At 39.3% G+C, this 144,179-nt stretch overlaps 3 protein-coding genes and 2 non-coding genes across 24 annotated transcripts; 2 read left to right on the forward strand and 3 right to left on the reverse strand.

Moving 5' to 3' along the window:
* Positions 1 to 6,446: 6,446 nt before the first annotated feature.
* On the forward strand, positions 6,447 to 78,155 carry LOC148869248 (N-terminal acetyltransferase A complex auxiliary subunit NAA15-like). Of its 2 annotated transcripts, none has more exons than XM_088971018.1 (26): positions 6,447 to 6,673; positions 12,394 to 12,472; positions 22,643 to 22,725; positions 22,829 to 22,978; positions 27,708 to 27,823; positions 34,635 to 34,740; positions 35,745 to 35,816; positions 35,915 to 36,030; positions 47,207 to 47,339; positions 55,310 to 55,387; positions 55,545 to 55,598; positions 55,744 to 55,814; positions 70,350 to 70,404; positions 70,500 to 70,595; positions 71,101 to 71,229; positions 71,375 to 71,457; positions 73,164 to 73,394; positions 74,197 to 74,329; positions 74,406 to 74,516; positions 74,667 to 74,798; positions 75,934 to 75,990; positions 76,089 to 76,186; positions 76,276 to 76,334; positions 76,434 to 76,545; positions 76,672 to 76,772; positions 77,323 to 78,155. In XM_088971018.1, the coding sequence occupies exons 1-26, from the start codon at positions 6,623 to 6,625 to the stop codon at positions 77,526 to 77,528; spliced, it is 2,712 nt and encodes a 903-aa protein (XP_088827144.1). In that variant the 5' UTR covers positions 6,447 to 6,622; the 3' UTR covers positions 77,529 to 78,155. The 2 variants fall into 2 exon arrangements, with proteins under 2 accessions (XP_088827144.1, XP_088827145.1); XM_088971019.1 differs by having other exon boundaries at positions 6,448 to 6,673; positions 74,409 to 74,516.
* A 1,734-nt stretch (positions 78,156 to 79,889) lies between these two features.
* Positions 79,890 to 87,630, reverse strand: LOC148869249 (uncharacterized). The gene is made up of 5 exons (XM_088974118.1): positions 87,362 to 87,630; positions 83,969 to 85,969; positions 82,272 to 82,392; positions 81,267 to 81,326; positions 79,890 to 81,163 (listed from the first exon to the last, which is right to left on the reverse strand). The coding sequence occupies exons 2-5, from the start codon at positions 85,804 to 85,806 to the stop codon at positions 80,030 to 80,032; spliced, it is 3,153 nt and encodes a 1,050-aa protein (XP_088830244.1). The 5' UTR covers positions 85,807 to 85,969; positions 87,362 to 87,630; the 3' UTR covers positions 79,890 to 80,029.
* Positions 87,631 to 98,761: 11,131 nt separating this feature from the next.
* On the reverse strand, positions 98,762 to 108,996 carry LOC148869250 (E3 ubiquitin-protein ligase At1g63170-like). 19 transcript variants are annotated; one of them, XM_088973178.1, is made up of 10 exons: positions 108,781 to 108,909; positions 108,531 to 108,685; positions 108,172 to 108,448; positions 106,528 to 107,173; positions 104,936 to 105,061; positions 104,556 to 104,853; positions 103,342 to 103,619; positions 102,542 to 102,680; positions 99,722 to 99,830; positions 98,762 to 99,133 (listed from the first exon to the last, which is right to left on the reverse strand). In XM_088973178.1, exons 4-7 carry the CDS (start codon positions 107,145 to 107,147, stop codon positions 103,464 to 103,466), a joined length of 1,200 nt encoding a protein of 399 aa, XP_088829304.1. In that variant the 5' UTR covers positions 107,148 to 107,173; positions 108,172 to 108,448; positions 108,531 to 108,685; positions 108,781 to 108,909; the 3' UTR covers positions 98,762 to 99,133; positions 99,722 to 99,830; positions 102,542 to 102,680; positions 103,342 to 103,463. The 19 variants fall into 19 exon arrangements, with proteins under 19 accessions (XP_088829304.1, XP_088829289.1, XP_088829290.1 ...); XM_088973174.1 differs by adding an exon at positions 99,258 to 99,506 and having other exon boundaries at positions 98,824 to 99,133; positions 106,528 to 107,207; positions 108,531 to 108,830; XM_088973170.1 differs by adding an exon at positions 99,258 to 99,506 and having other exon boundaries at positions 98,824 to 99,133; positions 106,528 to 107,339; positions 108,531 to 108,830.
* On the reverse strand, positions 99,575 to 99,684 carry LOC148869251 (small nucleolar RNA snoR97). Its single transcript, XR_016108600.1, has one exon. It is a non-coding gene; the product is annotated as a small nucleolar RNA snoR97 (small nucleolar RNA).
* A 35,095-nt stretch (positions 108,997 to 144,091) lies between the features above and the next one.
* Positions 144,092 to 144,164, forward strand: TRNAK-CUU (transfer RNA lysine (anticodon CUU)). Its single transcript has one exon. It is a non-coding gene; the product is annotated as a tRNA-Lys (tRNA).
* The last annotated feature ends 15 nt before the right edge of the window (positions 144,165 to 144,179 follow it).

Genomic DNA, 144,179 nt, shown 5'->3' on the forward strand with positions numbered 1-144,179 from the left:
TAAGCTTTGTTCACATGAATTCCTTGGCCTTTCAGTAACTACAAAAAAGAGGTGCATCAAATGTTAAAATGTATAAAAGGCTTGGAATACCTACAATGGTAAAGAGGAGTCAAGGCACAAAGAAAACCCCCATCCATTTTGTCTCACATCCTCCAACTTGCTATTATCCGATTTACAGAAAACCAAAAAATACACTCCTTAATTCCTTGATATGAGGATTCTCATGAAAAAAAATTGGTATTTGTCAAGTTCATCATCTAACTAAAGATCCATAGATTATTGTGCCATTTAGCTTCTCAATAGCTACATTTGCATCATTAATAGTCTTAATTGTGCCAAATCTAAAGCAACAACTCCTTCATGAGTACTTGTCACACATCACATATGATGACATAAACAATACAGGGAATAAAACTTAATACAAAACCATAAAGATAAGACAGAACAACAAGGTCTTTTGCATAACTACTAGTCAGGTACATGGTAGTGATGAACAAGTCAAGCCTATGGTTAATCGATAAGATGGACCCTTACGCACTTAATGTTTGAAATTCAAAGCATTAAAAGCCAAAAACTCTACACTTGTAGGCATTAACTCATTTGCCTTCCCCACAAGGTACCACCAACTTCAGAAGCATTCAAAAGCCAAAAAAAATAGAATAGTAATAAGTGATATTGCAAGGAAGAAGAAGAAGAAGAAAGGAGCTTACCACCAGTTGATTCTTGTGGCTGGTTGATTCCATGTTGATAGACATCAGTTGCGCATGGAAATTACCAGTGGTCTGCTCACTAGCTAGGGCTAGGGCTTGGGCTTGGATGAGAGGTTTTTTTCAAAAAATGGGAGGGGAGATTGGATGAACTTCTAAATCATTTCTTGGATGAGAGGATTTTTTTCCAAAAAAATGGGAGGGGAGATCGAATGAACTTCTAAATCATTTAAAATGAGTTTTTTTTCATTTTTTGTCTTTTAGTGCCTGATTCAATTAGATGGATTGAAATTAACAGCAAATGCTCATTATTTTGAGGTTAGTTTAAAGGAGTCGGCATGCACATCTCCTATTGGAGGGTTCATGCTCCCCGCGAACCGACGAGTTCACTAGATTCGAGCTCATAAAGCCCAAAGTAAATGTGAGTCAAAATTTATTCTTCTAGCTATAATTCATGCATCTGTAATAGTGCAAATAAAACTACCTTGCAATGTGCAAACAAACTAACCCTAAGCATTGCAAGACTTGGTATAGATGAAAGTAGAAATACAAAAAAAAAAAAACTACAAATGAAACCCTAGTTATTGAACTTTCTAGATATATGGCCGTGTTTGGTTGCAATACAAATAAATTTGCACCGATGCAAAACTATGGTAGTGTAAATGATTTAAATGTAAATTCTGACCTATTTTTGTTTCAAATTTTAGATTATTTTTATTTGATTGTAGTGCAAATGAAGTAAATTAAGACATGAAGCAGAATAAAGTAAAACCCAAAACAAAATTAAACAAGAATATACTTTTTTTTCATTTACACTCCTATGCATTTGTGCTAGTACAAATAAAATTGCACTACAACCAAACACATCCTATTGTTCAACCTAAAAAGTTATTGAACTTTATGCAAATCTACAACAAATAATAGTTCAAAGTAAGGGATTCAATTGCACCTTGTTTGGTGGTTATAAACTTATCCAATCTCAGTCGTTTCGTAGAAACTCTAATAATCAATGGGCTTCCCATGTCAATCTTATCAAAATGAAGTGAGACAAAACTATTAAACTAACTTTCATAGTCTCATGTCTTGTACATACGTCAAAGTTTAGAGATTGAAAGGGAGGAGATCTGAGTGAAACGGATGAACCACTTGGGTAGTATCATCAATTTGAATCTTAGACTCATAAGCTATCCCCCTTTCAATGGCATACCATATTACCTTTTCCCAACTTCTTACCAATACCAAACCCGTCGTATCTACCGCTATAACACAACTCACTGTTGGTAGTGCCTGTAAAATGGTGCGCATAGGAAGTTCAAGAGGGAGAAAGTCTAATGATGATACATTACATACATACATACTACTTCATTCCCTCTCTCTCTCCCTATATGTGTGTGTGTGTGTGTGTGTTTCCACTCCCACCCTGCCTTGCCCCAAGCAGGCTTTTTCTTAATCTTAAACAGGGATGGAGTGAGCCCCAAATTAGGGATGGATAGAGATGGTGTTTGCATACAATTCCCCAAATATGATAACAAAATAGTAAAATACCCATAGGTTTAATATTAATTTATATTCATCAGTTTCCCTCGAATTCCCAAAATCCTAGGATTCCATAATTTCATTTCTAAAATACCCCCAATTTGTCAAAAATCCTTTCCCCAAACCTATACCGCCATCGGGGAAGAGGTAAGATGAGGTAGGGTATCTTGGCTATGGGATAAGGACAGAGAGGGGTGCCCTATCTCAAACCCGTGTTGACATTGTGTGTTTTGATGATAACAAATTCATCAAGAGTACTAATAGTTTAAAAAGTAAGTATGCAGCTACAAAGGACATCCTTAGTTGAGCTCGAAATTTTTTAAGAGACATTTTCTAATATGAGGTATAAAGGAGTAGTTAATCTAATTGATGGAATGGAAACTTTCTAGGAAAGAACAAAACTATCAAGAGTAGATGATAAAAAGAAGACATCAATCTCCAAAGCCTTTGATTTGTTTTTGCTTTTTTAGGATTATGTGTAATCAATTGCAAGATACACTATATAAGCTTTACTCAAGTCAACCTTGATTATACCAAACTTAGAGATCAATAGTTAAACTTATAAAGGGTTTTTATGCTCTTCACATGCTCAAAATTAGGCTTAAGTGTAAAAAATCCAAGTTTGAACTATTAGAAACCTTTCTTATAGGATTTATTTTTAAACATTTGAGCTATAACAACTCCTTTCTCTATGGTAAATATTTTAAACATCATAGAAATCATCTTAAAAACTTACCAATGGAGGATTAATCTATTTCCAATAGTTCAAAAATGATTATGTTTCTTTGTATATAAAAATTTGTGCGAAAGATAAATAAAGTGGGCAATAGATGTGAGATTCAAAGGGTTTTGCAAGAAAAACAATGTGAAAACATGAGTCATAAAAAAAGTAGATATATTGAATTCCTTATGAACTAAAAGAGTAAAAAACCTTGTTCTTAAAGAGTAATAGTAACATTTAATCCTAGGGTATTCATTGTGTTATCTTGCATATTAGGTCGCTTTGCTTGTAATTGTTCCATTAGCCTATTGAGAGGCAATCCATTAATGTTGTGTGTTTATATTGTCATATCTATTGTAAAAGGTTTGTATAAGATCTTTAAGACTATCAAATGGCATCAAGTCTTCAAGGTGTGAAGGTGAATGCATAGTATAAAGTTGGGATAGCACCTAAAACTATATCTAGGTATGATTGGTGCCTATAAAGTCCAACTAGTTGTAAGGGTTTTATTGGGCACTCGGGAAGACCAGGTGGTTAGTGAAAATTCTCAAGATGATGCATGAGGGGAAGATATATGCCGAGTTTGGTTGAGCCCATATAAAAATATTGCATCTATTGTACTTTTTTTTTTCTTATTCCTTTATTTCACCTCACACAAATCTTCTTTCAATCACAAGGGTCTTTGATTTTCTGTTATCCATAACATCAAATTTTGTTTCAAAACTTATAAAAAGAGATTATCTGGTTCAAAATAGAGTAGAACCCAATTCACTCCACCTTAAAGTTAGGTCACCTAGGCAATAACCCACCATATTGCCATTTCACAACTCAATTGCATAGTTTTCTCTCTTTGTATGACCCAAATTTTTCAAGTTAGGTTTGGTTAGGTTACCCTTTTTTTTTTTTTTTACTTCACCTTGTTAAAAAGGTTCCAATTAGCCTTAAGATTATGGGTTTTCATTGATTTTAGATATGGTTGGTTATATATGACACACCATGTAAATACGATATGGAGTTATTGTGTTTGGGTTTACATTAATCATATTTGTGTAAAAAATGTGCTAATCCATTTAATACAATTAATAAACATGTCAATTTTGGGTTAACCCACATAACTCAAAAATGACATGCTTATGACTCAAACTTAAGTCTTATATCATATATATATATTTGGATGAAATACTATTATGGTAGGTAAGTATGACATTGAGACATCATTCATTTACTTTTATCTTATGTGGGTGAATTGGATAATTGGGTAATTGACCAATTTCTCGACATTTGAGTGTTGGTATAATGGGTCCCACGGAAAGATTATTGTGTGGAGAGCATCAGGTACTTGGAGAATTGATGCCCTTTTGGGAGGTGGGTAAGTTGCTTAACCACTCGTCAAGAACATTAAAATCTCCCGGTAAAGTCTTTACCTTAATAAGCATCGGTGCAACTGAACATTGGCATCATAATTTGCCCATGTAAGCATATTACTTGGGTATCGAAAAATGAATGTGGCTTGAATGTTTTTTATGAATTTGTTAAGACCATGAAATATTAAATGTGCATTTTATTATTTAAATTTATCCATTATTTAATTTAAACATTTTTATTGTGTTTATTTGGTGTTAATTTAGGTTATATGTGTCATTAAGTAAATAATTAAATAGGTCGATCATATTAAGTTGGGCTATGTGGGTCATGTCGTGTTACACATGTAATAAACGTGTCATGTTCATGTTTGAGAACTAACACAATTAATTAATTGTTCATGTTCATGTCGATTTATATATCGGAATATTACTATCTCAACATGACATGAACCTAAAACAATAACATGAATTGCCACCCCTATTTTTTATATTATATGTAGAATGACAAAAATACGGTGTCCTAAAAATAACATTTTTAAGTATGTAGTACTATAACTTTTTTAGCCTTTAAATGTAAAATTATAGATACATACAAATAAATGTGTTGAATTGATGAATGCATGATTGCATGTATGCATACATATTTATAATAACACTAATCTATACTATTATAAAGTGGATACTTGCTTGGGCTCTATGCAAGTCATGAAAGTTAAATTTGACAATAGAATGTTAACTTACATTTTTATTCTTTACCCTTTACTTGCATATGTGCATAGCACTATGCCCTTACTCTTGTATATATAAAGCAGATACTAGATACTTGGTTTGGGTTCCATAAATCCAATATGAAGTAAAAAATTAGGTTCATATTTTTTCAACCCCAACCTAAGCTTCAACCTGACGTGTGTGTGTGGGTCTAAATATTGGCTAACCCAACACAAGTTGCACCCATACGTGCCTCTGAGGTATATTTGGGTCTTAATTAGATCAAAATGGGAAAAATCAACCCAAAGCCTATTATATTGGAAGGAACACAAAACAATGAAGGGTAAAAACCCTGTTAATTGAGTCAAATGAAGACATAAACCCTGTATAATATGGTTGTGGTTAGACTTGTTGGGTTGACATGGACATGGACTATTGGTTAGAACATTGTGGCATATCTCTTGTACTTTTATCACATAAAACAAATTTAATAAGAATAATTTTTATTAATGATTAATGTAAGAAAATGTATTTGTGCATGTGTAAATAAGTATTAACCATATATGTATGGCATTTGGATCTAAGTTTTATAACCTCCATGGAACTAAGGGAAAAAATAATAGATGGATACCTGCTTTAAATAACAAATGAAAAAGATCATTAATATTTGTCGTATAACCTAATATGAGGTTAAATATATTGGTGGTCAAGTTACTAAGGCGGAATTGGAACCAAAATGGTCTATTCCCCTCACCTATTTTGTTCAACTTGGAATGGGAATCAAAATCATAATTGGCTGGAATGGATTTTTGGAAGGGGAGGGGAGGGAATGTCCATTCATTCAAATGGGGGAATATCATTCCACCAGGAATGGAAATAGCTTCTGAATCTGTCAAACCAAATAGTTGGAACTGGAATGATCCGATTCCAAACCCCTATTCATACAAACCCAAACGGACCCTAAACACTTGATAAACACTTGACTGAGTCGCTTCTAAAAGGCAAGTGGTTCAAAGCAAACTCGGATTCAGTCCTCACACTGTTCTCATAGCCACTTCAAACCGTGTATTGGGAATATCTGAGAATATCTCCACTTTTATGGGAAGATATTCCCAATGAATGAAAATCAGCCCTCCACAAAATTGTCCCCCACCACGTCCCAAATCACATTCCTGCCTTGTATTGGGAATATCTCCCAATGATAATACCAGAAATGATAATGTCATGATCAGGAGATGTTCCCAATACATGACGGGGCTGTGCTGTGGGACGTTGTGGGGGACTGATTTGAACTCCGTTTTCGGAGGACCGAATCCCATGTCTTTTGAAGCAAATCCGGAATCATGGCCCGATGACAGATGGGCCGGTCCGACCGCGTGTTGAAAACACTGATCAAACTTGCTTTAGCCTAAAAACAAGTGATACGTATTGCACTCTCCTCTTCATCTGGTCTGCAGGCGACTGCTGCTTGCTCTTGGGGGTAGGGTTGCAGCATATAAAATACCACTCCATCTCTTCTTGCGCAGCCATAACCTGTGCACCCTTAACCTTATCCTGCGCACTTCTCATCCCTCTGCATCGAAGCAATGGGGTCTTCTCTTCCTCCCAAGGAGGCCAATCTCTTCAAGCTCATCGTCGTAAGTTCTTCCGCTCTTCATTCATTTTCTTAACTGGTTATCCACAGGCAACCCGTTAACGATTGTAGTTCTTTTTACGTTTGCTCATTTCTTTATTTTTTTCTTCATGTTACTGCAATCTGTTCCAGTGTCATTCCCATTGAAAAAACCCTAGCCTCTGCCATGTTCTTCAGCCATACATTATTCTCAAAACTCTGATTCAATTGTTTTTTTTTTTTTTCTTGTAGTGTCCAAATTGTTTGCTTTACGCCTTCTAAGTGCTAAAATAACTACAAAATGTGATCGATTCTCACCGAGTTTCACCTTTGCGCTACGGAGCTTATTGTTTTGGATTATTACACTGGGTTAATTTCCCTATAGAGGCTTATGCATACTCACTGGAATTGGTTCAAACATGTTAATCCGGTCATCCATTCGTTGGCTCTGACTGAAAAAGAATTTTAGAAATTAATCGTACTATATTCTGGCTCGATGAGTGTTTCGTCTCTTTCAAAAGTACAAAGTTCAAGAATAGGTTTGATCTTTGTTTTTCTGTTGTAAATTAACAATCTATCTTTGCCTGGGAAGATAATTTTGAACTGCAAATCATTCCGTTCAGCTGGGTCATCTGGGTTTTGAAATTATTGATTAATCACCTTGTCACTTCCTTATCCTTACACAATGGATATTTTTGGCCCAATTTATGTCTACTGGTCCGTGAAACTTTATTTTGTTACGTGCAATCATTTGTCACTCCTCTATCTCCACAATGTTGGAATTATCACTCTTATGTTTTTCTTTTTTTTCTTTTTTTTTATGGTAAAAACTCTGATGGTTGTTTGGTAGTTCAAGGTTAATCTGCTCAATCATTGCATCTCAGTGAGCACCCAAGCGTAAAAGAATTTTCTGTTTAAATGGTGCTTGCTCCAACCCTTTCTTGTTATCTAGACTTGATAACAATTAACAACCCAAAGAAATAAAGTTGCCTTTTACAGTGGCTGCGTTGCTCTTTTAGGATTGTTATAGTGTATATAGCTGTTTTAAAAAAGTTCAATATATTTCTTTTTGTACAGAAATGTATTCAAATTAATGTTATATAACATGCAACTGATCCACTTTTTAGTTGCTTCATTTAAAAATTATCTATCCTTACATTGCTTGTTTAGTTGAAAAATTTCTCAACACCTTTTATTGAACACAAGAAAGAGAAACATCTAATGCTGGAAAAATGAAATGCTTTTTTCTAGATTAATCAGTAATCACTTTTCAAAGCATTTCAGTACTCCTTTTTGATACACATTAGGTATGCGCATATTTTAATGTTTTTCAAAATATTAGTATGTTTTCTTTGTGGAGAAGGTATACAAATTGATCTAATAGTATTTGCAAATTGATCCGCTTTTAGTTTCTTGTTTAGTGGAACAACTTCTAAAGACCTTCATTGATCATGAGACACATTTGACACTGTATAAAAAGCTCATTGCATTCTTCTAGACTAATTACTTTTTGAATCTTTCAAAGCATTTCAAAGGTTAGGACTGTATCCAGTCTACCCCTCCTAAAATCCCAGATAGCTGGGACCAACATTGGGTAACAGCCTAAATGCTTTATAATCTCTACAGTTTTTTGTTTTACATTTAGCTAATATGTTATGAGTATGCTACATTTTCTACTCAAATGAAATGTGGATGTGTATGCTGTAATCCTCGAAAGGTTAGGGCAACATAGTAATTAGTAACATTGAGTGGATATAGTGAAGGGGAAATCTCTAAAATTACCCTCAAGTTTTAGGAAATGGACCAAAACTTCCCCTACCTTCGCAAAATCCCTTAAAGTACCCTTAAGTTTTCTAATAATTGACTAACTATACCTCTACCTTTAGTGTATCGTCACATCCTGTTCACATACAGTATATTACTGTCATAATGTTTTTAAAAACCCACATTTGCCCTCTGTTTCTTCTTCACCATCTCTGACCACTGAGAATGGAGATTTGAATGGGTTTAAGTATTTTACAGGGGAACACTGTGCAGTTCTGGGCTCCATTTTCTCGTAATTCAGAGGGACTTGTTTCCATTGTTACTATTATGAGAACCCCATCCGAGTATCTTGGTGTATAACAGAGACGTAGGAGCCAGTGCACCCTCTTCTGCTCTTTATCAGAGTGACCATTTGGTTTGATTGACAGTTGGTGGGATGGGATGGTACTGAATATTTTTATCAATAAAGCTTTCATGGGAGTTGATGGCCACTTAGGCCAATGCTAGTAAAACGACAATGTTGACAAGTATGTGTTTAATCCATTTTAGTGGATAAAAGCCTTGAATGAGCTCTGAAAACTTTTTCATAGTTCCCACATTAGAAATGAATGGAAGGGCCTTTGTTCTGATATTTTCTTCTGGGCTGTGCTTAGCATCATCATCCCAACACTTATCGTCTTGTATGCAGGCACAAAATCCAATTTGAACTCCAATGATCAAGTATGACAATAATAGATTTTTCATTTTGGTCATTCATCATGATTACAAAGAAGAAATTTTGGGAGCATCTTAAGGCTGATATCTTAAAAGTTCTCGAGGAGTTTCATAATTCTGCAGCCTTGGAAAGAAGCTTGTGTGCAACTTTCATTTCCTTGATTCCAAAGAAGAAAGGGGCTTCCGAGCTGAAGGACTTTAGACCAATAAGTCTGGTTGGGAGTATCTATAAAATCTTGGCCAAGATTTTAGCCACTCGGTTAAGGAAGGTGATAGATTCTTTGATATCAAAGTACCGAGGAGCTTTTGTTCATAACAAGCATATTCATGATGTGGCTCTCATAGCAAATGAGCTAGTTGATTCAAGAAAGAGAGTTGGGAGGAATGGTTTGGTCTGTAAAATAGATTTAGAAAAGGCATACGATCATGTTAATTGGTCTTTTCTGGATTATTTGATGGAAAGAACGCACTTCGGCTCAAAGTGGAGGAGCTGGATGAAATTTTGCATATCCACTCCAAGATTCTCTGTACTTGTTAATGGTGCAGCCAGAGGCAATTTCAGAAGTTCGAGAGGTTCGAGACGAGGGGATCCCTTATCTCCTCTCCTATTTATATTAGTAATGGAAGGACTCAGCAGAATGGTGGACAAGGCTGTGGAGTTGAACCTGTTGGAAGGTTTTGAAGTCAGCCCAAATGGTACTTCCGTTCCAATCTTGCAGAGTTGCAGTATGCTGGTGACACACTGCCTTTCTGCAAGGCCTTGGAGGATCAAGTTCTTAATTTAAAGCACCTCTTTTTTTTTGGTTTGAAATTGTTTCTGGGTTAAAGGTGAACTTAGCAAAAAGTGAAATGATAGCAGTGGGGAAGTGTCAAACATTCAGTATTTGGCTGAGCTATTGGGCTGCAAAGTAGGACTTCTACCCACAAGCTACTTGGGGCTGCCTCTGGGTGCCAAGTGTACATCAAAAACCATTTGGAACCCAATTTTGGAGAGGATGGATCAAAACCTGGCCACATGGAAGGCTATGTATCTTCCCAAAGGAGGGAAGGTAATTCTTATAAAGTGTCCTAGCCAGCCTGCCTACCTATTTTCTGTCTCTTTATCCAATCCCTTCGGAGGTGGTGAAGGAATTAGAAAAAAAGATGAGTGACTTTCTGTGGATGGGTTGGAAAGACTCAGATAAGTATCATCTAGTGAAGTGGGAGCAAATATGCAAACCCCACTCACAAGGGGGCTTGGGGATAAGAGATCTAAAATCCTTCAACTTAGCTTTATTAGGCAGCTGGCACTGGAGGTTTAAATGTTTAATGCAGAACTGGATAACCTTTGGAGGAAGGTAATAGCTGAGAAATTTGGGATGGACAGTAATGGTTTGTAGTGTGGTCCCCCTCCTTCAACTTATGGCTGCAGCCTTTGGAAAGGAATTTGTAGAGCTAACACCAAGTTCAGACAGGGTGTCGGGTTCAAAATAGGAGATGGAAGAAGGATCAGATTTTGGCTAGACCCTTGGACTGGGTAGAGGTCCCTTAAATAGTTGTTTCCTATTTTGTTCAACCTGGCAGCTGACAAAGAGGTGCTGGTAGCTGATTCTTTTGTTCAGAGGGGAGAAAACATTTGCTGGAACCCATCCTTCAGAATGGACTTTAATGATTGGGAGATTCAACAGATAGGGGATCTTCTAGCTTTGCTTCAAGATCAGACTCTGAACTTGCAAAGCCAGGATTTGAGAGTGTGGGTTGGGAGAAATCAGGAGTATTCTCAGTTAAATCCTTCTACAGATTTTTAGTAGGTGGAAATGGTACACGTTTTCCTAGCCGGGTCATTTGAGGGACAGTGGCATCCATGAAAGATAAATTTTATGCTTGGATGGCAGTTTTAGAGAAATGCCTAACAAAAGAAATGCTGTTGAAGAAAGGTTATCCCTGCAATGACTTGAACTGCAGCCTGTGCAGTGGCCAGTGGGGAGATGGAATCAGTTAATCATCTGTTTTGCATTGCAAGTTTGTAGGAGATATATGGAATTATTTTCAAAAGTGCTTAGAGGTCAGCTGGAGTATGCCTGCCTCAGTTAAAGAATGCTTGGAGGCTTGGCACATACCGGGATGACAAAGAAGGTGAAGTTGTGCTGGTCCTCTTTACCTCTGGCTATTTTGTGGGCAGTATGGACTGAAAGGAACAGTAGGACTTTTGATCACACAGCTTCTACTGTAGCTGAGGTCATAAACAAGACTGTTGAGCTGCTTAGGAGCTGGTTGTCTATACATACAGGTTTTAAAGAAGATACATCTGACTGTAATTTTTTGAAGGTGGCCTTATTTTGTGGTCCTTTTGCTTTTGTTTTGTACAGTTTCTCTTTGTACAAAAGACCATTGATTAATATAATTATACTTCACCTTTTCTCAAAAAAAAGCTCCATATTGCTTAGAAAAAGACTGGCATCCCTCACTCTTTGGCAGCAAAGCCTCTCAGCTGCACTGCCTCATTCTTCCTCCTCCACGCCTCCGCCTCTCCACTGTTTATGGGCTTTATGACTGCAATTTTTTGCTCTGCTAATATGTGTTAATGATATGAGCTTAAAAACATCCTGTGAGTGGGAATAAAAAGTTTCAAAATGTTGTTTATTCAAATATTACTATTTTGAAAATTTAAAGAAGAATGAAAGGTCAACTAGTCTTTTCCATCTTTCCTTAATGGTTAACGGCAATTGTCAATTGTCAGAAAACTTAGGGATACTTTAAGGGATTTTTAAACAGTAGGTAGGCACTTTCCTAAAACTTAGGGCAATGATAAAAAAAATCTTAAAACATAGGGGTAGTTTAAGAGATTTCCCCTATAATGAAACTTTGAATTATCCACAGCCACATCAGAGTTGTTCTTGGGCATCAATGTGCATCTCTGATTTTCTTTGTTTTTCATTAGTAGCATCAGGTGCTGTTTTTGTTGATACAGAAGTTCTGAAACTCTTTCTAACCCATTGCTAGGACATGAATACATCTAGAATGCTCTGAAACTCTTATCTCTTTCATTAAAAAAAGTTAGGTTTGGTTCTTTTGAAGAGAATAAATGTAAGCAATAGATGATTGTTTTTTTTTTTTTGATCAATAAATAATAGATGGTTGTTTATCTACTAAAATCCTTGTTTTTATCTTAATCTAAAAAGGGAAGATGTATTATGTCTGTTTGCTAAATCCGGATTTATTTTTTTTCATTTAGACAAGTATCAATATCTATTGGAACATCCTTCTTATATATTCTAATCATTGCAGAAATTATATGAAACTAAACAATACAAAAAGGGACTAAAAGCTGCAGATGCTATATTAAAAAAGTTTCCAGATCATGGAGGTACGTAGTCTTAGTAAGATTCTTGCATTCTATATGTCTTTATTATTTTTTTTTTGAGAAAAGGTAAAGTAATATTTATTAATCTAAAAAAACCTGTACAACAAGAGGCTGTATATAGGGTGCTTAACTGCTCCTGCAGTGCTAACTTAATAAACCATTATTGTTTACAAAAGATTTTCATATACAAAATATGTACCATGATTCCTGCCCTTGAATAGCTTATGACCGCATTTGGGGCAACTTCTCCTACGGGCTTTTTGTGCATTTTGCATTTAAGAAGCCAAAAGCCTGATTGAAACCGTTTGACATATATTTGGTCTGGCTTCTCCTTATGGATAATTTGATGCTACTTTTGTGGATAAGCACAAGCTGTTTTTTTATTGGCTTCTTGCTTCTGCCTTTTGCATTTAAAGTGGGGGCCACATTTTAAAACTTTAAGATTCCCTTTTAAATGCCATTAATGCCCTCAAACTTATGTTTTAAATGACTATTAACACCTTGAAAATTTTTAAATGTCTAAATTAACACCCCGACTATTTATTAGTACTTCAAAATGACTAACATGCCCCCAATACTTCCAAAACCCAGATTCATCCGCTTCTTCGACTTGTGCCTATCCATGTACAATAAAAATTATCCGGAAGCAGAAGCACTGCTTATGGATAATTTTTAACCTATTGGTTAAGCGCTCCCAAGCACAGGCTATGTGTGGCAGCCATGAATGCATTCTACCCACTATCAGCTGAAAGACAGTGTTCACTGAAGATTCCTTGACCTTGAATATCCTTTAATTTCTTTCCTGCTGCAGACGCCAAAAGGCAGCTGCTGGAATCAATCCCTTGGGGTAGAACTTCCCTATAAAAGAGATTTGGAGCGAGCCCTTCCTACTTAAAGTTCAAGCTCTATGTTGGGAAGTATTCCTTGGAAGGATAAAATACCTGTGACATGCTTCAAAAAAGGAAGCCTAAGAAAAGGCCTTTCTCCTCATGTGCGTTTCCTTTGTAATGCAAGTGGTGAAACCTTATCCTATTTACCAATCTCCCACCCTTATGTGCTTTGTGTTTGGGAGTACTTCTGTTCTTTATTTGGTTGCAAGTGGGTTCCCCCTCAAGATGTACTGAGTCTCTTCAATCCAAGTTTCTTAAAGCAGCCAAGGAAAAGAGGGAGAATTATCTGGAAAGCAATCAGGGTAGCAGTGGTGCAGGGAAACCTATAATTGTACAGGTTTCCCTTCCTTTCCCTACATTTTCCGTCAAACCAAACACAGTTTAAAGAAAAGGATAGGGTGGTCATGGAATAGAAACCCCCAGCTGGTAACAACATAAAACTAAACTTTGATGGGAGTTCCATGTGCAATTCAGGACTGGCAGGTATAGGAGGCGTGTTCGAAGATTCATCAGGCAGGTTGATGACTTTGTATTTTGGACCTATAGGGGTTGGAGACTCACTGAAAGCTGAGCTGTTTCTTTGCTGCAAGGTTTGAGATTTGCAAAACAATCAAACTTCTAGCAATTGGAAGTGGAAGGGGACTCAAAACTGGTTATTTCTTGGACAGGAATTAGGCAATTAGCTGTCAATTACCTTGGATTTACAGGCATGTGTTTAGGGAGATAGAAAGCCTCTCTAAGGATTTAAACACCACTTTTAATTGGGTGAAAAGGACCGCAAATGGGGTGGCAGATGCTCTAGCAAAACAGGGGGTTTTATAGAGAACGACTGTTTTGGGCTGTAATGTAACTCTTTTTGTAATATTGGGCATTGGCATATTCTTCATTCTACCATTTGGTGGTTGGAATTCTAAACTGTTGTGCTAAACTTTATTTACAAATCAATAAAATTTCTTTGTTGATAAAAAAAGCACTCCACTGAAGACCTTTCTTCTCATAACCTTTTTTTTTTTTTTTCTTTTAACCCCTTCAACTTCTTACATCTTCTTTAAAGGCAATTCAAGTTATAGTCATTGTTTTTTATGTGAGGATTAAGAATTTAAGACCCTATCATGGACTTGTTTGGGCTTGCCTCAAGGGGCGTGGTACAAGGCGGCTCGTAGAATCAGGAATGCAATATGTTTTACATCACTTCAGCTACTTCAAGTAATGCAATTGAAGAAAAAAGAGATTGTGGGTTTTAGATGCTTGAAAATGCTTTATATGTTTGATTTTATTTTTAATTTTCATTTGAATACTCTTTACATGTTATGTTTATGTATTTTAATTTTAGATAATAGGTTTATAAAACATTTATTTTAAAATTTAAGTTATATTTTTTTATTAATATTATGTTTAATGTTTTTCGATTATTTTGCATTTGTGGCATTTTTTAAATTTTCTGACATTTTTTTTTGATTTTTTAGCATTTTGTTGTATTTTTGCGTCTTGCTTCAAAAAGGTGTGCACCTCACCTTGCACTTTTAAAACACTGGCTTCAAAAAGACGAGGAGAGGGGATGGTGGGGTTACATCAATGAAAAAAAGGAAATTTAGACATGTGACACAAGGAATGGATATCATGCTGAATTGGGTGAAGAGGGATGCCAACAATATGGCTGATGCTTTAGCTAAACAAGGGGTGGGAAGAAGCACTTATTTCTGGGCTATACTGTAATCCATTTTCTTGCTTCTTCCGGGGGAGTTAAGAGAGTTTATCTCCTCCTTATTTGTATCTTCTGTTTATGGTTTATTAATGAATCAATGAATTTCAGTTATTGATAAAAAATATGGCTAGCTGTCCCCTCAAAACTCATCTCCGTCCACCATCCCTTGGCTGATCTAAAAAGCCTCCTTTTTCTAGGCAACAATGTTCAAATATGATGGAAGTAGGCTTAGGGAGGATCCCGTCACAATCCCTCCCCTCAAACTATTATTGTCAGAACCATTACTGCCTATAGCACCCATTCCTACCCATCCTTCTCTGACTGGAAGAGAGTAGAGATTGAGAATATACCTATTTTCCTTGTCCTTCAAACTTACATCAGTTAGGTCCCAATTCACCATTATACCCTTTGCTGTCTCCACAGTTGGCAGTGTCTCCCTATCACAGCTGCACTCTCCTCGTAAACTTCTGATAACCACAGCCTCTATAACCTCCATCTTAGTTTCTTGCAAGCATAATATGCTTGAAGCCCACTTTTTGGTGCATGAGCTTGCCACCACTCTCCTCCGGCTTGAATTTAGGCCTCTAATATTCCATGAGGTGATCCACATGATGAGGTTAAATTATTATAGCTAAAATAATACATTATCCCTATTTATCAAAAAAATATTATCCCTCCCTTACAGGAAGAAACAATTAAACTACCCTTTTCCTTGTCATTTTGCTTTCTAGCCAATTAAACCCTGCTTTATCATTTAAGTTCCACAAGAGCCTGGACATTTCTTTCTTGGTCTTCCCTCCCTTCCTTATTTTCTTTTCTAAGGCCTTCCTTTCAATCTCCATCACGAAAGGGGGAGAGGGCGGAGTTTTGGGAGGAACTCGGAGGGCTGAGGGAGAAGTGGGATGGGCCTTGGTGTGTGGGTGGGGACTTCAATGTAATAAGGAGAAATGAAATGAAGGGGGGAGGGATAGAAGAACTTCTGTAGGTATGAGGAGGTTTGAAGAATTCATAAACAATAATGAGTTGATAGATCCACTGCTGATTGGAGGGAAATTTACCTGGTCGAACTGCCAAATTCTAGCCATCGTTAGGAGGTTGGACAGATTCTTATTCTCGGGAGATTGTGCATACTATGTGGGAGAAGTAGTTCAAGAACCAATGACCATCCAGTTGTTAGACCATAAACCAATTCTTCTACGAAGGGTTGCTGCTGTTACAGGCGTCAAACCGTTCAGGTTTGAAAATGCTTAGCTACTCCAACCAAACTTTGTGGAATGGATAGAAAGTAAGTGCAAGTGGAAGGACCAGCAGGTCTAAAAGTGATTAAAAAATTGCAAGCCATCAAGCAAGCGTTGAGGGAGAGAAGGAAGGAGGTAGTTGGAGGGGAAGAGGGCTGAAAAAAGAGATTTTTGGAAAAGCTGGCCAGATTAGAAAGAGTAAGAGAGGGAGGAGAGTTCAGGAGAGAGGCCCAAATTGAGATGTCTGTTATTCTGTTTTGGAATCTGAACTAGAGGGCCTAATTCTGAGGGAGGAAGTCAGGTGGAGGCAAAAATCTAGAGCTATGTGGCTGAAAGAGGGAGACAAGAACACCTCTTTCTTCCATGCTTTTGCAAATGGGAGGAGGAATTGGAGTTGGGTGTCCCTGGGAGATCTGGAACCAAACCGGCTAAGCAACAGTGCAGCGGGTTGGTTAGAAAGGGATCTTGAAGTTGGAGAGGTACATGAGGCTTTGAAAAAGATCAATGGTGACAAAGCACCAGGGCCAGATGGGTTCAACTTTATTTTCATTAAAAGTTGCTTGTACTTCTTACAAGAGGATTTTATGCAGATGTTCAAGGAATTTTGGGATCCAAAACTCTAGATAGGTGGGAAAATGCTACATTCATCTCTCTAATACAGAAAAAGAAGTGGGGTAGTGAACATAAACAACTTCAGACCAATTAGTTTGATAGGCAGCCCTTATAAACTATTGGCAAAAGTGCTGGCAGGCTGGCTAAGGGAAGTAATTCGGGAAGTGATAGGGGAGATTCAGATGGCTTTTGTAGAAGGAAGGCAGATTTTGGACAGGGTCTTGCTAGTGAATGTATAGATTCAAGGTTAAGAAGTGGAAGACCAGGCTCGGTATGTAAGTTAGACCTAGAGAAGGCATACGGCCATGTTGAATGGGGATTCTTGGAGGAGATGCAAAGGTTGATGGGGTTTGAGGAGGTTTGGAGAGGTTGGATATATGAGTGCATTTCATCAGCCTCCTTCTCACTGTTAATTAATGGTGTGTCATCAGAATTTTTCCAAGCTTCTAGAGGGTTGAGGCAAGGGGACCCACTTTCCCCTCTGTTGTTTGTCTTAGTCATGGAAGCACTAAAGCTGATCATGAAGAAAGGAGTGCTGAGGGGGCGGTTAGAAGGCTTTAAAGTTGGACATGAAGCATGGTTGTCAAGGCGACGCCTAGGCGACAAGGCACCCTTGGAGGCTCGCCTTGCCTAGTCGCCTAGCAGTTTTGTGCACTGGGTTATAAAATACTTTTAGATTTTTAATTTTTTGACATTATAATTATAAAATAGACATTATTAAACTAGAATATTCATTTTATGTGTTTATATACTAATTTCTTTTTCTTATTTTCTTATTTTGTTAGGGTTTAATCAATGCAAACATTGCTAACTGGTATTGAACTATCGATACACCTTTGTGTATTGGAAGAGGTGTATCGGTACTTATAACGATACTCCCCCTATTTTTTATTTCTTTGGTTTTCAATTTCATTTTTAAATATATATATATATATATATATATATATAATTTAAAAAATGGGTCCCTGAAAACACCTGTAAACAGGTATCGGGACCCCAAAGATACAATACAATACACCCGATACGGGGCGTATCGTATCAAAATTTTGATCCTTGATGGAACCCTCAAAAATTTCAAAACCTGAACCTATAGGCAAGGGAAGAACTTAAAATTTTGTCTAATCAACACATTTTCTTCTTCCGCGTCTTCTTCTTCTTCTATCTTTTCTTTTCTTCTTTCCTATAACAAAAGTAGGGGTTCCGCCCCTATATTTTTTGAATTTTCTTTACTTTGTTCTTTTTCTTCTCATAAAATGTTGATTTTCTAGATTTAAACATGAATTTATACTTTTCTTATGAAAATTATGAATAATTATTAAGGAAAGATGGTTATGGAACCTAGGGAACTACCCTAGGATCTACGGTTTTACTTAAAAAAATCTATCGCCTAGGTGTCGCCTAGGCACCCGCCTAGGCGACTAGGCGACAAGGTGCTGGAATGTAAGGCAACAACAATTAATATCTAGGGACTTTTAATAGAAAGGATGGAGAGGAGGCTAGGTAGATGGGAAGCCAAGTATCTATCTTTGGGTGGGAGAATTCATAAAGAGTGTTCTGTCTAGCTTACCGACATATTACCTTTCCCTCCTAAGAGTTCCCAAAGAAGTGACTTTGAAAATTGAGAAAATTCAGAGGGACTTTCTATAGGAGGGGGTGGGCAGGGGGCAAAGTGTTTCATCTGATCAAGTGGGAAAAAGGTCTGTAGATCAAAGGAGGGGGGGTTTAGGGTTGAGAAGGGTAAAATTTGTTGAAGATTAATTAGTTTTATGATGTTTTTCTGAGTAGATGTTTTATGTTAGTTGCTAGATAGGAGGTGGGGACCACAGTATTTTTGTGAGTCCAAATTTTATTATGTTTTTTGAGTGTTATATATGCTGTTTTATGTTTTGCCACCCTATAAGGGCATAGTTGTCTTTGTACTGTTCTATTATTTTAGTATAAATAATAAGTGAAGGGAGCGGCCAGATTATTGCTCTCTTTTCCTTCAACTTCTCTTCTTCTCTTCTTCTCCTTCTCTCTACCTTCTCTCTTCAAGAAACTACTTTCTTTCATATTTTTTTTTAATTCAGCAGATTTCTACTAAATTAATTAACAAAACACTTTTATGGAAATGACTGTGGAGATTTGGGCAAGAAGGAGAGAGGGAGGCATTATGGAGGAGGGTGGTGGTTGGAAAATTTGGAGTGGTGAGGTTCGGGTGGGAATCAAGGGAGGTAAGAAGTTCCTATGGGGTAAGTGTGTGGAAGGGAATCATAAGTTTTAATCAAGAGTTCAGAAGTTAAGTTTAAAGTGGGGGTAGGTCATAGGGTAAGGTTTTGGGAAGATGAGTGGCTTGGGGTGGGAAAACTGTGTGAGGTGTGTCCTAGCCTATACAAGCTGACAGATCAACAAGTATTTTTGTGAACCACCACTGTGATTGAATCTTTATATTATCATCCACTTCCTCTAGCCATTTGCACCTAGACTTCTGTTTCCAACAAATCTCTTCCTTCGTTCAGATCTCTTCCAAATCCTTTATTCTATCCATCTCCTCAATTCTTGATGTTAGATCCACTTTGATTTCTTCTACTTTTTCAAATTGCTCTTTGTTCCAAACTTAATTCTTTCCTTTAATCTTTTCAGCTTCCTTGCAAAACTAATTACCTTTTCTCTTCCCAAAGGATTAGATTCTCCCCACAGAAACCTTCAGTCTCTCCTTTAAAGAAGGATCTTCAAACCACATGTTCTCAAACCTGAAAGGCGAAGGGCCTCCGCCAGGGATTTCTTCCTCAATACAAATGGGACAGTGATCCACAGAAACCTTCAGTCTCTCCTTTAAAGAAGGATCTTCAAACCACATGTTCTCAAACCTGAAAGGCGAAGGGCCTCCACCAGGGATTTCTTCCTCAATACAAACGGGATAGTGATCAGATGTCACTCTAGGCAAATCTCTTGAGACTAGTTTCTCACAAATCTTCCCACTCATGAGACAGGAGAAATCTATCCAACTTTGAACAAGTAAAGAGGGGGGGTGGACTGAAAGCTTGACTAGGTAGGGGAAGCTCTCTCAACTCAAGGGAGTCAACAAGATCATTGAATATTCTCATGCTTGTAGTGATAAGGGTTTGGGTTATTTGTTTCCCCCGAGAATCTTATAACATTGGAATCACCCCCTAAACACCAAGAACCTTCCCATAATCTCCTGGCAGCATACAACTCCTCCCAAATCAAAGTCCTATTTCCATACGAATTAGGGCCTTAAGCATTTGTCAGAACCCATTCTCTTCCATCTGAGGCTCTTTTGATTTTTTGGGAGACTGAAAATTGTCCTTTGAGCTCCTCTAGACAATCCATTTCTTCATTCCTCCAGATGGTAAGAATTCCCTCTGAGGCCCCCTAGGAAGGTGCAGAGGACCTGCTAAGACCCCTAACGCCCAGATACTCTTGATCCATTTTCTATCAATTATTGGTAATTTGGTTTCTTGGATCATTACCAGGTCTGGTTTTTCTTTTCTGAAAATATTCCTGTTCAATCTTCTCTTTTTTGCACTTCCTAACCCTCTCATGTTCCGACTTATTATTTTCATTTCAATGTCCCTGAATTCCTGTCACCAGATTTACTCCCCTTTCCTTCTTTCCTTCTTTTTGTTATCCTCCTTCTCATAATTTATTCCACATTTCAGCTTTTCAATTGTGCCCATTTTTCTTTTCTTCTGTTTACTATTCTTCCTCAGATACACTGTTGTTTTCCCACCCTTCTTTCCTTTCTTGTTCTACATTCATCTCTCCTTCCTTTACTTCACCCAGGTCTAGCTTAGGTTTCTGAACTTGGGTAGCATGGCGATCTAACCCAGGACACACCGGTTCTTTCTCTACTTCTAGGGCTCCTAGGTTCTCTAGAATTAAGTTCAGAACTCTTCCCCTTTCCTCTTCTACACTGCTATCCAGGAGCTTCTCACCCTTTAAATCATTGGCACTTGGAATCAAGGTTCAAAATATCAAGCTGTAGCAGCCCTTTCTCTACCTCTTCTACCGGCGTATTGGTCTATGTCAGCCCTCCTTGCTCTTTTTTTTTTTTCTTTGTGAACCTGGTTCAGAGGGGTCGGTTTAAGGTGCTTCTACCCCCTGAACCGGGTTAAACGCCAAAACACCCCCTTAGGGTCTTATCGAGAGGCTCCAGATACGATACGCATTGGCTGATACGGTCCGATACGTATCAAAATTTCGAACCTTACTTGGAATATAAGCATTCTGGGAGGGTAAGGCTTCGATGGGTCTTGCAAGGATGGAGGGAAAGGTTAGCTTCTGAGGTCGAAATTTTATTGGAATTCATTGCTTTCTCAATTCATCACAAAGCTTAGGCAAGGTGTCTGGCACAAAATTTGCACTAACTCTTAAAGTGTCCAACATGGATACAACCTCAATTTTGAAGTATCATGCAGTGGTGGTTTTTTATTTATTATTGGTAGCAAATAGGAATTTTATTAGCTGCCATGAAAGAATAGTAGTAGTTTACACTATACAAAAACTGTGCGAAGCACCCCTAGATATAGGTTAGCACTTTATCTATATGCGTCCCACTGTTCCAAGATTTTGGGGTTAGATAAGTTTGATTTAAAATGCAGATATCCACACCCAAACACGTGTAACATAAAAAAGGGTTTTATAGAGAAGCAATAGGCTGTTTTGACGGTTCTCCTTTGATGATATTTGGAAGAATAGGTTTTCAGTACCATCTAGTTCTGTGTAGAAGATTAAAACAAGGTCGGTGTGGACACCTCTTGAAGGTTTTCTGAAAATAAACTTTGATAGGAGCAGTCAAAGCAACCCAGGTCCTTCAGGAATTGGAGGAGTCATAAGAAATAAGAAAGGGATCATACTAGCACTTTATTCAGGACTGGTGGGCATTGGAGACTCTTTAAAGGCTGAACTGTTTGCAGTTTTACAAGGTGTTCAGATTGCAAAGGACATGAGCTTGGAGAACCTGGTGATTGAAGGGGACTCCAAGGTGGTGGTAGGTTGGCTAAGAGATCCAGACTCAGTGGTTTGGTGTTATAGAAATCGAATGAAGAAGTTCCAGTGAGAAGAGGAAGTTTAAGTGGTTGACTAAGGACATTGATGTTTAATGTATTTGGGTAAAGAGAAGTGCCAACTCTTTTGCCAACAGTTTAGCTAGGCAAGGGGTGCATAGGGATTCTATTTTCTGGGCTCATTTGTAACTGTTTTTTCTCTTCTGATCCCTAGGGGAGCTAAGATATTTTATCTCCCCTCCTTTGTATTTTAATCTCTTATTAATGAAGTGCTTCCTGTTATTGATAAAAAAATGAAGAAGTTCCAGTGGTTAACACAGCAGATGAATCTAAGTATACAGTGAGTGGGGAGGGAGGCTAATGCATTGGCTGATTCATTAGCTAAGCAAGGGGTAATTAGGGATCAGTTGTATTGGGTGCAATTGTAATTATTGTGCTAGTTCTGATTTAATAGTGAGGCTGCATTTCGTGCCTCCCTTTGGGATGCTTGTAACAGTGCCTATCATTATTGATTTCAATGAAATTTAATGATCTTTTACTTATAAAAAAGGATGTTTTGTTGTTAGTAAATCCATAACAAGATTAATAGGTTTTAATGGTGCTTTTCTTTTTTAAGTGTTCCCTTAATTGCTCATCTCTCTCCCTCCCTCCCCATTTTATTTCTGATATCTCCTGAAAATTGCTGGTCTTATATATGTATTTTTCTCCTCTGCTACTAGAAACTTTGTCGATGAAGGGGTTAACATTGAATTGCATGGAACGCAAAGCAGAAGCATATGAGCTTGTACGGCGTGGACTAAAGGTTGGAATACCCTATGGTTTTAGTAAGCTATATAGTTCCTTTTTATCAAGGTTGTAACTTAATTTCTTAAAACAATACCCACAGCTTTTCTTTTTTAATGCAGAATGATCTTAAAAGTCATGTTTGCTGGCACGTTTATGGTCTCTTATATCGATCGGACAGGGAATACAGGGAGGCAATAAAATGCTACAGAAATGCTTTGAGGATTGATGCAGACAATATTGAAATACTTCGTGACCTCTCTCTCTTGCAGGTTGTTATATGCTTTGCAACTTCTATATGTAAATGGTCTTGTAAAATTATTCTTTTTTTTTTTTGAGTGGTAAATTTAACTTTATTAATTGTGGAAAATGAATGTTATGTACAAGGAGGTTTATTTTGTTAGGCTGGCTCTACAGTGTACACCACTTAACGCCCATTTTACTTCTCAGGCTTACTAATAACTTTCATCTGTTATCCTACATTTGTTCCCTATTAGCCCCCTGCTTGGCAAATGGCAAGTGTACCAGCTATATGATTTGCTGATCTATGTGCCCATGTGATCACAACCCTTTCCCCTCTTATAAAATTATTCATCAAAAAATGGTCTTGTAAAATCTACAAAGTGGAAATTAATACAATTGCACTTAGTTTTGTCAATAGATGCATGTGGTTGTCTATATCATGGTCAAGATAATTAAACTGATGAAACAATAAAAGCTATGAGGCAAGGTTCTCTTTTTGAAATCTCAACCCAACTTAGCCTTAATCTTTACTATTTACGTCTGTATCATGAGTCCTGTCCTGCCATTGTGTGCTACCAAGGTATGATAATAAAAACTTTCCTGATTGTTATTGATGGAAAAAGCTTATTCAAATCATCAATAAAAACTACGAGGCGTTGCTTTACTGTAAGACATTGAAATGATAAACACTACCAATAAAAAAGGAGTCAGTTGCTCATAATTCAGGGTCTCTTGTGCGTCTCTCTAGCTAATCCTTTACTCAATTGAGTATTATTAGGTCGGTATGGATGTCCTAAGGTGGTAAAACTTTGCTTCTTCATGAAAGAAGTGCTAAAATGAACAGTTTTTTTGATGAATATGATAAGTGAACATTGCAGTCCATCTTGATAATATCAACCAGGATATGCTTATATCCCCATCTGCTTCTTTTTATTCATCTTAAATATGATATTGCAGTGGCATTATTTACACATGGTTTATAGGGAGTTCATATTTATTTATTTCTTTTATAAAGCTTCTTCTTGCTCTATGTGGCAGCGGGTTTTGGACAGATTCGAGAAGAGGTTGGCATCTTGGAGGAGCAGATATTTGCCATTGAGGTGGGGTATGGTCACTCTCATTAAGAGTGCTCTAACCTGTTTGCCAGTTCATTTCTTTTCAGTTCTTAAAATTCCAACAAGAGTGGCTGATAAGTTGGAGAGTATTCAGTGAGATTTCCTTTGGAAAGGAGGGGGAGGGGGAAGAAAGAAAATTCAATTGGATAAGCTGGGTATAAGTGAGAACTTAGGGAGCTAAATAGAGTGTTGCTTGGGAAGTGGTTATGGAGATTTGGGAAGGAGAGGCATCATTGGAGGATGGAAGATGTTGGTTGACTCATCCACTATTGGGGACACTACTCACCCCCAATGGACCCTCCAAATGTTAGGTGCATGAAGTTATTCTTGATGGAAGTTCAATTTGTAATCTGGGACCTTTAGGAGTTGGTTTGTTTTTAGATATCATGGTGGGAATGTATTTGCACTCTATTTTGGACTGGCTGGCCATGGAAATTCAATAAGAGTGGAATTCTTAGCAGTCAAGCAAGGAATGGAGATAGCCAAATCACCTAATCTTAACTATGGGCAAGGTTGTTTGAAACCTTTGGAATTCAATATTGTTTCCTGGATATGATGTTGGAAGCCTTAAATGGATGGTACATACCTGGGCTAAGCAAAAAAGGAAAGTGATCTGGGGAATTATGCCTTTGGATCTACTTTGGACAGTGTGGCTGGAAATAAATTGCAGAGTTTTTGAATGGTGTGGAAAATCAGAAGATGAAAATATCAAGGCTCTTTGAGGTAGACTATATTCTTGGGTTGCAGTGCATATTCTGTTTAGAAACACACCTTAGAGATCTTTTTTTGTAACTACCAAAGAGCAAATTGAAGTTGAGGCTGATAGTCAGCTCATGGGTGTATTTGCCTTTTCTCTATTTAATTTATTTTCTCTTTCTTTCTCAAAAAAAAAAAAAGGAAATGCTAAATCTTAAAGACTTAAATGATTGAAGGGGACTTAAAAGTGATGTTAGGATGGTTGAACAAGAACAAATAGGTGCTATGGATTTGCAGACAAAGTATAAGGGAAATAAGGAAACGAGCAAGGGAATTGAATGCCACCTTTCAATGGTTGCAAATTGATAAAAAAAGAAAGAATAACTATCAATGGGTACAAAAGAAGCAAATGGCTTATCGGATACCTTGGCTAAACAAGATTGGTTAATAGGGATTACCTATTTTGGGCTGCTCTGTAATGAACAATTAAAATGGGATAGGTGACATCCATCCTATATAATTGGTTTTCAAGAAACTTTGTTCACAATATTTCTGTTAATGAATTAATAAAGAATCTTAGTTAATATTCAAACAAAAAAAGGTTTAAGAAAGAGAAAGATGCATTAAGGAGAAGAGTGGTGATTAGTAAATATGGGGTGGTGAGATTTGAATGGGACACTAGAGTGGTTTCTTCCCCAAATGGTGTTTGTGTTTGGAGGAATTATAAAGTTCTAAGCAGAATTTGCTAAATTTTCTACCTTTATGGTGGGGAAGGTAAATAGGGTAAGGTTTTGGGAGGATGAATGGTGTGGAGATGTTAAACTTTGTCAGATTTGTCCTTGATTGTATAATTAATTTCCAAGGTGATTCAATGCTTTGAAAAAAGGATAACCAGATTGTGTTTGTCCTGTTTTTAGAAGACTACTATTGGATAAAGACCTTGGAGTGTGTGCTGTACTATTTTCAATGTTGGAAGCACGGAAGATGAATACCAAACCTGACATGAGATGTATAAAGAGTGCAAGGATGATAGGAATTTCAGTAAAATCCTTTGTGAAGCTGTAGCTAGGGAGCAGGTAGAAAGTTCTTTTTTAGGTGGGGTAGAACCTATGGGGCCGCCCAATACCTCCAGGAGTGGAGGTATTGATGTTGGACCATTTAAAGTCAAGAGGCTTTCCATTTCCTAGCATTTGTGTTTTGTGCATTGGTAATGAGGAGGATGAGCTGAATTGCCTCTTCACCCTAGCTTTCCGTACCAATTGCCAAGATAAGAGGGTGTGGTTTATGAATTCATTGATATTTTTTCTTGTAAATCCTTCTTCAAAGCCCTAAACAAATTTCCTCCACTCCCCTGCCTGCCTTTTCCTCCACATGATGTTTGGGATGGGCCCACTTCACTGAAAATCAAGCCTTTCTTATGGGAGGCTGCTTGCAAGATAATCAACACATATGAAAACCTCTAAAAGGAAAAATGAAATCCTGGTGCCTCCCTCATGTGTTTTCTTTGCATAAAATATGGGGAAAGTGTTGACTATTTATTACTATCTTGTCCATATTCTAAGGCATGAATTCATTTCTTTTACCTCTTTGGATTGAATTGGCCCACCTTTAAAACATCATGGAGCTATTCAACACTCAACTTGTGGCCCATAAAAACCAAAAGGGGGAAAGTACTGTGGTCATGCATTGGAGCAGCAAGGCTCCATATGGAGTCTTTGGCATGAAAGAAATGCAAGGATCTTTGACTGAAGACAGCTCATTGGGTGTTGAAAAAAAGGGAATTTTAAAGGGGATGGACTGCTGTGGCAAATTTATCCAAAGAAAAACTACTGTCGCCACCAGTTGGATACCTTGGGAGATGGGGAGATTAAAATTAAATTGTGATGGATAATCTCTTGGCACTACGGGGCCATCAGAAATTTGGGGGGGGGTCAGTGAGAGATAATAGTGGCAACATTCTTATGAGCTTCACAGGATTGATTTTGGTTGGTAGTCTTTGAGAGATGGGATCCACACACTCCTTCAAGGTCTGAAAATAGCTTACTCAGTAGGGATTGCAGAGTTGTGATGAGTTGGAAAACAAAGTGAAGGCCCCTGGGCACCTTGTCAGGAGATTAGAGAAGCATTATGGTTGACATCCAATTTGAATTGCTTGTTCAAGTGAATACCCCAGTCAACCACTACTTTTGTTGGTGCTCTTGCAAGAGATGGAGTAACCAGAACCATATTTTTTGGGGAGTTGTAGGACCTGGGCATGATGTACTTCTAGAATCCCCAATACAACTGATCCCTCGGTAACCCTTTCCCTTCTATTGTCCATCCTCTTTTGATATATGCCCCTTATCTTCCAATTTGTTCACCTCATTAATGATGTTTAGCAAGGCAACTAGAGAAACTTATGAGGGACTTCCTTTGGAAGCCCCTTATCTTCCGATTAGTCCAACTCCTTAATTCATCTGCCAATTTGTTGGTAGCCTGTGGAGCCCTTCTGATTGCCCCTTAGCCACCCAATAATTGTTCTTGAGTCTCCTTCAATTTCTACTTCATGTTTAGTGCCTTTGTGCTCCTTACACCAGTAAGTTCTGCCCATAGTAAATGTGATACTGATTGATCACAAGTTTTTAAAATCTCTACAATTTTTTTTTTTGATCAATGCCAAAGCACTATAATTTCTTCTCTTTGAATTTTCATTGTGGGGTGCTGGTGGATAGGTTTGTTATACAGGGGGTAGTCTATCTCTGATAGTTATGGGACCATGGGATTTGATCCTAGGTCTTTGCTACAACCAGGAGGGGACTTTACCAGTGAATTAACTGTCACCTTTTTATTATGATTTTTCTTGCTACATAGTACATACAAGTTACAAGAAAGCTTGTGTCTTCCATTGCATGGTTTATTACTTTATCTGTTATTTAATCTTTTGCTAATGCCTTCTGTTATTTTACAGGCACAAATGCGGGACTTGACTGGTTTTGTTGAAACAAGACAAAAACTCTTGACCCTGAAACCAAACCATCGCATGAATTGGATAGGTTTTGCTGTTGCCCATCATTTAAACTCAAGGTATGCCTGGACCTTGCTAGATCAAGATCTTGATTATGACAAACTACTGGTGTATTTATATTATGTATACATGTATTTGTGTATTCTTGCCAACTATTGTTAGGCCTAATGTAGTGAAGGGATAATCAAAGTAACTAATTAGAGATGTTTGACTCTAGTGTTTCTGTGATATATACTTGTTCTGATGAAAACCGAGCTTCATTGATAGACAAATGAAAACCAGTCTTCTAGATTGGTAATAATTATGCACGGGACCTTTTGTATTAGAGATGAGAGTAGAAAGTCATAATTTCTTAAATTCAATTTGGATATGATTCATTATTTTTTAAGTCAAATTAATGAGTTTCTAATTTGATGTTCATTAGTGGGTGATTTAAGGTTCTTTTCTAATTTGGCAAAATATTAGTGTTTAGAAGATCAAAAAGATCATGATTTGTAGTAGTAAGAAATGATTTAAGGGCTGGTAATTTAACAATGGATATGACATATGACAGTATGGCACTGAAGAGAACAGAATGGTGATTTGTGAAACAGGATTCATGTTGCCAACCCCATATAATTGGGACAAGGCTTAGATGATGATGATATTAGTACTCGGAAATGACACTTTTCTTCGAAAATTAGATATAAAAGCATGATATAAACATATTAAACATATTAAATAGGATATCCATACATATATCTATTTCTGAGATCTTAAGAAATGGGGAATGTATCACTGTTTGCATCCGTATCTGGTGTCATATCTAGCTCAGATCCCTTTATTCTTGGTAGGAAATTAAGAGTACCTTCTGTTCACAGGGAAAGGAGAGGACTTGGATCCACTAGGGGCTCAAGTAAATTATTGACAATCTAATGAAATCCGGGAAGATATGAATGGGATACAAATATGCAGGAGAAGATGAGAGAGAAAGGAGCAGAAAAGGGGGGGGGGGTCTGTAATTAGATGGAAGTGGTATGTAGAAGGAAAGAGTGTGGTGGACTGGGGCTGGGGAGATTGAAGGAAAAGAACTGGGCTCTGTTAGGGAAATGACTCTGGAGATTTCGAAGGGAGACGGACAAACTATGGCATAGAGTTGTAGCTAACGTTCATGGGCTTTCAGAGATGGTTGGGGTGCTGCAATATCTATCAGGGCTTCTGGTGCTTCTCCTTGGAAGGCTATCCACAAGATTCTTCGACTTTTTTGACTCATACCAGGGTTGATACCAATTTGGGAAACAAAGTTAGATTTTCCGAGGATCTATGGTTAGGAGAAGCTCCTTTAATGGATAGTCTTTTCCTTCTTTGTTTGCTCTTTCATCCTTCAAGGATAGACCTAACTCTGATTTCTTGGTTCATTCCCCTTCCCAGTCTGGTAATGGTTGGAATTTGGGTTTCCATAGAAACGTGAGGGGGTTCAGAGGTGGGCCTTGTGTCACAACTGCTTCATTTGTTGGATGGGGTTTTTTCTTGATAACAGTAAAGTGGATAGTGGTTTATGGACTACTCAATCCTCTGGAGTTTTCACTTGTGCTTCCTTTTTTGAAGTGTTGGTTTCCCCTCCTATTCTACCTATGCATTTTCCTGTTAAAGAAGTGTGGTGTCGTCAAATCCCCCCTAGGGTGAGTGCTTTTTGTTGGGAGGTCTACCATGGTGCAATCAATACTCATGACTTATTACAAAGGAGGAGGCTTGGTTGATGCCTATTTCCAAACTGGTGTGTTTTGTGTGAATCAAATGGTGAATCTGCTCATCACCTTCTCATTTCCTGTCCTTGCTTGTTAGGAATGGTTTTTCTTTTTTGTTTGGTTGTAAGTGAAACACTCCATTTAGTTTGGATGTATTGTTTGATCCCTCTACTTTCAGCTGACCAAGAAGAAGGGGAAGATTACTTTGGAAGTGCACCAGAGCTGCTGTGGTCCAGACATAGGTAAGAAAGAAACGGGGGAATTTTTGAGGAAAAAAAAGTAGTCTTTGATTGAAAACATAATGCTGACACATTGGCGGAAGTCAACAAAGTTGTTTTTTGACTTTACTTTTGATGATATTCTCAGACATCGGGGAACGATTGCAACGTCATCTTCAGCAAAGAAGAAACAAATGAGAAGTTGGGATCCACCAGTGGATGAATTTTAAGTTGAAATTTGATGGAAGCTGTCTTGGCAATCCTGGTGCTGCTGGAATGGGGGTGATAAGAAATGGTGAGGGAAAATTGGTTTTCTTGTATTCCGGGTCTTTAGGGGAAGGGAACTCCACTGTGCAGAACTGAAGGCAACTATATTTGGGATCCAAAAAGCATGGGAGATAGGGATCAGGAAGTTGTTGGTTTAAGGAGATTCAAAGGTGATCATAAGTTGGCTGAGAGATCATGATAAAGTTGCATAGTACTTCAGGAACGAGATTACAAAGTTTAAAAGATTTTCAAAAGATATGCTGGTGGTTTTGCAGTGGGTCCCTAGATCAACAAACAGATTAGATGGTCATTTTGCTACGAGGGGTCAATAGAGGGAATTGCTTTTGGGCTCATTTTGTAACTGTAAGAAAATTGTTCGTTGTTGTCTTAAGATCATGGGGTAGCTGGGGCTACTCATAACATTGTAAATTTTGCTTGTCTTAATAAAAGTTTTATTTCTGTTGCTGATCAGGGGGGGGGTCTGTAATGATTGATGACCTAAGAAAAAATTAAATTGTGACAGAGCTGAATTTCTTATAATTTCCTTTTTTGTTTGAAGTGTAACATCACTGAATTTTATCAATTAGAAGTTGAAATAAGAGTACACCAAGATAGGAAAACCCAACTGAGGCGGCTAGCCTCGGCTAACCTCCAGAAAAGAAAAAAAAAATATCTTAACCAACTTGAGCCCAGTACAATTGATCCCTCATTACCCCTTGCTTTGCTAATCTGCAAACCCATTGGCAGCCCTTGGAATCCATTTCACTTGTGCTCACACTTCCTCTATTAACCTTTTTATCTCTCTGATGATGTATCTATAGTTCTAAGTCACCTTCAGTTCCTCCCTCAGCCACGCAATGACTGTTCTTGAATCTCCTGCAGTTTTGACCTTCCCCAAGTTCAATGCTTTTAGCCTTCTTAGACCTGTAAGTGCAGCCCAAGTCTCTACCTGAAAGTTTTTGCACCCAGAGGACCTGAAAAAAATTCAAAGTTGTTGCCATTTTCATCCCTGATTACTCCACCTTATGCCTGATGGCCCAAGGTTACCCAAGCTGCATCCATCATAGTTCAGTTTTAAATGTTCCAAGGATGGTGGAGGTCATCTTGGGTTCTAGGAATATGATTTGGATTCTTCTTTGACTTCAGAACTTGATAAGGATATTTAAAGTTCTACGTGGCCATATGGCTAGAGAACTCCAATAACTTACCTGTGGGACCTTGCTGGAGAGTTGGAGTTCCAATGGTGTTGCGTCCTTATTCCTTAAATTTGAGATGTGTTAAGTGATTGACCTTATCAATTGGTGAGTCAGGTACTTCCTGTGGTCTTGCCCTGTGAGTCTGTTACCTTTGGGTTTAATGTTATCACACTTCCTTAGCTTCTTAATTAAAGTTTTATTCATTATTTATTAAAAAAAAGATTCTTCTAGACTATCCAGTTACTGCTCCCTCTTATTAACTTTTGCCCAACTTTTAGTTCTATCAGCCAGAAGTTAAATCTCTGTACTTGTATCTATCCAAACCCCATTCTGTTGTTGGGATGTGATTTGTGAAAAGGTTGATATTGGTCATGTATTTCAAAGGATAAGGCAAGATGATCTCACTCATGTTTGCCTAATCTGTTTACAATTAGAGGATGGGGAATTAGTGAACCATCTCTTCATAGTTCATACACTGTTTTGAGGCCAGTATTATGTGAAGGGCTATCTGGACTTGATTAATTTAAGTGGCTTTAATTTGAGGACATCTTTGATTTTATTGTGTAATGTGTCATATTGACCTTGCTTTTTTATGTATATAGGAAGTAAAGTACTGAGTGGATGGATATTCAAGGACCTATTTCTTTTGATTCATGATTTTATTGATGGTTTTACCATCAGCATCAGCCATTGCAAGGTTGTGTTGTATGTTTTAGGAGCAACTTTGTGGACTTGATAACCCATGAATGGTATTCTATTTCCAGTTGTGAACTATTGTAAGATGGATATTTCTCGGTTTTTCTCCTCTTCCTCGCAATACTGTAAAACTTTGTTTAATGGAATTACATGGAGAACCTTGGCCTTGCTAATATTGAGGGTGCTTTGAAAAAGAGTGATTGTGAAATCCTATTATGGGCACCTTTCTCTGTCTAATGGAGCCAAAATCATGTCACTTGTGTAAGGTCTTAGTCTCTCTCTAGGTTTTGATGGCATTGTGGTTGAACCATTGAAGTGCATGATGCTTCCTTTTGGTGCATGGCTCTGTTAGTACTTCTGATTAAGAGTTGGCAAATAGAGACAGAATTTCAATGGGGGTTCACTGGCCAGGTGGCGCTTTTCTAGCGTTATGATGTGCATCTTGTGGTTTCTGTGTTTTTGATTTCTTTTTTAATTAATGTACATGCTACTGATATTAAAAAAGGTGATATTGCCACTCCTTGTATTATTTACTGACATTAATTCAGCCCACATGCAGTGAAACTTTGAAAAGATGAGCAGCTATAGCAAAGGTGAGGAGGGAATAGCATCATCCCAAGAAAAAACCTAGCATTCTTCCCTCATTATGGTAGTTTTCTTAGGCATCGTTTGGATAAGCTTTGGTTTTAGAACTTTTCGAAGTCCAAAGTAGAAAGCTAATTTCTGACTTTCTACTTTGGACTTTTGGCTATGTGACTCGCTTGGTAAATTTGGCTTCTGAAACATGCTTTTCATAGCAAAAGCCCAAATTGGGTGTTTGGTAACACGAAACTACTTCTTGTCTTCATTGACAGGTGGCACCATTATATTGGTTGTAATTAAAATATAGTATTTCAGCCTATTAACCTTCTTCCTCATCATTAAAGAAATAATAGATAAAACAATCCATTTATCCAAAGGAAAGCTTTCTTTCTCATTCAGTCCATCAAAGAAATGACAGATGAAACAGTCCATTAATCATAAGAAGATCGTTCTTTCCCATTCAGTCCATCAAAGAAATAATAAATGAAATAGTCCATTAACATTCTTCCCAATTCAGTATTCAGTTTGTCAAAGAAATAGTCCATTACAGAGAATTACATGATAAGCAAACAATTCATTTAGCATGTAGGGGGTTTAAAACATAATAGGGATATTGTTTCTGTATGAAAGGATGTAGAGTACAACCGAATGGGGAGTTTAACATACATTTGAATTGGTGTTTTAACACATATCATTATACATAGGAATGGGGTATACTAGAACACAACAGAAGCATTCAAATGGGGATTTTGTAGAACACGTAGAATACGTTAGCATGGGGGTTTCATAGAACAAATGCAAAAAGCAAGAAAGAATTATCAAGGGGGTAAAGGGTTTTAGGATGACATACTTGGGAGTGGAACTGAACGTTGGATCTGTGGAAAACTGGTTAGGGTCTTGTTGATAAGAAGAATGGACTTAACATTGAAGAGAGTCGAGAGAGACAAGAGAGTTGGGTTGCATTTCGTTCAAAAAGCTGAAAGGCCAAAGTTCTATTATTTTGACTGGGATTTCGACCATTAATTGACTTTGGCTTTGAGAAGTAGGTGCTACCAAATAAACAAAGTAACTTTTTGGCTTTTTGGACTTTTGAAAGCTGAAAGTCCAAAAGTAAAAGCTTATCCAAACAACATCTTATTATTTGTCACCCAAATAAATTAATTTTCATAAACATTTTTTAAGAAAAAAGGAAGCAACAGGTTGATTGTTTATGGTTGCTCCTGGATTGGGGTACATCAAATTTAATTTTAGTGGAGGAATGAAATTGGAGACATTTATTTTTGGATTGTTAATGAAACTGGAGACATTGCTAAATTACACAGGTCCATGGAGAAGGAAACTCATTGGGAGCTGAAACACTAGCTCTTTTTCAAGGTCAAGATTGCCTTTTTTCTTCCATTTATTTTCCAATTTAATTGTAAGACCATTAAGTCATTATTTCATGGTTCACTTCTACAGTTCCTGGTCTGTGGATGCTGAGGTGTTTGATTAGAGCAGAAAAGGTTTTGGAAACTAATATGAACCGCTTGTTCAATTGGCAAGGGTAGTAAGAACACAACTGGTTTGAGGGCTCTAGGCCAAGGGTTGGAAAAGCAAGGCAATTATGTGCTTTCTAGTAGTTAATTTATGGCTATCCATGGGCTGTAGTGTTTTCTTCCTCAATCCTAATTTGTATTGAGGCTCTTATTTCTTTCAATAAAATTCTTTTCACTGTTAATGATAGTGAAATGATATTAGCATATTATAATGAAGAGTCATATCTCTGTTTGCTGTGTCCATGTGTGTCAGTATTTGTGTCTGGGTATCATAGCTTTTATTTTAGAAATGTGACATCAAAATATTGCATTTATTGTATGAAAAAGGAAGAAATAAAAAAAGAAAGAAATGATGAGTCCATAGGAAAGCTATAAGAGCATGCAGATATACAAGTTTTCTTATGTCAATCCATGTCTCTACTCACTACATGTTTGTTTCCTGATTTGCTCCTATATTGCTTTGTTATCTTGCTATATCATTTTGTTGATTGTGGCTAATCTGATCAAAGTTTGTCTTTACTAATCATGCAAACATTCAAGCATATTCTCTCTCTCTCTCTCTACATACTTGTATATATTTCATATCTCAATTTGCCTTATCTTTTTTACTATCTTTTGTTCTTTACTTTTTATGTTTTCCTTTCTCTAGTGGTTCAAAGGCAATTGAAATCCTTGAAGCCTATGAAGGGACACTAGAAGATGATTATCCTCCAGATAATGAACGTTGTGAGCATGGAGAAATGCTCTTATACAAGGTTTGTACTTTACCACATGCCAGACATGCACAAACATGGTTGCATTGCCCGTTTAAACTATAGTAGGCTTGTAATTAACTTCACTCTTTTTAGTCAACTTGTCGAGAACTTGCTAAAAGCATTTTCATGATGGGGCTCAATCTAGGGGAAAGATGGTTATGACCAATCACTTGTCTTACATGGAAGTTAATGTGGTGAAGGCTTTTATGCCTGGTTGTGCTATGATGTGAGCCCTCCCATGAATCTGCATTTGACAGTCAAGTACCATGGGGAGGAATATGGATTCTTATGATAATTGAAATGAAGGAGAAAATGAAAGGAACAAGGAGACAATGTCTGGCCCAAGCCCTAATGCAGGTCAAAAGAAGCCCATGATGATGGGTTCAAAGCTTATAAAATCAACTTTGTAGTCCCAGCAGGCTCCAAGCCTTGAGCACGATTGGGTGTGAAGACATGACTGCATACGCCCAGTCCCATATGCATGAAATACAAGACTTTTTCATTCCTTTCTTTTCTAACATGCAAAGCTGTTATCTAGATATCCAAATCATCCTCCGTATAAAGTTTGTTGATTCCTCATTATGGGATTTCTAGTTTGTTGATTCCTCATTCATTGTCAAACATTGAACTTCTGCAATGGTAATTCCATGGAGGTTTTATCTAACCTTTGATAGTGTGAATCACGTCCAAGTGCTTTTGCCTAATTTTCATCATTCTCCATAGATCTTTTCAGTCTTTCATGTTCCTATTTCCTTCATTTTTCTAGGCCTGAGGTTTTTTTTCCAGTTATTGAAATTTTAAATTTGGTCAGTTTTTCTGATAATCCGGCTAAAGAACATTGGTGCTTGATGCCATGAGCTTGTTTTGGACTATCATTGATTGGCTTTGGTTTGTAACCAAATTTTGATATATGATGGGACAAACTTCAATTTTATGCTCAACATGCTTTTGGAAGTGAGTCTTGGTCTTATATTGTTTCTTGATATTTTTATTTTCTTATGCAGATATCTCTGTTGGAGGAATGTGGATTTCTTGAAAGGGCTCTGGAGGAATTGCACAAGAAAGAGTCTAAAATTGTGAGTGCATGTTTCATGATAGTAGTAAGGTCAAGTTGGAATTTTGGTTTTGAATGTAAGAATTTCATATATTATCTAGTTTTGTAATGTGTTTCCAGGTTGACAAATTAGCTTTGAAGGAACAGGAAGTTTCTTTGTTAGTAAAGCTTGGTTGTATAGGGGAGGGGGAGAAAATATTTAGAGCTTTGCTCTCCATGAACCCTGACAATTACAAGTGAGCTGTTTATCTTTCTTGTTTATTTCCTTCATTTTTGTAGGTATACATTCCAATTGTGCCTTGGAAGCTGCTTAGCTATGATGATGATTGGGTTAAGAATGGGATGCTTTATGAAAAATTACAAGTTGATGACCTTTTACATACTACACGCATAAATAGAATTTGTTCTTCTTCAACTTGAGATGGCGTGGAATGTCTCAGCAAGCTAGCTATGATCTGCAACATTATTTTATAACCATATTGATTTTGGTCTTAAAATGAAAATTGGTGATTCTCAGCAAACTATTGAGGTACATTTTGCTTCACATTAGGGTATGATTTCATCAGCAGTTACCAGGATATGACATTCTTGAAGATTTAACACCCCATGACATGGCATGCCATTTGTGGTATGTCTTGGTACAATCCACTCTGGCATCAGCAATAGAGTAGGTTTGGCATGTTTTCCAATGATGTCAGGTCTCAAACAAAACATAACATGCTACATGGCTCTTTTACATGATAAAAGGGCAGCCCAATGCACGAGGCTCCTGCCAATGCAGGGTCTGGGGATGGACAGATGCACACAACCTTACCCCTGTACATACAGAGAGTTTGATTCCAAGATTTGAACCCTGCACATGATATCATAATTATTTAATAATTTGTTAATATGTGTGCTGTTAGATGGTTGTAAATTTGTATATGTTTAAGCATTCTATTTAAGTAACTTGCATTTGAAGTATTATAAGTTAAAGTGTTACAAGGAGCAAGTTGAGGCCATGGTTGTCAAGGTGCCAAGGCTGGGTGACTGTGGAGTGCCTTGTCAACTAGGTGATTAGGCACCTACCTGGGTGATATTTTTTATGTAAAAAAACCTTGGTCATCAACTTGTTCCTAGTTTTTGTAACAACTAGAAAACATTAGAACATTGTGACATTAAAGAGTTGCGTGCCAAAAGTAAAATTAAAACAATTTTACATAGTGGATAGAAAACTAGAGGATGACTCTCAATTCTGTTAATGCAAGAGGGAAATGCAGGGAGTGGTTTGTGTGTTAAATCAAAGAACAGGAGAAAACAAACATGTGGGCCTTATTCTGAAGGCAACAGAGATATAGAGATTAAAAATGCGAGTGCGAGTGTTTTAACCGTGAAGAAAAAGAAAAATGTGAAGGGCCAGAACCCTTATTCTGGTCAGAATTAGAAAGGCAGCTAGGGGATTTCACAGAGGATTTAAAGTTAAAAGAGCAAAAGGCGGAAAATTCCATTTTATGGCTAAGTTGAAAATTAGTCTTTTATGATGGCTTTCTGCACCCTCTTACCTTATTTACACAATATGGTATGATATGGTTTAGTTGCTCTAGACCTAAGGCTATTAAGTATTCCATATGGAAACACTAATGGTCCTTTTGGTTGCCAAGAAAGAATGAGATGGGAAAGGATGGGATGAGAAGGGAAAATTTATTTTTTTCATTTTGGCATTCAGGTGTTTGATTGCTGAGAAAACCTTTTGCCTGATTTTTTATATTTTGACAAAAATACCCTTTAAGGATACCCAAGATTATAAAAATACCCTTATTCCCTAAATGTTAGGAAAACTAACTTTTTCATTTGATTTATTATACTGTTCATCATCTTCCTTTGAACTCAAACCAGTGGCATGGACAAGGTGAGTTCCAATCTCCCCTCATTTCTCTCTCTCTCTCTCTCTCTCTCTCTCTCTTCTTCTTTTTTCCGATTTATTATACTGTTCAACGTCTTCCTCCCTTCGAACTGAAAACTAGTGGCGTCGACGAGGTGAGTTCCAATCTCCCCTCATTTCTCTCTCTCTCCTCTTTTTTTTTCCGATTTATTATACTGTTCAACGTCTCCCTCCCTTCGAACTGAAAACCAGTGGCGTCGACGAGGTGAGTTCCAATCTCCCCTCATCTCTCTCTCTCTCTCTCTCTCTCTCTTTCCTCTTCTCCCTCTTTCTTTTTTCCCTCTTCATTTTTTCTTCGCTTGCCTCTGCTACTTGAACCAGTAACGATAGAAAGACCTCTGTCCCTCTCGTTTTCCTTGATTTCTATTTTTATTTCAGCCACCTCCATCTCCGATGTCATTACTCTGCTGGATCTCTCTCCTCCAACACCGCTGCACTGTTTCATATCCCTCCCTCCCTCCGTTCACATCTTCAACACTACTACTCCGTCCTTCTCCAACGCCATTGCATTGTTCATATCCCTCCTTCTGTTCACATCTCCAACACTGCTACTCCGTCTCCGACGTTGTTACTCCACCGAACCTCTCTCCATCTCTGACGATGCCACTACTATTTATTCAATCAGCTTCAAACAAGTCATGGTATTTTTCGGAAGTGGTGTCCTTTCTCACTAGGGTCGCACCGTTTCAGTGCAACCCCACATTCCAAGTTTTGGGAAACCGCGTCTCACTATTTCTTGGTCCGTCTCACAAAACAAAAGAATGAAAATGGGAATCTAAGGAGAACATTCCCATTTTCTCTTCTCGGTTGCACCAACCAAACAGACTGTAAAGCAGTGCACAACGTGATCCAAAAAGAATGTCTTATCACCTAGTTTCAGTGCACAATCAATACATTTCTTTATACATATTTCTTTATATCATAAAATGTCATTTTTTTAATCAAACTCATGACATTCTATGATATAAAGAAATGTACTGATTGTAGAGATTATAGATACAGTTAAATATGTACAACTGAGCCAGTTCATTGCTGCCTCCTCTCTCTGGTTCTAACAGGGTCTAATCCTTTTATATTGCTCAGTTACTTTAATGGGTCCCCCTCCCCCAGGTTAACCCCTTGTTGGGCTACAGAATCAGCAAGAGAAAGATCAAGGTATTCTAATAGACTGCTTCCGAGGTATCATGCATATGTCTTGCTTGTTGCTGCCTTAATTTGGTATCATAAGAGGCAAGGTCCTTTAGGTTCTCCATTCATCCATCTGTGTGCTAATCTTCTTCTATAGGCAGATTCCTCAATCCAATTGTTCTTGCAAGTGTAAGTCCTTGTCTCCTTTGTGATCTTGAGAGCTGTACTTGAAGTAGAGAGGAGAAGAACACCACTGATATGCTGTGAATATCGAACTGAACTACTCAGTCGACAATACTATTATTTATATTATGATGTAGTACAATGATACAGGAAGTTACTGGAATGCCCCTGATTAGTGATGGGACACCCAAACAACTTAAAACAATGAATAGGATTAGGCCCATTAACATAGGCCCAGTACAGGACAACTAAAACTTAAGTATAGGCTAATAAAAACTCTTATCAGCCGAATACTCATACATACAAAGACTTCAATCCAACACTCCCCCTCAAGCTAAGCATGGATATCAATCATGTTTAGCTTGCCAAGCATGTCCCTAAACTTTGCTGCTGCCAGTCCTTTAGTCAGTACATCTGCAATTTGCATCTCAGATGGAGTATAAGGCACACAGAGTTCACCCGAGACAATTCTTTCTCTAACAAAGTGCCGATCAATCTCAATATGTTTTGTCCTGTCATGCTGCACGGAATTGTTGGCAATGTTGATGGTAGCTTTATTGTCACAATACAGCCTGAGAGGACCTTCAGCCTTAATGCCAAGTTCATTAAGAAGAGTTCTGAGCCATAAGAGTTCAGCAACCCCGTGGGCCATAGCTTGATATTCTGCTTCTGCACTTGATGTAGCCACTACATTTTGCTTCTTACTGCGCCATGTGATCAGGTTTCCTCCCACAAATGTACAGTAACCCGAGGTTGACTTGTCTCCAACAGACCCAACCCAATCTGCATCAGTCTAGGCTTCAATTTCAATTCTATTGTTTTTCTTGAAGAGAATTCCCTTCCTTGGGCATGTCTTCAAGTACTTGAGAATCCTTTCAACTGCTTTCATATGAGGGATCTTTGGAGAGTGCATAAATTGACTGACAACATGCACATCATAAGCAATATCTGGCCGAGTGAGGGATAAGTATATCAGCTTCCCTACCAATTTTTGGTATCTCTCTCTATCATAGTAGTCCTCCCCTATTGATTCCTGTAGGCCATGATTTTGTTCTATTGGAGTATCTGCTGGCCTGCACCCCATCATACTTGTTTCCTCTAGGAGGTCAAGAACATACTTCCGTTGACATATGTAGATTCCCTCTCTTGACCTGGCAACTTCAATCCCAAGAAAAAATCTCAAATGACCCAAGTCTTTGATCTCAAATTCCGAAGCTAGAAACTCCTTCAGTCTTTTTATCTCTTCCAAGTAATTCCCGGTAATTACCATATCATCCACATAAACAATGAGTGTAGTAAGTTTGCTATCCTATCTCTTTATGAACAAGGTATGGTTTGCACCACTCTGAGTGTACTCCACTTTCTTCATGGCCCTACAAAGCCTCTCAAACCATGCACGGGGAGATTGCTTCAACCCATATAATGCTTTCCTCAGTTTGCACACCTTTCTACCAAAATCATAGTCTGGTGGAGGTTCCATAAATACCTCTTTGTGAAGGTCACCATTTAAGAAGGCATTCTTCACATCCAGTTGATGAAGTTCCCATGAAAAATTTGTTGCTAGTACAAAAGAACCTGAATTGTGTTGAGCTTTGCTACTGGGGCAAAGGTTTCTTTGTGGTCAATCCCTTTTTGAGTAAACCCGCCTTGTACCTTTCAATAGACCCGTCCTTCCTGTGCTTTAGTAAACACCCACTTGCACCCAACATTGCTCTTCCCCTCTAGCAGATCCACTAATTCCCAAGTTCTTGCTTTCATTAGGGCTTTCATTTCTTCATTCATAGCTTCTTTCCACCTTGGATCAGACACAACCTCTGAGTACCTAGAAGGAACACGCACAAAGGAGTGATAGGCAGGAGATAAATGTGAGTAAGAAACAAAATCAGCAATGGGGTGTCGGGTGGTGCAAGAGCGAATAGGCTTACGGAGAGCAATAGGAAGATCCAAATCAGAAGTATGTGAGTTGGAATTACCTTGGATTGTAGAGACAGATTGATCCGAGTCCAACTGGTTGCTGTCATGAGATTGATGGCCCCTTTTTCTTCTGTTGTATGTAAGTATCTCTTTCTGTTGCCTACTGGAGCCTTCAGGAACATCTGCAGCATCAGGAGAGGTAATCGACACAATGGGAGCCTCATTGGGTTGACCTGGAATGCCACAACAAGGAGTAGGAGAAGAGGATGGAAGACCCGAGGTAGATAGGGGAACAAAAAAGGAGGGAGAATGAGAATCCTCTTGCATCCCACTAGTCTCCCCCTGAAGAGGATTCTGAGAAGATTGAAAATAGGGTTGAGACTCAAAGAAGACCACATCTCTGGTGACATACTTTCTCTTGGAGACGGGGTCATAACACTTGTAACCCTTTTGTGTAGGAGAGTACCCCAGGAATATTCCCTTTGTAGCCTTAGGATCCAACTTGGTCTTCTTTGGATCCTTCACATGTATGAAACATATACAACCAAAGACCTGAGGAGGAAGGGAAAAATCTGGAAGAGTGGGACACAAAACAGAGAAAGGGGTTTTCATACCCAACACCTTAGATGGCATCCGATTTATCAGATATGATGCAGTAAGAACCGCTTGAGACCAGTATTGCTTGGGAACTTTGTGCTGGAATAGTAAGGCTCGAGCTGTCTCCAATAGATGTCTATTCTTGCGCTCAGCAACCCCATTCTGCTGAGGGGTATAAGCATAGGATGATTGATGTAGTATGCCAGCATCTTCCATGAATAAGTTCAAGGATTTTTCAAATTATTCAACAGCATTGTCTGACCTGAATTGCTTAATCTTCTTATTAAACTGAGTTTCAATCATCTTGCAAAATGCTATAGTTATCCGTGGTACTTCATCCCGTCCTTTTAACAGGTAAATCCATGTGCATCGAGAGTAGTGGTCAATAAAACTGATAAAGTACCGGAAGCCATCAAAAGAAACAATGGGTTAAGGGCCCTAGACATCAGAATGAACCAAATCAAAAGGAGCACAAATTTCTTTACTGGAAATTGGATACACAGTTCTACATTGTTTTGACACTTGACATACTTCATAGGTTAACCTCTGACTTGAAGTGCCCTTAAATAGTTCGGGAAACAACATTTCTAATGAAGAGAAAGACACATGAACTAGCCTAGCATGCCAAAGATGCAACTTAGCTTTTGACTCCACACTCTCCGGACTACTACCAGCAGATGCTTGTAAGGCTGAACCGATGTCTACATCAAGATAGTAGAGTCCTCCATACTCATGACCGCACCCAATCGTTCTCCTTGTCAATCTGTCCTAGAAGACACAATGAGTAGGAAAAAAGGTTATGCTATAGTTCAAATTTTTGGTAAGTTTTGAAACAGACAAAAGATTTGAGGTGAGGCTGGGAACATGTAAAACTGATTTAAGAGAGAGGTCCTTGCTTAGGTCAACCATTCCCTTTCCAGAGATAGTGGAGAAAGACCCGTCAACAACTCTCATCTTATCCTGACCAGACAACAAATGATATGAAGAGAATAAGGAAGACATATGTGTCATGTGGTCAGTTGCATCGGAATCAATAGCCCAAGAAGTAGAGTCAATAGATCCAGTGGCACTGAAGGCAGAGGCTTTACCTGATCTGGCAAGAGATGTAGAAGCAAGAGAATTATTCCTTAGACGGGATAATGCCCTGCTAAGGCCCTCTACCTCACTAGCAGTGAAGTCCAAAGCACCAGTTCCAGAGGAATCAACAACCTGTCCCATAGGAGAAGAAGACCCTGTTGGAGTATTCTGTGAGTTGTCACCGTTGTTGCTGGTGACAAGGTTCCCATTTGCCGCAGGCCTGTTATCCCTAGAAGAAACTTCTCTGGATATTGGAGACATCTTGACTGCAGCCGCTGTGAAGGTGACACTGATTAAGACTAGCCGAAGCAGTTCTGAAGGTTCTGAACCAGCTCTGGAGCAGGTTCTGATTAGCCGAAATGATCACAGCAGGTTCTGAATCAGTTCTGAAGTAGGTTCTGATTTGCCGAAGTGATTACAACAGGTTCTGACAGCACTCGACACAGTTTCAGACTTGCCGAGACTGTCACAGTTCTGAAGCAGTTCAGTTACAGCAGCAAGCAAGGAGTTCTGGGCTGGTAGCCAACCTGAAACTAAGGGTTCTCAACTATTGTGCTATGCAGACTCCACTTGAACTTCGAGTGCTGCAACTGTAAGGAGAGTGTCCCTCCTTCCGGCCAATACTAGGACTGCTGACATAGTCCTCAACTAGGGTTCACAGTGCTGGACAATCTGGAGCTGGCAGCTCCCTAGGTAATCTTCACTTGAGCTGAAGCAGTTCGGGTACAGCAGTGGTGAGAAGTTCCATACTGATAACCAACCTGAACATGGAGCTGTTTACCACTGTGATATGCTGGTTTTGCTGGGGCTTCGAAGCTGCAGTTGTGAAGAAGCTCTCCCCCTTTCGGCTAGGGCTAGGACTGCTGACATCAGTCCTCAACTAGGTCTGTCCTATACAGACCTCTCTTAGTAGCCAAATAGCTACTATTTGCTGAGGGAAGAACCTAGTAGGACATCCACTTCTGGGCCTTACCTCCCTTGAGCCCTACAACCAAGGGAAACCCTAGGTTCGAATATGCTTTGTTCTCTTACAACCCTAGTTTTTTTTAGCAATCCAGAAAAGAAGAAAGAAGATGGAGAGAACAGCAAGAGAAGAGAGAGTAGTGCGCCGGCTGAAACCAAAGAGAAGATAGTGCTCTGATACCATGTGATCTTGAGAGCTGTACTTGAAGTAGAGGAGAGGAGAAGAACACCACTGATATGCTGTAATAAGAACTCTTATCAGCCGAGTACTCATACATACAAAGACTTCAATCCAACATCCTTGAAGCACTGTCTGATGTTCCATCCTTGTCTAATTTCCAATACCTGGTTTTCCTGGCTTTCCAATGTTGCGTCCATCGAAGTTTTATTTTAATTCTGTTTTGGGGTGGGGTAGACAGTGCAATATTGCCTCTAGTTCTGCTGGTGGATGATTCTGGCACCACTAGCCATCCTCTTAAAAATTTATCTGTTGGAAAGCAAGTAAAATTCTCTTTTGTCTTGAAAGCAAAAAATCCCATCAAGGAGCAATATGCTTCAGCCACAAGTATTAACAAGCAAATAAAAAAGAGGTCGTTGAAGAGGAAGAAAGAATGATTTCTACTATAGCTGTGGGCAGTGGTAGAAATTAGAGAAAACCCAACTTTTTTCAGAAAATCAGAAATTTAACAATAGAGTAAGTGAACTCTAAAATTTCAATTACAAAAACTCTTGTCTACTGACAAAAACATGAGGGCTTGGATCTCCATTCACAGACTCCAAATTTGACTAAAAAATCCAAAGCAAGTTCTTAGTTTTACTGCTCTAAAACTAAGACAAACCCATAGTTAACCCATTAAGGGCATTAGGGAACTCAAATGGGGGCCCTAACTCCTAAAACCGGTGTTGTCAGACTTGGAGCAGAGAGAACCAGAAAACTGATTGGGTCGCAGTTTTACCAGTTAACTGGGAGGTTGGATTGTTCAGCCACGAAAACAGTTAAATTATTGATGAAGCAATAATTTGTGGCATGAAGTAGGAAGGTTAGCTCAAAGGAATAAAGCTCTCTTAGAAGTGGTTGTGGAGGTGACCTAGAGAAAGGGAGAGATTGTGGCATGAAGTGATAGCTAGTATACATGGCAGACGGGAAAATGGTTGGGATGCGGGTGTATCACGTCAAGCTACGTTGGCATTTCCTTGGAAAGCAATTTAGAGTGTCCTCCCTTAGTTTCTCAACTTAGTCAGGTATGATGTCAACTCTGGTGACTGTTTTATTTTGGGGAGATACTTGGGTGGGTACCGTTGCCCTTAAGGACAAATTCCCGGCTCTCTATTCTCTTTTCCTTTACAAGGAAAAAACTGTTTCTCATTTTCTTCCTTCTATTACTTCACCCTCTTCCTTAAGCTGGGACTTTGGTTTTAGGAGAGGTTTGAGGGATGTTGAACTTAGTAGTGCTTTAGAATTGTTGTCTCTTCTTGGCAGTGTCTTTCTGGACCCTCTTCGCTCGGATGTGAGACTATGGTCCCCTCATCCAAAAGGTTTTTTCACTTGTGCTTCCTTTTTTAAGTCCCTTTGCCCTTCCATGGGACAGTTGGGTTTCCCTGCTAAGGAGATTTGGTTCAGACCTGTTCCTCCTAAAATTATAATATTCTGCTGGGAGGTGTTTTATAGAAAGATCAATACTCTGTATTGCTTGCAGAAGAAAAGGTCTTTCATGTGCTTGTCCCCTAACTGGTGTGTACTTTGCAGGGCTAGTGGTGAGGATTGCTCCCACTTATTTGTATCTTGTTCCTTTTTTAGTGCTATTTGAGTTGGATCTTTTCTTTGTTTGGGTGCAGGTGGAATCTGTCCTCAGAATTAAGTCAACTGTTCGATCCTTCTTGTTTTGTGTGGCCTACAAAAAAAAGGAAAAACGATGTGGAGATGTATTAGAGTAGCAGCGTTGTGGACAATTTGGGAAGAAAGGAATGCTAGGGTGTTCAAAGAAAAGGAAAGAAGCTTACAAACTGTTGAGGATTGTATATTGACTAGAGCCATTCATTGGCCAAGAACTTTGGACTTCTTTCATACGTTTTCCTTTGATGACATTTGGAGTAACTGGAAGGCGGTAGCCACTAGTCATACGAGGAGGGACAAGGCAGCTGCAGTGTGGAAGCCTCCGCCTGAAGGTAGGGCAAAGCTGAATTTTGATGGTAGTAGCCAAGGAAACCCAGGCCCTTCGGGGATAGGAGGGGTGCTGAGAGATAGAGAGGGCAACATCCTAGCTTTGTTTTCAGGCCCTGTGGGATTAGGAGACTCAAATAGAGCAGAGATCTTAGCGGCTGTACAAGGCATCCAGATTGCTGAACAGTTAGGAGTTCAACACTTGATAGTTGAAGGAGACTCTAAAATTGTTGTGGGATGGCTGACAAAGCCAGCTTCAGCTGTGTGGCCATATAGAGATTTATTGAGGAAAATCAATTGTCTCACAAGAAATATGACAGTTACCTCTCTTTGGGTAGAAAGATCAGCAAATTCCTTAGCGGATGGACTAGCTAAGCAAGGGGTTTCAAGGGATCATTTGTTTTGGGCTGCTATGTAATTTTATTTCTGTTTATTTCTGCTTATCCGGTTCTTAGTTGATGTAATACTTTGTTAGAAGAGGGAACAGCTCGTGCTTCTTCATGGGTTTCCTGTATTGCCTTATATTCTGATTTAATAAATTATCTTCATTCATAAAAAAAAAAATAAGTTGACGTCTTTGTGATCTCAAAATCCTTATTAAGTCATTGAGAATCTGTGTTTTGCATGTCTGAATGTTATGCATGTAGATGTTGTTGAAACTATTACCTCTGGATCTAGGCATGGCTTCTTGATAATCATACGTTATGGAAAAATATGTAAAAGTACTGATACCCAGGGAAAAAGGAATATGATGACTTGGCCATTTCTCTGTATTTTTCTTCCTTTATAAGTTAGCTCTGGGCCCTGGTTCACTCCACGACCATACAGTTCCTCCAAAAACAACAGAACTTGGCCTTTGAACACTCTAAATGAATGTTCATGAGTAAATTAATATTTATTTTCTCCGATGTAGCCATCAGTTTTCACATGCTTTATTCCCTCCATAACACAATATACAAATAGGCATCAAACCCAACCCAACTTAGATCCTTAATTGCTGATAAAAGATAACTTGCTGAAAGCTCGTCCTCTTCTCTTCCTCTCTTTATTCCTGTCTGATTTGACTCTTCTTCTAGCACTTTTCTTAAAGGAAATAGATTGATTGACTTCAGTACCAAAGGTTCACTTACTGCCTTCCCTACCAATCTTTTCCCTTCCATGCATCACAACTTTTGATGTTGAGCACTTCTAGTCTAAATTCTGTGTCTGACAATTTGCTCATGTTGTGTCCTTGTTTATCTAGATGGTGGTAATTATTATGAGGCTCTTGTTCTAAGAATACTCAATCTTCTTTTTTTGATAAGTACTAAGAAGTCAAATCATATATTTGTGTTATTTGCACTTGAATATGATTTGTGTCTGTCATATGTTTACTTAATTTTAGAAGGTCAAATGATATGTACCCAGGCCTATGTTTCAAGATTGCAGTGTCTAACTAATTTTATCATTTGGAACTTACTCAATCCAGATATTATGAAGGTCTGCAGAAATGTTTAGGGCTATATTCAGAACATGGCCTGTATTCCGCTGATGACATTGATAAGCTAGATGCCTTCTACAAGTCACTTAGGCAGCAATACACTTGGTCATCTGCTGTTAAGGTAAGGAATTTGTGCTCAAATTTTCTACCTTTTCCAGTTCTTTTTGTTACTGTTAAGTAACGAAAAAATTAACAAGAACTCTACTCTCTCTCTCTCTCTCTCTTTATATATAGATACCATATTTTCTTATGAACAGTGTTATCTCTAATATATTGTGCTAATGCCTGACTAAAATCTTCATGAACTTGTTATGCAAAACAGTGTTTCCATTAGCCAGATCCTGAGCAAAATGTTGAGTCATTGACTGACATGGACTCACTAAGGCAGCCTTTTTACACCTTTGTTGGGTGCTAATGGGCAAAAAATTATAGTTCTCCCCGTATATCCACCTCCAAGGAATCTCAATTGCTTGTATACAAAAAGGTGGTCTTGAAAATAAAACCTTTTCCACTAAATACCTCCTTATGGTCTATGTTGGGGATTACTGGGAAGAGTTATTATTGTTTTTCTTAATGAAATATGTGAATATATATATATATATACATACATATATATATATATATATATTGTATATGAGATGTATATATATATTTTCATTTATAAGGACTTCAATTATTGAAATTGGGAAAGAAGGCCCTTACTCATGGATGTTTTCGAAATATATTGTATGGTAGTTATAGTGGGTATGCTCATGGCTATGATAAGCCTGATTCTTGAGTGGTAATGCCCATGAAAACATAGAGAAGGCAGGTGAAACTACTGCAATCTATTTGCTTTGCATTCTGGAATCCATATATTGTCTGGAGTTGGATCCTAGTAAGAATACAAGTCCTTGATTCTGATTCTACATGCAGAACCTATAATCAATTCTATAATATTTCTCGATCATACAATCTTTATTCCAATTTGTATGGGGTTTGATAGTGTTGGGTTTTGGTAAAGTCAAACCAGATTTGAGAATGTTGTCCTAATGGCTTCTAGGCAAAGCTGAAATCGAGAATATTAATTCTGAATATCTTTTTGAAGAATCAAGAAAAATTTTCATTAAAAGAAAAAGATTACATCTTAACACCCTTGGTTGTCTAAATGACACACCAAATACATTCTGAAAGCATTAAATTGAAAAGGATTCTGCATTACAAGGTTGTAAGTCAAGGGAATTCCAGAAATTTTCCAACTAATCGGCTTTGAAGACTTGACCAAAATCTGGGAGCTGAGAACCCATTCTGAGATCAGACTGGACACTGTAGCTACCATGTATTCTATATTGCTTGACCTGTTCACGAAAACTCTTCTGTTTCTCTCCCTCCAAATAGACCAACATACTGCAAAAGGGACACAAATCCAAATAATCCTGGCCTTCTTACTGCCTCTGAGCTTTGGCCACAATGAGAATATTTCTGCTGGAGTTGATGGATGGAAACCGGTCATCCCAAATAGGAAAGAGAAGAACTTCCATATGAAGCTTGCTATGCTGCATGAGAACAAATGGAAGACTGTTTCTTCCTCCTGATTGCATAAATAACACCAGCTGGCCAGATGTAATCCCCTAGATTCCAGACGATCAGAGGTGAGGATGCTATCATGTGCCACCAACCAGGCAAAGGGTTAGGGGGTATTGGGTTACCCCATACTCCTTTTATCTGATCTGAACCCCTTTCTTCTCTTATTAATCCTTTGTAGAATGACTTAACTGTGAATCTGCCTTCCTTACATTCTTCCCACCAGAGACCATCTTCTAAATCTCTAGAAATGCTGGTCCCTTCTAATTTTTCCAGAAGCAGTATACACTCTTCCACTTCTTGGTCTAATAGAGGCCTTCTGAACTTCAGATTCCTGATTAATTGCTTCCCTCTCCACTCATAACGTTGGGCTATTGAGACTTGTTGTTCTGTTAACTTGTATAATCTTGGGCACACCTCACTTTAAACTTGATCAAGCTTCTTAATTCTTGATTGAAACTCATGATTCCTCTCCAGACACTCACCCCATAGGAGCTCCTCGCTTCCCTTGGTTGTTGGTTCCCACCCGAATCATATCACACTATACTTCCCAACCACCACCCTCCTCCATAAAGCCTTCCTCTCTCCCCCTTGCCCAAACTTCCACAGCCATTTCCCTATCGTTTATTAACTTTACCCTTCTCAGTCCCAAACCTCCCCCTCCCTTGGCTTGCACATCTTTTCCCACTTGACCAAGTGATATTTTTTGGCTCTCCCAGCCCTTCCCAATAGAAATCTCTGCACTCCAGCACCCCTGCAAACTGATCCATCTCCCCCCTACTTATCTCTCCTACTCCTATCAGTAGACTCTTCTCTAGATTCACTTCCAGTCCAGTCAGCAACTCGAAGTTAGCTAGAATTGCTCTGAGATTCGGGACTTGGTTCACTGAGGCATCTAAAAAGATAAGGTGTCATCAGCATACTGTAGGTGGGATATACAAGGTCCTTCAGATCCAACCTTAAACCCTTCAATCAAACCCCTTTGAACTCCTTTTTTCATGATCAAATTTAGTGCTTCCATCACTAACACAAACAGCAAGGGGGAGATTGGATCTCCTTGTCTTAATCCTCTAGAGGCTTGGAAGAACTCTGAGGATACCCCATTGATAAGCAAATAAAAGGGCGCAGATGAGATACACCCATATATCCAGCCCCTCCAAGTTTCCCCAAATCCCATCAGCCCAGGATCTGCCTTCCTTCTACAAAAGCCATCTGAGATTCCCCTCCCCCCTCCTTCCTGGATCACCATCTTCAGCCTGCTTGCCAGCACTCTTGCCAAGAGCTTGTAAGAACTACTTATTAAACTTGTTGGCCTGAAATCATTTATGTGCACTGCTCCACTCTTTTTCTGTAATTAAAGCTATAAATGCTGCATTTTAGTTTTCCAGAACTCTTTGTACAACTGCATAAAATTCTCTTGCAAGAAGTACCAGCAGCTTTTGATGAAGTTGAAATTGAATCCATCTGGGCCTGGTCACCATTTGTCTTCTTCAGTGCCTCCCTTACCTCTCTGCTACTTCAAGAGCCCTCCCTAACCAGATTGCTGAACCGTTAGTTGGCTCTTAATCTCCCAATGACACCTAGCTCCAATTTCTCCCCATATACAACATCTTGTAATATTTTTTTTTTATCAATAATGGCAAATTTTATTAAAACATTGAAGCTTTAAATACAAAAGAGGGGGAGGTAAACTGTCTTAACTTCCCCAACAGCATAAAAAGAAACAATTTTAGAAATGATCCGGAAAAAAAGAATCTCTATTCACCCCTTGCTTGGCTAGCCCATCAGTAAGCGAATTAGCAGTTCTCTTTACCCAACTGCATTTAACCTCAATGTCCCAAGTCAGCCACTTAAGTTTTTTCTTTTCATTACTGTAATTCCATATACCCGAGCTGTCTTCCCTAAGCCATCTCACCACCACCTCCAAGTCACCCTCAATAACTAGTCTTTTGATGTTCAACTCCCTTGCTCTTTGGGCGCTCTCCAGGGCCGCAAGGATCTCAGTCCTAAGAGAGTCTCCTTCCTCAATAGGGCCTGAGAACATGGCTAGAATAAGCCTCTCCTCATTCCTGAAAACTCTCTCAATACCAGACAGCCCTGGGTTCCTAAAGCTGCTGCCATCAAAGTTTAGTTTTATAAACCCAGTGGGAGGAGGGGTCCAAGAGGGATTAGAAAAACCCTTTTGACCTTGGCAGAGTTGGCGGTCTCCTCCTAATTCCTCAGCAAGTCATCAAAGGAGAAGTCTGGAAATAAGTCTTAAGATTTCAGCCAGTATACCACTCTTAAGTGTTTCAATTCCAATACGTTTTCAATGGTTCTCTCCTTTTCTAAGAAATTTGTAAATTTCTTTCTTCCCATAAAAACCAACAAACTGTTGCCCTAATATATCACCACATAATCCTCCCTCTTTTCAAAGGCCAGCTTAAGTAAGAGGGAAGAAAAGGCTTTACAAATTTGAGAGGGGGGGTCCAACTACACCCAAAGAGGGAGAATACCCATTCCCAAATAGTTCTAGAAACCAGGCAAGAAACCAATAAATGATAACCAGTTTCCCCTTCAACTTTGTAGAGAATACACCCATGCAAGGATAAACAAGAATTGTGTCTCTTTCTTTGAAGCAGGTCACCTATGTTAATTCTTTCCAGGAATGTCTCCTAACAAAAACTGCCAACCTGAGGAGGAATGGGCTTGCTCCAAACCTCTTTAATAGGGAAAGACTGTCCATTAGAGGCAATAGGCATGAAAAAATTGAGTTTTTCTTCCCCATGTCTCTACCACTTCCTCCTCCACCTTCACCCTGGTGATCATGTTTTTTCTTCTTCTTCCATTTGCAAAGGCATAAAAAAATTGAGTGTTCTTATCCCTTTCTTTTAAGCACAAAGCTCTTGAATTCTGTCTCCACCTTACTTCCTCCCTTAAGATTATACCTTAGTACTAAGGGCTTGTGGTTTGATGTTTGAAGAGCCAAATGCTGTTGTATTACTTCTCCCACATGTTTTACCCAGTCTCCCAAGAAAAGGAATCTGTCTAGTCTTCTTAAAATGGCTGGAATTTGACCATTTGACTAGGTAAATCTACCTCTGTTTAGAGGTGGATCTATTAGTTCATTATTGCTGATGAATTCCTCAAACCTTATCATCCTACATATATCCTGCCCCCCCCCCCCCCTCATTTTATTTCTCCTCACTATACTAAAATCCCCTCCCACACACCACGACCCAACCCACTTGTGGCTCAAATCTCCATGTTCCTCCCAAAACTCCACTCTCTCCCCCTTCTCATTTGGTCCATAAGCATTTGTTATACCCTATGTCATAGTTTTCAAGACGCCAAGGCGAGGCTAGGTGACAAGGGGTCGCCTAGGCGCGATGGATTTTTTTATGTAGAAAACATAGATCTTAGGAATTTCCCAAATTTCTTGTTCCACCCCTTGTTTTTCTCTAGAAGCTTTCTTCTTCTCAAAATTTTTGAATGCTATTTTGGCAAGTGCTTACCCTCCCCAGGAAACTAATCCAAGGAATTTCCCAATCTCAATCTCCCTTCCACTAGTTTTTTTTTTTTTTTGATATTCACTTCTCCATTTTGTATTATATTTGAACCGAGTTGGTCAGTTTAAGAGAACTGCGCTATTACCTTCTCTTTGTTCTCCTCCCTTGTTTTGTTAACTTCATTCCCCTCCCTTCCTTTCCCCTCTTCTTGACTCTGAAGCAGACCCGACTACCTCCTTTGTCGATTATAAACCCTGTTTTGTGATTCTCCTCCTCTCTTCCCTTCCCTTCCCTCTGCCTTATATTTTTCTTTGCTTTCCCCCTTCTCCTCCTAACCCCTCATCTCCCTCCCCTCCCTCCTTATTTAGCCCTTCCCGTAGAGGAGTGTTCGGTACAAACTTCTAACTTGGCTCTTCAAATCTTGGGACCGATTGAGAAGAGTTGGAGAGAAAATTCTTCTTTGTTTCCTCACTCCCTTCCTCTATTGTTTTCTCCTTGAAAGTAAGATTTTGTAGAGTAGAGTTCTGCTTCTTCCCTTGCTCGAAAGATCCCTCATGACCCCGACACTTCTACTTGTCCACTAGCAAAGACCTCTACCTTGTTGCACCCTCTTTCTTGTTGAGGTTCACACTTCCTACAACTCTATTGAGAAAGATGTCTTCCTGTTCCTTTCTTATCTCCAACTCCTCCACCACTTCTGTCCGCACTCCGATAGATCTCTACTGTTTCTTCTTTTTGGGATTGGATTTCCGCCTCCACTCTTGATGGGTTTCTTTTCTCTTCCTCACCTTGTCTTCTTTTTTCTATTCCATTATCGTACCTTGTCACAACCCAGATCCATTCCTCCTCCTCCTTCCTCTTTAGCGAGTAGTCAATAGGTTCCTGAATTCTCCTGCAACCAAGATCCAACTTGTTTAAGCGGTTGTGCCTTTGTAATTTGAAAACTCTATTACCGGATGGCGTTGGTTCCCCTCTCCCAATCTCTTTCCCCCTTTCTTTTGAAAAAGAAATTCTTCTTTGTCCTTGAGCCCATTGATCTCCATTTGTTCCTTTTCTTGGCTTTCCCTCTCATCCCCACCATTCATCTGTAATCTTTTCTTTAATGCCTTTTCTAGCTCAACGTCTTCTTCCTCTTCTCTTCGTCTCTTTACCATCCCCTTATTCTCTGACTTCTCCTCTGTATCGCCTAGTGTTTTAAAAGTGCAAGGCGCAAGGGTCAATTTTCACTTGAGGAGTATGGCAGGGTGCACACCTTTTTAAGCTAGGCACAAAAATTTTAAAAAAGGCTAAAAAATAAAAATAAAAAATAAAAAACGCAAAATATCAAAAAATTATTAAACATAATATCAATAAAAATATAAACATTAATTTACAATAAATGCTTTAAAAAACCTATTATCTAATATTAAAATACATAAATATAACATGTAAAGCATATTTAAATGAGAATTTAAATAAAATCAAATATATGAAACATTTTCAAGCATATAAAACCCACAATCTCGCTATTCTTTTTCAATTGCATTATTTTAAGTAGCTAATGTGATGTAAAATATATTACACTCTTGATTCTACAAGCCACCTTTGTACTATGCCCCTCAAGGCAAGCCCAAACATATCCACATTAGGTCTTAAATTCTTCGTTCTCACACACAAAAAAATGATTTTATAGTTTTAATTGCTTTTTAGAAGACATTTATTAGGATGAATGAATGAGCAACCTTACCAAATAGGGGGTCCTGAAACACCTGTAAACAGGTGTATTGAGACCCAAAAGATATGATACGATTGTATTGAAATTTTGAACCTTGATCCTTTTCACCATCAAGAATATTTGGCAAGTCTAGTAGCAAGGGGATCTCAGAGTCTCTTAACCCTCTTCTGAGGCCCAAGTCACAACCAATCCCATTATTTGAACTTGAAGGAACAACGGAGTTTGATACATGTTCTGCTTTTAAAGAAGATAAAGAAAATAAGGACGGAAATTGATCTTTCAAAGGGGTTGGGCCCACCCAAGTGTGCTCCCAAAATTTAACATATTTGCCCAAATAGACGTCATACCTGATAATCTAGCAGCAACACTGAGTCTCCGACATCCTACCAATGTCCAATTGGCCATGTATACTAAGCACCACCTTGTGCCACAATTAGGGGTGGATTCGAGCCGAGCCGAGCCGAATAGTGCCAAGCTTGAGCTCAGCTCGAGAATATTTTACAAGGCTCGAGTTCGAGCTCGAGCTCGGTTCGAGCCAAAACCTTGAGCTCGAGCTCGGCTTGAGTCAAGAGTTCATAAGCTCGAGCTCGGCTTGGCTCAGCTCGGCCCGTTTTATATTATATATATATATATATTCGAGCCGGCTCGTGAAAAGCTCGACTCGTTGCCACCCCTAGCCACAATTAATCTCTCTCCATTCGAAATCTCCACAACCACTTCCCAAAAGTGCAACATTCCTCAAGTCCATGTTTTCCACGTCCAAATCACCACCTTGAGATTTGCTTTTGCACTCCATCTACCATCTAATCAATGATCCTTTTTAGTTCCTCTCCCTCGTTATCTTCTCAATTTCCTTGCTCATGTTTTGAGGTATCTTGAAGGCTGTTAAATGTAGACAGGGAGGCTAGACAAGGTGCATTGTATCGAAGTTATTCTTCTCCCAAAGAGATATACCCTCTTTTCCATGTAGTTAATCTCCTTGAATACCCCTCTATCACTGGGTTCCAAAAAGAATGATCCCTATGATTAACTCCAAGTGGGCAAGTGGTAAGCCTATATATTTTGCTTAGTTTTTTTATGAGGTTTCAATCTGTGAAGCAAGTTTGAATGTTCTGCATCATTTTTAATGTTGAGAATGACTATAAAATACATAGTTACATACATATGTTGGTGTTTTGCAATATTTTTTGAAGGTAAAAATATGTTTATTTAAATACATAGTTACATACATGTGTGTGTCTGGAGTGTTCTGCATCTTGGTACACCATATGGTTATTGGATTTACAGCAATGTGTATTGGACTTTATTTATTTGTTTTCTTCTCAGAGAATGCCACTTGATTTTCTAGAAGGTGAAAATTTCCGAGAAGCAGCAGATAATTATATCAGGCCTCTTTTAACTAAGGTAATGATTATGGTTGTTTACATCTAAATGATTGCCTACTGTTTGAGGGTCTTCACATACCTTAATATTTTTTTTTTTATGTAAATTTCTTTCATTTGTATTTGGATATACTTTGAGGCCATGCTTACATAGATTCCTCTTGGTACTCTGCATTTAGGGAGTTCCTTCATTGTTCTCTGATCTTTGTCCTTTATATGATCATCCAGGCAAGGTTAGTCTAATTTCTTATTTTCAGTATGCAATGGAAATTTTGGAGATATTCTTTTGAGTTTGTGAAGGCTGAAGTTGTTTGGTTGTCTTGTAGGATATTTATTTCAGTTGTTAATGTATTTTTGTATTTTACTTTGCTTTTATAGGCAGACATTCTGGAGAAGTTGATTCTTGAGTTGGAACATTCGATTAGAAAGACTGGAACATATCCAGGGAGGTAACATGAAATCATTAACTTCCAAATGATCAATTTCAGGAAGGGGGAGGGGGAACTTTTACTCTGTGCATATCTATTATTTAGGGGCCACCATAGTTGTTTACTGAGCCTGTACTAAGCAACCATAGGTATGTGTTTCCAAGAAACATATTTAAATGCATTCTGTGTTCTCTAGAAGTCAGCAGGAACTAAGAATTTGGCAAAAATTGTCTTAGTTATTAACAATAGGCTACCAACAAAAGACTCATTTTCTTTTTTATTTTTTTTTTTCATTTTACCATTTAATTTTGGACATAAATCTTTTTTCATTGTTACCGTAAATCTTTTTTTCATTGGACATAAATGCATTTAGCAAAGTCTGTTTATGCAAAAGGGCATGCAATGAGAATACGAGATACAATAATTTTTTAGGGGCTGTTGCAGCACCCTTTCTGATGTGCACATTGAAAAGTGAAAAAATTGAGTTCTTTATTGAGTTGTCAGTTGTCACATCCTTGTTGCAGCAAAACTTTTAATAATAAAAGTGAAACAACTTAAATGTCACATCAAAGTTGCCTCCACCAAACAGGTTTCTGGCGGAAATGTTGCATAAATTTTGGGGCATTGTCAAACTCTTTGTTAAGAAAACCGGAGTCTAAATATTTGATTACTTTTCCTTTTCCTCCTCTTTCTTCTTTCTCTCCTTTTTTCTACTTCATCATCATATTATCGATTTTGTTAAAAATTATCAAAACGTATTTCTGATGCATATGGTTTCTTTTATCAGTTAAAATAAAAGAAAATATGAGTTTATATGAAAAATGGTATACAAACAGCAATGTGCTAGCCCCCCACCCCCTGTAGTGAGAATGGGCCGAATGGGCCTTAGTGTTTTTTTTTATTAATTTCTTCTAAGTAGTTTTTAAGGTTATGGACCTTAGTTATGGTTTTTTTTGTTTTCTTTAATTAATTTTTTAGTATTGGCTGCCCCATTAAGGGCATCCAGGTAATTGTACTTAATTTTAGAATTAAGTTAATAAAAGAGAGCAAGGGGGCTAGGGAGAGAGGTTCGAACTCTTCTTTTCTCTCTTCCCTTCTCTTCTTCTTCCACAACCTACTGCTGAAACCTCTTTCTTCTCCTTGCTCTTCCTTTCTTTTTTCCTTTTCTATATTTTCTAAATTACTGCCGGTGTATTTCTAAACTTGATATCAAAGAGGGCTCTCACTTTTAACTTCTTTCTCTTTTCTTTGCCTATACACAAAATGTATGGAGAACTGATCAGTTGATCTATCAGGAACTTATGCAGCCCAGTTAGGAGGGTTTTTGGAGAGTTTTTGTAGAGGTTTTCATCCTTAGTTGAAGACCAAGGAAAGTTCTTGGAGATTTTTCTCAAAAACCCTAGATAACTGGAGAAATCTTGTTACAGGTCGTAGAGACAGTTTGAACCAAGCACTTGGGGATCAGGGGTAAGCCTTTAGATTTCTATTGAGGGCGGTTTTGGTTGGGTTGAGTTTTGGAACCTCAGGTAAGAGCGGTTGTTCTTTGCTTAGAACAGTAAACCTAGCCTAGTAAAACCCTAATTTGATTTTCATTTACATCCGTTCACTCAATGGAGCAAAATGGAGGAGAGACTAAATATTTCACAGATTTCGAGTTTGGACATGGGGGGTCAGTGGAGAATCTTTTTGGGGCTATGACAACTGTGAAGTTAGACGAGACCAATAATTTAGCTTGGTCTCAATCTATTAAGATACGTGTGTAGTAGATGAAAATTTGGTTACATTACTAGGAGCCAGAAGAAACTAGAGGAGGATGATCCTACCTATATGAAAGGTGGATGCAAGAAAGCTACACAATAGTGGGTTGGTTTGTGAATTCTGTGCAACCACACATTGGTCGGCATTACTTGTGGATGAAAACTGCAAAGTGTGGGATAGTGTCATGGAGACCTATTCCCTAAAGCTTAATGTTGTTCAGGCCTACAAATTGACGCATGATGTAAATAATCTAAGATAGGCGGAGAAGCCCTTAGTTGTCTACTTCTTTATGCTGAAATCTCTTTGACAAGAGATTGATATGATGTAGGGGTGTCGATTGGATTGGATTTGGTCCAATCTGATCCAGTCCGATGTGAGTCCATTACAATGGATCAGGTCCAATCCAATCCAATGAATAATTTGAACCGATCCAATTCAATGTTCGGACCATCCAATTTGTTCAAATTCATTTTAATTTAGATTGTTTTCAACCCAAACCTGGTCCATTGACACCTATATTCTTATCTTATATCAATGGACCGGATATTTGCTTAATCCAACCAAATTGAATATAAATTTATTACGGACATACCGGGCCCAATCCAATCTAATGAATATTATGGACTAGATTGGTCCAATCCAGTGTCTTTTTGGTCTGTCCAAACTGGACGGGATCCAATCCAAAACCGGTCCATTGACACCCTTAATCTGATGGAGACTGATGTTTTGGGTTGCACAAAGGATGGAAAAACATATAGAAAGTTGGTGGAGAGAAATCGGGTCTTTGAGTTCTTCATTAGACTCAACTCATTGTATGATATTGTGAGGCAAAATGTTTAAGCAAAGGATGAGGTGACTTTGTCTCAGGCGTATGCTATGGTGAGCAGTGAGGAGAGTAGAAGACATGTTTAGTCTGGTGAGTCGTAGGTTGATCACTATGCCAATGTTGGGGTGAAGCCAAAGGTTAACATTGGGAATAAAGATGTTATCTGTGAATATTGCAAGAAGCCTAAACACACTAAAGACACCTGTTGGAAGCTGCATCAGAGCTCATTCCTGCCAGACTCAAGAAGGAAAATGGTGGAAAAAGGTTTGAAATTGAGAAAGGTGGAATTGCAAATGTAGCCACCTCACAAGGTGAACAAGAACATGGTGGAGAGAAGTTAGTGGGAGAACAACTGGCAATCGCCAAGGTTGAGTATGAGAAGTATGGCCGAATAATCAGTCATTTGGAGTCCACTGCTATAACTCCTTCAGAGATTGTTCCTTCCTCTACATATGCTCACTTAGGTATTTGTGTCACTACACATCATACTTTTGTCTCAAGTACTCATAAAACTCTTGGATAATTGATTATGGTGCTTTCGACCATATTACCAGTGTTTCACAATTATTCACCTCTTACCAACTCCTTTTTGGTTGAGATAAGATATCCCTTGTTGATGGCTCTCTTACCCCTATTACGGGAAAGGGAGACATTAAGACCTCTAATTGCCCTGACCCTATCATTTGTTCTTCATGTACCTAAGCTTAATACCAATTTGCTTTTAGTTAGTAATTTGACTAAATCACTAAATTGTAGTGTGACCTTTTTCCCTTCATATTGTGTTTTTCAAGACATGAAATCTTAAAAGGTGATTGGGAGTGGTCATGAGGCGAATGGGATCTATTTGGCATGCCTGAGCAGAGCCAGGTACAACCTAAGAGAACTGCATTTGTTTCAAAGTCCACTAGTCGTAATTATGTTATGTCATAGTCGTTTGGGTCATTTGTCGTTTTCTTCATTGAGTTAGTTGTTTCCAAAGTTATTTAAAAGAATCAGTCTATGGTGTCTACATTGTGAGTCCTGTGAGTTTTCAAAGCATTGTAAGAACACTTACCCTTCAAGTAATAAAAGATCGACTATTCCTTTCAATATTGTTCACTCTGATGTGTGGGGGCCTTACCATTTACCAGGTACAACCTAAAAATGAAGTGCCTAAACTTGTGCAGCAGTTCCATGAATACATACTCAGTTTAACACTTGTATCAAAATATTCCAATCGGACATTGCTAAGGAATATTTTGAGAAGGACCTTACTTCCTATTTTGAGATGTTTGGGGTTGTTCATCAGAGTTCTTGTACTCGCACTCCACAGCAAAATGGAGTAGTGGAGAGAAAAACAAACATATTATGGAAGTTGCAAGGAGCATCTTTTTTGCTACCCATGTTCTTGTAAAGTTTTGGGGTGATGCAGTTTTAACAACTACCTACCTTATTAACCGTATGCCTTCATGAATCTTGGGGTTAAAATCTCTTTTTTGGAATCTTTATTCCTGGTGTTGAGATTTTCTCAATTCCTCTATGGGTCTTTGGTTGCACTTGTTATGTCCACATTCCTAGTTCTAAGAGACATAAGTTTAAGGCTTAGGAGTGTATCTTCTTTGGTTATGCCTCCACACAGAAAGAGTATTGTTGTTTTGATCCCATTAGTGGCACCTGGTTTGTTTCCATGGATGCCACCTTTGCAGAGTCGGTTCCTTATTATAATCATCCTTTTAAGGGGGAGAGACCTCTTGAGTTGTTTTCTTCATCCCTTCCTTTTCCAATTCTAGTTGGGTCTTGTGTTGAGCCCTCCATAAATACCCTCATTCCTGTGGAGGGATCATCTCTATTGAGGTCTTCCATTTTTGCTCCAGCCCCTCCTACTAGTTCTTTGGTTTTTACCACTCATCCTATTCTCTAGAGGTGGTACCAATGGCAAAGGCTAAGGCAAACACAGGTTAATCCCACACCTCTAGTTGAGTCTCAAGTACTTCCAATTACTAAAGAGAGGACATGTCCATCACCTCTTTCACTAGCACCTCATTTCCAAACCTTGACCTACCCATTGCTTTGAGAAAAGGTAGGAGAAAATGTATGGTTCATTGTATTTCCAAACACCTTTTAGAAGCCTTAGCCACATCAGAATGGAAGGATATTGTTGACTTGCCAATTGGGAAGGAATCTGTTGGGTGCAAGTGGGTTTTCACTATCAAGCATCATGCAGATAGGTCAAGTGAAAGGTATAAGGCCCGTCTTGTTGCTAAGGGATATACCTAGGTATATGGGATAGATTACACTAAGACTTTCTCCAGTTGCTAAAATGACTTTGGTGGCAATTCTTTTATCCTTAGCAGATAGCTATGATTGGCTTCTGTATCAGTTTGATGTTAACAATGCATTCTTGAATGGTGATCTCATTGAAGAGGTATATATGTCCCTTCCTCCTGGTATATATGGCAAGGAGATGCAAGGTAAGGTGTCCAGATTGAAGAAACCACTTTATGGCTTGAAACAATATCCACGTGTTTAGTTTGACAGGTTTAGGTCTTCTCTTGTTCAATTCGGCTACACTTAGATTCAATCAGATTATACCCTATTTGTTAAGAGAAGAAGCACCCTGGTGACATTTCTTGTTGTTTATGTAGATGATATTGTGGTTACTGGCTGTATCATGATACAAAAGAAGTTAGTGCTCTCAAGAAGTTTTTCAATTCTGAATTTGAGATCAAAGACTTAGGGGAGTTGTGGTATTTTCTTGGCATTGAGGTTGCTAGGTCCAAGGATGGTATCTTTATTTCTCAACGGAAGTATGTGCTGGATCTTCTTACTGAGATGGGAAAACTTGGTGGTAAACCTGCCTCTACCCTTATTGATGTGAATCATAAACTATCAGCTAATGATGGAGAACTTTTTGCTAACAAGGGAGTGTTTTAGAGATTATTGGGGAATCTTCTTTATCTATGTATGACTCGTGCAAACATTTCATATGTTGTGAGTGTTATAAGCTAGTTCATGCATGCTCCCAAAGACACACATATGGCTGTTGCAGAAGCATATACATTATGGCTTCTACTCCAGTAAGGGTATATTGTTTGCTAAACATCGGCCGAATGAAGGTAGAAGCATATATAGATGTTGATTGGGCAGGAAATGTAGATGACAGGAGATCCACATCAGTTTATTGTGCTATGGTAGCTAGAAATATTGTTTCCTGGAGAAGTAAAAAGCAGTCAGTGGTTGCTAGATCTTCAACTGAGGCAGAGTATAGGGCTGTGGTCCATAGGGTTACTGAGTTGTTATTGGCTTAGATCTCTCCTTGATGAGATGGGTGTTTCATGAGATGAACCATTGGTGTTGTATTGTGATAACCAGGTTGCTATTAACAATGCTCATAACTCGGTTCAGCATGATAGAACTAAGCACATTGAGGTAGATAGACACTTTATACGGGAGAGAGTGGCTTTAGGAGAAGTGTGTCTTCCTTTCATTGCATCAGAAGTGCAGCTTGCAGATTTTCTAACTAAGGGAGTTCCAAAGGCAAAGCTTATACATTATGTAAGCAAGCTGGGCATGATTGGCATTTATGCTCAGGTTGAGAGGGAATGTAGTGAGAATGGGCCAAATGGGCCTTAGTGTTTTTTATTTCATTTAAGTAGTGTTTAAGGTTATGTTTGTTGGTTATGGGCCTTAGTTATTGGTTTTTTTTGTTTTCTTTAATTATTTCTTTAGTGCTGGCCACCCCATTAAGGGCATCCAAGTAATTGTACTTGATTTTAGAATTAAGTTAATAAAAGAGATAAAGGGGGCTAGAGAGAGAAAGATTCGAACTCTTATTTTCTCTCTACCTTTCTTTCTTCATTTTCTATATTTTCTAAATTATTGTAGGTGTATTCCTCAACTTTTTCCTTTACATATTCCCACCTTGGAGGACTCAACCCCCAGTACAAGTTGACTTCTATTTACTCCCTACCTTGCTAACTAATTAGCCATATTGCTGGCTGATCATGGAGTCCATCTATAAATTGTTTTCATTTCCATAGCTAGTTGTTTAATCTCCCTCGCGATATGACTATGAACGTGTACTCTTTTTAAGTCTAATATGTCTCAATCCAAACAGAGCTTAAGGCTCTGTACAGGTGGGCTGATTATGCAAAAGAAGGAAGGAATTGTATTTTTTGTTTGTCTTTAGGGTCTTTAGGTGTTAGAAAAGGCTGAAACGAGAGGAGTGAAACTTCAGGCTGGTAGGGAAATGGAGGTTGGAGTTGGGTGTTGAAGCTAAACATTTCTTATTCGAGCAAGGATGGACAAAAGGTAAGGCATACATGAAAATCAGAGAAGGTAATAGGGCAATGATTTTCATACCAGAGGAAGCATGTTGCTTGTTGAAAGGCTTTGTTGATGGAATAGTAAACACTATCAGGGTAGAAGGCTGGAAAAACTCAGTGGCCTATTGTGGGAAGAGTTATGAAATGGTACTGGGAAGGAATGGGAGAGGATGGTTTATTATGGTAACATAACACTTTGGCACTAACAAAAAGCAAGTAATATGCATACCGAGAGGGCAGAGGGGACAAGGCTGGATTTCCTTCGCCAACAACCTTTAGGCGTTTCTCTTGGAAATCGAGAGGAAGGTTGAAGAAAGAGCTGATAACAAGCCGTGTGAAAGTGTTCCAACGAGCTGTGGTACTCCGGAGCATAGTAAGAAGCAAAGCCCAAGTCAGGAGATCATGGTAACAAGTTCAATTGGACTTCGAAAATTAGCACTTGAAGAAGGGAGAGGAAATTGGGAACACAAAATTGTATTAATGGCAGATAGGACTATAGGGGGTTGGACGAAAGTCTTAGATGTAGTTGCAGAAAGATTGGGCTTAGAAGGCGATGTTGTTTTATTGCCCTTTGCTGAGGAGAAAGCCATCCTTGATACAGGTGACAAGAAATTGAGTTTCAATACGGTTCAAGTAGATGGAAGGCTGATTCAAATACACAACTGGGTTCCAATATGCAATGAAGTAGTGCCAAAGGACGGCAACCTCCTTATCAAACTTTTAGGTCTTCCCTTTAATCTCTAGAGCGAACAGACCTTAGGAAAAATGGTTAGAGCCCTAAGGGGTGTTCTACTGGAGCTAAAACCTGAGAAGCTTGCGTGTTGTGGAGATCAAAGTCGCAGGGATCAAGCTTGAGAACCTGCCTCGCGCATTTGGCATACTCTCAAATGGCACCTGGTACAGGGTTTGGTTGGCATTGGAAGTTTAGGCGTCTCTCTGGGGAAGACGACTAGAGGTAGGAGACGATGGTGAGGTTGTAGGATGGAGCACACATGGCTCCTAGGGAGTGGTGAAGAAACTTGTTGCGCGTGATAGAGCAAAAGAGGAGAATGAACAGTCGCAGGGAGTTACCATTTCTCAAAACTTGCCATTTAAAGCTATTAATTCAAAATTCTCTGAATTAAAGACAAGGTTTCTAGGAGGCCCTTCCTATGCTGACGTGGCCAGAAGGGGAAGTAACACGGTGGGTCTGAACAAAGATACTTTATCTGAACCGGTTGAAAGAGTGGGTGAACCAAAGCTTGGACCACATGCCACCATTAGTGGTCCACGTGATGACTCAAGGCGTCACGTGGGGCGGGAGAGACTTAGAGAGGTTGTAGACGAAAACTGCCGTCTATCTTCTTCCAGGAAAGGGTCGGTCGAACTGTTTAAGTCACAGGAAATGCTAACAGCAGGAGGAAAGCGTCACTTGAGCTGGACCCATCGTTTGGACTTTGACGAGCAGGCTTTCAGTGTAGTCGATCGCCCAAACTCCCGCTACATTAGAGACAAAATAGAAGAAAGAGAGGAGGAAGACCTAGGGTGGATAAGTTGCAGTTCGGAGAGTGATGTAGAGGGGAGTTCAGAAGAGATTGCAAGTATTGATAGTTCGATAGAGGAAGGTCTCTATGAAGGCCAAAACAAAGAGACATTAAACTTGGAGCATCTTTTTCTCGAAGATACAGTGGGAGTACAAGAGGAAGACTTGGAGGCTCCGATGAACACGAATAGGGTGGGCCAAAGCCCAAAAACGGACAAGCCCTTACCAAGTTTTAGTGCCATGCAAGTAGTTGGAGAGGCGTTAGCTCAATCTAACCCAGATTTGAACAAGGGTACATCACAGAGAGGTGGACAATTGGGTAAAGGAAAAGGTATTTGTGTAGACCATTTGATGGGGAATAGTTCCCTCCAAGCCGAGGAGACAGAAAGCTCCAATTATTCTTTACAGGGATTGAAAACCAACCACCCTCATTTGCCCCTTTCTCACAACCCTCAGTCGAAACCAGGTAACTTTGTCAACTCTGTTAATTGAGTTTTTTTCTACTGATGAGTGTTCTGTGTCCCTTGTTCCAGATTCCCTTTCCAACCATGGGTGAAAGAGGAATTTAACATCAAGGGCACCTCCTAGACTTATCTCGGAGCATTGGCCTATAGTGATGTGTAAGGAGGAATTGAGAGGTGATGGTCCTGCCCCTTTCAGGTTTGAAAACATGTGGTTGATCCATCCGGGTTTCATTGAGAAAATCAGGGAGTGGTGGGAGCACTATAATCTACCAGTTTAGTGGGAAGGAATGAGGTTCCACAAAAAGCTTCAATTCTTAAAATCTCAAATTAAGGAGTGGAACAGGTTGGAGTTTGGGAGAGTGGAGGAAAGTGTGTTAGCTAGGTTATTCCAGCATTGACGTAGAGTCAAATCCCGCAACCAACACTTTGGGGAAAAAAGGGGGAAAAGGGGAATAGTTATTGCTGATTAATCAAAAAAAAAAAAGAGTGGAGGAAAGGAAACAGATCCTGCTGGAGCAGATAGAAGAATTGGATATGAAGGAAGAAAGGGGATTTGTTGGAGAAGAAGACGGAGAGAGGAGATGGAGTTTAAGGAAGCAAATGGAGGATTTATTGCTTAAGGAGTAAATAAGCTGGAGGTAGAAATCTAGGTGTAAATGGTTAAAGGAGGGGAGTAGAAACACTGGTTTTTTCCACTCAGTGGCAAAAGGTAGGAGAAAGAAGAACTTCATCTCAAAATTGGAAGTTGAAGGAGCAGTCATATCCCACCCGGTAGAAATAGCAGAGGCCTTTGTAAGTCATTTCAAATCTATTTTTCAGAAGATCTTTAAATGAAAGGATTTGGTTGGAGGGTTTGGATTGGTCGACTCTAATTACAGAAAACAAAGAGTGGTTAGAAAAGAGATTTGAGTTGGAGATAAAGGAAGCATTTTTTTCAATGGATAGAACAAAAGTCCAGGTCCATATGGTTTCACAATGGCTTTTTATCAGGATTGTTGGGATATTGTGGAGAAGGATCTTGGGTTAGTGTTTGAGGAGTTCCACAGAAGGGGAATAATTAACTTGGGTTTGAACTCCACATTCATTGCTCTGGTACCAAAGAAGAAAGAGGCACCACAGCCAAGGGACTTTAGACCTATTAGTCTGGTGAACAATTTGTATAAAATAATTGCAAAAGTGTTGTCTCTAAGGGCGAAGAAGGTTCTTCCTACCATAATTGTACCTAACCAAGGGAAGACAGATTACCGATCAAATCTTGATTGCAAATGAGAGTCTGGAGAGCTTTAGGAAATCCAAGAAGGGAGTGTTTTTGCAAACTGGACTTGGAGAAGGCTTATGACATGGTTGATTGGTCTTTGTTATTGGAGGTGTTGAAAAGTTTTGGATTCGGAGATAGTTGGTGTAAATGGGTTTGGGGCTGTGTTAGGAGCTGCCACTATTCTATTTTGGTGAATGGAACTGTGGTGGGTTTCTTTCCTACCTTGAGAGGAATAAGACAGGGAGATCCACTATCCCCTTTTCTTTTCACTATGATTGCTGATGTCCTTGGGAGATTGATCCATAGAGCGGACTCGAGGAATTTAATAAAAGGCTAGAGAGTAGGAAGGGAGGAGGTACCACTTACACATTTGCAGTTTGCAGATGACACAATCTTGTTTTGTGAAGGTGGGGACATCAATTGGATCCGGAATTTAAAATTGGCAATACAAATCTTTGAACAGATGTCTAATTTCAAGGTAAACTTGGATAAGAGTAGTATGGTGGGTGTGTATTTGAAGAAGAGGGAGTTAAGTGAATATGCAAGTGTGTTAGGTTGTGCTACCTCGAATTGACCTATGATTTACTTAGGCCTCCCCTTGGGGGATAACCCTAAGAAGGTAAGCTTTTGGAACCCGGTGGTGGAGAGATTTGAAAAAGGGCTTGCTTTTTGGAGGAAAAATTATATTTCCTTGGGGGGGAGAATCACTCTAATTAGGTCAACCCTAGCTAACCTACCTGTTTACTTCCTATTAGTGTTTAAGATCCCTACAAAGATTTCTAACATTTTGGAAAAACTTATGAGGGATTTCTTGTGGGAGCCTGGAGAGGAATAGCGGGACCATAGGGTGAGATGGGAGGGGGTAACTAGATGTAAAAAGCTAGGAGGTCTTGGGATTGGGAATATTAGGAAAAGGATAATGGCATTGTTGGGGAAATGGTAATGGAGGTTTCCATTAGAAAGAAACATTGTGGACAAAGATTGTGGCTAGCATACATGGGCTAGAAGATGATGGTTGGGAACTTGGAATTTTGGCAATGGCTACAACTGCCTCTCCTTGGAAAGCCATATATAAGTTGCTTCCAGTCTTCTCCCCTTGGATCGGGTATGGTCTTAACTCTGGTAATAGAATAAAATTTTGGGAACAACTTTGGGTTGGGCCGTTGGGGACTCACCTTTGATGGACCAATTTCCCTATTTGTATGCTCTATCAGAGTTGAAAAATGAAACCATATCTTCCTTCATAAGCCCTTTAGACTCTCCTTTTGGTTTTGGGTGGAACCTAGGACTGAGAAGGGCAATTAGGGATATAGACTTGGGCCATATCATGTTGTTGTTAGCTATCCTTGAAAATGTGTTCTTGGACCCTAATAAGGAGGACACCAGATTTTGGGTTCCTTCCTCATCAGGTATTTTCTCTTGTGCTTCCTTTGAGACATTAACTCAGCCTTTTGATCCTACTGGGTTGTCCTTCCCAGTTAAAGAAATTTGGGGTAGGCCCATTCCTCCTCGGGTTGGTAGTTTTTGTTGGGAAACTTTCTTGGAAAGAATTAACACAAATGACCTACTTCAAAAAAAGAGACCCAATTCTTGTTTACTTCCTAATAGGTGTACTCTCTGTAAAGCTGATGGGGAAACTGGTTACCACCTTATGGTTACTTGTTCGGTTGTTAAATCAGTATGGGAGTGGGTTTTTTCCCTTTTTGGGTGTATTTGGATTCCCCCTAGGAGTGTCCAAAGGTTGTTCTCTTCTTCTTTTTTCAGATGGCCAAAGAAGAGAGGGAAGATTATGTGGAGAGGCATTAGGGCAGCAGTGTGTTGGTCACTATGGGAAGAAAGAAACTCAGATATTTTCAGACAAGGAAAGAACCCTGGAAAACTTATTAGATATAATATTGTTAAGGGTGGCCCATTGGCTGAAAACTATGGAACTGTTCTCAGACTATTCTGTGGCCAATTTGGTAAGAAATTGGAAAGAGATAGCTTCCTCTGCCCTGTGTAAGAGGACTTGTAGTTCTTCTTGGTCCCCTCTTTCCTCTGGGTTCATAAAATTGAATTTTGATGGTAGCTGCTTAAGGAACCCAGGGCCTTCTAGGATTGGGGGAGTGTTCAGGAATGAGGATGGGGCTATCATTGCTATGTTCTCAGGCCCAATTGGAGAAGGAGACTCTCTTAGGGCTGAGATTCTTGCTGATGGGTTAGCCAAGCAAGGGGTGAATAGGGAATCTATTTTTTGGGCTAACTTTTGACTTTCTTCCATTGTTTTCTGTTGGTGGGGAGTTAAGACATTTTACCTCCCCTTTTGTACCTTAAGTTTCACATAGTTTAATATCATTAATAAAGTCTCTTGTTACTGATAAAAAAAAGGGTCTTTAGGTGTAGAACAAAAAGGCCAGAAAAATTTTCACTCTTCTTTTGCTTTTTGCAGTCAGTTGATGCCTTTGGTTCCAAAGGTTCTGCATTAGGAGTTGGTGTTTTTAGGGTCCGTTTGGTTCGTAACCGGAATTGGAATCAAAATCCTTCAATGGCCTATTCCCCATAGTCTGTTTGGTTCAGACAGGAATGGGATTTCATTCCCAAGGGAGGGGTAGGGAATGGTCATTCCCTCAAATGGGGGAATGCCATTCCAGAAGGAATGGGAATGGGATTCCGATTCCAGACCCCTATTCCCGCGAACCAAACCGGGCCTTGGTTCTTTTGATCTAATGGCTCACTCTTCTTTTCCTTTGTTTATTTTTCGGTATCTCAGGATCTGGTTGCTTTAAAAGGTTGCTTATGTTTTGTCATACCCGCAATTCCTTCCTTGTATACTTGTTTTATGTGCTTTCCTAATTTTTTTCTTGTATCTTTTATTTTTTCTTGTCTTTTTTTATGAGCAACAAAGATCAAGATTTTTCATTAATAAGACAAGCAAGTACAACAATTCATAGTAAATTTAAGAGCACACCCCCTGCTATCTCTACCTACAAGTTCTTTTACTTTTGAGCCCAAAATAACTGTTGCCTATTGTTTATCCAAACCATCAGCCAAACTATTAGCAAGAAATGTTATTGTATTGAAGTACAAGTATAAGATGATATAAGTACGAAACCCCGATATAACAAAAACAAACTTGAAGTGCCCAATATCTACAGGTGGGATCTTTGTACAGAAGATATAAAAAAAAAAAAAATACATTGTCTATTTGGCAATGCAATATCCTAGTAAAAAAACTATATATCACTCTGTGGCTCCACTCTTTGCTAGATTATTATGGAATTGGCTTGATATTGGGAAATGAGAACTTAGTGGAATGAAGTACTCTGATGACAAAGGTCAGGCCTAATCTTATGGCGTAACATCTGAAGTCTACCAGACATGTTTCTATCCATCATCCTGCCTATAAAATATGGGAGTCTGGCTCACTCTAAGCCTCTGATCCCATAGGAAGTAGTAATTAATAGCTTGAGCCTTAATGAGAGGTAAGACTTTATTGTTGCCAATTCACTGTTCTAACTGGTCCCGAATGTGTTGGAATCAATGCTGTTCTGCTGTCCAAAACTTCTCCAAACATTGATGGTTCAATTTTAAGTAGAAAGAATTTGTTGAGGTTTAGTTCAATTGATCCTTTTCATTTCTTTATTTTTTGGGGGGTGTCATGAATAACTGTCTGATTCTTACATGTAGAGGATCTGTTGATGGGATAACATCCTCTGGCAAATGAATCAATAGTAATTTCACTTGATATCTCCAATTTTAGACTTAATGGATGACTCTAATAGCGGTTGAGTTAAAAATTGCTTTTATTTTGGAAGTATTTGCTTACTGTTGACAGTTCAGCTAATGGGCTGAGAGCTTTGTGGCCCCAGTTTTCTATTTAGTTGTTGTGCCTAAGCCCACTTGTTCTTTTATGTTTTAAAGCTTGTGATTTCTTTAGTTAAAGATGCACTATTAAGGCCTGTTTAGTCTTTGTACACTTTCAGTTAAGTATAAATAGAAAGGGAGGAGGCGGCTAGAGATCTTCTCTTCTCATTTTTCTTCAAAGATCACATTCTTTTCTAACTTTTTCAGTAATTTACTTGAGTTTCTAAGTTTTCTAGTCTCACCAACCCCCAGAGAGTCCTGTACATCTTGAATCCTGATGAACAAGCAAGTAGATACCAGAAATATCCACTAAATGTGTGATTTTTTTTATTTATCCTTTCTTGTTTTATTTATCCACTAAATGTGGATACCAGAAATATCCACTAGTTGTGATGACTGTTTCTGACCTTTTTTTTTTTTACCAAAATCTACTTTCTTCCTGATTTTGAATAATTATATAAGTTTCTGCTTGTTCTCTAGACTGTGAGGTTATCTTGTAATATGTATGTAAGTATGTTTGTGTCAGTTATACACAATTGTTTTTACATTAGCTAAAGTGGGAATTTTCTTGTTACTTGCAGGTCTGAGAAGGAGCCTCCTTCAACACTTATGTGGATTTTATTTTTGTTAGCTCAGGTTATATTCTGCAGTGTTATTGGTTGAAATTTCTTTGGAAACTGTAACCACCTGTTTTCTTTACAATGAATCTTCTTAATGAATATGTGATGCAGCATTATGATAGACGGGGCCAATTTGATGTTGCTCTCAATAAAATTGATGAGGCCATTGATCATACTCCAACTGTGATTGATCTATACTCTGTCAAGGTTCGTTCATGGCTTCTGGATTCTGTTTTGTAGTCAGTTTCTGATATCACTGTTATGGTTCATCAATTTCCTGTCATATATATTTTGTGTATCCTTCCAGGATCATTGCTTCTCTGCAGTTCTAGGGAAGCAAGACCCCTCTCTAACCTACCTATTTCAAGAGCGACTCACTGTTCAATATCCCACTACCTCTATTTCAGCGATGTTAGTTCTCTGGATCTGAATCTGATTGAGCATCAAACCAACACTGTATTAGTGTAAAACCCTCCCCATCTCTTACATCTTGAATATAGTGATTGGAGAGAGGGTTTTCTTTTCTGTTCTCTTAAGACTTAAGGGCTTCAGTTGCTTGTTTGTTAATTTCACGTGCCCAAATTTTATTGAACATTTCATTTTTTTGCATTAATTACTTGTCTTAATTAGCACTTTAGCATGATGGTTTTCAAATAAAAGTTGCTATGGATAGAAAGGTCTTACAGTTAGTTGAAATGTTCTTTGATCACAGGGCAGGATATTGAAACATGCAGGTGACTTGGTAGCTGCTGCAGCTTTGGCAGATGAAGCTAGGTCCATGGATCTTGCAGATCGTTTCATAAATAGTGAATGTGTTAAGCGTATGCTCCAGGCTGATCAGGTATTTCTTCTGTTTGGAACCCCCTTCCCCCGGTCCAGCCAATAAGGGGAGTGGTTCTTGGTCATTTGGTCATTCACCTCTACTTTTGTCCTTGCATTGGTGATATTAAATCTAACTCAATGTTATCTTTTTTTATCTTGTAAAGGTAGGATTAGCAGAAAAAACAGCTGTTTTATTCACAAAAGATGGAGACCAGCACAATAACCTTCATGACATGCAGTGCATGTGGTATGACTGTTAACTTTTTTGTGTTTTTGTAAGTTGACTGGTAACAATACCCTCTGTTTGTATGTATACTAACTCTTTAATCTTAATGAAATTCATTGTTATTGATAAGAAACAAAAAGATGATTGGTAACAACTTTGTTATCAAAGGCACTGACTAATGCACTGATTGGTCAGTTGAGAGCCATACTAACCGTATCATTAACTAGTTGGGTGATATCCATGATATTGTTTCATGGGATGCTGGAACGTGGACCAGATTGACTAATGATTGGTTGACGTAGTTAAATGAAAAACTTATTTTCAAATAATGTTTCTAAAAGGTCCATTAATCAATGACCAATGATGGTCCTGGCAATCTAGGACCTTATATTTGGCATTTCTTTGCACAAAATGGCTGCTCTCGGACTTGAACCTGCATTTCTCACACTTGTTGGGTCAAGATTTTACCATTGAACCAAGTAATCACCCTTGTCTAACAACAATTTAACATTGCATAATATATCCCCCCATGCTATATAAACAAGGTAGTTGTTGAGGTATATTATATAGAAACAAAGCATAGTATAAAAGAGCAAAGTTGAGGAGATAAGGGTGCTCTTCCAGTTGGTGGTGAGCTGATGTAGATGGGTTTCCACAAACATATAGATTCCCTCTCCCTCTCTCTCTATATCTATGTGTGTGTGTGTGTGGAAAATTTAGATTTTCCATGCTCTCTCTCATGCGATCAGGTTCATGCATTCATGCATGTGTGTGTATGCACACATACACACACACAATGACCATCCCTACCCTCTCAGCTCAGCATTTTAAAAGCAAAAAGCATGACTAAAGTGCAAGGGGTTCCTATTAATTGAGGTGCAAGGCAAGGTGTGTGAGTGAACAAAGTAAGGCTCCATTTTGAGAAAATGTAAAACAAAGATTTATGTATAACCCAGCTCCCAGCCTAAGCACACTCAAGGCATCCCTTTTTTATTGTCTCAGGCAGTGTTTTAAAACGCGAAGGCATGACGCGAGGCATTCCACTACCTAGAGGTGTGAGGCGTAATTCAGAACACAAACAGCGTAAGCCTCCTTAAGAGGAGGGGGGTTATGAGGAGGATGAAAAGGAAGGGGGATCTCATTTTTTCTTTATTTTTGATAAAAATCTTTTATATTAAGAAGAACAAAAATGCATAACAGTAGTTCAAAGGGTGGGGTCTTGTCAAAGCGAAGGGACCCCCCCCCCCCCCCAACTCAAAAAAACAAATTGGGCTGCATCGATCGCCCCTCGAAGGGATAGGGGGCAAACCATTTTCTTTCCCCTTATCTTTACTTTCCCTTTTCTTTCTTTTTCTCTTTTTTTTTTCTTCTCTTTCCCTTACTTTTCTTTTCCTTTCCTTTCCTTTCGTTTTTTTATTTTTTCTGTATTTTCATATCAGATGTGCATGAGGCGCAAGAGGCGTACGCCTCTAGCACGGTTCATGAGAAAAGTGCAAGAGGCGCATGCCTCTTGCACCTGAGGCATACGCCTCATAGGTGTCAGCGCCTCTGGCATACGCCTCAGGGCGTTTCGCGCCTCCCACGCCTTTTAAAACACTGGTCTCAGGCTATCCTTTTTTGTTTGTTTGTTATGTTAGCCAGTCACTTTCTTGATCCATTGACAAAACTGAGTGGCAGTGTCATGATTATAAGCCTGCTAATCTTGTTTGCTTGTGCATTCTGAGAAGGTATGAGCTTGCTTCTGGTGAAAGTTACTATCGGCAAGGGGATCTCGGGCGTGCTTTGAAAAATTTCTTGGCTATTGAGAAGCATTATGCAGACATGACCGAAGACCAATTTGATTTCCATTCATATTGCCTAAGAAAAATGGCTCTTCGTGCCTATGTGGAAATGCTGAAATTTCAAGATCGATTGCATTCACATAAATATTTTCATAAGGCAGCAGCTGGGGCTATCAGGTGATTTCTTTTTTCTTTTAATTTCTTTTTGGTAGTAAATAAAAAAATATCAGACAAAAAGTTATCTTCAAAAACTTCCTTTGAAACACCTTCAAATTCTGGCATGACTAATACCCAGTCACCAAGTCTTTTTCCACTCAAGAACACAATTTGTTCCCTGCTTCTTGATTGTCTATAAAAAAATTCGTCTATTTCTTTCTTTTTATTTCTTTATTAGTTGGCGTTAGTGATCTGAGATATTTGGTCAACTGATTTTCACTTTTGTATTGTTATATATCTGCATTCTTTAGATAGGCAGCCCAGTGCATGCGTCTCCTGCCAATGTGGAGTCTGGGGAAGGACAGATGCACACAACTTTACCCCTTGCATTCTTTAGATGCTTCATGCAAATTAGCCTGGGGTATTTTTAGTTGGAAAATTTTACTTCTGGTTCTGTGACCAAGTTCATAGGCAATTCTTTATACTTGAAATCAGAGATGGCCTGGTGATGAAGCAGTTTGGGCCCATATGACTGGGCTGACATAATTACCTTTGATATCTTCTCAACAGTTGTTGGTTCAGTGGACTATCTCGTTATGTATATAACAGTTTGACCCACAATTTCATTGCCTGAGTCCAAGCTTTTGTCATATTCTGCGTAGGAGGTATAAGTGCGACATTAAAGGATATTATCCAATAAAATAACTAAAATAAATAATGGTCTATGTATTATTTCTCTTTTTTCTTGTCATAATAATCCTGTATTTTTTTTCATATTTGAAGTGTATCCATCTTTGTGCTTATTTGGTTCTTTTGGGTGCAGATGCTATATGAAGTTATATGATTCTCCTCCAAAATCATTGGTTGAAGAAGATGAAGAAATGGCAAAGTTGCCTCCTTCTCTGAAAAAGAAAATGAGACAAAAGCAGAGAAAGGCAGAAGCCCGTGCAAAGAAAGTATGTTGCTCTTTTTGTCATCTCTTAGTAATCTTGTCTGAATATACTTGAGTGATAATATCTTGCATTCCTCTAGGAGGCTGAAGAGAAAAATGAGGAGTCAAGTGCCGGAAATGTCTCTAAATTTGGAAAGCGGCAACATGTGAAGCCAGTAGATCTTGACCCGAATGGGGAGAAGTTGTTGCAGGTAGTTTTAGATTTCTGACATTTTCTTTTTCTTGCTTTCAGATATCTTGTTTTCACATGGATGTTTTGAGGCTGGCATGAAGCAAGCCAGATATTTTCTACATTAGAAGATATAATTGTCACCATGTGGTTTTTATATGCAATTGTATAGGTTGAAGATCCATTATTAGAAGCTACAAAATATTTGAAGTTACTGCAGAACAATTCCTCAGATTTTTTGGAAACACACTTGCTTTCTTTTGAAGTTAACATGAGGAGGCAGAAGATTTTGCTTGCCTTTCAGGTAGTTAAAATCTAAAGTTTCTCCATTTCATCTTTTGTTACATTGAGCTTTAGAAGTCAAGACTAATACGTAACTGAATTTATATTGAAAGCATTTTTTTCTTCCAAATTTACTGGAAAATAACTTGAAATTTTATGATCTTGAGTTTTACATGTTATGCTTACTTTAACAAGAGAATATTGTAGTTTTTCGCATTGCTGGGTAGCCTCTATATGTGTCAATAAATGCTGTTGAATTTCCTTTGTGCTTTTTACTTTTGTTTTTTCCCAAGTATCAACAGTGGTAGTATTTTTGGTTTTTAGCATCCTTTTAATCATTATCGGTCAAGATGAATGTAAAAGAAAAACAACAAATGGTGGTCAATATTTGCCCTGATTCCATGAATGTAATAGGACAGGGGCATTTAAACTCTATGCTGCCATTTATATACTATTTTTTTCCCTAAGGTTGGTCACTTGCACTGATCACTGTTCCATTGGGTTTTCTGCTTTCCGACCTTCTTTAGTAAGATGAAACTTTACTTCGAGTTCTTGCATTCAGTTGAAGAAGATGACTTTAGTGATGGAAGTAAAGCAATCCATTTTCACATTGATATCTCTGTTTGGCCCTTCTTTTGGCAATATTCTTTTTTCTTATTGTCCTGTTAAGGTGTTTTTTTACTTGCAAAAATTGAAGTGGAAATTATTCCTCCAACAAGGTCTTGTTGGGAATGTCAATTGATTACATTATGAGATCTCCACTTGGAAGTCTGTCAGAATGTGCAAAATCAACGAGACATTTTCTCAACTGTTCCATTATCAACTTTATCGCATCATATTTTGTCATCTAGCTACAAGGCTGGCATCATGCATGGGCAACAATTTACTGTCTAAATGTCTATATCTACAAAGCTATGCAACAAATGAAAGAAACAAACTATGAGAATTTCATCTCTCTACAACAAACAAGAGGAGAGTTGTTAACACAAAGCCTCAAATAAACAAGTTCAGATTCTAAAGAAATTTAAATTGGTTGATGGGGTCAGAATATTTGTATGGTTTTGGCATGTTTTTAGTTTTGCAACTTGTTGATGGATGCAGTTGCTGTATTTAGTTTGTCAATGCAATTTGTTCTTATAATTTCCTGTTCTTTTTAGGCTGTAAAGCAATTACTTCGGTTGGATGCAGATAACCCTGATACTCATCGGTGCTTGGTATATCTTCCATCCTGATATGAACTGGCAGTGCAAGATGAAATTTAAATGTTCAGTCTTGTGATTTTGATATGCTAATGTTGGACTTCTTACGACAGATAAGATTCTTTCATAAGGTGGATAACATGTCAGCTCCAGTGACTAATGCAGAGAAACTCATTTGGCGTGTTTTAGAAGCAGAGCGCCCTGACCTGAGGTTTCTATGGCACTATAATTTTCTTGATTCAGTTTAGTGTTATTCTTAGAGCTCCTTTGAATCTCAATAGTGGTTCCTAATCTTTGCAGTCAATTGCATGGGAAATCTCTAATTGAAGCAAACAACTGCTTCCTTGAAAAGCATAAAGGTTTTATCTGCTTCTTAACCCTGAAAGATATGTAGAATTACGGTTAAAATGTTCATGTTCTGCTAATTATACTAGTACTTTGGATTTTTATTTTTGTAGATTCCTTGATGCATAGAGCAGCATCTGCAGAAATGCTATTTGTTCTGGATCCTCGGAAGAAAGCAGAGGCTATCAAACTTATTGAAGATTCAACGAACAGCGTGATGCAAGCGTACTTTCTCTTTCCATGTTTTCTCACGTTCTGTAACTGCCAGAAAGATTGAAATTTACTGATAATTAAAAGAAGTACAAATCTGTTGGAAAAAAAAAATGAAGCTTCTCATGTTTTGCCAACCAGAAATGGAGCATTAGGAGCAGTAAAGGAATGGAAGCTCAAAGATTGTATTTCAGTTCACAAATTCCTTGGAGCAGTCCTGGTTGATCCTGGAGCTGCATCTAGTAAGTGCTGCAACATCATTTTCTATTACTGATATTTTTTTGCTATCTGGGTTTTCCAAGTTGTTTTTTGGGTGAGATTTATTTTTCTTTGGCATAGATGAGTTGAAATACATTGAAGGGGGAAACAAAGAGGATGTATTAACCTTGGTTATTTGAAAGAATCACCATGACATACTTGTCAAAATAACTAATACAAGCGCCGTTATCTTCTTTCCTTGGGAAGGGGATCCCAAAACTGTTACATTGGAGATCTACTCATTTTACGTTTACTAGTGTCACCAAATAAAAAGTTGAAGAGGATCCTTCGCATGAGTGCATTCATTCATAATGTAATCATCCACACGTTTGGTGCTACATTTCATCACATGTTGATTGGATAGATCCAAACATGGTTATATCATCACCTATAATACAACATCTTGGTCTACCATAGATCGCTCCTCCCTGTTGTCTGGCTATTAACTGCCTGAAGAAATAACCTAGTTGTCTGGCTCAGGTTAATTCTAGCAAGAACTTGTATGTGCTATTAAAAGTTGTTTTTTTCTTGCAGGATGGAAAACACGATGTGCTGAGTACTTCCCTTTCTCAACATACTTTGAAGGTATACGCAGCTCAGCCTTCTCGAAATCTGCTGAGGACAAAATCTTGAATACACGTCAAAATGGGGATTTGAACAACCATCATGAGGCTACTCAACGTGGAGATTCTTACTCTATAAATGGGAAATTAGAGGCATTCAACAATCTAACCATCTAATTTCACATCATCACCTAACCTATCTTCTAGAGCTATAGATCCAAGAGATACAGGGAAAAACTGAGAAAGTGTCAAAAGAGCTGAATCATGCTCGGGGCCAAGAAGGTATCCAGAATTCCCAAAGGAGGGAAAGATCTGAACGGAAGTACTTATAAGTTTTGTCAACAAATGCTTTGAGACTTTTTTACCCTGATAGCCATTTCTTCCACCGGGTTTCAGGATAAATTCTGTTAAAATGTGTATATTTATAGTTCATTTTGTTCCGAGTTGAATCATCTACTGTTCTTGTTGAGTCGATCCTGGATAGTGGTGGTAAGTGGGGTTAGAATGTGCAGCATTTCAAGGCTATAAATATTTATTTAAGGTCAAGGGGAGCGCTGATGTTTCATCGGATGGTTCTATATTTGGTCATAATACTTCGGCTTAACATTTTGCCTGATGTGCTGACCTGCAGTGCTTGGACGGTTTGTACCCAATCGTATATGTTTCCTGACCATTGTTCGGTGTTGATGTATTACAAAACATAGAAATTTTGTCATGAATTCACATTGTACCAATTGATTTCGCAATGATGATCAACAAGCAACGTTTGGAGTGAGAAGAATAATTGAAGTTAGCTTTCTATTTTGCCCTTATTTTGTGAAATGTCCACTAAATATGTGTTGAATTTCTCATCTTAGTAGTATTTTACAAGTCTTGCTACAAGCGTATATTTAAAGAAATGCCTTGAGCTGTGCAGCAGAAATTCAGTCACACTCATGCTGTGAACCTTGCTGCTTGAATAACTGAAGATCCCTTTGCACTAAAATCACAATGCAACATAATGGGCCTGATGGTAGAAACCCTGAGCTTCTAAATTGTAATTCCCTCGGACCGGTGAGATCCTGGCAATTGGCATGTTTGATAGATTTTAGTTCCCCGAAATCTTCACCCTCAGGATCCTCGATTTTTGGCATGTCATTTTTATGTTCCTGTTTGTACTTCACTACTTTGTAAACTAGGGTTACTGTAAATTGTCAGGTAGTATTGCGATGGCTGAGCCTGCTCGAGTTTTCACTGTTTGATATTGGATTCTGGTCATCTGGTGGGATTCCCTCTTTCATTCTATGTGGCGCCCATATGTTTGAAACAATAATGAAATATTGTATTTTGAAATGCTATGATTCAAGCTAAAATGCCATGGTCCGAGAAGCCAACAATGTTGCAGATTGGTTAGCAAATCAGGCCCATGCCCCCCTCTGTTAATTTCCGTTTTATCCAAAAAAAAATGCCATGGTCCACGTTACCAAAAACCATCAAGAATGTTGGTGTTTGGCATTCCTCCGTGCTCATCGCCTCATCGATAATTGAAGCAACTTTGAAATTTGTTTCACTATCGAGACATTAAATCTACTAAAATGTTTCTGGAAATATTTCTTTTCTCCCAGAACGTTGAAACAGCACAAATTGCTGCTTTACTCTCCTCTGCAGCAGAAAATGTGGGGAAACTTAGCTCCATCTTTTGGAAGCTTTGTTGGCTGCGTCTCATGCTGTCTTATCTGGTGAAATTTGTTTACAGTTTGGTACACTCAATTGCATTGCATTATCGCTAATACAGAAACTGCAGGTGGTAAAACTGACAGGTCAGAATTTCTTTGGGACACGAGGGAAAGCATCAAATGTTCGCATATTAATGGCATCATTTTCTACGGATGATCAAGCTTAGGCCTATTATAACTTTTTCCCTCGTTCATTTCTAGCTTTATATTTGCAATCCAGGTACATGGTGCGTCTAAAATAAGGGTTACCCGCATTGGTCGGAAGTTGTACTTTACCTAACCAACCTAAAAATATTGGTTGAAAAGTTGAATAAACTAGTTTCCAGAATAGAAAACCATAAAGCAAAACGAAAGGAAGAAGGTGAACAGCGCGGGATCTAACCTGTAAGAACGTTCCCAGCCACTACGATTCGATAGGCTTTCTTTGTAAAACGATAAAGAGGAATATACTTCAAAAAGGGCAAAAAAATTCACTGATACTAGGAAAAGGGCCAGCAGTGCACCCACCACATAGATTGTTTTAATAAAAAGGCCATTACCAGCGTTGGTCCGAGCCAATCTGAGGTCTTGGGAGAAAGGTTCAAAATATCGACACGTATCGGTCGATACGTATCGTTCTGAGACCCCTCCAATACACCTTTATAGTGGGTGTATCAGGGGTCTGACCAGTTCAGGGGGTGGAGGAGCCCTAAACCGTCCCCCCTGAACCGGTTGCAAAAAAAAAAAAGCAATAAAATACAATGTCTATTCACCCCTACCGGCATATTGGGCATGTCGGGCATATCGATACTTTGAACAGTCCATCTACTACCTTTATTCCATCTTAAGCCGAACGAAACTAAATTTTGTATTTTTTTCTGGCTTTAAAGCTCAAAGGCTGAAGCTAGTTTAGTATACAGAAAAGGATTTTATAATTACAAAACTAAGTTAGATGCTGATGACATGGGATTTACATGGGGGATCCTAAAATCCTCTCCCCCTCGAGGCATCTTGTCTCCAATCCATGCTGTTTTGTGCAGCTCCGTAGCTTGGCGTCCCATGAAGCTGGCCTTCAACCGGCTGCCCACCAAAATGGCAGGGTTGTCTTACCCCATTGGCTTGGGCAGCATGGCCTTGAGAACCTCCAGTTCCAGATGGGGGGGTCCACCACACACCGTGCTGCCAAGTAGGAGGGGGAGGGGCCACAGTTTGATGGACTTGGCTCGGCATCATATTCATCGAGGGCCGCAGAAACGGCATTTGTTGTCCCGCTAGTGGGTTAACAGGCTGAGAAGGGTGAACAGATGATGGCTGTTGAGGTTGCCCTGACAATGGATGCTGTTGATTTACATTTACCATATGCTGATGTTGGGGCAGAAGTGGTTGCTGAATGTTGTGCACTGGTGGTGGCAATGGCTGATGTGAGGGTTGCGGCTGCCACTCTGGGATGTCATCATCATCCCAAGGTTGAACCTCAAGACCTCCATGTCTGTGCTGCCAGTTCACAGGATTAGAACCTGCTTGACCCTGGCCGTATTTATAAACCAGTTGTCTCATTTGCTCTACTGGACGGGGTGGTGGTTGAGAGGGGAAAGGCGCCATGCCAGACCCATGTGGGGGTTTTTTAAGGGCAGAGAATTGAGAAAATGGCAAGTTAGTGCCTCTAACAAAATCAAATTCTGGTAGGTCATCCTCGTCCCTGGCAGCTGCTGGGCCAAAGCCAGGCGGAACATCATCGATGGGGTCATCATCAGGTGGGGGCTCTGGATTAGTAGGAGGTGGTCCCAAAGGTAATGGAGGTTTCGAGGATGCATTGGCATTTAAATTTGCATTAGCATCCTTTTCTTGCTGTCTCCTTGAAGCAAGGTGCTGCTTTTTTGAGCTGTGTTTATGGTGCCCAGATGAGTTGGGTGACGTTGGGGAGATTGCCTGAGCCTTCTTCCATACAACCACCCCAATGAGACCGGTATCTGTACTACCAAGTGTCTCTGATTGGTCCTTAGTCAGGATCTGGCCAAGCATTTCCACTGTTCTCGTATGAGGTGGGCAAAAGTAGAGTTCTACCCCGGGGAGTTCAGCGAATCCCACTCTCTCGTCCATAACATAAGAATCAGCCACCTGTAAAAAATAGATAAAACAAAGATTTGGGGTCAGATCAAGGACAGAATATGGCACAGGAATGGAGATGAGGCGGAATATATAGGATTAGGATGGGCATCACCTCACAAAGATTTACTCGTCCATTCTCTGGGGATCCTTCCTTCCAACAAAATTGGACGACCTACGAAGTATAGCAAGTTCCATGAATTACGACCATGACAAATGCAACAATCAACTGGATAGGAAATGTCACAAAAGGCATGCACGTCTAAACGTAACCAAGCCAAGTGGAGTTTTTTTTTTTCCCATTTTTGATTCATGGGGCTACATAACAGGGGGTAGCCCATCACCCAAACCCATGACGCCGCCCCCCCTCCCCTGGTAATGGGAACAATATAGAGAACATTTAATCCTGTAAGTCTAAAAAATACAGCAAGTGGAACAAGATAAGATAATGGTGTGAGATTGATGAGAAACACAAGGAAAAGGGTGGAGATTAACAACGAGCAACCATTGAGATTTGCTGATTTCGGGAAAAAAAAAAGCATTCCCATGGCATCTCCCGTAGTATTTTTAAGGATTTCACATTGCTTTCCATTTGTATGATCTTAAATCTCTTTCTCCATTCGTTAAGAAAATGAAAAGAGAAAAGGAAAAACCCCTTCCCTAGCCATAATTGGATTTGCTTTATGATGTAATTTGGACTTCCTCTTAATTGAAGTCCAGCTGATGGATATGGAGCTAGAGCTAATTTCTTGCAATAGAAATTGTTTGACTGTAAATTCCATTGTTGCAATATTTCTTTCTTTTTCAGGTTTATAATTAAATTCATTTTTATGAGAAATGATAGAATGCAATAATTTTGTTATCAGCCCAAGGAACACATTATCTTGATAGAAATTCTAAGGAAAATAATTGGTTATCTCCACAGAAGCCCATTCGCATTGAAATCTCATCAACATTCGCATTACTAAAAGAAAATGCCATTCAAGTGTTGGTCTAGGATAGGAGTATTGTGGAATCAGATCAAAAAGCCCTAGGCTGCAATGGCAGTAGGACTAATAATATACACTGAAATGAGATACAAGAATAGTTATAATAATGAAAAGAAATTAATGAGAGATACCATGATTGCACGACTCCGAGACATTCGAAGATCCTGTAGGAATTTCTCAAATGCATTGAGTCTGACCCTCCCCTTGATCTCAAGAAATCTAGGCCACTCTTTTGCAGATGTTTTTTCACCACTATAACAACAAAATCAGATCAGCATGTGGTAAGAAACATGCAGAGATTAAAAAAGGAATATTCAGAACAAACTTATTACTCCAATATGATGCTTTTAAATTAGACAAGATTCATGATATTTTATTTGATGAAAATTGGCTATCAATAGCTTGACAAAATCTAGATATCTATTCTTAATAGTAAAGCAATTACTGTTGCAGGAAAAATGAAGTTTGCAGAAAATAAAAAACCAAAATGGTATAGATACTTAATATGAAATTTGCTACAAACAACAAATTCCAAATATGTATTCTCTTAAATAACACAGCTTGCTATTATTCTTCCTCGTTAGTCATTACAAATCTGGCACAGGTTCTTTTCTTGAGAGGCTCAAGTTATGCAATATGGATATAGTGAAGCAACATATTCCTTTGATAAATGGAGATAACATACTGTGCTGAGGTGTACTGAAAGCTTGAACACCTCCATGCTCTCAATACACATTACTTCCACAAAAGATTTCGCATTGACCAGTTAGACCACCAATAGGTTTTGTTAAAGAAAGCAGGTAACGCCTGAATGGAACCAATATGCATGAACTGGCAGATAAATATTCGCATAGACAAAACTACAGCATGCAGTAATAAGCTTTCAGACAAACAATATCAATGCAGTGTGACAAAACTTAAAAGGTAAATAGAAATCTTTCAATGAATGAGAAATAACAGTCCAGAAGGTTTCATGGACCTAGAGTGGAAAAGCCTTCACATTGCTGTGCACCTTTCCATTTTATCACATACCTTTGGAAGACATGCTGCACCAGTAACGGACTCCCTAGAATAATAAACTAACCCCTCCCCCCCCCCCCAAACTAACAAAACAATCATTTTTTCCGGAGCAGTGCAATAGCTTTTCACAAGGGCGTCCAGATACTGGTGTTGCCTACACGTGTTTAATGGAGTTGTTGCATGTAGTGCCTTTATGCAAGTACAACCCCCGTCTTATGGTAATCAGGTATAGCAAGAACATGTTAGACACAGTATCAGATATGGAATTTCATTAAAAAAATGAAGTATCTGATGTGATATGGCACTTATATATAAGTATCCAAGTATCATAAATGTAGCAACTTATATTCTTAAGATGTGATCCAGCCTTTAGAAACAAAATACCAGGAAACAATGAGACATGCTGGTTGACTTCAATACATATTACCAGGAAACAATGGCATCTATTGGTGTAAGGCATTTCACGTTTGACTTCAATACATATTATATAGATGAACTGTTCGGCATAATAATTGACACATCTAAATTTCAAAGCACTTGTCTCTGAAAAGCATAATGGCACTGTGACAGTCATTGTATGGTGTGGACTTTCTACTGATCTACATAACCTGTACATTTAGTATGTCCATTAAAGGTACAAAATGCTTAAGTAACAACCAGTAAATGGAAAATTATTTCTAGAATGCATAAGCAAACTAAATACCCATTTTGTCTATCAAAATCTACATCACAAAACTGTAATCTGCAACAGAAAAAAAAAATCATATCAAAGAAAAACTTAAACAGGATAACAGGATAACAATTGCACCTTTTAAACAAGCCAACAACTGTGACCATGGTTGAGAAATTCAACTGAAGAATGCCTTCCCATACATGCTCACCCTTAGTTGCAGCACCAGGAGAAGAGGTTCCCGTGTCTATATGAATATCACTGGATTTCACATTACTATCTATCCTTGTGGATTTAGCATTCATTTCCTCCAATTTATTAGGGGCAGTATCTACTGGATCTGTTGAACCAAGACTTGGGAAATCCAACTTGGTGCCAGCACCAGAGCTCTTCTTCTCACCTGATATATTTCCATACTGCCCAGCATCTACTTGTATGTTCTCAAATGGTGGTTCTGAATCAAGAGATTCCATGAACTCATCTAGAGAGACTATTGGAGGAAGAAATTCTGCATCCCTCAATTCATCCACCATGAACCCTTGCATATAATCAGTCCCATCATGTGAAAGGGCAGATATGCTACTTGGGAGTGTTTTGTCCTCTTGGATACTCTTATCAGACTCAACAGCTACTTCAGGTGTTTCAGTTACACTAGGTTTAGAAGGAAGCTGAGCATTTGCTTCATTAGCTTTGTGCAGGATTGGAGAAAGTGAACTTGCTCCAACAGCAACTTCCACCGAGACACTATCATCTTGTTCAACTTCTACTTGAAACTCACCTTTATGTGTCTTCTTCACCAAACGTCTAATATCAACATGTGAATCTGGGAGAACTACCATTTGTGCAAGTTCTTCTGCTTTGGCAATTCTCCACTGAGAGAGCTCTTTTGAAGCAAGTTCCTCTGCAGTCATAGAACATAGACGTTCTGGAGTAATTTCTCCAGACATTACTCTTTCTCTCAGTTCTGGATTATTGCGATCTTTCAAATTGAATAATAGAGACCTGCCCTTCTCCTTGTACTTCTTGTTAACACCTCCAAATAATTTGAAGAGTTCAGCTTCAATTTTGAATGCCAAAGTTTCTGGAGATAGAAATGTTTGCTCCACCCCATCTCTACATTCTTTCTCATGCTCTAATTTAGGTCGTTTTGCAGAATGGCATTCCATTGCTTTGGAAACCTCTACATCAAGATCTGTTGCCCAATAGAGTCCATTTCCCTGTAGAAGTTCATCCTTGATAAGGAAGCTGTTACTGAATGAAGTATCTTCTTCTGAAAATACATGCTTCAACTGGAATTCCGGTCCTTCAACCTCCCAGTTTTTTAATGCATTTTCTACATTTTCATTAGATGAAACTCCTTGAGAAGAATTTTGGCCACCATCATGTTTTTGAGAACTGAAATCTTGGGAAGGAAGAGTTTCCAAATGCCTTTCAGGTATATGCTGTGATCTAGTACCAATTGTTGTTGAAGACTCAGCTGGCTGAGAACCTTCATGGGCCTGTCTAGGAGTATTTGCAGCTTCATTCTGAGAAGTTGTTCCTACATCTGACACTTTGTTCTTTTTCTGAGAAACCAAAGCCAATGCAGAAGCTAATGATTCTCTCAGCTTGGACCTGACAGACTCAAATGACTCACTTTGGCCCTTAGGAGATGGTTCCATCTGAGCAGTTCGTTTGTTTGGTATTGGCGATTGCTGTGACCCTGGTTTACTGGCAGTAGACCCTATCTGTACAGTTCTCTTTGGAGCTGATAATTGATGTGCCATCAGATTTCTGAACATGGGTTCCATCTGTGCTGGCCGCTTATTGGCTAATAAATGTGGTGACACCAAATTACTGGATCTAGGTTCTATATGAGAAGTTAGTTTTCCTGGTATTGCTAATTGCTGTGGTGCCATGCTGCTGGACATGGTTTCCATTTGCCCCATCTGCTTACTTGGTATTGACAATTGCTGTAGCCCTGGACTATTGGACATGGCAAAAACACCCGGGAACAACACAACATATGCGCATATGGAAATCAACAGGTTCAACTAGTATGATACCAATGACATTGCCAAAAAGTGTGCCCAGCTCTAAATCCAATAATACTGTAAAATCTTGTGCACATATACGTCTCCTTGTAAGATCCTCCAAGATCTAGTATTACAGAAAGATTGATGCATGAAATAGGTTAGCCCAGTGAAAAACAGAGATAACTAGAATTCACCTCCAAAAGCACGTTTTCACAACAAATAAAACATACAGATTGTTAGTAATACCTCATGATATTTCACATGGAAGCTGGAGGATATAAGATTCACAAATAAAAAATTAAAGAATACACCATTTTATATAATTTTACATATTCTTGGACATAAATTAAGAATCCAGTTGCATTACTTCAAATGGCTAGTGTGATGTAAACAACTTGAATTCCTAATCCTAGGAGATCAGCCCTCTGCCCTGTAAAGGCCACTCTTCGAGGCAAGTCGAAACAAGTCCATGCAGGGTAAGGAGTTACAATTATATTCTTTTATTGTTGTTGCCTTTTTAGTGGAAATTTTTCCATTTGAGATCCTATTTACAAGAACTGACGCTTTAGGTATTTAAGAAGTCTTTTTTTTTTTTTGTTTATTGAAAAGTAAAAAGACCATTACTAGTGTGCAAACAACAATAGAAGGTAATTTGGAAGTTGATAAACCATCACAAAGGTGTAAAACACATCATCATCATCCATGCCTTATCCCAACTATATGAGGTTGGCTACACGAATCCTGTTTCGCCATTCCGTTCTATTTAAAGCATATTTAAAAGACAAAAAAAGGCATTTTAATTAGGCACATGCCTGAACTGAGGAAAGGGGCTGTGCCTGGGTTTAAGCGAGCTGCATGTTAAAATGCACTTCACCTTTGCAGCTAGACATGCTTGAGGCTCACCTTTAAACCACTGCTAAGGAAGAGTTCTACATATATGAGAACCCAAAGGCTGGTATACATAGCCTCATGTGTCCTAGAGGATGAAAACATTGTAAAGTTAGAGGATCAAGCCCCCTGGATATATCTACAAATGCACTGCATAAAGTCAAAATCGACTCAAAAGAACAATCAGGGGTACTAACTCCTCTAGCACAACCAATCAAAGAAGCAACACAAAATATCAAACACGATACCCTACAATGCAACAAACAATAGAAAAGGTGTGCATGGCCAAAAACCCTAAGCCAGACCATACGCACTCTTCATGCAACGTCAATTAAAAAAAAAAAAACAATTTGCAGTAAAGCCACTTCTATCGCTCAAACCATGTTATGTTTCACTTCTCATTTCTATGGTCTCCCTGAATCAGATAAGCATGCAGTCACGAACACTCGGAATCAAAGTTCAACGAACAAAATAAGGTAAACAAAAACCAATGTTCCATGAAATATTATAGAAAACCCTAACAAACCAGGGCTTTAACAGAACGATTCAAAATTAGGGAAATAAATAGAAGAAGCAAAGGAGAGAAAGAGAATTTAATGGAGGAAAGAGTGCACACATGAAAACATACCTGTGAAAACGGCAATGGCGCTTCGAGGAACAATGGACAGAGAACAGGTTTTAACGGGAACAGAACAGAACTAAACCGGTTAGGAATTCACAAGCCTCGAAGAAAATCCCCAAATTCTTCCAGAGAGAGAGAGAGAGAGAGAGAGAGAGAAGGAGAGAGAGATTAATGTCAGTTTGTGTTCATTTTTCCTGTAAGATAAGCTCAAATCTACTCCGAAACGAGGCAAGAGTCACAAGAAGAGGAAGTAGGGCAATGATTTCCGCGAAATTACTAGGTTACCCTCACTTTCTGGCAGTTATGAATCCCAGTGGCACGAAATGCCGACGTGGTGAGTTGGGCCAGGCAAGCCCAGACGTGGCATGGTATCTTCTGACTACATTCATTCAGATGAGACTCCTCGTAAAGTCGGGCTCAGATGATCGCCACGTGTTCATCACAGATCATTTTAACTTTTGTAGCCAATGAACAATGAAGAAAGAGGGATTGGCGGAATTCTTAGCGTATGAGAACTTCTATCTGAATATCGCTCTCCTTAGGAGACTAATGATGAAAAAGGAAGCGCTCGCATAGGGGAAAAAGTGAGTCACTGACTTTCAGCATGTGACCGCTCCCATCCATAATCAAGAGATGGAGACGGAAATGGTGGACGATACGATGCGATCATACGAGTAGGTAAATTACAAAGGCCCCCCTTACTATAGGTCAGTAACAAAGACACCCCTGTACTTCAATTTGCGATAAAGGCCCTCTGAATTTTTACATTGTGACAAATGCTCCCTCAGTTGTTAAGTTAGATGACGGAAGGCCTTAAATTGCCAAAATATCTCATTAAACTTTTTCTTTTTTTTTTAAACCTAATTGATCCAAATGGAGATATATTGCTTCAGTAAAACGACTGAGAAAACAACATACTCTGATTTTATGGTTTCATGTTGTTGATCTCTTCTCTCTCTTTTATGTAAATGAATCTTCTCTATCGGAGAAAACAATGAACAATACAAAGTGTAAAAAATATGGTAAAATAATGAGCTAATTGTTGATAAAGGCAAATTTTCATCTCTAATGCTCAGTTTGGAAGGAGTACAAATATAAATATTTGTAGAGTGCAAAACTATATATTTTGTATATTTATAATGTATATATTTGCATTTATAATCCTTCAAAACTGAGCATAAATACTAATAAAAGTAATAATTTTTATATAATAATTAGAATAGAATAAATTTTTTTTTGAAAAAATATCAAATAAGGGCACTGTATTTGATATTTTTTTAAATTTACCGCCATTTGCTTTATTTGTTTTTCTTTTTTTTTTTTTTAATTTAAGCAAAGTTGCATCGTCTTATTTTGTTTTTCCTCACCCGAAACCTCTGTATCTCTCCATGCTACCCCTCACTTTGTCCTTCTCCTTCCAGCGATCTTTACTGAACTCTCAATTTCTTTTCTCAGCGAAAAGTAATATCAAATAAACCAGGGTCACAATCTGGTGGGAATCAATCTACTCAATCCATATCAGAAATAAAAATCTCCCAAAGCCTTTTTCCACATTGGTATTCCTATCATTTCTTGTTTCAGGCTCTCAGCTTAGTGTTTCTTCGATCGATGGAAAGGAGGTTTTTCTCAGACGATTCTCGCTTCGGGTTGCTAGTCCTCCAACAGGGACGGCCTTCGTGGAATATGATCAACAGGTCAATTCGAATAGTGCGAGCCTTCTGATGAAAGAGTGAAAATATAGGTCACTCTGCTCAAGCCTTCCAATGTAGTAGTGGAATATGATTAGGACAGTCTTCATCTTTTTCACGCGATTTCCACTGTTATAGTCAACTCTACTCGAACAATGACGATGGAAAAATAAATAAATAAATAAAAGAGGGTGAAAAACAGAGATTTTCGCCAGTGATGAGAATGGAGAAAGTGGATAAAATATTCACCACTAAGGAGTCGATGTTCGACAATGAACAGTGATCAAAATGGGGAGGGGAAAAGATAGGGAATGAGAGAGGGTAAGAGAGAAGAAGAAGGAGAAAATGGATGAGAGAAATGGAGTCGTGGCGGAGAGTTCTCGTTGGGACTCCACCCTTGCGTCGAGTCAAGAGAGGGTAGACGATGAACAAGGGACGACCAGGTGGTTTGGTTCATCAAGAGATAGAAAGGAGACAGTAGGAATGAAGAAGAAAGAGGAGGAAGAAAAAAAAAAAAAAAGCAGAGAGAGAGAGAGAGAGAGAGAGAGAGAATGGGGAAGAGAGCTTAGGGGTCACAGCCCTCTCTATTCGGTGTCGTGATGGGGAAGAAGATGAACAGTGCATATTCAGTCTAATTCAAAGAAAGAAAAGAAGAAGAGAGAGAACGTGCATATTCAGTCTGATTCAAAGAAAAAAAGAGAAAAACGGTGTATATTCAGTCGTGCTTGAGAATCGATACATACATTGCCCCTATTTGAAAAGCTACCTTTATCGGATAGAATCCTAAGATATTAATTTCATAAATTAAAGAAAATGATCAAATAAATTAGAAAATGGTAGTTTGGGCATTTGAAAAACTTTAAACAATCGGATGAAAATCTTTTTCAAAGTTAAATGACAGAGTGCTAATGAAGGGGTTGTCTAACGGGTAAAGTTAAGTCGCAAATTGAAGTACAGGGGTCTTTATAATTTATCCTTTTATAGGATAAAATACAAAAATCTCTGTTGAGGTTTCTGACAATCATGAAATCTTCCTTCAAATTTTACTTTAACAAAAACCTTCCCTAAACTTTTGAAAAATTCAACACATACCTTAAGAAGAACTTCCATTAATTCCACAATGTTGCTTTCTATAAAAGCCCATTTTCCTGCTCCCCACTTGATCTTAATTCTCAGATCATGGGTTGCATACATGGTAAGTGTTGTAGTCGTTATCCATCCTCATTTAATGGAGATATCCCAAAACATGAAAGAAGTTGATCCATGTTGTTGTAGCAGCAGCAGCAACTTCCATTTTCATGAGAATCATGGAGATGCACTAACTGAGAACTCGTTGGAGATCGCCCTCGTGCCTTCCTACAAGTTCCGTTTGGGGTATTCGGTCCTCATTAAATCAGTCCAAGAGCTGTCGTTCTAGAAAAGAAACCAGCCATTGGCAACTTCAGTGTAAGATCCTTGACCAAGTGGGTCAATGCTTTCTGGACCTTGAACCTAATTCAGAAACTTAGGCCGTGTTTGGTTCACTATTCTGGGCCTCATTCTCTTAATTCTTATTCATTATATGCAAGAATGGGTAAGAATGAAAGAGTTTGGCCATGTTTGGTTCAATTCTCATTCTTTCTCATTCTTACCCAAGATGAAATCCTAAAATGGAAAATAATGGGTAAAAATAGATAGAATGAGAAAATATTGCTATGAACCAAACACTTTTTTTCTTAAAAATGAATTATTTTCAGACTAACAACTGCCCTATGTTACTCATTTTTATTCTTCAAAAAAAAAAAAAGTGCTAGTATTCACAATCCACTAGCCTAGGTCTCCAATAGTCAATGTTTACCAATTGGAATAGATGTTTTATAAAAGTGCTTTTATAGAAGTACTTTCCTAAAAGTGCTTTTGTAAAAGTATTTTTATAAAAGTACTTTCATAAAAGTGATTTTATAAAAGTACTTTCGCAAAAGTGCTTTTATAAAATTGTTTTTGTAAAAGTGCTTTCGTAAAAGTACTTCCACAAAAGTGTTTCTATAAAAGTACTTTCATAAAAGTGCTTTCGTAAAAATACTTCTATAAAAGTGCTTTCGTAAAAGTACTTCTATAAAAGTACTTTTATAAAAGTATTTTCATAAAAATACTTTTATAAAGTGCATTCACAAAAGTGAACATCTATGACAACAACTTTATACGTAGAGTTTCCTAAAAGAATGAAATGAGCAAGATGAGGCATGATTATTTTTCTTGTTGCAAGCTAGTCAATTTTTGTGCTATGGGATTGGTTCTGTCGTTGGCAATAATTTTGTAATCAAATACTCTAATGTTATTCATTCTTGACAAGAATGAGCAAGAGTTAAGAGAATGAAGCCTAGAGCAGTGAACCAAACATGGCCTTAATCTTGGCTTTCTACAAAAGATTTTATGTCTCCCTCTCGATTAGAACCTCTAGCCATGGATGCAAATCAATCTTGTGAGCGAAAAAATTAGGGAAGCCAGCGATGGCATTGTGCTTAAAAGGGTCAATCCCACAATAGAGAGCCAACAGGAGGAATATCCCTGTGAAAACTCCAATTGGTGTCATTGCAGAAAATTTGATATAGGTGATAATCTGCGACAATAGAGAAACAATTGGATTTTTATGGGTCGACAAAGAAATCTATTGTTTCTCTCTTTTGATAGTTGGTTGGATGGATATTGGTGTTCTACTTGAAGAGAGAAGCGGTGAAGAGAAAGCAACCCCCTGCTGTTGAGAGTTGCAGCGGCGGTTAAAAGAAGATGAAGAAACAAAAGATGGGGAAGAAGAAAAAGAGAAGGGGAGAGAAAAACAAAGAAAAAAAAAGTGAGAGGGGGCAAAGAAGAAAAAGAAATAAAGGAGAAAAACCAGTGAGAGAAGATTGGGAGAAGGATTTCACGTTGTTCCCTTCTTTTGCATCAAGAGGAGGGGAAACAGGGGAAATTATGGTATTTTAAAATATTTTAATGACACCCTAACAATGAATTAATGGCAATTTTATAATTTTATCGGTTTTTCGTCTTAAATAAATGACAGAAGGGATGCTTTTATTGAGTTCTTTAAAAGTTCGAATGAGGTTTTTGTTAAAGTAAAATTACAGGGGAGGTTTCTACGATGGTCAAAAACTTCGGGGGAGGTTTTTACATTTTACCCTTTTTGATATTTTTGAAGGGTTGCACACGAAGTAGTCCATCCCCTAACCCAGGTGCAAGCGGGATACGACCCCAAGTCTTCGCTACAAGCCTACGACCAATAGGTACCAACTAGTTGGTTAGCACCTTGTTGGTGGATGATACAAGTAGGCTCGTCAATGATATCTGAAAATCTAGCCCAATCTAACATCCAATCCAATTAAAATATGGATCTGATTATATTATATTATTTTTTAATTTTAATATATAAAATTTATATAATTATATTTAAAATAATAAAAAATATATTATATATATTATATTATATATGAATTGATATATATATAATAAATTTATTATGTTATATTTATATTAATTTATTATATATAAAATTTGAAAATAAATAATTTTATATTTTTTTGATATTTTAGAAATTTTATAACGGAATCAGATTAAATCTGAATCCGATCCAAGTTCATTAGGAATTCGAATCCGAGTCTTTAAATCTAATTGAATTCAGATATAGGTTCTCAATTATCGGATCAGATGCGATTTTGATGCATCCTATTCAAGTTTGATCCAATTACAGCCCTAAAAACGAGTGAGTCTCTTCCCAAGTTGCTACACCCTGTTCCAAGGAGCAAGTTATGTCTAACTTGTGAGGACCACCACTTTTGGGTTGGGCCTAAGAATAAAAATATGGGCCCAAAAGACTATTGCACCACTCAAGTAAAAGGGGATAGAAATGATTTTTGTAAATGGTGTTCACAATGTACTCGCGTCCACTTGCAGCTATGCATTGAGAATATTCCATCAATAAAAATATATAAGTATGGAGATGTGTCTAATACACAATGGTCATTCGGTTGTGCCTCTTAACAAAACCATCGAACACCGGAAAACCATCGAGTATTTCAAATGCTAAGCTACCTTCAAGTGGATTTGGAGGTAGAACACTAAAATTGAATTTTAGTAGTGCCCTTTTAAACTTTTGAAAAATCCAAAACCATCCCCTGTCTTAATATTATTTATCTTACATTGTTTACTTTATATTATCCAAAACTACCTCCATATTTTTTTACACTTTTTATTTTATATTATTCATATAATTTATTATATTTATGGCAATTTTTACTATTATATTTATATTTTTTACTATTTTATCCTTTTTACATTATTTTACTATTTTCAAATCTCTCAATTATATTTTATATTATTATTAAATGATCTTTTATATAATTAGATTTTTATTACCATTATTGTTTTCTTTTATACATTTTTAATTTTATTAATACCGTTAGCCATGCTTTCTTTCTTTGTTTTGTGTGGACTAAAATGGCCTTGGAATATACATTAAACCCAACTAGTAGATTAGTAAGATTTAGGTGGCATTCGATAATGCCAAATTGACCACTAAACACTAAAAATTTTGCTTTTCGTGTTTGGTGGTCATTTAGTTGTGCCTCTTAACGGAACCACCAAACACCGAAAAGCCCTCCAAATATTTTAAATGCTATTCAAAAGTGTTAGGTTTATAGAAATATTTTCTCATTCTGCCTATTTTTACCCATTCTTTTCCATTTTAGAATTTCATCTTGGATAAGAATGAAAAAGAATGAGAATTGAACCAAACATGACCTAAGCTACCTCCAAGCAGATTTGGAGGTAACTCGCAAAAATTGAATTCTAGTAATGCCCTTTCAAACTTTTGAAAAATCCAAAACCATCCCTATCTTAATATTATTTATTAATAAATCTACTGTATTAAGATGTTTGCAGCATAAAAATAAAATTTTCACTAAATGCTTTGAGAGATTTATTTAGAGTGTTTTTTTTTTTTTTTTGCTTTTTCAGAATTTGGACTTTAGATTTATTAAACGGCACCTTAATGTTTGGAAACCTACAGATAGATATCTTATACTTGACAACTTAGGGCTTGAATTTGCAAGTGAGACATTCTACTAAATTGAAATTTGAGAAGGGTTAGACTATTATATGAGAAAGATATCATATGCGATTTTTTTTTTTGACCAATCAACTAGTATCATAAACGTGATAGCCTATTAGGTGTTATTTATCAAAATTCATGAGTGGGTTTTGATTGGTCAAAACTCTTCCTATACCATGTCTTTCCCGTATCATAGATTTTCCCATTTGAGAAATATACACTAAAGCCGGGCATCGTTAACTGAGGTTATAGTGTAAAATAAAATTACCAAGATATCCATATCTCCTAATTTATTTAAGATTAATTATGTTATTTCTTAGCAGATTGGAAAAATATACTAGCAAAATAGGTGTATGGGCCAAAACCTCACTAAGGAGTAAATCAGAATTTTCAGGCTTTGTTCGATTTTGAAAGGGTTATATCATTTTAACTAGTTGCCTTTGTTGCTGTTTCTTTCATTTGTCATTTGTGCATCAGATAAAATATCAAGTGTTAGCTTGGTAAGAATAGATCAACAAAACTAACTGAAAATGTTTTGTGACTACATTGAAGAGTTGATTTAGTTCAATCTGTTCAATGATCAAACCCCTATATTGGACTGATCAGTTTTCTATTTCTTCTTCTTCGTCGTCCATGTGCACTTGGTTGTTGTTGTTTTTTGGGTTGGACAATCAGTTGAAAAACGTTACTCCAACCCTCAAAACAGGGTTTTATAATCATAAATAAGATGGATATTACATGTGACGTAGACCAAGATGCCGCCATATGTCTTTCAGGTGCTGTAGTACCGTTCCCAACAAGGATACTTTTTTTAGGTTATCAAAGCTCTGGTTTTGGTGAGGAAGAATAGAGAGAGAGAAATAGAATTTGGATGGTGAAGAGAAGGGTATTTATGATATTTTAAAACTTTCAAAGAGCAAATGACATCACATAGGTAATTAAGGGATAATGGCTGACTTTGGGTGTATATTTCGCAAAGTTGAGGGTACTCAAACGTCCCACTTAGACTTTTAAGTGCTACTATCTAATTTTTCCTAAATGCCGATTGGCCTTATTTGCATCTTGTACGCTGACCCCGCTAACATACTAATAGTGTCTTGTGGTAAGGTTTGTTTAACCAATAATTAACGTGGGGAATAATATATGCTTGATTGATGGTTGTTGTGGGGCATCAACGTTATTATTTGTTAAGCAGCTCTAACACAGTCATCAAGTGCAGTTCATCCCGACTCTCAAAGGGAGCAGGGATACCGACTGACAATTTAGGAGGTATTTGGTAGGGTGTATTGCATTATTGTTGTATTTTGGGTTGATCGAAATCTGTGTTGTAATATTATATATGATTAAATATGTTAGGGCTGCAATTGAATCAAACTCTAATTGAATAATTTGGGCTTGAATTTGATTAGGCTAAATTCGAGTTTGATTCTAATTTATCTTGAATATCAAGGTAAATTCAATCAGTTGTTTGAATTTAAATTTGAGTTGGATTAATAAAAAATTCAACACGAAAACTTGTGAACCTGGCTTGATTAACATACATACATACATACATATGTCCACACACACACAATCAGGCTCCCAAGCCTTTGGTCATGCTAAGTCAGGATAGAAATAATCACCCTTAGTAACAGGAGTTTCAAATTTGAACAACCTGCCCAAAGCAAACTCACTTGAACCCCTTTCTCCTTGCAAATTTTCAAGAAACGTGGCAAAATATCATTGGATGGTCCACAAGTCTATAAGATATCAACTTTTCAGGAAACACGGGAAAAAAATCATTGGATGGTCCAGAAAATTTTCTGGACTAAAGGTGATTTGCATTCCCGATCTCCTACCCACAAGACATCTCCACCAGGCATTGTGAACATCTCCCCATACGAATGACATATAAGGGAGATGTTTCCAATGCATGTCTATAGTCTCCAAGTCCGGATTACCTCCTCACACTGTGTGCCTCATACCGACCTCACAACATGTTCTGGTTGTACATTGGGAACATCTCCCATGCTTATATTTATTATATATATTCGTGAAGATATGTTCCCAATATAGGAAGGGATGTGGCTGTGAGGCAGGTGTGGGGAGCACTTTCTGAAAACCAGATCCCAATTCATAGTCTCCTGGATAAGAACGTGGAAAAAATATTTTGCGCCGGAGATCCAGCTGAGGAGATGAGCTCCAACTTAGGAAAACCTATAAGGGCTGTTTGGTTCATGGGAAATAGGGGTCTGAAGTTAGAATGGGAGTGAAATCCAATTCCTATTCCTGCTGGAATGGCATTCCCCCATTTGAGGGCCCATTCCCTCTCCCTCCCCTAGTTCATGGGAAATAGGGGTCTGAAGTTAGAACAAGAGTGGAATCCGATTCCTATTCCTGCTGGAATGGCATTCCCCCATTTGAGGGCCCATTCCCTCTCCCTCCCCTCCTTTGGAAAATGAAATTCCATTCTAGCTTATTTCAAATCCAATTATAATTCTTTTTTAAACTAAACAAACCACGGGAATAGATCATCCCAATTCAGATTCCAGCGGACTTTGATTCTGACTCTCTAAGTCCAACTGCAAACCTAACTGACCATAAGTAATAGCCTTTAAAGGATAAGAAAAATAGAAGATGCCAACCCAATTGAATGGTCTATCAATTGAGAATTACCAAAAATAGAAGACGACCCTCTTTCATTGCGATTACATTATTTAGCAGACGAAGAAGAACAGGTGTATGCTTCTTCTGGCGCTCCCATCTTCTCCAATATTTGCTTCAATGTTTTTGTCATGACCATTGAAATCAAAGAAACAAAACCTAATAATATACCTTCCATCTTGTTAGTTGTTACAGAGCAACAAAGGAGGGAGAGAGGGAGAGAGTGGGGACAATAATTAAACTGGTGGTAGACCGGTAGTGCGTATTTCAATGGCGTCTTCAGTGGTGGTGTCGACGGAAATAATGGAAGATGACAAGGAGTGCGCAGATCATCATCAGGTCATGACCCTGGCTGCATGAATCTCCATCGTGACTCGTGAGCGGCAGAGTGAAGAAGCTGACTCACAGCAGTGCAGTGCTGTGACGACACCCAGAAAATTATGAAGATCAACAGCCCAAGTGCGCGCCTATGCATGCGTCCGATCATCAAGGAGAGCACCAGCTCCTCCTCCTCCATGGCCCTCCCCTCCCCATCAATACCATTAGCTCTATCTTCAAATGCCATGCATCAACTTGCAACCTGGACGCCAAAGCTTCTGATCTCCGACCACCCTTCTCTTCTATCGGTACTTCTCAACTCTTCCTAATCTCGTTCTGAAGCGTTCACCAATTGGCTTGCTTCATCTGATGCTTTTCCAACATTATTTGAGGCGCGGGTTAACTTCTAAGTTCAAAAACAACTTCCAAGGGTTTCATCATTATCAACATATTTTTTTCTTAGGGCTATTCCTAGCAAATTTGATGGTACGTGATAGTCTCAGTTTTATTTGTGTTCACGTAGCGTAGGGTACGTAGGATTAACTTCTTGTTAATTGGTCCTTTTTTTTTTATCCCTTAATATCGGAATAATATTCTTCAGAGAAAGACCTCTGGTGGAAGTTGGGTAATAACTGCAGCACATCGATCGGGTGAATTTCCATTTATCTGGGTGCTATTCTGTGCCCCCTGGAACATGGAAGCTGGAAGTTTCCCTGTAAATTTCCTTGGGTTACAAAATAGTCTTGAGTTATAACAAAATCTTTCCCACCTTCAATAAATTTGCCACATTTTCAGAAGGCTACCTTGTGCTCTTATCAGTAATTGATAAGAGCGAACAGCGAACCACAAGTGATGTCAACAGTATCATTACAAATGTACTTACACTTGACCTCAAATATTAGCGTGCAGAACCAGATGGAATCCATCCACAAGAAGCTGAAGCTGGGCTTAAGAACACAAGCCTTTGTTCAATGCTTGGAGCATTCATTTGTGCCTCTGTTGGAATGGCAACGGCGGGATGGGGAATTTTGAAATGAATCCCCGTCCTGCCCCCAATTCCAATCCCCGCTGGATAAAAATTATCTTTCATCTCCAATCCCCAACAGAGATGGGTTTTCCATAGGACCTGAATTCCCAAATTTTTTTAATTAATAATATTTAAAAAAATAATAATTTACTTAAAATAATAAAAAATTTTAAAATGTAAATAATATTTTGATATATCGGGGCAGGGTTCATACCCCATCCCTGACCCCAACCTCGGTCGGGGCCTGGCCAGGTATATGAGAAGTGTAAGTACTATTCTATTCCTTGTAATTTGGATGTTACTTCAGTGGCTAGTGGCTACCGTAAGAACTGAGGGCAGACCATTCATCCAACTCTGCATTTGCAATTGAACTGCCTTGCTGGAGCTACTTTACTTAGGCCGTTGAATGCAATGATTGGATATCTCTGCTAAGCTACAACATTTCTCTTGGATCTAACCTAAGGAATGAGAATAGCAATAGATAGCTTCTAGCCATCCCTCAATATAGATAACACCCAAAAAGAGGAGTCATAAATAATGTAAAATTTTCTTCTTTTCAAACTTGAGTTTCTCTCATATGGGATATAATATGACACATCCACCTTTGCCCTGACTAGAATTGAACTTGATAAGAAACTTTGGGCAACTTTATACGGTCAAGAGCCTTTTTTTTTCTAATTTTTACTATACAGTCTTACAGTCCACAGCCTTTAAACAAGGATGAAGTGATACGGAATCTATAGCCATTTGGTAAAGAGATAGGAGTCACTTGTGTCAACTTTCATCTCTATGATTTTCAGTCAATTAATTACAGCTGAATATTAGATTAACAGAATTACCAAAAGCTTAAACCTGTTTCATCTCTCACAGGCCTATCTGATATCTCTATGGAAATATCCTTTGGTAGTACAGCCCATGAGTGTTTGAATCAGCTCCTTGTTAAGTTTTGAGGCTTGGAAGAGAACCGTGGGTGCATGGCCCAACTCTCAATGAGGAATATACATCACAATCTGTACAATCTGCATTGGTTCAAAGCAAAAGATGAATTGGCCATCATTCCACCAATTGGCGGATGCTAAGGAGTGTGTGTATAAACAAACGAATTTAAATATAAAATGAAGAAACCGCCACAAGTTTCCTAACCAGATTATCTCTGGGCAAACGACTAGCGGAGGCCATCATCCCTATCCTTAATACTATCTCATTGAATAGCCATGCTGTTTTCCAAAAGATAACGGCATTATATGATATCATAGTTAAAAATGGAATTATATGATATCACAGTACGTGAGTTAAAAATATAGCCAGAAACAGGGGTAGCCCTCCCCAAAACCTAAGTGTCCATCACACCCCAAGTCACATAATCAGAGAATCTCTGGCCAAACAACCAACCTACAAAGAAGAATGAAAACCATACAAAAAATAGCAACTTCAATAGTAATTATTAATTACAACGACAGAAACATCGTGCTGTTATTATTCAACTCCAACCTCATGAAGCATGCCAAAGAAGAAGCTGATTAAAATACATACTATATCAGTTTATTAACCTCCATAACCACAACTTAGTAAAAGGATAAGAGGATGGTTTAAATTCAACTGCTCACCTTGGACTTTTGACAAAGACTTTGGACAGCCTTACCAAAAACCTTCCATAAGTTATCCACGAAAACCCTTAAACTTGTTCCACAATGCAAAGCAAAGAGTTCAACAAACCTGTTACAAATCAAAGAGGAAAACAGCAAACCAAATGATATAATAGAACCACAAAATAAAGAGAAAAACAGAACCCAATCCCCTAATAAAATGAACACAAAACCAAACAAAACATTTGAGAAACAAAGATTCATTTCCACTCCTCTGCATTTCCTCTATCCTATCAATGAAGAAAACTGGGGAACAATAAAACAAATCCTAGCAAAGGAGAAGCTATGAAGGAACTGAGGGAAGTAGGTTTACCTAAATAATAGCTCATCGTACCAGTTTTTAAGTGAAAAACTGTCAAGATTGTTGGAACAGACCAACAGAAGGCAGTTAGTTTTACAAGAGGAGGCCACATCAGCTCAACTAACCAGCCACTTGTAATAACCGCCATCCACTTGTAACAACTGCCACCCAATTGGACTGTGAAGACTGTTGGAACAGACCAACAGAAGGCAGTTAGTCAGTTACAAGAAGAGGCCACATCAGCAGCCACTTGTCACAACTACCATACACTTGTAACAGCTGTAACAGCCAAGATTGTAACACTACAAGTAGTAGAGCCAAAAAGGAATAAAGGAGGACTCTTTCAGAATTAAACTCTCTCTCTCTCTCTCTCTCTCTCTCTCCTTCCAAGAATTCAAGAGGTTGGCCCCTCGAAGAGCCCTGAGTTAGGCAGGTTCCTAACAATTTGGTATCAGAGCCAGCATGACCAACACAAGAAACACATCAGTAGACACCCGAGTGGATCAGATGGAAGTCAAGATCCATCGAATGTCTTCAGATCTCAAAGAAATTAAGGAAAGCTTCACTGCTCTCCTCCATCGACTAGAGCAGGGAGCAACAAACATTGACAGAGGAAGCCCCGAAGAGCACGGCAATGAAAACAGTCGTAGAACAGGGACGACAACACGAATAGCCAAAATCGACTTCCCCATATTCTCAGGCGGCAACCCAACCCCCTAGATTATCAGAGCAGAAAGGTATTTCGATTACCATGAAACACCGGGACAAGATAAAGTAGCTCTGGCTTCTGCGCATCTTGAAGGGGAAGCTATCCTCTGGTTTCAATGGTACCAAAGGGGGCACCCCCGTCAAACCTGGGCAAACTTCACGGACGCCATGACTGTCCGTTTTGGATCATCTGGGTTCGAAGATCTTGATGAAAACTTGGCAAAATTGCGACAGGTGGGATCAGTAAAAGAATACCAGATGGAGTTCGAAAGGCTAGCCGTGAGAGTCCAAGGATGGATTGAGAAGGCGCTAGTGGGAAGATTCGTCAGCGGCCTAAAGGAAGAATTGCAACTGGAAGTGAAGGCGATGCAGCCCACTTCCATCACCAATGCAGCAGCACTAGCAAGATTGTATGAAGACAAGTTCAGTCTAGCAAGAAAGGTGCAGCGACCATGGGGTCTAGAAGCAAGAAGGGAGCAAGAAAATACAACAGCACCAGACAAGGAGGAAGGAGTTACTGGGCCTAGGCCCACTGGTTCCTTTCAAACGACTGACTTGGGCAGAGATGCAAGCCCATAGAGACAAAAGTCTCTGTTACAACTGCGAAGAGAAATTTGGGTCGGGCCATCGCTGCAAGAAACAACAAACATTTCTCCTCCAAACAGATCCCGAAGAGGAAGACGACATCCCCGGTTGCGGAGAATCTAACCCAGGTTGGGAAATAAAATCCAATGGCATGCCTGAAATATCCTTACAAGCCCTTACGGGACTTGCGTCCCCTCAAACAATGAGAGTTGCAAGGCTGACTCTAGGGCGCCAAGTGTCAATCCTCATAGACAGTGGCAACTCCCTTAACTTCATAACCCATGTCTTGGATAAAATGGGACTTCCGGTTCAACCAACAACGACCTTTACGATTCATGTGGCCAACGGTAACAGTTTGCGGTGGACCTATATCCTCTCCATCTCAGTGGAGCGGACGTGGTACTAGGCATTCAATGGTTAAGACAGCTAGGACCCGTGGTCTGTGACTGGGCCCATCTCACCATGGACTTCACATCAGGGAACTCTAGAGTCCATCTACAAGGGCAAACATGCAAGGGTCCAAGGCCCATCAGTCTTGCAACACTAACAAAGGAAAGAGGAGATCCAGATCAGCCCATATTCAAGCACATGGACTCAAATTTCCCTACTTAGATCTACAATAAAATTTCCTGCATTAGACCTTGAAGGCAAGGTCGCTCTAAAGGAAGGGGGGATTGTCAAGACTGTTGGAACAGACCAACAGAAGGCAGTTAGTTAGTTTTACAAGAGGAGGCCACATCAGCTCAACTAACCAGCCACTTGTAATAACCGCCATCCACTTGTAACAAATGCCACTCAATTGGACTGTGAAGACTGTTGGAACAGGCCAACAGAAGGCAGTTAGTCAGTTACAAGAAGAGGCCACATCGGCAGCCACTTGTCACAACTGCCATCCACTTGTAACAGCTGTAACAACTAAGGTTGTAACACTACAAGTAGTAGAGCCAAAAATGAATAAAGGAGGACTCTTTCAGAATTAAAGACTCTTTCAGCATTAAACTCTCTCTCTCCCTCTCTCTCTCTCTCCTTCCAAGAATTCAGGAGGTTGGCCCCTCGAAGAGCCCTAAGTTAGGCAGGTTCCTAACAAAAACCTAAGAACCCAAAGAAATGATCAAGAATCTAGCCAAACCTATTACTCCAGATCTATAACAAGACACAAATATTAAGAATGGATTGGAAAAACAAACCTTGTAGGATCTTCCTTTGATTGCAATGTGTCCATTCCTGCAGATGGTTCTGGCTTGCTGACAATATGTCTTTGAGCTCGGGCTCTTGCCTTTCTCAATCCTGTGATGCATTAAGGGATATCTTCTCCTTTCTTTACACCTGGAAAAGGAAGGAGAGTAGAGAATGGAAACCTGAATAAACCTGACAAGAGATAATGTAAACTTGAAGAAGGCTTCATGAAGATGAAGAAGAAACCCTCCAACCATAAGTTTGCAGAGCAATCAAACCCTTACTATAAACCAAACCTCGCATTGTGAAAAGCAGAAAACCCAGAACAACCTAAAAACCTATACTACCCCCGCACCCCATTGCCTGAGGGAAAGCTTGCAAAGCAAGCCACCTCATGACCTGAGAGAGAGGGGATATATATATATATATATATATAGAGGGAGAGAGAGAGAGAGAGAGAGAGAGAGGCGGGAGAGACGAGGAGAGAGACATAGAAGTGGGAGAGATGAGGAGAGAGGGAAACAGGGCAATAATGTGAACTGTGAAATGACAAAGGTGAGAACCAAGATATGACATGCCTTTTTCAAGAAAGCCATGTATACTTCACACAGTTAAGACATAGACATATGTGAATAAATGCAAAGGGCTTCACATGAATGGCAATTCCATTGTGTGATACCATTCTCTCAATGCTCAGCCTATCCATGTAGCGCATATAGATTCCATTCCACACACCTCATTCCCCCCTTTCACTTTGATGTATATATATTGATTTCAAACTAGCAATATCATTCAATACATAAGTATTTACCAAGGGGGTCCAGATTTCTTGATTCTAACTTATTGCTTCCCCCTATGTCTCCATCAGTGAACCGATTACCCACTCTTCTCTCACTGGGGCTACAGCTGGAGTTTGCAGCTGATGACAAGCCCCTACTGCCTTCTCCAACCAACATCAGACTTGCATAGGGGGCATAATGCATTGATTTTCAGCCATTTATCCACACACTCCCTATGAAAGAAATGGGAGCAAGGCAACTCTCTCAGCTCATCATTATTGGCATATCTTGCTAGGCAAATGCAGCATACCTGCACAAGATTGAAAATACTGTAAATAAGCAAGTATGCTAATCATGGGAAAATTGAATTATTAGGTAAAGCTTGCTACCCAAGACATAAATACACACATATGCCAAACATTCAGCTGAATAGAAAAGCAACCAATAGGAGATAGGTTATTTGCAATTGCATAGTACAACCAAATTAATAAAAAATGCCAATTTGGTATAGATGATTGTTTACAACCTAGGAACATTTATTTTGGTAAAGGGACAACTTATACCAAGGCATTTTATGAAGTCTCCTAGAGGTTTTTACATTATCATAGTAAAGATATCAATGTCAAACCAAAATTACTCACTACTATTGAAACCATGTGAAACAAAACGATTCCAAATTACTCAAAAAGATTCATGCATGTTTGTTGATAAGAATCAGGATGAGTACATCTCAGGTGTTATCTAAAAATTAGTACATGATGCTGAAATATTAGCCAAGTTAGAGTTAGTACAAAAACAAAAACAAAAACCAAAAAAAAAAAAAAGAAACTTGTGGCAGGCCACGTGGAATTGTGAAACACATCGGGCACATTCACAGAAGATCTGTAGGTATGGAAACAGCAGACAGTAGTAATAAGCTACCCTATTGAGGTGATACAAGATGTCCCCACTGAATTCATGGAGTCATTTACATACTAGTGGAGAAGTAGCACCTCATAATTAACCATGAATAATACATGGATAACTCTCTTAATGTGCCAAAGATACAACAATCTCATGTACCTATCCTTCCTACAGATGAGTTCTTTTGTAGGCTTTAAAATACATTTTTCAAGACTTCACGAAAATAAGGCAGTTAAGCAAAAAGGACCATCATCTTGATGTGAGAATAGAAAACTCAAGAATACATTGCCCACAATTCCACAAACTACAAAAGTCAAATAATAAGCAAGTTTGTGAAGTTTACCGCATCTTCTCCTGAGATCACACGCTCTTTTTCTGTTCCTGCTGCCAATACCCCTCCTTCATCCACTCCTTCTGAGTTGACAGTTTCTCTTCCATCCCTATTTTGAGTTTTATTCAACTTAAACTTGTAGGTTGGCAAAGAATTGATGGATTCTGAGGCGGCACCTCTAGTTTGAGTAAGATCCTCCCGGAAGCCCAGAATAGAAATTATACATGGTAAGCAGCAGCAGATTGTTGCACAGAGAATGAAAGGCATGGCATACCCAATGCAGCTAAAGGTAAGGAACACTATACATAATCTACAAGAAGTCCAGAAATCAGTTAAGTTCTTCTCAAATTGGGTGAAAAAACAGAAATGTGATAAAGTTACAACCGTCATACCTGTACAAGTTGGGAGCATCAGAAGAAGAAGAATGACCACCAAATATCCAGACATTGCCGATAACAAACCACACTGCAAAGAAGCAATCTAAGGCCATCTTGAAGTGATCAACTAACACATTAAACCTGCATAGGCAAAATTATAGCATTAAACTGCAGTCCTGTGATGCTTGGAAGGACCAAAAAAACAAAGCATAAAAAATAAGTAGATCCAAGGGGGATAAATAATTACAGAATAAGATACAAAGAACTGACAAATAGTATCAAGTGTCAACAATGACATTTAAATCCCTTAGTTGAGATTCAGCAGTTTCTTATGATTTCTTTGTTTATAATGATTAGTTAGTGTTATTGGAACCAAGGCCCATTAGTTTATGTTGTTTTTTTTGGAGCTATTTTTATGTTATGAACAGTAGCCGCCCTATTAAGGACATATTAGTCTTTGTAATCAATCTTTTTTATGAGTACATAAGATAATGAGTGGGGCGGCAAGATCATCATTGGCTTCTCCCCATCTCTTCTTCTCTTCTCACTAAGAACTCTTTCTTTCTTTCTTCTTTTTCACTGTTAGAAAACCAGATTATTGTTTTCTCTTTTTCTACTTATATTTAAACTTCAAGAAGTAACAAACCTCCTCACTGGTAGAATAATAGTTCACAAACTGAAAAAAGAAGGTGCTTCAACAGGATTTCAAAATCCTAAGGATGTGAAGAACAGAATAGAATTATGAACAAAGGATGTCATCCAAACACAAAGGTTGAATTGGTCAGTAGAACAGTAATTAAGTTAACCATCTCTGTTTGAGAACTAGACTTGGTCCCATTTTGCAGTTGTAGCAGAGCCTGATCTGGTTCATCTACATGAAAGGCAACCCTAAGCTTGATTGCCTCAACAATGACACCAAACTTAGTTCTCCCGCCCATCCCACTCATCCAACACCAACACCCCAAACTTCATCACAATAACAGCAAGAATGGTTAGTGCAAGAAGACCTAGAAAAAATTATAAAGAAGGTGGCCATTCTACCATTGAACAAAAGAATCAGTTCACTGATGCTAAATTGTTAATGTCATGCTGCTCCTACCTTTATTTTGTTATTTTTTAAATCCAAGTAGACCACAATACTAAGCTTTCAAATTTGGCGTCTGAGTTAGATGCACTTGGCCTCGATTTTTTCTATCACAAGAAAATGATGAGGCATGCTCTATTTGGTTCTTAGTTGGACTACATCCATTGCTTGCCAAGTTGCAAATTAAGTCAAGAAATCAGTTCCACCATATTCTATAACTGCTCTCTTTACCAATGTTCTTAGCTGAAATTAGGGCTAAAAGGGTTCCATAAACACAGGCTTCATGATCCTTTAAACTCGATTTTCAAACTGCAGATTATCTTGGATAAATAACAATATGAAGCATTCCTTGCCAACTACAGAAAACACAGACAGACAATGACAGATATCTCAAAGGAGTATTTCAAAGATCATGCATGATGTGGACAACAGTACAAAACACTGGAAATACAGACAAACAAAGTGTGGCAGGATTAGAATCAGATAACAGTACAACACACTGGAAAGAGTAACAAAATCATACCTTACACTTTGAGTTCCCACATTTTGACCATTCCAGGCAGCTGATACAGTTGTATGATCATCTTCATCTTCTGGGGCATGATTAACTGAGGTTGCGGTATAAGAGGTAGGTTCCAAATTAGGGTTGCTTTGAGAACCATTACGTTGCTGCATTGGGCCTTGTTCAAGCGCTTGACTGTTGCAGCGGCGATAACGCCAGTAAAGAAGAGGAAGAATTGCAACACACCCAGATGAATAACCCACAACCCATGCAAATAAAGGAGCATGTGGATTCTCATGTCTTGACAGAGACAAAACAACAATGGATGCAATAATCTGGCTCACAGTGACAACTAGCTCAATGGAAATCCATAACCCAGAATTCAAGGGGCTCCTGTGATGACGGCCATACCCATCACCTCTCCTAATGAAAGAGGAGTTTCTGGAATCCAATCCATTTGAGGAAGATGATGAAGATTGAGATGTGGGAGCATGAGTGCTACTTGAAGGTCTGTCTTCATGCTGAGGAAGGTCCAAACCAAGTGAAGGATTGCCATGAGAAGAGTCCGACAAGGAAGCATCACCATCCCTCACAATATCAATGACATGTTCATGGTCATTATGGTTATCTAGGTGCTCCATTAGCAAAGGGTAAGCCTCAGTTTGTCCTGCACAGTTTGTTTCCAGTGAGGGAATGGCCATCTACACCCACCAAATAGAACAGGTAGCTATAAGACTGCCATCTTTCTGAATCTCTTCCAAACTACTCTTCTAAAAAATAAATTTTAACTCCTTTTATATGCTAACCAGGTTGTACTGAACAACTTGCAACTTCTGCACCACAAGATCTGGATGAGTTAACTTCTTTTTTCAGGAAGTTAATCAATAAGCAACAAAGCAGGATCAGGGGGACCGAAGTTGATCATATACTACGATACTAATATGAATGAGGTTAATCAAGCTCTTAGGGCAGAATTGTAAAAATGCCATCTATTACAATACCATACCATGTACTCAAATTTGTTAGGGGGACACCTGGTAGCCATTTAGAATAAAGTGATTTTGTTCTAAATTTCCACTAAGAATATGACCATATTTAATCATCTAAAATTGGTTAATTTCAGGAATGCTAATAACATTCAAAATGAAATCATTTTAGAATTTAAAGAACCTAATCTATTTGAATTTTTCACTGGCAATCCTTAATGACTTGACTTTCAATGATGAGCTGGTGGGTTGAAATTCTATGGAAAATTGAAACTGAAATAATTCCACTGTACATAGCTTCAAAACATCCCATGAGTAAGAATGCCCACTTGACTGCGCTTCAAACAGATAATTATTACAACACTAGAAATATTACGCAAACCATTTAATCCACAGAAAGAAAAGACATTTACTTCTCATCTCAAAAGACGGAAAAGGATTCAGAAAGTATATGACAATCGAATTTGCTCATAACCGATAGTGGATAAAAGATCCCCAGGATGGTACCAATTTCAGAATTCCACTGGTTTTGCTCCAAAATGAAGCAAGATACTGAAATTCGACAAAAAACAAGGCGACAGAAGATTGGTCCATGACATCTAAATTTCAAATAAATACCAGTCCTCTAACGTGAACAGGAACACAACAAAGATCGATCTCAAAGCACATAAGACCTTACCAACCGAATGAGCAGCAGAAAACCCAGACCTAATTCGAGCTCGAAAACAAAAACCCGGAGTCCATTTTCAGCTCTTTGGTTCACGCAACTGATCAAACGAAAACTCCAACTCTCAAAACCTTTGGACTGTCCTTCAGAACTTGAAGACTTAACCGATCGTACACTGTGACAAGTCAATCAATTCAATTTGCAGCTTCAAGTCTTCACGCGAATTCAATAAAGACTAGACGACGTGGGCAATGAATCGGGACCAATTGGAGACAAACGAAAGGAAGCCCTAAATGAAAGACAGGATTCATAAATCCGTTTGTTCCAGTTAAAACTATAAAAAATTAAAAATTAAAATAAATAAAACCCACCAGATTTCACTTAACTAGTCGGCAAGAGAGGAACAGTCAACAAGAGAATAAAGGAGGAGAGGGTTCTCACGTTCACTTTATTACTTATACCCTTTCTGCTTTCCTTTCTTGAGAAATTGCCCCAGCTTTCGGCCTCCATTTCTTGACAGAGTCATCTTGGAATAAAAACAGAGAAACAGAAGGGGAAATATTTTTTACCGAGGTTAAAAAGAAAAATCAAGACATACACGAAATCACATCAAATACATACACTGTGTAGCGTCATTCCTCGGTTACAGCACAGCTTTTAAGCTGCTTGATGAGAATCGATGACAACACACAATTCGATTTATTCGAATACGGTGGGGTTCCGCGGGCACTGGAGTGGAAATATCTGTGGCTCTGGCCTGGCCTCAAGACACTGGAGTGGAAATATCTCGCTATCACAAGTCGGTCCCCGTAGAAGACGGTGGGGTTCCGCGGGTAAGCACTTATTTTAGGTTCGGACCACATCAATATTTGCTTTGAAAAATAAGCTCAAATTATTATTCTTTTTTTTTTATTAGTTCCGTGGGTAACCACTTATTTTAGGCCCGAACCACACCAATAATTATTTGTTTGCCTTGAAAAATAAGCTCAAATAAGTGATTATTCTTTTTTTATTCAAAAAAAAGAATAAGTGATTATTCTTAAAAATAAGTATTTAAAAAGAAGCTCAAAATTTTTATGGACCGTCTTAACCCAACACATCATTTTAATTTCTAAAAATACCTATGCCACCTTTATTTGAAGTAAGGATTAGTTTAGTTTGCAATGAGAATCAGAATCCGAATAATCTATTTTTATAGTTTATTTAGTTCATAAATGAATGAAAATGGAAATTGAAATCAGTATGAATGAGATTTTATTTCTAAGATAAGATTGGGAATGCCATTCCAATATAAATGGGAATGAGATTCTAATTCCATCCAACCAAATAATTAGAATCGGAATAGCCTATTCTAACTCTGATTCCAAACCCCTATTCCTGCGACCCTAAATGATTTTTTCAGCAAAGGCTCACAAGTTCTTATTGAAATATTTTTACATATTACTAATAAGCACTTTATTTCAAATAAGCACTCCTAAACTTATCCTAAAGATATAGTAACAGCTTGTGGGTATTAGATCCAGAATGGCAAATAGCGTACATTTGTCCAAAACTCGATCTCTTTAGAATTGGATCCATGGATCCACTCCTATCGGTCCTATTTAGGGGTGTAAAATGGATTGGATCATGATCTATCCGATCTGTTCTGAGATCTGATTGCATTTGGTCAAATTTGAATCACCCCCTGGTTGGGTTTTCAGATCGAATTTGGATCACCCCTATCCAATCCGATGTATTATATATTTATAAATATAAATATATATATATATATATATATATATAATACATATATATATGCTATTTGTTTATTTATAAATATATTATTTATATTGTATTTTTATAAATTTGTTATGTTATTTATTTTTTATAAAAAAATATGTATATATGATGAAAATAATTTGTTTTTTCTTTATTTAAATTGGTATATTATTTTTTAACAAGTCGAATCAAATCAGATCCAAAGATCCGATAGGATTCGAATTCATATCAAATCCTATCAAATTCGATCAGATCTTCCAATCGGACCGGATACAACATGAACAATGTAGGATTGGATTCGAATATACCCTGATTTGAATCCGATCCGATCAATTTGCATCGCTAGTCCTATTCCATCCAATAAAATCCCATCTGATTTGGTTTAGATGTGTAATTGTATGTGTAATTGTGTATATTCATATATACACAAAATTTTGTATTGTATCTATGGCTTGAATGTAATGTTTGTATTAAACAGTCATAAGTTCAAATTTCATATAAATTATTTTTAATTCATTTTACTCATAAAATGTAATATTTGTTTTTATTTAATTTTATTAGTAATACATAATATTTTGATCATTTTTTTGTTTATTTTATTAAAATTATTCAGTATCTTATTGTACTCCGGTTCTATATAAATCCAATATATAAAATTCCATTCAAAATCAAATTTGGATCTACCTATTTGGGCAGCATAGTTAATTATGACTCTCCCAGAAAGAGAGGTGAAGTGGCTCAACTGAATGATTTATTGCTGCTTCTTTTATTTTCAGATATTTCAGTTGAACTTATCCAATATGTCTTATGTTTTTGGTATTATATTACGCGTGACAAGGGAATTAAGGGTGGGGACAGAACTGAAGTCCGCAAGAGGTAGTAATCGGATATCCAACTTAAAGAATTTAGACAGCATTGTCGCTTATCCATAGAAAGGGCCCGGGTCAACTCAAATTTTGGAAAATGCTCAATCCAAGCACATCCAAGGGTCCAAGGCCCTATCCATTGACCTTACCGAGAAGTACGGACAGGCTCATTGTAGATTTCTTAATCCCACTGCAGATTTATAAACATTCAAAATATCAAATAACCTCATTCTATGCACTAATGCCTCTAGTTAATTGGCATCAATTCAGAGCTAGCATCCGAACTAGCATTTATCTCAACTATACTTTGGGCTTAAAAATTATAACTCTGGACTGAACCGTCATTCTCCTTGACCTTACCATGGAGAGCCTGTAGTCAAGCTTAACCCCACATCTCTATATTCCAAGGGAGGCCAACTGGCCAAGTGGCCATCTAATCTATTAAGGCAAACAATACGTACTGGTGGGGGAAAGAGTAGGGCGCATGTGACGTGCGCTGACCGTCTCAATTACCAAGTCATTTGGCTTAGCCAATAGCAATATGTCATGTTTAAAAAATCAATGTTTTTTTTTTTCTCTTTCATATTGTCATCAAATGACCTCATCTACTAGGAAAAATAGAATAGCAGTCATATAAGCTAACCCCATGTAAACAAATGAGGATGATGTTGTAATTTACTGGGGTTTTAGTTGGGCAAGAGGTGAGGATTTGGTTAAACCCATCTATATCTATATTAGAGAGAAGAAAGAGAGAAGGCAAGGGGTCCTACCACATAAGCGTCCTTATCCTCTTAGGTCATTGTCTCCAACAAATACATTATTATTCCTTCTAATAAGATCATTCATTCTCTATCCATTTATTTATTTATTTATTTGGCCCCAGGTTTCCACTCCGACGAACCTTATTTTAGCTCTTTCTAATGAAGCAAGGGTACAAATTAGATAAACTTAAACGTACGTCAAAATCTAAATTTGCTAACCCAACCTGATGAGGGTAGATTTGGCCCTTCAATGAAATTGCGACACATGGCATCTCGTGACAATTAGGCAAATACCCAGGCAACAACTTACCAAGTTGATATCTCACCCGGGCACCGGTCTGGCTGGCCTAGCGTAGCCTGGCGCGACCTGCACGTAGCCTACGGGCGGCCTGCAAGCGGCTTGTACGCGACCTGGCGCAGCCTGTGCGTGACCTGGCGCGGCCTGCGCGCGACCTGGCTGGATCAGCCTGGCACATGATCCTACCTGGCTGACCTGGCAACCCATAAGACGCCCACCGTGAACTATAACGGCATACCCCGCGAGCTCGGTAGCTTACCAAGGAGCTCGGTAGCTCACCAAAGAGCTCGCCAAGGAGCTAGGCAGCTCTCCAAGGAGCTCGCCACCCAGCCTAGACACCGACCCGCCGACCTAACAATCTGGCCCAGGCGCCGACCTGGCCGCCTGACACAAGTGCTAGCCTGACAACCTCGAGAAGTTCACCACCGTACCCCGGTTCTGACGGGATATGCCGTTTTTCACCCACCTAACCCGCGAGGACACCACTATATAAGGACTCCGACCCCCAAAGCCAAAGGGGAGGAAAAAAATGATGGTAACCCCTGCTCTCTAGCTCTCTCATTTCTCTCCAAGCTCTTTGTAATCATAATACTAATTTAGGCATCGGAGAGTCCCCGTCGGGAAAATACCCCCGGGTCCTCTGATTCAATTCTCGCAGGTCCCTCAGCTCCCGCCGCCTACAAAGGAGAAGAAATCACCTTACACAGAGGGTAGTCGGGTTGCGCTGCATCAGGGAGCTCCACCATCCTTTGAGCTGCAGGCCACCTAGGAGCAGGTCAAATGACGAGTCCACCAGGGAGTTTGCCACTAGGGAGCTCTTCACCAGGCAGTTCGCCACCAGGGAGTTCGCCACCAGGGAGTTCGCCACCAGGTAGTTCGCCACCAGGTAGTTCGCCACCAGAGAGCTCACCACCAGGGAGCTCGCCACCAAGCAGTTCGCCACCAGGGAGTTTGCCACCAGGTAGTTCGCCACCAGAGAGCTCACCACCAGGGAGCTCACCACCAGGCAATTCGCCACCAAGCAGTTCGTCACCAAGTAGCTCTCCACCAGGGAGCTCGCCACCAAGCAGTTCATCACCAAGTAGCTCTCCACCAGGGAGCTCGCCACCAGGCAGTTCTCCACTAGGGAGTTCGCCACCAAGTAGCTCATCACCAAGGCACATCACCACCAGGTCAAATAACGAGGTACTTAGCAAAAAAAAATTATACATCACAAAAATTGGTACATGACCAGAAACGATTACATCAATTGGCGCCGTTTGTGGGAACACGCTACAAAAAGCTAAGTTCTCATCCTACAAAAGTTAAGTTCTCATCTTACCAAAGCTAAGTCCTCACTTTTTAGAAATTGAAGCTATCGCCTTATAGTTTACATTTTTTTTATGAACTCAATGACTATGCAGGGAGCTAATAGACTAAGTAGCTCTACCAACCTTACTTTCAATTCCGATAATGCCTCATCAGTCCTCTCCGCAAGGTCCCCCCTACAAAGATGAGCTCTTCGTGGCTTCCGCAGGAGTTGGCGGCTAACAGACTACATAGGCGCCCTTACCGGTCGAGCCTTCCAAGGCTCCCGTGTGAGCTGGCGACCTAAAGTTAGTAGTGTTGCCCCCGAAGGTCGAGCTCCTAGTAGCTTCTTGTAGGAGTGGGTGACTAGCATTACGAAGCTGATGTAGCACAATCATAGCTCGACACCTCACAAACAAAGCCTATAGGCCACATTACTGCTTACGACCCGATCGCCTCTCCAACACGGGCAAAGTAAAAAAAGAGTAGGCTACGAGTCACTCTCAAAGCCTACGGGCCACATTACTGCTTAAAGACCCGGTCGCCTCTCTGGCACGGGCAAAAGTCAAAGAAGAGTAGACTACGAGTCACTCCCAAAGCCTACGGGCCACACTATTGCTAAATATCCAGTTGCTTCCTCAGTAGGAGCAAAATCAGCAAAAGTGAACTATAAGTTGCCCTAGAGCCTAAGGGCTACACTACTGAACTGGCGAAGACCCCCTCGCCTTACTGGCAGCTTGCCACATACAGGCAGCTCCCGAAGCCTAAGGAATTGGATCAACACTTACTAGCTCGTTGACTTACGGGCCAAAAGAAATCTACTCCCTTCGCTGAGTTACTCTCAGCTCGGGAGTGGGGGGCAATTGATGAGGGCAGATTTGGCCCTCCAGTGAAATTGCAACACGTGGCACCTCGTGACAACTAGGAAAACACCCAGGCAACAACTTACCAAGTTGTTGTCCCACCCGGGCACCGGTCTGGCTAGCCTGGTGCGACCTGCACGTGGCCTGCGAGCGACCTAGCGCGGCCTGCGCGACCTGGCCGGATCAGCCTGGCATATGATCCGACCTGGCCAACCTGGCAACCCATAAGATGCCCACCGATGAACCATAATGGCATACCCCGCGAGCTCGATAGCTCACCAAAGAGCTCGCCAAGGAGCTAGGCAGCTCTCCAAGGAGCTCGCCACCAAGGAGTCAGGCAGCTCGGCAAAGCTCGCCACAAGCAGCTCGGCATAGCTCCCCCTGTGCAGCTCGCCACTTGTAGGGTAGCTCAGTACAGAAGGGTAGTTTGGCGTATCACAAGAAGATCTCCTGCCTGACAACCTGGCCCAGACACCGACCCGCTGACTGACACAGGCGCCGACCTGACAACCTAGCCCAGACACCGACCCGCCGGCTAACACAAGCGTCGACCTAACAACCCAACCCAGACACCAACTCGCATAGGCGCCGACCTGACAATCTGGCCCAGGCGCAGACCTGGCCGCCTGACACAAGCGCCAGCCTGACAACCTCGAGGAGTTCACCACCGTACCCCGGTTCTGATGGGATATGACGAGTCTTACCGTTTTTCACCCACTTAACCCGCGAGGACACCACTATATAAGGACTCCGACCCCCAAAGACAAAGGGGAGGGAAAAAATGATGGTAACCCCTACTCTCTAGCTCTCTCATTTCTCTCCAAGCTCTCTGTAATCAGAATGCTAATTTAGGCATCAAAGAGTCCCCGCCGGGAAAATACCCGCGGGTCCTCTGATTCAGTTCTCGTAGGTCCCTTATCTCTCACCGCCTACAAAGGAGAGGAAATCACCTCACACAGAGGATAGTCGGGTTGCGCTGCACCAGGGAGCTCCACCATCCTTTGAGCTGCAGGCCACCTAGGAGCAGGTCAAATGACGAGTCCACCAGGGAGTTCGCCACTAGGGAGCTCGCCACCAGGCAGTTTGCCACTAGGGAACTCGCCGCCAGGCAGTTCACCACCAGGCAGTTCGCCACCAGGGAGCTCACCACCAGGCAGTTCACCACCAAGCAGTTCGCCACCAGGGAGCTCGCCACCAGGGAGCTCGGCACCAGGCAACTCGCCACCAAGCAGTTCGCCACCAGGCAACTTGCCACCAGGGAGCTCGGCACCAGGCAACTCGCCACCAAGCAGTTTGCCACCAGGCAGTTTGCCACCAAGCAGTTCGTCACCAAGTAGCTCTCCACCAGGGAGCTCGCCACCAAGCAGTTCTCCACCAGGGAGTTCGCCACCAAGTAGCTCATCACCAAGGCACGTCACCACCGGGTCAAATAACGAGGTACTTAGCCAAAAAAAAAATTATACATCACAAAAAATTAGTACGTGACAAAAAACGGTTACATCACAACCCTAACCAATTTTTTATTTAACCCACACAGCGCATGAACTTAATTGCTGGTATTTTATAAAGATGCTTTGTTTGCTTTTTGGTAAGTTACTTACCCGGGTAAATGCAGGTAAGTGTTTCCCATGAAAGACTTATCCAAATAAGTTCATTTGCCCATATTCTTTTATTTCCCATATAAATAAGGCAATGGCCATTTTATCCATAAAAATCTAATATTAAAAGGGACATTTTTGTCCTATTCAAGTGATGGCAACTTTCTTCCCAAGTGAGAAAATTATTTACCCACTTAGGAGATGGGTACCCAGAAAAATAAAATTTCCTTAGTCCCCACATAAATCTAAAAAAAGAGCATGGGTTTCTTGGTCAATGGAAATCAAAATCCCATTGACCAACTTCCCCCTTCTCAAAATCCAAAAGAAAAAGAGAATACCCCCAAAGAAGAAGCACCTTCTTATAGAAATCCAACCACCAAACCCATATACTATAGAAAATGGATAATATTTATTTTATTTTATTATTTGCTTCTGTAGAATGTAAGAGGCTTCAATGCATACAGAAAATTATATAAATTGGGTCTTTTATCTCTTCTGTCCACTAATTAATACCGCATGCCTTCTCACTTTTTATCATCATTATCATTTAAGCCTTGTTCCAACTATATAGAATTGATTACATGAATCTTGTTTTTCCATTCTTTTCTATTCGATGCCAGTGGGCAATACACAAAACATTATGAATTTGGGAGAATGATTTTACATAAATCATTTCTTACTATTCCAACCCATGTTCCTTCCCGTCTCTCTAAATTTTCTGATTCCTCCAACTTGTAACAAATCACTTATTATTTACATGTGATCCAATCATCTTAAATCTAATTTTTTTAATATATATCAATTGTCAGATCCCAAAATCTTACTATAAAGTAATCACTCCCCTAAATCTTGCCACAGTGGCACAAACTTATTGGAATTGGACCAGACAAACTCCAACAATCTACAGCCCAAACGGTGTGGCAAGATGAGTCTCCGAGATAGATTATACTGATTCATGGTTCTGCGTCAAAAGGGTAAAGACTTTTAAAAGACTCGGGTTATCCCAGCAAACCCCCAGTTAGAAAGACCCAGCCCAACGAATGATCATAGCCCAATACAACCTGGTTGTCCTCACCTGGACATAATAAACCAGTATTTCGGTTCCAATCTAGAACAATTAGGCCCATTTTCTGTAGTTGAAAACTCGTTTGTTTTAGGCTAAGCACAATGTTGAATGACTAGAATTTAGCAATGAGAAAATGTATAAGCTTAAACAGTTAAAGACAGAAGGCTGGCTCATAGTACCATCTGCACAATTGGGCTGGACCTAATTGTCCACAATCAGTGGGACAAGGTTTCAGCTTAGGTGGTGGCTGAAAATTGATGCTTCCTGCTGTCCAAACCACCATCACCAGGCCGGCCCATGCTTCTGTAAAGCTTCAACTATGGTAGCTTTGGTTTAATCAGGCCCTAGAGACTAGACTGGGCCAAGGGCACGTTAGCACTAGTATTTTCAATCTATCGTCTATCGGGTTGATTGGACCAATCTCTAATCTATTATATTATTAATAAAACGTTGATTTGGTCAAGGACCCATTGGCCCAAATGGTTGAACTGTCAACTTCAACCATTCAACCCAAAAGCTTGCGCTCTTATATCAGGCTTGAGCGTTGAACCGCTAACAACAATAAGTTCACTTATACGTTGAACCATTTGGTCAAATAGATATTAGGTGAGATTGTTGAATAAGTTTTTTTTTTTTTTCTTTTTTTTGAACCAATGATCAACATGGTTGAACCGCTGGTCCATTGACCAAAAGGAAAAGTGATTTGTCCTCAATATCTAATTTTGGAACACCATCAGACCAATCGTGATATGACACATCATCCCTGCACAAATGGACTTCACACGTTAAGATGACATGGAACATTGTGGTTGGCCAAGTTTGGGACCCACCAACTATATATGGCTAGTGAAGTTTTATTTGATGCAGCCTCCTATTCCTTTTCTTTTATTATTTTTAAATGAGAAAGAGAATCAGAGAAAGGGGGACAAAACTTATTTGTCACAGCAAGTTTTAAAATAGATTAATATTTAAATAAAAATATGGTAAAAGACTTAAACCTCCCTTGTGTTTTTTCCTAAATACTGAAATATTTCCTTTTTTTTTTCAAAATGGACTAAGACTTTCTGTGTTGGGTGATGTCATCAAACAAATACCTCTCCTTATAAATTTGGCAAGATTCGTTTGTATATAATATTATCTGAGGATGTTTTTTTTTTTTCAAGGATCCAATTTTTTCATTGTGTGGTCCTTTTAGTTCATTGTGTTTAACTTTAATTAAACGAAAAAATTTTCCTTAAAGGCTCAGTTTGGATGGAATATAAATATAAATATATAGAATGTAAATCCTTATATTTTACATTATTTTATATTTATATTTTACATATTTATATTTATATTTGTACTTCTTCCGAACTAAGTATAAAGAAGATTGGATGCAGAGAAATTCGACTTGGAGATAATCTTTGCAGTGAGACGTGATGTAGAGAGATTTTTTTTAGAAGGCCAATGTAGAGAGAGATGAATACTCCAATGTAGATTCCGATGATATATAGCAAATTGTTGCAGCAGAAACAAGAACTGGGTCCTTCTCCGCCGCCAAAACGCCCATATCCAAATAGAGATTATCCTCATCAGCCACTTGCGCATTTGATGTTCTATATTCTTGAACAGTTGAACCATACCCAAATAGAGAATCTCCCCCGTCTTAGGTGGCATTTATCCTTGACAAGAATCGTGACAATCAGAGGCATTAAGCGGGTGTTTTGTTCTAATTTTTATGTGCGTTTTGTGATATGTATTTATAAAAAACATGTTATACATGCGCTATTTCAGCATTTCTCCCGTTACGTGAATCCGTACACATAGAGACTTGTAAAAGCAAGACTTGATTTATGTATGTGCCTACCTAAGTGTCGATAAATGGATTTATTATTGTTTTTTCTAGTTTTGCAAATAAATCAAGTTCAAATATTTAGTGAATAAATGCCCATAATTTCAAATACATACTAAGTAGGTGATTGGTACCGTGGCTGTTTTCAATAAGGTGTTTTCTAGTGGAAACAACCATGTAACATCTCGTTAAAAAAGACCATAAAACGGTTTGACTAGGGGTGGCAAATGAGGGGGTTAGGTTGGGTTGGGTGAGGGTTGAGTACCAACCACCCATATTGACCCACTAACCCATCTCCCACCCATGTTAGTGGGTCAATCTGACCTTAACCCATCCATTTGACCCTCTAATTCAAAGCAAAACCTTAAATTCAGAAAATGCAAAAAATGTGAAGAGAATTACAGAAAAAAAATGTAAAATATACACATATATGTTTTAACTAAAAAACATGAAAAAGGAAAACAAGTTCAAAAAATACTTTCAAATGTAAAATACATAAAAACAAAGAAAATGCAAAAAATACCGAAAATTATAGAATTGCAAACATAACAAAAATTTCAAAAAAAATCTAAATTATATAAACTTCAGAAATTGCATAAAATTAAAAATCAGAAAATAAAATTTGTAGAAAACACCAAAAATTATAGAAAAACAAAGAAATTGCAAATAAATAACGAAAAAAATACAGAAAATGTATAGATTGTAGAAAATAGAAAATGCAAAAAAAAGGAATTATAAAAAACAATGGAAATTATAGAAAAACACTAAAAAAGAAAAAAAAATACAAGAAAATTGAAAAAAGACAAAAAATCAGATAAATATAAAGATGGGATAAAAGCAGAAATTGCAAAAATACATAAAATGATAAAATTCAAAATTATATATTATAGAAAAAAGTAAAAATTGCAAACAAACTAATAAAATGATAAAAATTTTCAAAAAAAATCAAACAAAAATGGACATTGCATCCACTGGATATTGAATCAAATTTTCAAAAAATATTTCTAAGATAAAAATTTACAAAAATATTTTCGTATAAATTTGTAGCACCCTTGATTGGATTTACATTTCAAGTTGCAAGAATTTACATTTCAAAAAAAAAATCACTGAAATTTATGATCATCTTCATTCTTTCAAATCTTCGAACTGGAGATTTGAGTCAGTGAGAGGGAGAGCAGTGGTGCGACGACAACCTTCAAAGGTAGATATAAGCGACACACAGAGAGAGAGAGAGACAGAGAGAGAGAGAGAGGGGTGGGGTGGCGAGCTTCAAGATCTGAGTGCAACAGAGGGGTGGTGCGGCATTCACTTACCGAAGATCTGAAAATGAAGCGATAGAGAGAGGGAGAGTGGTGGTGGTGTGGCGATTTGAGCGAGAAAGGGGCGGTAAGGCATCCACCTACGGTAGATCTGAGCAAAGTGAGAGGGAGTGAGTCAGTTTGGCATTTATTTCTTCTGTATATGTCAGGCTTTTGAAAGAAGAGACACTACATCATCCAGAAGATTTGAGTGAGACAGAGATGGTTGATTGGGGAGAGAGAGAGAGAGATTTGGGAAAATTACCTAATTTCCCTAAAGAAAGGGTCAAGGGCCAATCGACCCTGATCCATTTTCCCTTACGCTTATGAGTCATTCGACCCATATTGACCCATCACTAATTGGGTGGGGATGGATGGGTCAAATGGGTTGGGGTCAAAGCCAGTCCTAACAATATTGCTGCCATGTAGGATAGCATGGGTTCACCTATAAAAAAAGGTCACATCGTCATTAATATTGCCACGTCACATCATCATTGCAAGAAACATTAGCCTTTTGGTCAAAACACTTTTTTGATGTTGCGAGCATTTGTGAATTATGCGGATTCCTAGGCATTTTTTATTCTACTCGTTTTTCACTAAAAATGGTTTAACCAAATAGGTTTATGGACCGTTGAAGTAGAATATCCTATGTGGTGCCTATATGGACTCGAAATGGGCACGCAATGCCTCGGTACCAAACAACGACTAAGTGAGAGGACAAAATCACAAGATGAGTAATTGACCATTAACCAACGAGGGGAGGTTGCTTTCTTGCTTGGATCACTCTAACAAGGTTTTTAAAACCAATCTAGACAACGAACCGATCAGGGGTCCAGTTCTTGGGTTGAATGGTTTGATCGTTTGAACCAAACGAACAACCCACTTTGACAAAAAATAAAAATAAATGAACTGGCCAAACTGTTGAATAGTTCGAACGGTTTGACCACCCAGGTCAGCGGTTTACTGACCAAATCAATGGTTTTGGGGTAAAACAAATTGGTCACCTGACTGGTTTCCAGTTTTTCTAGTCCGGTCCAGTTTTAAAAACCATGCACTCTAATGTTTCGTCAAGAGTGGCTGCCCACATGGCCTTTGCTTTCTGTCTAAGAACAAAATCCGTACCTTTCAAGTAGGGGTGGCAACGAGCTGAGCTCGAGCCAAGCTGAGCTAGAGCTTTTAAATATCAAATAAAAATTATTTTTATATATAATTTTTTATTTTTATAAAACATTTTTTCTCAAAATCGAGCTCGAGCCAAGCTGAACTCGAGCTTTTGAATTTTTGACTTAAGCCAAACTCGAGCTCAAGGTTTTGACTTGAACCAAACTTGAGCTCGAACTCGAACCTTGTAGAACAGTCTCAAGCTGAGCTCGAGCCTCATTTTATTCGGCTCGGCTCGAATCCACCCCTAAGGTTTTGTTTTTGGTTAATGCAAATTTACTAAAGAAAAGAAGATTAACAAGCAAGAGGAGAAACACCCCACTTCGATACATATGAGCTAAAATATTATTATCCCTTTTAACAAAAAAATAAAAATTAAATTAAGAAAAAGAGAGCCATGAATCGGGCATCCTCAATGATCACACTTGATGAAGGATGATTTGGCCCGACCTCATAGTTATGCGACAGGTGGCAAAAGCAACAGCTCGGCACAAAAGCAAGCCTAAGGCATTTTCACCAAGAGGAGAAACCAGCGGACCGAGCTCCCTACTAGGGGCCCAAACTCACCCTTGGCCCCAAACCGGAAAGAAATCCACTGGCCTGCCTTGCAACAGTTCGGGACATACCTCGCCGAACTGACCTACCTGGTAACAGCTCGGGATACACCTCGCCGAACTGACCTGCCTTGCAACAGTTCGGGACATACCTCGCTGAACTGACCTACCTAGTAACAGCTCGGGATACACCTCGCCGAACTGACTTGCCCTATACATACCTCCGAACTCAAGACTTCGCCTCGCTCACCACTCCACACCTTCAGGGATCTGACGCTTGACGGCCGCACTCTAAACGGCCACCTGCCACCGCCATCTCCAGTTAGAGAGACGATTAGGCAGTGACGGTTCTGTCCTAGCAGAAAGGACGACGACCGAATTGACAGACGTAAGGGTAATCATACCCGACTTGACAAGGGCCTCGGAGCGAGTGCGCGAAGTGATTATAAGAGCCCCTTGCCCCCAGCGAACAAGGTATGTGAACTTTGCGCCATCTGGTCTACACTTTGCCTTTGAGAGATTACTGACTTGAGCTTCGGAGTTATCACACCGGGTTCCCCCCGGAGTTCTCTCATTTTTCCCGTTTCAGGCTCCCCGACGCTCCAGCTCAGAGGCGAGTTCGTTGACAGCTAAGACCGACCGGATTGCGCTCCATCAATTGGCCCCGTATGTGGGAAAGCTTCTAAAAGCATCCCTCTAAAACTCCAACACCCACTCCAACACTGAAATGGCCTCCTCCAGCAGTGCCGAACGTGGAACCGAAACAGCCACTACCGGAGAGCAACTTCATGCTCCGGCGATGTGCATTGGGTAGTTCACCATCCCCCTTTCAGTGGATGGGATCCCAAGCTTGAATGTGCCACACGCGGTGGCACCTCTCCCACTCCCCATTGAAACAAACTTCGCGGAACCAACTGCTGTCCCATTGGCAGCCTGCCAAAACTAGATAGATGATCTGATGCAATGCATGCGGGCAATGCAGGCCCAAATGTAGCAATTCCAGCAGCACCAACTCCAGCAACACCAGGTGTTGCACCACCTCTCCCAACACCATTATCAACAACAATTCCCTCAGCTACCCTTGAACCAGCCGCTCCCCCCCTAGCACCCTGTTTCAAAGCCGGTCAAGGCCTCCCCCCAAGGTGGACGACCTCACCAAGGAGAGGCTTCCCGATCGCAGAACCCCCCTAACAGTTAGGCCTCTTCCCCGGGCCGAAAGCCAAGAAAGATCACACCGGCCTCGCAGCCCGCAGGTGGGTCAAGAACCTCGCCAACAAAGTCACCTCGGCGCTCCAAGCCCGAGTTCCCACTCACGGAGAACCGCTTCAGCACCTTAGCAGCAGGCCAGCAATTTGGGCCCATCGAGCTCGGCAACACAGAGGCAAGCAACGCCAACACCAGGCCCAATCAAAGAAGGCGTCGGTGAAGTCGTCGAACTGCTACCCGCGTGCTACCCGAGCTCAGAGGCAAGGAAGAAACGAGCTCGGGTGAGGTAAAAACCGCCCCCATTCTCTCAGTTCCTTCCCCCCTTTCAGCAGAACTTTTGGCAGTCCACTTGCCTAGAGATTTCAAACTCCCTCCTCTAGACAAGTATGACGGGTCCTTTGACCCCAACGACCACGTAGACGCATTTCAGTCGCAAATGCACCTCACTAGGGCAAGTGAGTCGTGCATGTGCGTGGCCTTCACCACCACCTTTAGAGGGTGGTCCACACCTGGTACCGGAACCTAGCTTTTGGGTCAATAAAATGTTGGCCCTAGTTCGTGCAGATCTTCACTGCGCACTTTGTTACCAGCAAAAGGTGTCCGAAAACCGAGGAAAGTATCTTCGGGGTGATCTAAAGAGAGGGAGAACCCATCCGGAGCTACATCAAACGGTTCAATGAAGCATATTTGCAGATCCCTCGGTTAGACCCCGCGGTACAGCTCACCGCGGCCAAAAGAGGAGTGACTCATAAAGAGTTCAAATGGCACATTGTAGCCAGCCAACCAGCAACCATGACCGACTTCCTCAAGCTCGCGGACAAGTTTATGAGAACAGAAGAAGAGATCAACCAGAGAAATGAAGGCGGGGTTGAAAAAAGAAAAAGAGAAGGCGAGAGGCGAAGCCAAGCCAGCCGCCCCGAGCTCCCTTAGCAGTTCAGACGGATTACACGCCATTGAACACAAGGTGGACCGAGATCCTGATGACGATCAAGGATGCCCCTTACGTAAAGTGGCCACCTCGCCTGAAGAGCAACCCCAACGAGAGGAACAAAAATTTATATTGTAGTTTTCATAAAGATCATGGTCATAGCACCGAACAATGTAATAATCTCCGCGACGAGATAGAAGGACTCATCCGTCGCGGGTACTTAAGAAATTTTGTACATTAATAAAGCAGGTCGGCAAGGGGAACACGGGAAGGATGTCCCCGAGCCGAGCAATAGACCAGCCGAAACCTTGTAGGGACCTCCCCCAGAAGAAAGGCCAGTCCGGGGAACCATCCACGTGATAGTGGACAGTTTGGTGGTGGCAGGATGCACTTCGACGGCAGCAAGGACGTCAATTCGCGAAGCAGCCCGAGAGGAGCAGAACCCTCCCAAGAGGCCGAAGAAGGAAGAACCAATATTTTTTACAGAAGACGACGCGTGAGGTGTTCATTACCCCCACGATGACGCGCTCGTCATAAAGCTAAGGATCAGCGACTTCGAAGTCCGACGCGTACTGGTAGACTCAGGCAGTTCGGCGGACATACTATTCAAATCGACGTTTGACCAGTTGCAGTTGCAGAAAAGCGATTTGAAACCTGCTCACACTCCTCTGATAGGCTTCAGCGGAGAGGAAGTTAGGCCCTTGGGAAAAATAACAGTACCTGTGGAAGTCGGCACATGACCGTGCGCGGTAAGACTCAACCACAATTTTCTGGTGGTCGCGACCCCCTCCCCATACAACGCCATAATAGGCGACCAATTACGCATATTCTGCGTGCAGTGGTCTCCACCTATTATCTGACAATGAAGTTCCCCACGGACTTCGGTGTCGGGGTAGCGCGGGGCGACCAACTGGAGTCCCGCAAGTGCTATGTTGCCGCCCTGAAGGGAAAAACAAAGGCAACCGATGATCTCGAACTAGAGTGACCTGCGGAGCAGGGCGAGGAACGAGCTTCTCCCACTGAGGAAACAGTCGCTGTCCCGGCCTCGGCAACAGATTCGGCGCGAACACTACAGATCGGTGCCTCCGTCAACGAACCTTTGCGAACTGAACTGGTGAGTTTCTTACTCCAAAATATAGACATTTTTGCATGGTCTGCGGCAGATATGCCCGGTATTGACCCCGACCTTATAACTCACAAGCTTAACACTAACCCTGTAGTCAGACCCATTAGACAGAAAAAACGCAACTTAGCCCCGGAGCGCTGGAGGGCGGTCGACGAAGAAGTCGAAAAGCTCCTCGCAACGGACTTCATAAGGGAAGTTCATTACTCGAGCTGGGTAGCCAACCTAGTGCTGGTGAAAAAAGCCAACGGCAAGTGGCGCATGTGCGTCGACTACACCGACCTGAACCGAGCTTGCCCAAAAGACTGCTTCCCCCTGCCTCGAATTGATCGCCTGGTGGACGCGACCTCGGGACACAAGCTGCTAAGCTTCCTGGACGCCTACTCAGGCTACAACCAGATTAAGATGGACCAGTCCGACCAAGAAAAAACCAGCTTTATTACCGAGTTCGGCCTGTACTGTTACATGGTCATGCCCTTTGGGCTAAAGAATGTTGGTGCGACCTTTCAAAGACTTGTAAATAAACTTTTTCGGCCTATATTCCGTGTCAGTATAACATGAGACTAAACCCAAACAAGTGTGTCTTCGGTTAAACCTCGAGTAAGTTCCTAGGGTACATTGTCAACTGGCGCGGCCATCCTTGATATGAGACCACATCGGAAAGTAAAAGAATTTCAAAGGCTAAATGGCCACATAGCCGCTCTGAGCCACTTCATGTCCAAGTCGGCATACCACTGCCTGCCTTTCTTCAAGGCAATCAAAGGCAAAGGGTTCGAATGGACCCGAGATAAAGGTAAGGCAAAGCACTTGGTCATCTGCAGCGATTCCCTGCTCGTGGTCAACCAAGTTACGGGCGAGTATGAAGCACGCGAGTTCTCCATGATCGCATATTTGGCGAAAGTAAAAGAGGCCCTGCTCAACTTCCAGTCACACTTCATTAGGCAAATCCCGAGGTCAGAGAACACTGAGGCCGACGCTCTGTCCCGGTTAGCCAGCACAAGTCACAACAACATGAGAACCGTGTACATAGAGGATTTACCTCGGCCTAGTATTCTCGAGGGGGTAGAGGAGATCGCTCCCGTCATCGAAGCAGAGCCGAGCTGGATCGACCTACTCGCGAGCTTCTTGATAGACGGAACCCTCCCTGCAGAACGCAATGCGGCCAAGAGGGTGCAGCGCCAGGCAGCCAAATACGTCATAATAGACGAACGGTTATACCGACGGTCCTACACGCTCCCCTACTTGCGTTGCCTGCGACCTACCGAAGCCGAGTTCGTACTCTGCGACACTCACGAAGGCCTGTGCGGCAGACACTTGGGGGGCAGAGCACTCGCCCAAAAAGCACTTCGACAAGGATACTACTAGCCAACGATGAAGGCAGAAGTTGTCGATCTCTTCAGAAAATGCGACAAGTGTCAGAAACACGTCAATATCCACCATCAGCCTTCTTCCGACCTCAAATACCTCGCCAGCCCGTGGCCCTTTGCACAATGGGGCATCGACCTCCTGGGACCATTCCCGCCAGCAACAGGCGGAAGAAAATTCATAGTTGTTGCAGTAGATTACTTCACGAAGTGGATAGAAGCCGAACCTCTGGCAACTGTTACGGCCCGAAACATATAGAACTTCTTTTGGAAGAACATAATATGTCGTTTCGGGTTACCTAGGATACTAATTTTTGACAATGGAAAGCAATTCGAGGATATCAAGTTCCAAGAGTGGTGCCAGAACATGGGGATTCAGCAAAACTTCACATCAGTCGCGCACCCACAGGCAAATGGTCAGACGGAAGTAATGAACAGAGCCATCCTGCGCGGACTGAAAGCACGTCTGGATCGTGCTAAGGGACTGTGGGCCGAAGAGCTACCAAGTGTCTTGTGGGCTCACCGAACTACAGAAAAAACCGCCACGGGAGAAACCCCTTCAACCTCACCTACGGCACTGAAGCAGTTATCCCGACGGAAATCGAAATACCAACATTGCGACTAGAAACATACGGCGATCGGACAAACGAAGATGAGTTACGTACCAACCTTGACCTATTGGACGAGGTAAGGGACCTCGCACACATCCGGGCAGCGGCCTACCAGTAGCAGGTAACTCGCTACTACAATGCTAGAGTAAAGCGACGAAGCTTCCGAATCGGCGACCTGGTCCTTCCTAAGATTATGGTGCCCGAACCCGGCGTGGGAAAACTTGGACCAAACTGGGAAGGGCCCTATAAAGTAAAGAGAGCTCTCGGGGGGGGGGGGGCATACGAGCTCGAAACCTTGGAAGGCAAACTAGTACCTCGAGCGTGGAACATCGTGAACTTAAGGCGATACTACCTATAAACCGCCAAGCGAAGTGGACGAAATCGCTATAAGGTCCTATGGGCCACGATGCGGAGCCAAGAGGAACCTCGGCGTAAACAAGCAAAGAAAAGTCGGGCATATTATCAGCTCGGCAAAAAAACCAGTTCACTGCAAAAGCCTTCGCGGCAAAACAGGTCGCGGAAGTACAATAACCCGGACAAGTGGCATATTATCAGTTCGACAAAGAATCAGTTCGGGAAAAAGGAACATGGGCAAAAAGATTTATCTATTCCGTTGCAAGAAACAGTACATTGGCCATCAGAAGGCACTTCAAAAGAAAATTATCTTTACATGCCCGGAGCTACTTCTTCGCCATCAGAAGGCACTTCAACAACACCTGAAGGCCCTGCCTCTCCTTCAGAGTCCGGCTCACCATCGGCAGCATTGGCCATCTCCTGAGTTATACGCGAAGTGGATATGGCACTAACATCGAGGTTGGGGTACGTGTTCCGGATCATCCACCGGCTCAGCTTGAACCCCCTTCTGTAAGAATCCACCATCAGATCGTCAAAACGCGAAGAGGCAATGTAGTCTTCAACGGCCTTCTTCTTGGCATCTTCAATGCCTTGGGAAAAAATCTGCGTTTTCTCCCTGATGTCCTCCTGAAGATATTCGACTTGATGCTGCAAATCCAACTTCAAGTCCGCCATGTGCTTGACAATGACCCCCATGGCCTCGGCATCACGCAGAGACCTTGCCTGCCTGGCCATTGCGACGCGAGCAGCCTCTTCAGCAGCATAAGCGGCCGCCTCAGTAGCTCGGGTATTCGTCTCTGCAGCACGGAAAGCCTCTTCAGCAGCATGGGCGGCAGCCTCAGCAGCTCGCGCCTATCGCGATCTCCTCTCCACTTGGGCTGCTAAGGCATGAATTGAAGAATTCACCTACCAAAATAAACAAATGAGCAATGACAGCAAAAGCGACAGAAAATGAAAAAGGCAGACGAAATCTGACTTACCACCATAGCATGTGTTACGGCGTGGCAGTCGACCTAGTTCAAAGGAAGATCGGTCCACGCCGCGATCTCCTCAGGGAAAGTAGCCTCCCTACTCTTCTAAAGAGCATAGTTTGGCGTCAACACGCTCCTGAACTCCCCTTGAGCTCCCGAGCCCGAGGGCCCAGCTCGCGTATGAGCGGACCCAGAGTGAGCAGGAGCACCCGCATGAGTAGTCTCAGCGTAAGGCCCCTGATAGTTTCATACATCGACGGAGTCACCTCGGGCTCCCTCGGCAGATCCTTCGGTGTGTGGCCTGGAACTTGAGGCTCCTCATCTGGGGGCAACTCGGTACGAGTTCACTTGGCGACCCGCTTCCTCCTTTTCATGCCCTAGAACAGGCGCCACCCACGAATTCTCTCCGCATCCATCACAACTGTAGAAACGAGTTCGACATCAGAAAAAATGAAGGAAAAAAGCAAGCAAGAAATTGTAGAACTAGAAACCTACCTGAACTCAAACCGGCCGCAATAAGCTTGGCCTCCGTCAAGTACTCATGACACTTTAAACCTTGCCGTGCCCATTGCTGGAGGCCCTTCACCGTCTCTTTGTCGAGAGTGACACCAGAATCAGGAGTGGCCTCACCCCACCCGGTCTGAAAGGGCCATCCTTGCGCACTTCGCACGCCGAAGTAGTCCCGCTTCCATGCCGGGACCTTATTAGGAAGATCGTGCAGAAGCTTAAAGCCCGGGCAAGGAGAAAGGTAATACGCCCGTCTTCCCCTAGGAAGAGAACCCGCTTGTCTCTTAAGCATCAAGATGGAGGAGAATATCTCCAAGTCTAAAGGGAAATTCTGCTCGCAGAAAAGGGAGACTGTCCCCACTAGGTTTCGAATAGAGTTCAGGTGAAGCTGGCCAATGGTAATGCCAAAGTGGTTTATGACTTCGACTAAAAGGGGGTGGAAAGGCAGTCGCAGCCCCGCGACGAGCTGCTCTTGAAAAATCTTGATCTTGTCAGGACCGTGTTCCCAAGGAAAACTACCCGAGGGAATGAAATATGTATACCCCCCAGGCATATTGTAAGACATACGTATAGATTGGAGCCCCTCGGGCGTCATGGTTGAGGGACCAAACCTATCTAGCATCCGACCTCAGTGAGAGGTAGACGCCAAATTGCCCGAAGCTGCTCGGCCTACGGGTTCATAGTCATCCTCAAGTTCCACCTCGGGATCACTAAGGCAGTCGGGGGATACAACTCGGTTTGTAGAACCTACATCAGTCCTACTTGAAGAGTCGTTTGAGCTATCAAAGCTAGACATCGAGGAAAATAGGTGGATTTAGGAAGGTACTCACTGGAAGAAAGTTTTGAAGGCTCCGGAGACAGGAACAAGCCAAAAAACCTTGGAGGCTAAGTAACCAGCCTAGACGCGAGCTGAAAAACTTGGACGTGAGCTCAATAGGCAAACCGCAGAAGTGACAAATCAACTGGGGTTCCCCACTATTTATAGTTACAGTAACTAAGAATCAACCATGCAGATCAAAGACGATCCGGCCACCCACATTCGCGCTTACAGCACGTCCCCTGAGGTCGAGGCGTGATTGGCGCACGTCTTTTCGAAAAGAGCGAAATGTCAGTGCATGTCTTTTGAAACCGACGTCGCGCCGGCGCACGTCTTTCCGAAACTAACCGCGCCGCACGTCCCCCTACAACTAACAAAAACCACCAGCGCACGTCCCTTTAGAACGACAGAGGCACGCTTTCTTCAAATTTAAATGACCCACTGTCACGTCCCAGCGGCGCGAATTTTTGAAATTTAAAACGCGCGTTGTCATGACCATCAACATTCATGAGCAGTAGGCACGTTTCCCGCCTTCTCGAAACTGAAGAACCCTAGCAAATGCAACTCGCGCGGTCAAGATTTGAAGGACGGGACAAATCCACTTACCACCTTGCAAAACTCCCCGCACCAGGGCAAGACCCTTGGCGCGAGGTGTGGGGGGCAATTGATGAAGGATGATTTGGCCCGACCTCATAGTTATGCGACACGTGGCAAAAGCAACAACTCAGCACAAAAGCAAGCCTAAGGCATTTTCACCAAGAGGAGAAACCAGCGGACCGAGCTCCCTACTAGGGACCCAAACTCACCCTTGGCCCCAAACCAAAAAGAAATCCACTGGCCTGCCTTGCAACAGTTCGGGACATACCTCGCCGAACTGACCTACCTGGTAACAGCTCGGGATGCACCTCGCCGAACTGACCTGCCTTGCAACAGTTCGGGACATACCTCGCTGAACTGACCTACCTGGTAGCAACTCGGGATACACCTCGCCGAACTGACCTGCCCTATACATACCTCCGAACTCAAGACTTCGCCTCGCTCACCACTCCACACCTTCAGGGCACCAAAACCAAACAAACCGTACTATGCCTGACACTGAGGAAGTCCATTCCCAAGGGCGCCGCACCTGACTGGCTTGGGATCTGACGCTTGACGGCCGCATTCTAAACGGCCACCTGCCATCGCCACCTGACACCGCCATCTCCAGTTAGAGAGACGGTTAGGTAGTGACGGTTCTGTCCCAGTAGAAAGGACGACGACCGAATTGACAGACGTAAGGGTAATCATACCCGACCTGACAAGGGCCTCGGAGCGAGTGCACGAAGTGATTATAAGAGCCCCTTGCCCCCAACGAACAAGGTATGTGAACTTTGCGCCATCTGGTCTACACTTTGCCTTTGAGAGATTACTGACTTGAGTTTCGGAGTTATCACACCGGGTTCCCCCCAGAGTTCTCTCATTTTTCCCGTTTCAGGCTCCCCGATGCTCTAGCTTAGAGGTGAGTTCGTTGACAGTTAAGACCGACCGGATTGCGCTCCATCAACACTGATTCACACACGCATGTTATTTCATAAGGTTTATAGCAGAGATATTGTCACCAAAACGAGAATCCCATTTGACAAAGATGAGTACAGATAATTGCCAACTTTAGCGCATCAACTTTGGACATTTCAACATCTATCACCTTAGGTTGAAGCTGAGCTTTGAGAGAGGACTGATGTTTATCAAGCACAACAGACATTGTAGAGCCAACTCAAGTTTTACAGGCACCATCAAAGCAAATCACAATATCATACCTCACAATCCAACCAAGAAGAAGCAAATAATTGTCCAATACATGGTCCTCCATGTACAACAACTGACAAGTTAAACACCATTTAGCCACACAAAGATTTAATTTTGCAAACAAGGGCTTCTAGGGTTTACAGTTTCACCATGGAAAACCACTCTATTTCGAGCAATCCAAACTTTCCACAAGGTCATTGTCTGGTTCCCAAACACCTCCCATGAGGCTTCATCCTTACTCTTTATTCCCCTAAACAAGCTTTGAAATTGGGATTTGCATGCCATCCATCCTCCAACGTAGGATGTCAATTGAACTAGATTTGGTCCAATCCGATTCAGTCCAATGTGAATCCATTATAAATGGATCAGGTCTAATTCAATACAATGAATGCTTTAGACCAATTTGGACCGGTCCATTTCAACATCTGGACTATTCAATCTGTTCAAATTCATATTGATTTAGACTATTTTCAATCCAAGCCCAATCCACTGACACATAAATTCTTGTTTTATATTAATCGACCAGATATTGACTTAATCCAACCCAATCCATTATAAATTTGTTACGGACGAATCAGGTCCCAATCCATCCAAATTGATTTTGGACTGGATGAGATCCAAACCAAAATCGATCCATTGACACCCTTACTCCAACCCATCACATTGAACGAGATTGCTCTAGCCACCACATATAGTAAAAAATATATCATTGTCATCCCTTAAAAAAACAATAGTTCGAGGGAGTCACATAATGTGGCAAATGATCATGACATAACTTTATGATCTCTTTAGACTTTGCAATGGTAAACTGAGAAAAAACAATAGTTGGGTATAATTCGTAAAGAATAAGTGTTTTCAATAGTAAAAGGTGACTGGTATTAGATAGATGATCGGAGCTTCATCAATGATAATTGGTTACAGCAGTGATGTGAGTGACAGTGATATGAATAGCGACTAAGGTTATTATAACTCTATAAGTTGAAGACAATTACATGAGGTTTTTATGTAATTTGATTAATCCAATTTTTAGCCTATAATAGACAATTATATGAACTTCATCAATGATAATTGCTTCTTATACTTTTTTTAGGTAATCCAAGAGAAAATGCCACATACTCCTTACGGAAACATGCAAAAGAAAGAAAAATTCCATCGTTGTCTTTTCGTTTCTATCATGATAAACCTAAAAACAGGTTGATATTTTCTACTTCAGGCGAGCTATTTGAACCATTTTGAACCATTCCTCTCTCAGTGTCATGACTTATGTTTTGTGATTAAAGGCTTCCCAAGTAGGTGGGAGAGCTAAATTTATGTGCTAATGACAATGTAAATGTATGAAAGATGGTTTTTTTTTTTTTAATTAATGAAAGTGTTGTTTTACCAAAAATATAAAGAACCATTGATTGTTTTGCCTACTCTCCTATTGCTATTATTCAGTCACTGAAAATAAATCTAATAATTAAAAGGTTAGGGTCCATTTAATTCATAATCAGAATCCAAATTAGAACGATCTATTCTTTCTGCTTGTTTGGTTCAGATGGGAATCGGAATCAGAATTAGAATCAGCTGAAACAGATTCTCATTCTCATTCTCAAGGGAGGGAGAGGGTTGGCTCAACTAAAGAGTTGGAATTGGAATGGGTCATTCCTTCCGATTCTAAACCCCTATTTCCACAAACCAAACGGACCCTTATGTCTCCCAAAATGTGATTACATTTTTTTTTTTAATTTTACTAAGAAAAAGTATAAACTAAAATGAAATGATTTTACAAAGCTCAAAAAGATATTGTATTTGAAGGAAAAACAAAAAATGCATACCAAGTTTGTCTAATCCAATATGGTCCATGGTTCCCTGTTTTCTGAAAGCTATTCTATTCAAGGAATTATTTTCTAGGTTTTATTAATGGAGTCAAAGCCTTAGTGCATTCAAAAGAAATTAAAGTGAATGTTATCTTCAAACCAAATTTCCTAGACAGATCACTCTTATGATAGTGTACCCCCATTTAATGGAACAACCAAATTTTATACGAGCTCTTCAAATGGGTATAAATCATCATCAATGATAGCATCAACAAGCACGAATGTACTAGTGGGGTATCATTAGGGGTGCAACCAGGGCTGATTGTGTTGGGTTGAAGGTCAGCCCAAGTCCAACCATGGATTTAAAACTTAGGTTTTAGGCCTGGCCCAACCCAAGGTTAAGGCCAAATTTATCGACCACAGGCCTAAACCTACCCTAACCTAATATAATTTGAGTGGGTTGGTCAACTTGAAAAGAATTTTTGGACATAGTTTGTACATCCATTGCTTTGTTGCCAATTTTAGGAATAGAATGGACCAGAAATATGTAGTAATGCCATTAATAATTGCACATATAATAGTACATGCATTGATATAATTAGAAAAACTTAAGGTCTGTTTGGTTTATAGCTGGAATCGGAATCAAAATTCTTCAAAATTAGAATTGGAATGGTTCATTCCCATAGTCTGTTTGGTTCAAAAAGAAATGAGAATGAGAATTAAAATAAGCAGGATGGAATTTCATTCCCGAGGGAGGGGCGGGGAATGGCCATTCCCTCAAATGAGAGAATGCCATTCCAATAGGAATGGAAATGGGATTCCGATTCCACCTAACCAAACAGTTGGAATCGGAATAGCCCATTCCATTTCTGATTCCAGACCCCTATTCCCACGAACCAAAAGGGGCCTAGTCACATTGATCCCAATCCAAAGCGTGAAAACTTAGGTTGGATTGGATCGGGCTCAAGTTGGGCCTGATCAATTTGCAGCCCACTTATGGGCCCAAACCACCTTGCGAAGCCACACTTTGTCTCCAGCCCCTCTGGTCTTCCCCATTTGGCAGACGGTACTGCACAAAAATTTGATGCGACCCATCTAAGGTGATATTTGGAAATCTAAAACATTGTAATATATGCCTGAGACCGATTAGACATGTAGTCATTCTCCTCCTCTTAGATGTGTTGGGTTTCACCTCTGAATGATCCTATACTCCCCCTTATCTATTACTAGATTCTAAAATACGATTGTCTTCATCAGCCTATTATCTCTTACTTCCTTACTTCCTTAGAATTTGGTGATTTTTTATATTAAAGAAAATAAAGCATGGACTATTCATGTTAGAATTCACGTGTGAATAGTGTATGGAAGGAAGAGAGTCTCATATTAGAAAAAAAGGGAGATGCAAGGGGCTTATATAAAAGAATGGCCCATAAGACCAAAACCCAATTATAAAGGCTTTTGAGTTGTAAGTGGTGTTTATCTCTTTATGTATAAGTCTTACATACACATATATTGTGACTCTCATGCGTTGTTGATCTCCCATGATGACTCTACCCATTGGAATGTGCTTTCAAAATTGGTCCCCTATTTTCATACTGGCAAAATACCCTTATCCTTATATTTAAATAGAAGAAGATACCGTTATCCTTATATTTAAATAGAAGAAGCTGCAATAAGCCAATAACCACTTTGATCAAGACTTCTCAATTAGATTTTTCTAACATAAAAAAAAAACCTCATAAGCAAACAATATATAATTATGCTTTAGAGGTACTTCAGACTCTAAGCTCCATGTATATGCCAACTCAAATGCTCTTATACCAAAAATGTGCAGACTTGGAGGAAATTGAACTCTAGGCTTTTGCCAAAGATCCTCTAATCTAATTCGCCCTTTTGTTCAAAGCAAATTTTAGGTTTGAAATCAAATTTAAGATCCTTAAACGTTTTTGAATTTAGAAACCTAGACTGATTTAGCTCATCATTTCTTTCCTTGTGGGTCTTTACCACCCAATGAATAAGAGAACATCATCTAAAACTAGGGTAATTGACCCTCTTCAGGTGGGCAAGCAGATTAGTGACCCACCCATACTTCATGGTGGGCCTTGCAAGGTCTACATACTCAACAGGTTCACTGGCCACTGGGATATTTAAGCCCCTCTACCCAAGTAGTATGCTTTTACAAAGGAGCAGGTCTAGCAAATGGGTTTTGTTAGAGAAGTCTGAACAATGGTGATATGGGCCTGATGTATCAGGACTCAGTAGATATGTATTACTCAACTCAACTCAACCAAACGCTGTCGACCAGTCTGATATGAAGTAAAATGGTGAAATGCGCATGATGTATCGGAGTTGGGATTTCCTACCTACAAGAACTCTATCCACGCCTCACTACTGCTATACATTGAGAACATCTCCCGTATATACATGTTACTATTCATGGGGAGATGTTCCCAGTGTACAGCTATAGTGCCATGTGGGTAGGAGATCTGATTTTGATGTATCGGAGCTCATTAGATATGTTGTGCTCAACTCAACTCAACCCAACCAAACCCTGTCTATTGAGTAAAATGGTGAAATGGGCCTGATGTATCGGGGCTCATTAGATATGCTGAACTGAACTGAATTCAACCAAACCTTGTCTGTTGACCAGTCTGATATGGGAAAAATTTGTGAAACTGGGGCTGATATTATCGGGACTCAACAGATAATTGTGCCTAACTCAACTCAACCCAAGCCCTTGTTCAACTACATTGAATAAGCTACTTCAATCCAGTTCCTCCATGCTACTCTGTTCACTAAAATATCCAGTGTAAAGTTGTGGGTACTCAAATCATTTCCCACTACTCCAATCTATATCTTTTGGCCTGGCCCTAAATTAAGTTTCATGCTTGAAGTACAATACTCTTTTTTCTCTTACTTTATTTTTATTTTATTTAGTCTGACAATTTACAAACCGGTGCTTATTCCCATTATTTTAATTTAAACTTGTGCATTTTAACCAATTCAAACTATTCATCATCATAATCATTCATATGTTAGGGTGGGCCTTGGTGCAGCGGTTGGATTGCTCCATTGCGATCTAGGTGACCAAGGTTCAAATCTTGAGAACAGCCTCTCTCATGGATAAGGCTATATATATATATATATATCTGTCCCTCCTCAAATCTTGCATTAATTATGAATTTTATCTTCCACTCGACCCTAACACAAATGATTGCATTTCTGAAAGCCATGTTTTCTTGCCTAAAATCGGATTTTAGCTAAAATTTTCATAGATCGGGGCAGATGGTATTTGTGCAATAGTTTGAAAGTCATAACTAAAGGCTTGGTTAATTTGACAAATTTTAAATTGATCCATGACTATTAAACCTTTTATGTCACTTAATCAACCAGATTGGTTTGGACTTTGGAAAATCAAAATCATCCCATATTAAAGTCACAGACCTCATAGAGTTTTGGAGTAAAGTTTTTGGGTTTTAAAACTCTTCATCTTGTAAGACTGAAGTTGGTGGGTTGGGCTTGGGCGAGGCTAGATTTGAGCTTCTATTTATAAGGCAATACTCTAAGGCCTAAAGAGTCATAGTTTTAAAAGGCTATGACGTGAGGGAAGACTTTGTAGTATATTTCAGAGAGCGAGGCCTTAGAATTGAGAGGCATTTGCCTCTTGCCTCAAATAGGCAAAGATGTATACCCCTTTCAAAAAGTAATCTTCCCCTAATAAAATATTGAGAGAGAGGTAGAGGATAAAAGGCTATGAGCTAATGGCCTTTGAATATTGAGAAGCATCAATTAAAGAGGTCTTAGGGGTCTAAGAGGATCATAGCTTATTCGTCCATTACTCAAATGTCTCTTCTTTTTCTTATCCTTAACAAGTTCTCTCTTTTCAAATCTCCTAAAAACCTCTTAATTCAAACATACTTTCTTAATAAAACACAATTGCATATTCTCTATCTTAGTTAGGTTTAAAAACAGTTCACCATTTTTTTTACTGAAAAAGCTTATTGTTGTGTACCATGCCCCCTAAAACAAGGTTCTCGATGGGTGAAATAAAAATTTTCAAATGCATTTATCATATATACATATAGAGAGAGATTTTCTCACAATTAATTATGCCCATCCATAGTCCCTTTGCTTAAAAGGGGTTTGAAGACTTGCCATGTATTTGCACAATAAGGCAAACCTGATTGGATCAACAAGAGCCTGTGGTGGAATCACTAAGGCTGCGTTTGAAAATGATGCAAAAAAGTGTGAATGTAAATATGTAGAGTGTAAAACGGTTCATATAAATTGCAAAGTTGGGTTAGTTTTGCACTAACAAATTTACATTCTTACCAAACAGGCTTTTAGTTGTAATAGATGAAAATACGAATCCAATAAAACATATGCCTTTTTTTTTTTTATCAAAAGCCCACTTAAATGCAAATTTATTTATTTTTTATTGATGTACTTTTACATCTTATTATCAATGAAAATATGCATTGATCTATCATTTGTTAATACAAAAATGTAATATTGCCAAACACAAGTAAAAGTGAACCAGAGTGCAAATTTACCCTGACCCAAGATTTACATTCTATTTGCATTGTTTCCAAACACAGCCTAACTGTCTTTATTTGCCTTTAGGGGGTGCCAATCAGTTGGGTTAAGCGGTAAACCTGCATTGGCTCAACTGTATTGGGTTATTGTTGTATCTCGTCGGCTTAGGGTTGAAATGGTGAACCTGCACTAAACCATTGGCATTGCAGCATTGAAATATTTATAAATATAAGCTTTGTTGGGTATAAATTTGCTATGTATATTGTATATGGGACAGGCCAGGGTGGATTTGGTATCACTTCTTATATAGCCAAATCTGGTTGGAATTGGGTTGAGACAAGCCAGGAACGAATCCAACTTGTAGGATGGCAATTTCTATTCTATCCGGTCAGTATATATCTACCCCACCTGGCTTAATGGGATAGTTTTATTATTTTTTTTTGGCTTGAAAAACAGATTTTGGGGTGGGTATGGGTAGGGTACGGTATTATGCTAAAGTAAATCCTCCCCAACCGACATAGTGTTGTTGTAAGGCATGTGAAATTATGTATTACGTGTTGATTTTAATATTATTTTGAATTTTATGTGAATGATAATTGACAGTCTATGAGTTTTTTACATGTTTTAATCAAATAATTAGAAACTTTGGTGTTTGTTCGTATTATTTTACTTGTTTATTGCTTATATGTAACAAGAAATTAGATGCAAGTTCTAATCATGACCTGCTCATCCTCAAATGTTTGCAGGAAAGATTTTGTATTTTAGAAATTCAACATGTTGCAGGTTTTGAAGAAGGTGTGGTTGGAACGTCAAGGCCCAAGGGAGGCCGATAGGGTATGGTTGAAAGCTTCACTCTGGTCTCTGGTTTCTGCATGCATGCTTGCTTAGTTGATGATATATCGTATAAAATATATAAAAACTTGACTGGGACAAGCTTCTCACAGCATTAAGCAATAAATCTTGTTTAACCATAGATTAGATATTAACACTTGTTCTACATAAACAAATTAGTCAAGTAGAGAAAGCGAGAGGCCTCAACAGCATTAATGCAATTAACTAGTTCGTCAACCGCCCAAAGTTATTACCCACCAGCATCATTCATTCTCTGATCATCTCCCCATGCATAAAATGCTGGCTTCAAGTGGTGTAGCGTGACTTCAGTGCTTTTTTGTCATAGAAGAGGCGCCAAAACTTTTAGGTTGTATTTAATTTGAAGTAAAAAAAAATAGGGAAAAAAAGAAAATGAAAATTAGAAAAACGTTTATAAATCTTGTATAAGTTTTCATATCTTTTCCTTCATTTTTCTATTTTTTCCTTCAAACCAAACATAACCTTAAGGATCCCGTTGAGAGAGAGAGAGAGAGAGAGAGAGAGAGAGATCTTCCATGGAGAAGCTTGAAAAATAAGAACAGGCAATACATTCTACCAGGGATATGTCATGGACGATCAAGTGTTTTACTGATTTGCATACTTCGAGAGAAACCACCCCTTATCAGGCTGTGGCATTTGCTGGTGAAAGCGTGAAGCTAAACAGAAATGAACTCATTGAAAAAGAGGGCAATTTAATTTGCATTAGTACAAATACATGGGAGTGCAAATGAAAAAAAATGCAAATTCTAGTTTAATTTTATGTTAGGTTTTATTCATTCTGCTTCAGGTCTTAATTTACTTCATTTATACTGCAATCAAACTAAATAAGTTAAAATCTAAAATAAAAATAAATCAGAATTTACACTCAAATCATTTATACTATCATAATTTTGCATCAGTACAATTTTATTTGCATTGTAACCAAACACAGCCTTAACAACAACTGCTTGCATGGGATGCATATGGCCATATATAAGTCATATCACATACTTCTAATCATTCAACTGTCCCAATTTATTGAAGACACTTTGAATCATTCAACTATCCCAATTTATTCAAGGAACATAGTTTGAAGTTCGAATCATTTAATTGTCACATACTTCTAATATTTCTTAATAAATAAATGGTAGTAACACTTCTTAATAAATTTATCCATATTAAAGGATCCCACTTTCCTATTTTTCAGGTGAATTGAAGGTAGTCCATTATGTGTTTGGATTATGGAATGCTTAACCAACCAAGGGATGGCTCATTAGTGTGCTAGTTGGTTTGTTCAAGCGTTGACGTGGAATCAAATCCTGCAACCAACACTTTGGGAAAAAAGGGTTAGGGGGGAAGTTGTTAATGGTGCATAACACCGGAAATCAGAAAAAAAAAGATTATGGAATTCTTTTCTCCTTTTATTACCCTTTATTTGAACACTAAGGGGCCATTTGATAATGGGTGAGATGGACTTTTTGCTTTATCTTTTAGGGTCTATTGGTTTTTCAATGGAGGGAGATTAACTTTTTGGTGAACTAAGTTTTCCTACTTACCCGGGTTAAGTGATACCTATCTCTCAGGTGTGAGAGTATGTTAGAATTAATTTGACAAAACTACCCATTAAACAGGTTTAAAAAACAAAAGGAAAACTACAAGAGTAAAAATGATAACATAAAAAAACTTATTTGAAAATAAAAAACATAGATAAATGCACTTACTTGGGTAAGATAACATTTACCTGGATAAATGCATTAAGTAGCTCACAACCTCCTTAATAGCTTATCCACCAAAAGACAACACAATAAGCAATTAAGTTTAGCCACTTCATCTATCATTAAATGGATAATTTTCCTATAAATGAATATCCAAAAAAACTATCATATTTGTTCCTTACTATAGATTTAGTTGAAAAGAACACCATTTCCACTGTATGTAATCAATCAATTTGATGACAGCATAAATTGATGGGGAGGTGGGTTTGAGTTGAACATTTGTAAGTACTAGTAAACGTATCTCAAAATTATTTATAATTCATTGGCATTTTTTGAACATTTATAAGTGGGCTGTTTTTCGAGTGAAAGTAAAAGACATATATGTCCTCTTTATGCCCGTTGTATACTACTTAGTTAAGGGGTAGAAAATGTCCAATGAAAATTCCAGAAAAAAATGGGCATTCGCTCTTTTATATATTGTATAGATTTGAAAGAGGCTGGGGCCTAGGGGTGCTCAACAAACTGAAATTTTGAAAAAACCAAACTGAATTGAGAAAATTAAAATGAAAAATCTGGTCAACTGAACTGACCAATATATAAATTATGTAGAAACTTATATGCATTATATAATATATTTATAATAAATTATAATATATGTATATATAGTATTTATATTATATATTTATACATAATATAAATATTATAAAAATAAAAAAATAAAGAACCGAATTATGGACTAGCTAAGCGATTTATTTCGGTTTGATTTCAGTTCATCGCTTTCAAAAAACTGATGGTACCAGTTCAGTTTCGAAAAAAAAAAAGCCTATGATTCTTTTAACGAAACCGTGAGACCCTTATTAGAGCCCAAGCCTAATGCAATGTATGTTCAAATGCTAGTGTGTGAAGTCATTTTATGACTTCAGCTGACCTAGCTCTGGCAAAGTCAGAGGTTATGATTTCTTCTTTGTCGTATGAAACATTGTTCACTTCACACGAAAATTATCTTTTCCAAATTGGATATCCAACATGGGAGTGGATTTGCAAGTAACATAATAAGCTTGCCATTTATCCACAAATTTAAGCAATAGGGGTATAACTTGGGTGGGCCCAACCCTAGTATGTAATTTTTAAGATGCAATTTAGATGAACTTAGGTTGGGATTTTGTCAAAATTTGAATGGTCCTGACTCGGAAACTCAGGCTAAATGCATTGTAAAATCCTAAAATGAGATACCCAACTTTTACCTCTAGTAATTTTACATGGTCTGGGCTTGGAAATTTTTGTTCTCAAGCTGGTCTTGGGCCCAAAACTTTATAATTTCTTATTTTTGTTCTCAATCGAGTACCCAACTTTCAACTTACATGCACTGGAAACCCGACAAGGGGTTGGACTCGGTGTAAAATCCTAACATCTATCTCACAACACTTGCTGCCATGCATTGGGAACATCTCCCCATCAATAAAAACATACAAATATGAAGATATTCTCGATGTGTGGCTACAAGCAGAGTTGTGAAGTGGGTGTGAGGACAATTTTTATGAGGAGAAAACCTGAACTCAAAAAAGGGACCAAAACAATTGGATGAATTGACCTGCTTTTGATGTCTCAATTGAAAGTTTGATACCAGATGGAATCAAACTTGAACCCGCCCCAAGCCAACCTACTGGAATTAGTACTAATACTGGGTAAATCCTGGTTCAAAAGCGAAACCATACCAATTTTATGCTGTATCACATCTCTAAATAAGGCTGAAAAATAACCATTTACTACACACATATTTAACATACCTAATTTTCAAAAATTGTGCCTAGGTTCTGTTTTTTGCAATGCACATCCAAATTGGAAGCAAAATTTGGACCCGATTCATATTTGCATGCATATGTGTGTGATTGTGATTTGCACCTATACCTGATGGAAACTTTGCACTATCGGTAATATGATTGTATTTTTAAAACTGATGTAAAATTTACACCACTTTCCATCTTTCTCTCTAATAGATTTTTTTTTTTTTTTTTTTTCTGTTGCTCTTAAATAAAGTTGGCAACACATCATTTTGTTTCTCGTTTTACTCCAAACAATAACCTTTATCTTTGGTCTTACTTTCATCTTCTTTCATATAAAACAAGTGAATGACCCGTACTAAGTACAGGGATATATATATATATATATATATACCTATATATGTATGAATAAACATTAATGATTTTTATTACTGATTATAAAATGCCATTTTTTAAGACACTCATACGGTCTACAGGTCCACATAAATTGACACTTATATGTCAAACCCGTAAAATTATATAGGTCATAAAATTCAACTTAAACTGTTTATTACTTTAATTTAACCATTCTTATTATTATTATTAAATTATTTTAGTATTTAATTTAATTTTTTTGTTATATAGTAATAATATTAACTAAATTTGTAATTATTTAAATATTTACTTAAAATAATTTTTTCCAACCGAGTATAATTATTATATAATAGATTTGTTAATTCATAATTTGCATTTAAGAATAAACATTAATGATTTGGCTTAACAATTTTAAAGACTGTTAATAAATATTGATTCTTATTTAAGGTTTAATTACTATATTTGATAATTATTATAGGGCATGCTTCGAATAAACATTAACGATAAAAAATGATTGTTATTTCTTTTTTTATTATTTACTTAATTAAGTACTTGATGATGGATATTGTTATTAATTATTTCTATAAATTATTGATTGTTATTATTATTTACTTAATTCAATAATTTTCAGCAAGTAATTATTTGATTTAATTTGATTTTTTTTTATTTTATTAATTATTTATAATAAACATTTAGGATAGGCTCTTTATTTGATTTTAGAGCTCCTAAGCTTAGGACTGACAAACGGTTATAGAGTCTGAAGCTTCTAAGCTCTTGGCTGCGGCCGAGAGCTTTTACTGCAGGCTTGACACCTGTTGAATCTTTCAGAAATCCTACTACCCCACTCATTACCGACGGCAAGCAGGTGGGGGTCTTGGCTTCCATCAGCCGGCGGATTCGGCACAAGAGAACATTCAAGCAGGTGAAGAACATCAGCCGAAAGCCGAGCACTGTCAGAACCGGCACAAGAGACCGTTCAAACAGAGACTACAGGTCCATCGAAGCTCTCCATCATTTGCATCTCTTAAAAGAAACAAAGAGAGAACCCAGGGAAGAAGGGTACTCTGGTTTGACTGAAGGGTCTGCAAGGGTTTTAAAGAGGAAGGAATGACCTTTTCTGTTACTTTTTCGTGAGAAGAACCTACTGATTTCTCCTGTCTGTAAAATGCTTTGATAACGAAGCAGTTGAAGAAAATGAACAGTGTTTAAATACACATTAATTTATAAAAAGGTAAAATAAATACTTTGAAAAAAATATTATTTTTGTTGAAGTAAAACCATAAAAGAGGTTTTTATAATTGTCAGAAACTTCTTTCACCCCCAAAAGTTCTAAAAGAAAACGCAACCTTGCTTTCTTATAATTGAGGAATTGGAAGTGGCAGATGGAATCCTGTCAGCAAAAGCTTATAATGGCACTATGGATGTGACACACCCAAACTTTTTTGTCTTTTACAACATTTAAGATGTAACCCCTTTTTAAGTCACATCCTCCGCTCTAGAAGCTAATATGTTTCCATTGTTTTAGGCTTTTGTAAAACAAAAATGAGTCTGCATGTGCTCCTCATAGCGCTAATATGTTTCCATTGTTTTAGGCTTTTGGTATTCCGTTAACTAAATATTGCACAAAATAAAAATTACTTTTTTGTTTGGTTAAACTTATTTGAATTGATTAATATTATATAAGTTTAACACATACAAGGATAGTTTTGACATTATGTAATGTTTAAATAACAGAATACTAACGGATAGATCTAAATGTCTATTTTGAATGTTCAAAATATTTAAGCATTGCAATTGAAAATTCAAGATATCCATCTTTCGCTACTCCTAAATGAAACTTTTGGAATAAAATTAGAGGAATAGAGGAGAGGAAATAATCAAGCTTGACAAAGCCCGTCTAGCTCAGTCGGTAGAGCGCAAGGCTCTTAACCTTGTGGTCGTGGGTTCGAGCCCCACGGTGGGCGTCAACAGGATTATCT

The sequence above is a fragment of the Nelumbo lutea genome, chromosome 2, assembly GCF_056320005.1.
Source record: "Nelumbo lutea isolate HS-2025 chromosome 2, American lotus-T2T, whole genome shotgun sequence".
Taxonomy (NCBI): Eukaryota; Viridiplantae; Streptophyta; class Magnoliopsida; order Proteales; family Nelumbonaceae; genus Nelumbo; species Nelumbo lutea.

Bases quoted from the DNA above. Each gene is read 5' to 3' on its own strand.
- LOC148869248 (XM_088971018.1), top strand. From the start codon at position 6,623: ATGGGGTCTTCTCTTCCTCCCAAGGAGGCCAATCTCTTCAAGCTCATC. The intron at 27,824-34,634 runs GTATGCCTGGAC...TCCTTTCTCTAG, and splicing joins GCCCATCATTTAAACTCAAG to TGGTTCAAAGGCAATTGAAA. The intron at 75,991-76,088 runs GTATATCTTCCA...TTCTTACGACAG, and splicing joins CTGATACTCATCGGTGCTTG to ATAAGATTCTTTCATAAGGT.
- LOC148869249 (XM_088974118.1), bottom strand. From the start codon at position 85,806: ATGTCCAATAGTCCAGGGCTACAGCAATTGTCAATACCAAGTAAGCAG. The intron at 82,393-83,968 runs GTGCAATTGTTA...TTGTTGTTATAG, and splicing joins GTTGTTGGCTTGTTTAAAAG to TGGTGAAAAAACATCTGCAA. The intron at 81,327-82,271 runs GTATCTCTCATT...TATACTTCGTAG, and splicing joins CTCGGAGTCGTGCAATCATG to GTCGTCCAATTTTGTTGGAA.
- LOC148869250 (XM_088973173.1), bottom strand. From the start codon at position 107,207: ATGGCCATTCCCTCACTGGAAACAAACTGTGCAGGACAAACTGAGGCT. The intron at 105,062-106,527 runs GTATGATTTTGT...TTGCCTATGCAG, and splicing joins GTGGGAACTCAAAGTGTAAG to GTTTAATGTGTTAGTTGATC. The intron at 104,854-104,935 runs GTATGACGGTTG...GACTTCTTGTAG, and splicing joins GATGCTCCCAACTTGTACAG to ATTATGTATAGTGTTCCTTA.